General features: G+C 43.4%; 1 protein-coding gene across 2 annotated transcripts; it reads right to left on the bottom strand.

Annotated features, from left to right (window-relative positions):
• Nucleotides 1-12,770: 12,770 nt before the first annotated feature.
• LOC126267966 (39S ribosomal protein L41, mitochondrial) lies at nt 12,771-92,231 on the bottom strand. 2 transcript variants are annotated; one of them, XM_049973309.1, is made up of 3 exons: nt 91,998-92,211; nt 35,777-35,877; nt 12,771-13,143 (listed from the first exon to the last, which is right to left on the bottom strand). In XM_049973309.1, the coding sequence occupies exons 1-3, from the start codon at nt 92,158-92,160 to the stop codon at nt 12,898-12,900; spliced, it is 510 nt and encodes a 169-aa protein (XP_049829266.1). In that variant the 5' UTR covers nt 92,161-92,211; the 3' UTR covers nt 12,771-12,897. The 2 variants fall into 2 exon arrangements, with proteins under 2 accessions (XP_049829266.1, XP_049829267.1); XM_049973310.1 differs by having other exon boundaries at nt 12,777-13,143; nt 92,133-92,231.
• Between the last annotated feature and the right edge of the window lie 12,798 nt (nt 92,232-105,029).

Here is a 105,029-nt window from a genome sequence, read left to right as displayed (position 1 = left end):
AGTCCTGAATCCCTGAAACATTACACCAATAACCTGAAAACAGCTTTCCCATCCCGTAACTACCCTCCCGACCTGGTACAGAAGCAAATAGCTAGAGCCATTTCCTCATCCCCTCAAACCCAGAACCTCCCACAGAAGAACCCCAAAAGTTCCTCACTTGTGACAGGATACTTTCCGGGACTGGATCAGAGTCTGAATGTGGCTCTTCATCAGGGATACGACTTCCTCAAATGCTGCCCTGAAATGAGATCCATCCTTCATTAAATCCTCCCCACTCCACCAAGAGTGTCTTTCCGCCGTCCACCTAACATTCGTAACCGCTTGGTTCGTCCCAATGAAATCCCGAAATCACCTTCCCTACCCTCTGGCTCCTACCCTTGTAACCGCACCCGGTGTAAGACCTATCCCATGCACCCTCCCACCACCACCTACTCCAGTCCTGTAATCTGGAAGGTGTACACGATCAAAGGTAGGGCCACGTGTGAAAGCACCCACCACGTGATTTAGCAATGACATGCCTACACTGTGAAGCCCTCTGTGTGTGAATGACCAGCAATAAACTGTCCATTCACATGAATGAACACAGGCAGATAGTGTTTCTTGGTATTGAGGATCACCCTGTGGCTAAACATGTCTGGGTGCATGGCCAGCACATCTTGCCACAGTGTTAGACCGCCCGGGTTATCTGGATACTTCCCACTGACACCAACCTATCAGAAAAATACATTCTCTCTTCCCGTTACCCACGAGGCCTCAACCTCCGCTAATTTCAAGTTGCTGCCACTCGTACCTCACCAGTCATTCAACAACATCTTTGCCTCTGTACTTCTGCCTCGACTGACATCTCTGCTCAACCTCTTTGAATTTACATGTGTCTGCCTGTGTCTGTATATGTGCAGATGGTGTGTGTGTGTGTGTGTGTGTGTGTGTGTGTGTGTGTGTGTGTGTGTGTGTGTGTGTGTGTGTGTGTGTATAACTGTCCTTTTCCCCTGCAAGGTAAGTCTTTCCGCTCCCGGGATTGAATAACTCCTTACCCTCTCCCTTAAAACCCACATCCGTTCGTCTTTCCCTCTCCTTCCCTCTTTCCTGATGAAGCAACCTTGGGTTGCAAAAGCTTGAAATTTGTCTGTGTGTTTGTGTGTTTATTGTCTCTATCAACATACCAACGCTTTTGTTTGATAAGTTACAGCATCTTCGTTTTTAGATATATTTGTCCCATGTGGAATGTTTCCCTCTATTATATTCATATCATTAATTTGAACCCAACAATTACGTTTGTTATTGTCACTGTTGCATTTCGAAATCTTTTCTGTCATCTTACTCTCTCTTTTTGTTTGTGCAAGTTGTTTCAATTTGTATTCCCCTTCCCCTTTTTACCGTAATCTACCATACAATTTTATCCTACCTATATATACTCAATAATTCGTAACTTACTTCCAAACTATAACCAAAAATTTTTTTTCCATTTTCAACACTACCGCTGCTATAGAATCCACCATTCTCAGTTCGCCAACAGATCCTTTCACCTATTAAACAACCATTTTGGCTAGTTCTAAGAACTTTCGCTTTATTTCCATTTCCGTTTTCTCCACATCACCGATCATTTTTTAACCGCTTCCCACAGGTTTTAACGTCATTATTTCTTCGTCAGACAATTGTTAGCCTCATTTTCATAATCTGCCACCACAAAACCACTCCTTTTAATACATTTACACGCAGTTTTTTCAAAATTTTCCCAAATTTCTCCGCCCTTTAACGTGTTTTGGAGGCAACACAACCACCTAACCTTTGTGCACATCGTTGTTTACCAACCTAAGTTCACCACAGGATCAACATAGTTCAGCTTTAACCAACACTTTTCCGACTTTTTTTTCACACCATATCGCTAGTTGCTTTCTAGTTCACCTTTATCTCTCCCCATATATTTTTATTTTTATTTTCATTTCAGCCTCATGTTACACTTTCCACCTTCTAATACCTCGTCACCCTCACAACATCCCCACAACAACCCCATTAATTTTTATTTACATTCCCTCCGCACATATGCCTTTGCCCTAGCCACATTACGCTCCGATATTTTATTTACTCAACCTTGTCTGACATTTGGCATTACCCCCAAAGGCCTCACACTTAAAGTTCCCATCTCTGGCTGCAATCTTTCTTTCCATCAGTCCCTATACCAGTTCCAAATTGAACAAACCATAGCCCTCACCTGCCTAATCCTTCCCCTACACATCAACTCAGCCAATGAACACACCCGTCAACTACTATCCCTAATAAAAGTCCTCAATCATTCCTCTCCCACATCCACACCAGCTGTTCATAGCATCCTCCTACAGGCCAACCGCAAATTACAACAGCATGCCACCCTCCACCTCAAAAAAACTATCCAATCTCCTGGTTTCCCACCTCCGGAAAGGCCACTCACTCACCCTCCACAACCTTTCCAACAAACCTCAACCTCCTCTCATTGCACACAGACCCAGTCTCTCCCATCTACTCAATATCCCACTTCCAGCTCCACTCCCCCCAAAACCACAAAATTCCTCACCCCAATTCAGTAGTTAACCTTTCCTCCAAACCTCTCTCCCAATCCGAAACCTCTGTCCTATCCAAGGGCCTCACCTTCGGCCCTGCCCCCAGATTCAACCAAACAGCCCTCGTCAAAGATTTACTGTCCTACACTCTTACTCTCTGCTGGAAATATCACTTTGCCATGAAGAAAAATAGTCCTAATCCTACTCCTTATGATCCAACTCCCCAAGACACAATCCAAATTGAACCCTGCCAGGAACAGTTCCGTCCTCCATCACAGTGCGACCCACCTCCTCTTCCTCAAAATCACCCTCTCCAAACCTTCCAGGAATCTCTCACTTCCAGCCTTGCCTCTCAATCCTTCTTGAAAAACATCAATCCTCCTCCCAACTTCACCACAGCTGAAGCCCAGACTATCCGTGATCTGAAGGCTGACCAATCCATCGTCATTCATCCGGCTGACAAGGGTTCCACGACCGTGGTGCTTCATCGTTAGGAGTAAGTATATGGCTGAGGGACTGCGTCAGCTTTCAGAAAACACTACATACAAAGTTTGCCAAGGTAATCCCATTCCTGATGTCCAGGTGGAGCTTCAAGGAATCCTCAGAACCTTAGGCGCCCTACAAAACCTTTCACCTGACTCCATCAACCTCCTGACCCCACCGACACCCTGCACCTCTACCTTCTACCTCCTTCCTAAAATTCACAAACCCAATCATCCCGACCGCCCCATTGTAGCTGGTTACCAAGCCCCCACAGAATGTATCTCTGCCTACGTAGATCAACACCTTCAACCCATTTCATGCAGTCTCCCATCCTTCATCAAAGACACCAACCACTTTCTCAAATGCCTGGAATCCTTACCCAATCTGTTACCCCGGGAAACCATCCTTGTAACCATTGATGCCACTTTTTTTATACACAAATACCCGCACGACCAGGGCCTTGCTGCGATGGAGCAGTTCCTTTCACACCAATCACCTGCCACCCTACCTAAAACCTCTTTCCTCATTACCTTAGCCAGCTTCATCCTAACCCACAACCTCTTCACTTTTGAAGGCCAGACATACCGACAATTAAAGGGAACAACCATGGGCACCAGGATGGCCCCTCGTACGCCAACCTATTTATGGGTCACTTAGAGGAAGCCGCCTTGGTTACCCAAGCCTGCCAACCCAAAGTTTAGTACAGATTTATTGATGACATCTACATCATCTGGACTCACAGTGAAGAAGAACTCCTGAATATCCTCTCCAACCTCAACCCTTTTGGTTCCATCAGTTTCACCTGGTCTTACTCCAAATCCCAAGCCACTTTCCTCGACATTGACCTCCATCTGTCCAATGGCCAGGTTCACACATCCGTCCACATCAAACCTACTAACAAGCAACAAACAGTACCTCAATTTTGACAGCTGCCGCCCATTCTATATCGAACAGTCACTTCCCTAGAGCTTAGGTCTTCGTGGCAAAAGAATCTGGTCCAGTCCTGAATCCCTGAACCACTACACCAATAACCTGAAAACAGCTTTTGCATCCCGCAACTACCCTCCCAACCTGGTACAGAAGCAAATAACCAGAGCCACTTCCTCATCCCTCAAACCCAGAACCTCCCACAGAAGAACCACAAAAGTGCCGCACTTGTGACAGGATACTTTCTGGGACTGAATCAGACTCTGAATGTGGCTCTCCAGCAGGGATACGGCTTCCTTAAATCCTGCCCTGAAATGAGATCCATACTTCTTGAAATCTTCCCCACTCCACCAAGAGTGTCTTTCCGCCGTCCACCTAACCTTCATAACCTCTTAGTTCATTCCTATGAAATCCCCAAACCTCCTTCCCTACCCTCTGGCTCCTACCCTTGTAACTGCCTCCGGTGTAAGACCTGTCCCATGTACCCTCTCACCACCACCTACTCCAGTCCTGTAACCTGGAAGGTGTACACGAACAAAGGCAGAGCCACGTGTGAAAGCACCCACGTGATTTAGCAACTGACATGCCTACACTGTGAATCCTACTATATGGGAATGAATGGACGCAGGCAGACAAGTGTTTGTCGCTAATGAGGATCACCCTGTGGCTAAACATGCCTTGGTGCAAGGCCAGCACATCTTGGTGCAGTGTTACACCGTTCGGGTTATTTGGATACTTCCCACTGACACCAACCTATTCCAACTCTGGAGATGGGAACTTGCCCTTCAATATATTCTGTCTTCCCGTTGCCAACCAGGCCCCGACCTCTGCTAATTTCAAGTTGCCGCCACTAGTACCTCACCTGACGTTCAACAACATCTTTGCCTATGTACTTTCGCCTCGACTGACATTTCTGCCCAACCTCTTTGTATTTACACATGTCTAGTGTGTGTGTGTGTGTGTGTGTGTGTGTGTGTGTCCTTCGCACGCGAGTGTATAGTTCCGATCTCTGGAGTTCTGATTGGTTGGTGTCAGTGGGAATTATCCAGATAACCCGGACGGTGTAACACTGTGCCAAGATGTGCTGGACGTGCACCAAGACATGTTTAGCCACAGGGTGATCCTCATTACCAACAAACACTGTCTGTCTGTGTCCGTTCATGTGAATGGACAGTTTGTCGCTGGTCATTCCCACATAGAGGGCTTCACAGTGTAGGCATGTCAGTTGCTAAATCACGTGGGTGCTTTGATTGTGTACACCTTCCAGGTTACAGGACTGGAGTAGGTGGTGATGAGAGGATGCATGGGACAGGTCTTACACCGGGGGGCGGTTACAAAAGTAGGAGCCAGAGGATAGGGAAGGTGGTTTGGGGATTTCATTGGGATGAACCAAGAGGTTACGAAGGTTAGGAGGATGGCGGGAAGACACTCTTGATGGAATGGGGAGGATTTCTTGAAGGATGGATCTCATTTCTGGGCAGCTATTGAGGAAGTTGTATCCCTGCTGGAGAGCCACATTCAAAGTCTGATCCAGTCCCGGGAAGTATCCTGTCACAAGTGGGGCACTTCTGGGGTTCTTCTGTGGGAGGTTCTGGTTTTGAAGGGATGAGGGAGTGGCTCTAGCTATTTGCTTCTGTACCAGGTCGGGAGGGTAGTTGCGGGGTGCGAAAGATGTTTTCAGGTTATTGGTGTAATGGTTCAGGGAGTGTAGAAGTGTGTACCTGTCCTTTTTTCCCCCTAAGGTAAATCTTTTCACTCCCGGGATTGGAATGACTCCTTACCCTCTCCCTTAAAATCTACATCCTTTCGTCTTTCCCTCTTTCCTGATGAAGCAACCTTGAGTTGCGAAAGCTTGTAATTTGTGTGTGTATATTATATTTTTATTGTCTCTTTCCACACACACACACACACACACACACACACACACACACACACACACACAAGAAATAAAAGACATTAAAAGACTTGGTGTGGCGGTGCAATCGCGGCTGTGTAATGCTTGAATGGGAACAGGGTCACCCTCCCATCATGCACTGGTGCTGTTGCTCGCAGTGCGGTCCCAGCTCTTGTGTGAATCTTTTTATTGTGCCTACCGCGACTCAGCATCTCCACTATATGGTGAGTAGCAACTTTCCTTCTCTGGTATAATTACATTCCATCGTGGATTTTCCATTGTTTGACTTGTCATTGACCCTCATTTCTGGATCCATGTTGTTCATTACAGGGGATATTGTTTTTATTTATAAATTTCATAAGTTTGTCATACACAACTTTTTCTAATACTTCTGACATGCAGGAGGAAACTGTGATGTGTCTGTAGTTATTTACATTGTATCTCTCACCTTTTTTATACAAAAGAAATACTTTAGATGTTTCAATACGCTAGAGAAAGTGTCCGCCTGATGTGAGCAGTCGCATATGTGTCTAAGTATTTCAGTTAGGTTTGATGCATTCTTCTTTAAGGTTGTTGCAGGGACACCATCAATGCCTACAGAGTTGGAAATTTTTAGTTCTTTTATTGCTTTAGTTACTTCATATTGTGAGGCAAAACTGATGTACATTGACCCTCTACAAGCACTTATTTTATATTAATTGTCTTGGGTGCTCTTATGTAAGTTTGACTGTATCATATTATCAGAAACACCTTTGAAAAAAATTGCTAAATGTGTTGGAAACTTTTAAGTGGTTGTTTCTTTTTGCCCGTATTATATTTTTTCAGGATGGTCTGTGTTCATCAGATTCTTTTTTTATAATGCTCCACATGAACATCGCTGTGTTAGATGAGTTACAAATGTATTCATCATTATGCAATATTTTTGCTGCTTCGATTACTTTTATTAGTATTATGGAGTATTTTTATAGCATACATGTATTTCAAGTGAGAAATTTTTTGATTTATATATTTCATGAAGCAATGTTTTCTTCTGGGATGAAAACCTTAACCCCTTTTGATCCAGCTATTTGTTCTAGAATTCCCCCCTATGGTTACAGTTTTCAGTGGGAATGCAGTTTGAAAGAAATGGGTTAATGTATCAATTATGGCGCTGAATTTGTCATTTACATCATTCATTTTGTAAACCTGTGATCATTTTTCATTCAATGATAAGCTGTTTAAGTCTTCCCCCCCCCCCCCCCCCCCCCCTCCATCAGTCTACCGTCTACCGACTGGTTTGATGAGGCCCGCCACGAATTCCTTTCCTGTGCTAACCTCTTCATCTCAGAGTAGCACTTGCTACCTATGTCCTCAATTATTTGCTTGACGTATTCCAATCTCTGTCTTCCTCTACAGTTTTTGCCCTCTACAACTCCCTCTAGTACCATGGAAGTCATTCCCCCGTGTCTTAGCAGATGTCCTATCATCCTGTCCCTTCTTCTTATCAGTGTTTTCCACATATTCCTTTCCTCTCCGATTCTGTGTAGAACTCCTTATTCCTTACCTTATCAGTCCACTTAATTTTCAACATTCATCTATAGCACCACATCTCAAATGCTTCGATTCTCTTCTGTTCTGGTGTTCCCACAGTCCATGTTTCACTACCATACAATGCTTTACTCCAGACGTACATCTTCAGAAATTTCTTCCTCAAATTAAGGCAGGTATTTGATATTAGTAGACTTCTCTTGGCCAGAAATGCCTTTTTTGCCATAGCGAGTCTGCTTTTGATGTCCTCCTTGTTCTGTCCGTCATTGGTTATTTTACTGCCTAGGTAGCAGAATTCCTTAACTTCATAGACTTCGTGACCATCAATCCTGATGTTAAGTTTCTCGCTGTTCTCATTTCTACTACTTCTCATTACCTTCATCTTTCTCCGATTTACTCTCAAACCATACTGTGTACTCATTAGACTGTTCATTCCGTTCAGCAGATCATTTAATTCTTCTTCACTTTCACTCAGGATAGCAATGTCATCAGCGAATTGTATCATTGATATCTCTTCACCTTGTATTTTAATTCCACTCCTGAACCTTTCTTTTATTTCCATCAGTGCTTCCTCAATGTACAGATTGAAGAGTAGGGGCGAAAGGCTACAGCCTTGTCTTACACCCTTCTTAACACGAGCACTTCGTTCTTGGTCGTCCACTCTTATTATTCCCTCTTGGTTGTTGTACGTATTGTATATGACCCGTCTCTCCCTATAGCTTACCCCTACTTTTTTCAGAATCTCGAACAGCTTGCACCATTTTATATTGTCGAACGCTTTTTCCAGATCGACAAATCCTATGAATGTGTCTTGATTTTTCTTTAGCCTTGCTTCCATTATTAGCCGTAACGTCAGAATTGCCTCTCTCGTGCCTTTACTTTTCCTAAAGCCAAACTGATCGTCACCTAGCGAATTCTCAATTTTCTTTTCCATTCTTCTGTATATTATTCTTGTAAGCAGCTTCGATGCATGAGCTGTTAAGCTGATTGTGCCATAATTCTCGCACTTGTCAGCTCTTGCCGTCTTCGGAATTGTGTGGATGATGCTTTTCCGAAAGTCAGATGGTATGTCGCCAGATTCATATATTCTACACACCAATGTGAATAGTCGTTTTGTTGCCACTTCCCCTAATGATTTTACAAATTCTGATGGAATGTTACCTATCCCTTCTGCCTTATTTGACCGTAAGTCCTCCAAAGCTCTTTTAAATTCTGATTCTAATACTGGATCCCTTGTCTCTTCTAAATCGACTCGTTTCTTCTTCTATCACATCAGACAAATCTTCACCCTCATAGAGGCTTCCAATGTATTCTTTCCACCTATCTGCTCTCTCCTCTGCATTTAACAGTGGAATTCCCGCTGCACTCTTAATGTTACCACCGTTGCTTTTAATGTCACCAAAGGTTGTTTTGACTTTCCTGTATGCTGAGTCTGTCCTTCCGACAATCATATCTTTTTCGATGCCTTCACATTTTTCCTGCAGCCATTTTGTCTTAGCTTCCCTGCACTTCCTATTTATTTCATTCCTCAGCGACTTGTATTTCTGTATTCCTGATTTTCCCGGAACACGTTTGTACTTCCTCCTTTCATCAATAAACTGAAGTATTTCCTCTGTTACCCATGGTTTCTTCGCAGCTACCTTCTTTGTACCTCTGTTTTCCTTCCCAACTTCTGTGATGGCCCTTTTTAGACACATCCATTCCTCTTCAACTGTGTTGCCTACTGCACTATTCCTTATTTCTGTATGTATAGCATTAGAGAACTTCAAACGTATCTCGTTAGAACTTCCATATCCCACTTCTTAGTGTATTGATTCTTCCTGACTAATGTCTTGAACTTCAGCCTACTCTTCATCACTACTATATTGTGATCTGAGTCTATATCTGCTCCTGGGTATGCCTTACAATCCAGTATCTCATTTCGGAATCTCTGTCTGACCATGATGTAATCTAATTGAAATCTTCCGGTATCTCCCAGCCTTTTCCAAGTATACCACCTCCTCTTGTGCTTCTTGAACAGGGTATTTGCTATTACTAGCTGAAACTTGTTACAGAACTCAATTAATCTTTCTCCTCTTTCATTCCTTGTCCCAAGCCCATAATCTCCTGTAACCTTTTCTTCTACTCCTTCCCCTACAATTGCATTCCAGTCGCCCATGACTATTAGATTTTCGTCCCCCTTTACATACTGCATTACCCTTTCAATATCCTCATACAAATTCTCTATCTGTTTTATCTTCAGCTTGCGACGTCGGCATGTATACCTGAACTATTGTTGTCGGTGTTGGTCTGCTGTTGATTCTGATTAGAACAACCCAGTCACTGAACTGTTCACAGTAACACACCCTCTGCCCTACCTTCCTATTCATAACAAATCCTACACCTGTTATACAATTTTCTCTTGCTGTTGATATTACCCAATACTCATCTGACCAGAAATCCTTGTCTTCCTTCCACTTCACTTCACTGACCCCTACTATAACTAGATTCAGCCTTTGCATTTCCCTTTTCAGAATTTCTAGTTTCCCTACCACGTTCAAGCTTCTGACATTCCACGCCCCGACTCGTAGAACATTATCCTTTCGTTGATTATTCAATCTTTTTCTCATGGTAACCTTCCCTTTGGCAGTCCCCTCCCGGAGATCCGAATGGGGGGACTATTCCGGAATCTTTTGCCAATGGAGAGATCATCATGACACTTCAACTACAGGCCACATGTCCTGTGGATACAAGTTACGTGTCTTTAATGCAGTGGTTTCCATTGCCTTCTGCATCCTCATGTCATTGATCATTGCTGATTCTTCCGCTTTTAGGGGCAATTTCCCACCCCTAGGACAAGAGAGTGCCCTGAACCTCTATCCGCTCCTCCGCCCTCTTTGACAAGGCCGATGGCAGAATGAGGCTGACTTCTTATGCTGGAAGTCTTCGCCCGCCTATGCTGATTATTTATCAAAATTTAGGCAGTGGCGGGGATCGAACCCGGGACCTAAGACGTTTTGATTATGAATCAAAGACACTACCCCTAGACCACAGGTAGTAGTTTACATTATCCTAATTATACTTTCTACACGAGGTTCTTAAGGACATTATGTTAATAATACCACCTTTCATTTTTACATTTAGTATTTGTGCTAGATGGCCATTAAAAGCTGCAATGAAAATTTTTAGTGAAGTGTTATCTACACTTTTCTCAACTAGAAAGTCATCTAAAGTTGTCTCTCAAGTTTCTGTTACTCAGCTAGCAGCTTTTACTTCGGCCATTAAATTGTAGGATGTTGCAAGGTTCAGAAGGTCCTCTCAGTTTCTACTGTCCATGAGGAAATCAATATTGAAGTCGCCACAGATTATCAACTCACAATCAGTTTTATTTACGTTATTTTGCAATGACTCCATTTTGTTTAAAAAAAAAGTTCAAAATTTCCAATTTCGGTATGCTGTCTAACTACATACAACAGAATGATGCAACATGCTCAACAGTCGTGACATCCTTGTTTAAGTTCCACGTGGCCACAACAATTATCAGGGAGCTCTGTGACTGTGTGTGTGTGTGTGTGTGTGTGTGAGAGAGAGAGAGAGAGAGAGAGAGAGAGAGAGAGAGAGAGAGAGAGAGAGAGAAGGGGTCATTAGTTTTAGTTTTGAGAGACATTAAAGTATCTCAAGACTATGCATCACAAAAGAAAAGGAATTTTTGTCATGTGCTACTGCAGTGACATAGTTGACAAGCCAAAATAAATGCTGAGAGGCTCAGGTATTTCCCTCAGTGTCTCTTCTTACATAAAACGTAATTGTTCTAAATCACTGAACCTCACAGAACTGTACAAATTACTTGAAATTACTAGCCAGTCACGGCAAAATTTCATTACTACATATTTGCAATAATAGCAATAGCAACAATATTTACTTAAAATAACAGGAATAAGAGGATCTGAGTTAGGGATGAGTTATGTACCGATTCCGATTCCACAATTCCAAGAATTGTGGCGTTCTCTAGGCATCCTTAGAATCAGAATAAAACTATTCCAATGTCTCAGGCATCAGTTCTTTGTGTGTGTGTGTGTGTGTGTGTGTGTGTGTGTGTGTGTGTGTGTGTGTGTGTGTTTTTACATCAAGTTAGAATGTTAGTACAAAAGAATCAGGCTTCTCTCGTTTCCTATCATTCTTAGGAACAGAGCAAGTGTAAAAATTTATGAACTTTTAATACCCGGAGTACATTCTAGAAGCAAAAACTTTTTAATACTACTTTTTTATAAATGCCCAGATTTTGGGCATTTGAAACTACTTTGGGCAAATTCCCAACAACTGCCCACTTATAAATGTCATGCTCGACTCACATCATTAGCGAAGACTGAGGCCAGGAGGATCACACCCTCCAATTGTGCTGCCTTTTTCTGTTCTTTTCCCCACACCCATCTCCACCCCAATCTACACTCATTCTGCATTCATTCTTCCTTCTACTCAATCTCCCTCTCCCAATCCACTCTTCTATGTCACTGTGTACTGCACACATCTGACACTGCCTTTGACCAGAACACGCTCACTGCTTCTAGGCACTTACCCCATGTGCCTGCTAGTGCCCCCCCCCCCCCCCCCAGCTGTTATTGATCTTTCCCTAACCCTCCCTTACTCATACTCACCTCACCACCTTTCCCCCTCACCTACTCCACCAGATACAATCCCACATCTTAGCCAAGCTGCAGAGCTGTTACAAATGTAATGAGTTGGGACAATGTATGCAAGTGTCATGTGCTCTATAGCTCTGAAGGATGATCCGTTGAAAAGCTAGCTACATTCTCAGTATTGTTAATGCGGTTACCGGTGACTCGGCATCTGAACGTTCGGCGAGTTGTTACCTTTACTTCCTAAATTATGAAGTTAAGTACTGTCAGACAAACAGGTAAAAATCCAATCTGCAAGGGTAAACAGCCTCACTGACTTCATTTTCACAGTATGCTTAGTGTAACAAACAAGTTCTGTAAGATCAGAGATTAAGTGTTCGTTTGACATAAAAAGTAAGTATATGACAATGTAATAAATAAAAGAATAATAATTAATGTCATCTTCAACTTTTGTAGTCCTGTCTTCCTCAGTTACGTGTAATATCATGATATATTGATAATTTTTACTTATGGACCGCCTGACAGCACCAAAATAGTGTCTTATTCAGTTGCTGTCAGACGGTCCGTAAGTAAAAATTACCAATATACTGTGATAATTAATGTCTCTTAAGCTACTACAGAGCTGCAATCAGATGTGTCCACCGATGACAAAAAGTTTAGTTTACTCTTCATGAAAAACTTAAGCAGCTAAACAATATTGCCGCATCTTCAACAACTGTAAAACAAATCACAAATATTTCAACTGTGTGCAATCAATGGGGCTTGACAATGTATCATAAAATAAAATTTTCCTTTTTAGCAAATTATTAACTTTATTTTGGCGCCTGTGTACAATGTGTATTAACAGTGACATTCTTACTATACAAATACTGACTACCTAGTGTGTTACAAGTCACATAATGTAACAAGTCTCCTACTCTCGGGCACTTCTCGGCAGTTCACCACAAATATCATTTCCAACAGATCTTGCTTTATTCGTTGCTTCATCAGCAGTCAACGCCTCTTCAGGACTTGGCTCTAGAGGGTTTCCGGAGGAGTCCAATTTTCCATTTTTGAAGTCCTCTATTATTTTCCTGCGATACACTGCATCAAACAGGTCACGGGCTGTGAACTCCGACTGTATGACATCCGGAGCCGCATAAGACACGTAAGGTTTTAACTGTGAAAAACTGAATCGAGTTATCTTTCAACTTTCTTTGTAATTTTTTTTTTTTTTTAAATTATACTAGTTTTTGGAGTTTAGTAGCTACTGTAACATAGCTTTAAAAAGATGACTTTTTTGACACACATCAATAAATCGTCAGCTCCGACAGTTAATAATGTAAAACAGGTCTTACTTAGTTGAATGGTGAGAGCTATAAAAATTAAATAATATTTAAAAAAATTATGCTAAAACTCCATCACTAACATTTAGCATACTTTACGGACTATAAGATGCACTTTTTCTTTGAAAAATTGCCTCCAAAATTGAGGTGTGTGTCATGCTCGGAGTGAATGTAAAAATTTCCGCTGTGTGGTTTAAAATTCCCACCAGTCTTAAAAATGGCCATATGTTTGATGTTGCGGAAAACTCATCTCTATCCGGCAACATTGTATCCAACTGGCAGCAGCAGTGCACTGATGTGATGAACATGAGTTTGAGGATTCACAAGCTTGCTAACAATACCTCCCTCCCACCTCGCCATCACAAACCGTGAACACTGTCTAGCCGATGATGTGTCACTGCAGCAAATGGAGCTAGTGAACTTTAATTGAAAGTCAAGATTTTAAACATGGCTGCAACAGCAAATGTTGAAATTCTTCACGATAAGGGATGACAGCCAAATCAGTTGCAGGATAAAAATTTATTAAAATTCTTGACCAAGGTTTCGGTATATATAAATATACCTTCATCAGAAGCAAAAAATCCTGAACAGGAAGACACTTTCATTAGAAAAACCTTAGCATCGCAAGTGATAAACACAAAATCTTAAGTAACAGTGAAATTACTAGAGTAATACAGGCACAAAATCTTTTAGTTACTTACTAAAATTACATTATGCAATGGAGATTAATAAAACACCTACACTTAGAAGTCAGTTTAAGGTACACAAAAGTCAACACCCAATTCGCCCCATCGTTAATGGAATAAAGAGTCCACATCATAAATTAGCGAGATTCTTACACACTGAAATTAAAGAAGCCTTTGTTTTTGGAAATAATTATTCTGTTAAAAATAGTGCTGAGATAATAAACAAGCTAAAATCGATAAAGATCACTTCTTCCCCTCATTTGGTTTTTTTTAACGTCGTAAGTTTATACACTAACGTTCCAGTGGATATCACTCTTAATATATTAATATTATTATAATTTGACAACATAGAACTTTAAGTGAGTTGCTATTATCGGAACTTATGTCACTAAAGCAGGTTGTACTAGATTACAATTACTTGCAGTTTAATGGCAAAATGTATGAGCAACCATTCGGTTTAGCCATGGGTTGCTCGTTAGCTGATATCTTAGCTGACGCCTTTGTGAATGCGTTAGAAGAAAATTTCTTCAAAAATAATCCTGCATTGGGTAATATGATTCCTTTCTATGCTCGGTATGTTGACGATATACTCATAATATTTCAAGGGAGTGACCAAGATCTGCAACAACTGTTTCACGTTTTTAACAGTTTTCACGAGAAAATGAAATTCACAAAAGAGATCCAAAATAATGAGAGAGAAATCCATTTCCTTCACTTGAAAGTTAAGTTATCTGGTAACACTATTAGCTTGGACATTTTTCGTAAAGGAACTTTTTGTGATAATATTATCCCAGTAGATTCTTATCATCATCAAACTCACAAAATCGCCTTTTTTCATTCTGCAGTTCATCGTGCTGTAAGCACACCTTTAGAATAGAATTCTTTAGAAAAAGAAATATCTTTATTGAAATTAATAGCTACTAACAATGGATACGAACCTAAATTAATTGACCAAATTGTTAAGAAAAAAAAGCTGTAAAATGTTCAAATTTAGGAGATAACAGGGCGAAAAAGAATGAGTGTAGTAACTTTATTTCTATTCCATTTTTGGGGAACGTTTCATATAAGATAAGAAGACTTTTACAGAAACAATACGGTTACAGAGTTGCCTTTTCCGTAAATAATAGCCTGAAACAAAGAGTAATTCATACTATTGGAGCACGGGAAGAACTCGGCACTAAATCCGGTGTATACAAAATTACTTGTAACGACTGCCCAAACTATTACATTGGACAGACAGGTAGACTCATTAAAGTAAGGTATAAAGAGCACATGCTAGGTAAAAATGGGGAAAACGTACATAATTCCACGTTTGATGAACATTTATGGCTCTTACAGCATACGCCACGGACAACGTAGAGTTGCTTCATGAAGCGAATAAGGGTTACAAACTGGACTTGCTCGAAGAATTAGAGACTTTCAAGCATCTGACTCTAAATGATGGTTTTGTTCTTAATGAACAGGTGCAGCTTAGAAACAAAAATTTTTTAGACAGTTTCAAACCACTCCTTGCCTTAATGTAATATAGTCTGGCTGACTAGAAGTTAGTTTTCTTGCTTGTTGATGCCGGTGAAATGCACTTTTCCAGTCTTGTTGGGATATTACGTATTTTTAATGTTTGCTGTGTATGTGTGGTTAATTGACTGGTATGTTTTTATTCAGAATGACAGATTGATTCGTTTAATTGTAACATTTTGGTTCTTTTCCTAGTGTGTATTTCACCGCCTACGTTACGCAAGATTCTCGCACATTACACTAGTGGCCTCTCTCGTCAGATGTGTTCCATAGCTCAAGCTTCATCTGTTTGACACTAGGACACAGGTAAATTGGTTCCACATTTTCTATTTTACATAAAGGTTTTTAAATGGACTGATATGTTTTATTTATTAAGACAGAAAGTTTGAAGTAGCACAACTTTTAATAATTTTTGATGCGCTTATGTAGGTATGCATGGATTTTAATATGTGCGAGTGTCTGGCACATACCACAAGTGCCCTTTCTCGATGAAACCATCTGCCCTAGTGCTTTCACACTCTTGTCTCGATAGTTCATAGGCGAAGTACTGGTGCTAAACGGTTCTCATTGACCCTGTACACATAGTCATGTTGTACAAAAGGAGAAGATGTCTTAATTATTGACAACACCTTTGGCACAATTGTTTTATTAATCTCCATTGCATGATGTAATTTTAGTAAGTAACTAAAAGATTTTGTGCCTGTATTACTCTGGTAATTTCACTGTTACTTAAGATTTTGTGTTTCTCACTTCCAATGCTAAGGTCTTTCTAATGAAAGTGTCTTCCTGTTAAGGATTTTTTACTTCTGATGAAGGTATATTTATATATACCGAAACCATGGTCACGAATTTTAATAAATTTTTATCCTGCAACTGATTTGGCTGTCATCCTTTATCATGATTAATTGAAAGTGATTTGTGTTATCAGTAACAATATATTTGTTAGAGGCTAGATTTTGTAATGGAAAAAAATAAAAGCTATTCATACCCTGTGGGCTATTAATTTAAAGTAAGAGCACATGCAGAACAGGGAAACAGAGCATCTCTGTAGCATTTCAGGCCTCTACCAACAGGGGGAAAAATTGTAATTGGTGAGTTGGTAAAGATTTGAGAAAAATGAAGAAGACTATACGTGCATATAGAGGAGTGAATGCAAAATGATCAGAACAAGGAGATGACGTACTGATTGGTTGGTTTGTGGGATTAAAGGGACCATACTACTATGGTCATCGGTCCCTTGTTCCATAAAAACTAAAACCACCCGAAGAGAATAAAAAACGAACAACAGGAAAGACAGCAGACGAAACAGGACATGAAATACTCTGACAGAGACCGGACAAAACAAATTAAAAAACACAGTGTGACGGTGGTTGGCAGACCATAGAGAAAAAGAGGAAAAGCCAACCACCAAGAACACTTTAAATCTCAGTTTAAAATCAGAGGCTAAAAGCCAGAATCAACACTTAAAAAAAAAACACTCAGATTAAAGGATAAAAAACCCCTGCCTGAATAAAACACAAAACCAAGTCCACCATGGCAGAGTCATCTGATAAAAGAGCAGAGAGCGTGTCAGGCATTGCAAAAGTCTGCCTGAGCACGGTTAAAAGGGCGCACTCTGACAGAATATGGACCACCGTCAAGGACGACCCACAACGACAAAGAGGGGGATCCTCACGACACAGTAAATAACTGTGCGTGAGTAGGGTGTGGCCAATGCGGAGCCGACAAAGGACGACTGAGTCCCTGCAGTTGGCTCGCATGGATGACCGCCACACAGTCGTCATGTCCTTGACGGCACGGAGTTTGTTAGGGGTGGTCAGACCGCGCCATTCAGCATCCCAAAACGAGAGAACTTTGCGGCGTAAGACTGCTCGCAAATCAGCCGCCAGGAGGCCAATCTCCAGAGATGGTGCACTGGTGGCCTCTTTCGCCAGGTGGTCAACAGTTTCATTGCCGGGTATACCAACATGGCCTGGGGTCCAAACAAAGACCACAGACCTGCCGCTATGGGCGAGAGTATGCAGGGACTCCTGGATAGCCATCACCAGACACCAGACGAGAACGAGGGAAACACTGGTCGAGAGCTCGTAAACCGCTCAGGGAATCGCTACAGATAACGAAGGACTCACCTGAGCAGGAGCGGATATACTCTAGGGCACGAAAGATGGTGACCAGCTCAGCAGTGTAAACACTGCAGCCAGCTGGCAACGAACGTTGTTCAGAATCGTCCCCTAGAGTTAGTGCATAACCGACTAGACCAGCAACCATCTATCTGTCGGTGTAGACAACGCAAGAGCCCTGATATGTGGCCAGGATGGAATAAAAGCGGCGTCGGAAGGCCTCCGGAGGGACTGAGTCCTTCGGGCCATGTGCCAAGTCGAGCCGAAGGCAAGGGCGAGGGACACACCACGGGGGTGTACGCAGAGCAGCCCGGAAAGGAGGTGGAACAGGGAAACACCCAAGCCAGGAAAGAAGCTGTTTGACACGTACGGCGATCGGACAACCCAACAGGGGCCAACGTTTTGGCAGATGAACGACTGACTGCGGGAAGAGGACACGATAATTTGGATGCCCGGGCAAGCTTAAAACATGGGCAGCATAAGCAGCCAGTAATTGTTGGCTTCGGAACCGCAGTGGAGGGACACCTGCCTCCACAAGTATGCTGTCCACAGGGCTGGTTCGGAAGGCACCAGTGGCAAGGCGTATCCCGCTGTGGAGAATTGGGTCCAGCACCCGCAACGCAGATGGGGGTGCTGAGCCATAAGCCAGACTCCCATAGTCCAGACGGGACTGGATTAACGCCTGGTAAAGCCGTAGGAGAGTAGATCGGTCGGCGCCCCACCTGGTGTGGCTCAGGCATCACATAGCATTTAGATGCCACCAACATGCCTGTTTAAGCTGCCGAATATGAGGCAGCCGAGTCAACCGGGCATCAAAAACCATCCCCAAAAACCTATGTGACTCCACCACTTTAAGAAGCTCGCCGTCAAGATAAAGCCGCGGCTCTGGGTGAACAGTGCGTCGCTGGCAGAAATGCATAACGCAGGTCTTGGCTGCGGAAAACTGAAAACCATGCGCTACAGCCCAAGACTGCGCCTTGCGGATTGCGCCCTGTAGCTGACGTTCAGCAGCTACAATGCCATTAGAGCTGTAGTAAAGGCAGAAGTCGTCAGTATACAGCGAAGCGGAGACAGTATTTCCCACGGCTGCAGCGAGCCCGTTAATAGCTATTAAAAACAGACACACACTGAGAACAGAACCCTGTGGCACACCGTTCTCCTGGACTTGGGAGGAACTATATGAGGCCGCGACGTGCACGCAGAAGGTACGATATGACAGAAAATTGCGGATATAGATCGGCAGAGGGCCCCGAAGACCCCATCCATGAAGCGTAGGAAGGATGTGATGACGCCATGTCGATTCATATGCCTTCCACATGTCGAAAAAGACAGCGACCAGATGCTGACGGTGGGCAAAGGCAGTACGGATGGCCGACTCCAGGCTCACCAGATTGTCGGCGGCGGAGCGGCCTTTACGGAACCCACCCTGAGACGGAGCCAGATGGCCTCGAGACTCCAGTACCCAATTCAAGCGCCGGCTCACCATCCGTTCAAGCAACTTGCAAAGAACGTTGGTGAGGCTAATGGGACGGTAGCTGTCCACCTCCAAAGGGTTCTTCCCTGGTTTCAGAATGGGGACAACAAGACTTTCCCGCCATTGCGACGGAAACTCACCCTTGACCCAAATGCAGTTGTAAAGATTGAGGAGGCGTCGCTGGCAGTCCATTGAAAGGTGTTTCATCATCTGAGAGTGGATGCTATCTGGCCCAGGAGCGGTATCAGGACAAGCGGCGAGGGCACTTCGAAATTCCCACTCACTGAATGGAACATTGTACAATTCAGGATGGTGAGTGCGAAAAGAAAGACTCCAACGTTCTATCTGCTCCTTAATGGAGCAGAAGCCCAAGGGGTAGTTGGCAGAAGCGGAATTCATAGCAAAGTGCTCTGCCAAGCGGTTTGCAATGACGTCGGAGTCAGTACAAACTGCTCCTTTCAGTGAGAGCGCAGGGACACTAACAGGGGTCCGATAGCCATAGAGGCGGCGAATCTTGGCCCAGACCTGCGATGGAATGACATGGAGGCCAATGGTGGACACATACCGCTCCCAGTACTCCTGCTTGCGTTGGCGGATAATGCAGCGGGCTCGCGCACGCAGCCGTTTGAAGGCGATAAGGTGTTCGATTGAGGAATGTCGCTTGTAAAGCTGGAGCGTTAAAGTCGCCCAGTAACAGGAAAGGTGGAGGCAATTGAGCTATCAGAGCAGCCAGGGCATGCTGCGCGACATCACCATCCGGTGGAAGGTAAAGACTGCAGACAGTAACAGCCTGTGGCGTCCACACCCGAACAGCGACAGCCTCTAAAGGTGTGTGGAGAGGTACAGACTCGCTGTGAAGAGAGTTCAGGACATAGATGCAGACGCCACCAGACACCCTTTCATAAGCTGCCCGGTTCTTATAATAACCCCGATAGCCATGGAGGGCGGGGGTTCGCATTGCCGGAAACCAAGTTTCCTGCAGAGCAATGCAGAGGAAAGGGTGAAGGCTGATAAGTTGGCGGAGCTCAGCTAGATGGTGAAAGAAACCGCTGCAGTTCCACTGGAGGACGGTGTCGTCCATGGCTGAGAAAGGCTTGACGGGACTGGGAAGGGAGATTACGCCGCTGGGTCACCTGCTGCCTCCGATTTAGCACCTGTGATAGTGCTTTCCATGGGGTCTGATGGACCGGCGAGATCGAGGTCCTCAGCCGACGCCAGAATCTCCACCACATCCTCAGACGCAGAGCTGGAAGGTTGCGGTGGGATGGCTGCCACCGCGAGTTCCTTGGGCTGAGAGCTCTTCTTGGGTTTCTCACACCGTTCCTTGGGTCGCACCAGCTGGTAGGGCTTCACCGATTCAGTCTCCAGGACGGAGGAGGATCGTGAAGCCCTACGACCAGGTGATTGCGGGCACTTACGCCATTGTCGGTCGTCAGGCTTCTCGCTGGCGGAAACCTGGGAAGGGAGGGACCCAAGGGACCCCTTGCGAGCGTGAGAAGCCGAAGAAGTTGGACACTTCTCTGGCTTAGAAGTAGGGACGGACGTCCCCCATGGGTGGGATGGTGTTGCTCCTGAGGTAGGTGGCGCAGGAGCAACCCGGTGGGTAGAGCCCCCCACTGGCGAGGGGGCAGGAGGAGTTTTACTACTCGTCGATCCGGCCACAATTGGAGAAACAGACGGGGCTAGCACAGGTGTTGTAGCAGCAGCGTAGGAAGATGTCATTCTCACAGGATGGAGTCGGTCGTATTTCCTCTTGGCCTCAGTATAGGTTAGTCGGTCCAGGGTCTTGTATTCCATGATTTTACACTCTTTCTGGAAAATTCGGCAGTCTGGTGAACAAGGTGAATGGTGCTCCTCGCTGTTGACATAGATGGGAGGCGGGGCACATGGAGTATTGGGATGTGATGGGCGTCCGCAATCTCGACATGTGAGGCTGGAAGTGCAGCGAGAAGACATATGGCTGAACTTCCAGCACTTAAAGCACCGCATCGGGGGAGGGATATAGACCATCACCTTGACTTTTTCCGGTAATGTATCCCCTTCGAAGGCCAAGATGAAGGCACCGGTAGCAATCTGATTTTCCTTCGGGCTCCGATGAACGCGCCGGACGAAATGTACACCTTGGCGCTCTAAATTGGCGCGCAGCTCTTCATCAGACTGCAAAAGAAGATCCCTATGGTAAATAACTCCCTGGACCATATTTAAACTCTTATGGGGTGTGATCGTAACGGCAACATCCCCCAACTTGTCACAAGCGAGTAACCGTCGTGACTGGGCAGAGGATGCCGTTTGTATCAGGACTGACCCAGAGCGCATTTTTGACAAGCCCTCCACCTCCCCAAACTTGTCCTCTAAATGCTTGACGAAGAACTGAGGCTTTGTGGAGAGAAAAGACTCCCCATCAACCCTCGTACAAACTAAGAAGCGGGGCGAATAACTGCTACTGCCATCCTGAGACTTACGTTCCTCCCACGGTGTGGCCAGGGAGGGGAACGTTTTCGGATCGTACTTCTGAGCGTTAAACTGAGCCCGAGAACGCTTAGAGACTGCTGGCGGCTGGCCACCAGCGAGAGACGATGGTACCACGCTTCATTGCGGGTCATCCGCCCCGATGCCACCTACTCCGACCAAGGGCCCTCCCCACGGGTGCCACCCAGCCACGGCAAGAGCCACCTGGCAGGATGGCCGTTGCCGGGAGTCCCGATACCCCAGGAGGATAGGCATCTACTCCTTGGCATACGTGGCGAGTTAACGGCGCAGGCATCAGTAGAGCGATCCCTGTGTTGTCAGGGGGCTACAACCAACAGGGTACATGGCGGCCCCACCACAACGGACTGGCTACCGTGCTGGATGTTAGGTCACATGTGGTCCATGGTCGCCGTCGGTGCAGAATGAGGCACTGCACAGTGCAAGGTCTAATCTGCACGCAGAAACAGAGTCATGCCCAAGAGATGTAGAGCGGACAGGACTGCAGTTCAATGGTGTATAAGGTGGCGAAAGGTCTGATCGCAAGATGGACACAATGCACCAAGTAAGGCGCCCTTCCCCAATCGGCTCGCTCTTCGGAAAATTTTGAGAGATGGAGGTCAAACCCAACAGGTGACCATCATATAAGGCCGAAAAGTTTGAGACTCCTTTTAGTCGCCTCTTACGACAGACAGGAATACCGCGGGCCTATTCTAACCCCCGAACCCGCAGGGGGGATGACGTACTGAAATGGATTCAAGGACACCGTCAAAACAGCACTGGAATTAATACAAAAATGATTCAAATACATGCTCATAGGCTAGTGCTACAGTGGAACATCACAGATTTTATGGGTGGAGTTGGTTCGTGCTACAGTTTTACAAAGCATCATGGACTTACCAAGCGAACCAAAATATCTCACAAAATACCACAAGAGTATGAAGAGAAAATATTGTCTTCACATCGTCATATTATTTGACATTGAGGAGGGGTGGGGGCGAACAGTGTGGAACTAAGCCAAAGCAAAAATGGGTGAAACTCCGCTGACATCCAATGTGCCACATAACACAACTGTTGCTATGAAAGGTGCTAACTAGAACTACAAAAACAAGTGGTCATGAAAAAATGCACTACACTGTTGGCCTTTCATGTTGTGCCGATGGTACTAAACTTAATGCAATGATTTTTTTCAAATGCAAAACAATACTAAAACCATATGAAATACTGCCAGATGGTGGTGTTCACAAACATAACAAGAGTTGGGTGGACGAGGCTAGTATGAAATTACAGATTAACAGAGGGTGGGAGAGAAGGAATGGTGCTTTACTAAAGAAGAGTTCTCTCCTTGTTCTAGATAACTTAAGTAGTCACTTGAAAAATTCTGTGAAAGAGAAACTGAGACAGGAAAATACAAAGATTGCTGTTATTCTGGGAGAACTTACTTTACAACTGCAACCTCTTAATGTCTTGATAAATAAACCACTTGAAGTGTATATGAGAGAGGAATGGAACAAACGGATGATAAATGAAACCGAACATGAATTATTCCAAAAGGATCCTTAAAAAGATCTACAATCAAGTTTTAAGTGGACAAAACAGTAATTGTTTAGAGTGAGAGAAGACATTACTGTTAAATCCTTCAAAAAGAGCAGTATGACGGTAGTGAAGGTCTTCTTATATGAAAATGACAAGGATGGCAATGAAGAAGAAGAAGTTCAGATTATTTTCAGGGATTTTAAAAGTCAGTTCAGTTTTATGAACTGAGAATTTTTTTAGTCTGGCTTTGCAATCAAATAATAAAAATAGAAAAAAATGTTACTTTCTATAAAAGGAGTCCCTAATTTCTTATAGTCTGTAAAATATGGAATTTCAGAAACTGTCTTTAACATTATGCACATTAACACAGTTCCAGGTCTCAGTGGGGAAGGGGGAGGAGGGGGGGGGGGGGGGGGGGGAACCAGCCTTGACAGCAAATGAAAAGCAAGGGGCTAAAAATATATGATATTAGTACATAATGATGGGCACCTACTCTACCTAAAGAATGTCTTGATATTTAATGTAACAGTATAACAATATAGAACATGTAAAATGTGCACTTTCATTGCCGGAAATGTCACAATTAATAAAATGCTCCAGGCTATTATACTGTGATCAAGTAGATTTCACCTTAAAATGCAATGTTTTGTCCTCACTTGAACATGACATTTTTAATGGGTATCGAAGGTCCAATTCACAGCATGGCCTCACTACTGACTACAGCAAAATTCCACTTCCTCATGCTTCCGCGCAGTCACGTAATGTCATGTTTCGAACATGCAAGTGCTCCTGGGCGTTGTTCACAGCCATGATCATCCTCTGCAGCTATCACCCCATAGTGGAAGACGTACACATCTTCCTCAGCACAAGGATCCAGATGTCATTCAATTTCATGCCCTCTTTCCCACTGAAATTCCTGGGGCTCTGGAAACCGAACAGGAAACCAAATATTTGATTCCGGTACACGGATGATTGTTTTGTGGTGGCATGACAGGGAGGAACTGGATCATTTTCACAGACATCTGACTGGGATCAATCCAAAGATCAAGTTTACCATGGAGGAGGAGGCAGGCAGATGATTGAATTTTTGTGATGTGCTGACTTCAAAGAAAGAAGATGGTAGCTTGGGCCACACGGTTTGCCAAAAACCAACGCACACAGAACGTTACCTACACCGGGATTTGAACCACCACCACACAATAAAACTGAGGCATCATAAAAATATTGGTGGATAGAGCAAGGAAAATCTGCGAACCAGAGCCACATGATGCTGAATTAAAACATCTCAGCAATGTATTGCTCAAGAATGGTTGTTCTTTCACTGAGGTGAAAAGAGCATTAAGACCAGCACATAGAAATCATAGCAATGCTAAAGTTCCAGTGAAGAAAGTTACTGACCACACAGGAGAAATCTTGAGAAAGCGGAACATCACCATAATCTACAATCCCACCTGGAAGATACAAGAACACCTAAAATCAGCCAAGGATGCTTGCCAACCACTGGGAAAAGCAGGAATTTATAGGATTCCATGTAGCTGTGAGGTGGCATACATGGGGATTACAAAAAGAACAGTCAAAAAACAACTAGAACAGCACATGGGCAATTGCAGAAGGGGGAGACTGACAGATCAACTGTTGTGGAACATGTTCTGCAGCCAGGAGACAACCACATTCAAAATGCAATGTCACGTCACTGTGCAGAAGTGGAATTTTGCTGTAATCAGTAGTGAGTCAGGGTGTGAATTGGACATTCAAAGAAGCTACTATTTCCCTTGAAAATGCCCTCCAGAGACAAAATGTTGGATTTTAAGGTGCAATCCGTTCAAACGTGGAATAACAGCCTGGAACATATTAGTAACACAGAACATAAAATCAACAGAGACAGTACATATTGATACCCCAATAATATTTCATGTATACGGAATCTCTTAAATAAATAATACAAGCTTGTAACATGAAAATTCCTGGCAGATTAACTCTGTGCCGGACTGAGACTCTAACTCGGGACCTTTGTGTCTGCAACAGGCACTCTACCAACTGAGATATTCAAGGTAGGAGATGAGGTACTGACAGAAGTAAAGCTGCGAGGATGGCTTGTGAGTCACAACTCAGTTGGTAGAGCACATGTCCATGAAAGCAAAGGTCTTGTGTCTGAGTCTCGATCCAGCACACAGTTTTAATCTGCAAGAAAGTTTCATACCAGTGCACATGCTGCAGCTTAAAACAAGTTACACAGAATAAATTTTCTTATTATCACACACAGCATTTAATTACTTAATGTTCAGAACTGATTTAAGCACATTCACAAATAACTGTCACCATAGGGCAGAGAGAGAGAATAAGAAATCTGTTTTCTGTCTCTTATGTTCATCAGTTGCAACAGATTTAATTTTTTTATATTTTATCTATAATGTACATAAGTCATTGATACATTTATGAGACAGCTGACTCCCTATTCATAGTCTGTTTCTGATAGTACAGCAGAGGAAATAGGATCCCGACATTAATGAGTTACTTGCCACAGTTGCTCAAATAATTCCACTGCAAGGTTTGTAAGAACCAGCCTATGAAGAAAATGAGACAAGAACAGAAGAGATCTGCCATTGTATTTCAGCACTTTTACATTTACTATGAAACTAGGCTGCATCATTTCATTTGTTCAAGCCCTGAAATCTTATATTTTGTTTCCACATAGATGGGAGATCATAAATGATACACAATACAAATATTTTGATACATATAATTAATTTAAACATACAACATCTCTACATACATATCTCCAGAAGCAGTTTCTGAGTCGCCTGTTGGGCCAGCCTGTCAGCAAGTTCGTTGCGGGGCATTCAGATATGTACTGGGGTCCACACAAACACCACAGAATGGCTGGACTGTTCCAGGGCACAGACGGACTCCTGAATGGACGCTACCAGAGGGTGGCGAGGGTAGCACTGGTCGATAGCTTGTAGGCTGCTAAATGAGTCAGTACACAGGAGAGCATGAGCAGACATACTCAAGAGCATGAGATATAGCCGCCAGCTCTGCAGTTAAAGCACTGTAGCCAACTAGCAAGGAGTGCTGCTCAACATGTCCTCCATGAACATATGCAAAGCCTACGTGATCATCAGCCATTGAGCCATCGCTGTAAACCACTTCAGAGCCCCAGAACACGTCAAGAAGCGAGAGGAAGTAACAGCAGACAGCGGCAGGGTTAACAGAGTCCTTAGGGCCATGCAAAAGGTCCAGATGAAGCTGCAGCTGAGGCGTACGCTATGGAGGTGCACGTAAACGGACCGCAAGTAGAGGTGATAAAGGGAAGGACTCCAGATCGGAAAGAAGGGTCCGCAAACAAACAGCAATCATTAGCCCTGATCTGGGCTGCTGATGGGGGAGATGTGCAGTTAGGAAAAGGAGATGGTAATTCGGATGCTCAGGGGAACTATGAATGTGTGCTGTGTAACTGGTGAGCAGTTACGCACATCTGATCTGCAGTGGAGGGACACCAGCCTCCACCAGTATGCTAGTCACCAGACTCATTCTAAAAGCTTCTATCGCTAATCGAACCCCACAGTGGTGCACAGGGTCAAGTAAATGCAATGCTGAAGGCGCTGCCGAACCATAAACCACAAGCCAAGAGTCAACTTGCGATTGGACAAGCCCCTGGCAGAATCCACCCTGACATGGCGCCAGCAAGCAACATGACTCCAGGACCAACCATACCAACCATACCATACGTTCCAGCAGCTTACAAAGAACATTGGTGAGGCTGATTGGCCAATAGCTATCCACATCAAGTGGGTTTTTACGAGGTTTGAGCATCGGAATGGTGGTGCTCTCCTGCCACTGCAATGAAGAGACGCAATCGCACCAGATCCGGTTGAAGATGACGAGAAGATGTCGCTTGTAGTCAGATTACAGATGTTTAACCATCTGGCTGTGGATGCGATAGGGCCCAAGAGCTGCATCGGGGCAATGTGCAAGGACACTGAGGAGCTCCCACTCGGTAAATGGGGCGTTATAGGATTCACTGCAGCGTGCAGTGAAAGAGGATGTTTCCTTTCAGCCGCTGTTTGAGTGTGCAAAAGGCTGGGGGTAATTCTTTAACGCAGAGGCTCAGCAAAGTGCTCGGCAATCGCGCTTGCGCCGGAACATATCTCACCATTTATGCAAACACCGGGGACGGTTGTGGGGGCCTGGTACCCAAAAAGACATTTGATCTTTGCTCAGACTTGGGAAGGTGATGTGAGGAACCCAATGGTGGAGACATATCTCTCCCAACACTCCTCCTTCCACTGGTTGATAAGGTAGCGAACAATGGCACATTTAAAAGCTATGAGGTGCTCCAGGGAAAGGTGCCGGTTATGCCGCTGTTGAGCTCACCGACGCTCCTTAATTGCTTCAACGACTCCCAGTGGCCACCAAGGATCTGCCTTACGCGTTGCGCACTCTACAGAGCGAGGGATCGTGTTTTCTGCCACAGAAAGAATTGTGCTAGTCACCTGCTCAACCATCACATCGATGTTACCGTGTGGGGGAGATTCGGCAGTGACAGCAGAGGTGAAAGTTCCCCATTCCGCCTTGTTCAAAGCCCATCTAGGCAGGAGTCCATGTGCCTGATACTGGGGCCATGACAGGAAGATGGGGCAGTGGTCACTAGCACACAGGTCAGCATGTGCTATCCAGTGGATAGATGGAAGAAGTCCTGGACTGCAAATTGATAAATCAATGGCCGAGTAACTACCATATGCCACACTGAAATGTCTGGCGGCCCCAGTATTTAAGAGGCACAGGTCGAATTGCGTCAGTAAAGTTTTGACATCTCTGCCTCGGCCAGCAAGCATGGTACCACCCCACAAGGGGTTATGGGCAGTAAAATCTCCCATAAGTAGGAAAGGTTTAGGGAGTTGATCAATCAGTGCAGCTAATACATTCAGGGGTACTGCACCATCTGGAGGAGAATATACATTGCAGACAGTTATTTCAAGCATTGTCCTTATTCTGACAGCCACAGCTTCAAGAGGGATTTGAAGGGGCACACGTTCACTACAGACCGAGTTTAGGAGATAAACGCAAACTCCATATGAGACTTTATTATAGTCGCCACGGTTCCTGAAATGTCCCTTGTACCCGCAGAGTGCAGGGGTCTACATTGCTGTGAACTAGGTTTCCTGGAGGGCAATGCAGATAGCAGGTGTAAAGCTTAATAGTTGCTGTAGCTCAGCCAGGCAGTGGAAAAAACCGCCGCAATTCCACCGGAGGACGACATCGTGAGACTGGGAAGGCATGGATCAGTCAATGAGGCAGTTTAAGCCTCAGAGTCACCTGTTGCCACTGATTTATTGCCTGAGCAGTCTATATCTATTGTGTCTGAGGGTCTGGCGAGATCTAGGTTCTCAGCAGACAACAAAATCTGAACCCCATCCTCAGCCGCACAGCTTGTAGGTAGTGGTGGTGTGGGTGCCACCGCGATATCCTTGGTCTTAGGCGTTTTCTTTTTGGATTTCTCTCACTGCTCCTTTGGTGTCCCTGGCTGGGAAGACTTCACTGGCTCAGTCTCCGGGACTGAGGATGAGCATGAAGCCACACGACCTGCTGCTTTTGGGCTCTTCAGCCACTAGTGGGTGTTGTCTCTCCCACTAGAAGAAACCTGGGAAGGGCATGACCCAAGGAACACGTTCCAAGTGGGGACGGACGGACGGACGGCCCCGGTGGTTTGGAGGGGGGGGGGGGGGGGGGCGGTTGCTCCTGAAGTAGGTGGTGCAGGAGCAACTGGGAGGGAAATGCCCCCCACCATCAATGAGGCAGGTGTAGTCTTCCGGCTCTGAGGGGTGACCTGGGTTGGCGGAGCTGATGGTGGCAGAATTATTGTAGTGGCGGCGTAGGACAATTTCATATGCACAGGATGCAGGCGATCAAATTTTCTCTTAGCCTTGGTGTAGGTCAGTCTGTCCAGGGTATTGTACTCCCTGATTTTCCTTTCTTTCTGGAGAGTCCTGCAGTCAGGCGAGCAAGGCGAATGGTGCTCTCCACAGCTGACACAGATGGGAGGTGGGGCACACGGAGTATTGGGATGTGATGGGCATCCACAATCTCGGCATGTGACGCTGGAAGTGCAGCGGGAAGACGTGGCCGGACTTCCAGCACTTAAGGCACTGCATCGGGGGAGGGATGTAGGGCTTTACATCACACTGGTAGACCATCACCTTGACCTTCTCGGGTCATGTATCACCCTCAAAGGCCAAGATGAAGGCACCGGTGGCAACCTAATTATCCTTCGGACCCCGGTGGACACCGGACGAAACGTACAACTCGCCATTCTAAATTGGTGTGCAGCTCATAATCAGACTGCGAAAGAAGTTGTCTGTGAAATATGATACTCTGGACCATATTTCAGTGATGGTTACAGAAATGTCCCCCAGTTTGAGCTGTTTTGATCAAGACTGACCCAGATCTCATTTTGGACAAGCCCTCCACCTCCCCGAACTTGTCCTCTAAATGCTCAACAAAAAACTGAGGCTTCATCGTCATGAAACATTCCCCATCAGCTCTCAAACATACAAGGTACCGGGATGAATATGATCTGCTGCAATCCTTAGCCTGATGTTCCTCTTCCCATGGTGTGGGCAGGGAGGGGAATGATTTGGGGTTTTACTTCTGTGCGTTGAATTGAGCTCACTTAGAGACTGCTGTTGTTTCACCACCAGCAAGAGATGATGGACTACACTTCATTGCATGTCATCCACCCTGATGCCACCCACTCTGACCAGGGACCATCCCATGGGTGCCACCCAGCCGCAGCAAGGGCCACCTGGCAGAATGGCCATTGTTGGAAGTCCTGATGCCCCAGGGGGATGGGCATCTACCCCTTGGCATACATGGGGAGTTAACAGCACAAGCATCAACAGAGTGATCCCTGTGTGGTCAGGGGGCTACAACCAACAGAGTACACGGCAGCCCCACCACAACAGACTGGCTACCATGCTGGATATCAGGTGCAAAAAAGTCCATGGTCATCATCGATGCAGAAATCAGCACTGCATAGTACATGGTGGAAAACACACCCACGAAGGTGTCCTCGCCCAAGAGATGGAGAATGGGCACAACTGCAATGTGACAGCGAGAAAGTGTGCTAAAGATCTCAATGCACGATGAACACAATGCACCTTGAAAGGCGCCCTTCCCCAATTGGCTTGCTGTTAGGTAAAATTTCGAAGAATCGAGGTCAGACCCTACTGGGGACCATCACATACAGGCCGAAACGTGTGAAACTCCTTTTAGTCACCTCGCACGACAGGCAGGAATACATCAGGCCTATTCTAACCCCCGGACTCACAGGGGGAGGGGGGGGGGGGGGGGGGGGGGAGACACGGGGCAGTCCCGCGAGTGCAGACGGAGATCCCAGGAGAGGGTAGTGAGATGCATGCCAACTGACAATCCCACCCGTGGGCGGGTGTTAGGAGGCAGACATACCTCAATCGCAAAGAGCACAGGGTACAGTGGATGCTCAGGGAATTGGTGAATGGCGACTGCGTAAGAAACAAGGAGTTGGCTCTGTCAGATGTGCAGAGGGGGAATCCGTGCTTCTGTGAGGAGACTGTCAACAGGACTAGTGCAAAAGGCACCAATAATCAGACACACCCGACAATGACGGACAGGGTCAAACAGTTTCAAAGTGGAAGGAGCTGCTGAGCCATAAACCTGACTATCATAATCGAGTCTGGACAAGACCAGAGCACAGTAAAAATGGAGAAGAGTGCACTCCAAGATGTGTGGGCCAGGAGGCGGAGGGCATTAAGCTTCTGCAGGCGTGTGGTCTTTAGGTGGCGAATGTGGGGCAGAAGCAATGTCAGTTGTTATCTAAAAATAAGGCCCAAGAAATGGGACCATGCTACAACATCGAGCAGCTGGTTGCCTAAATAAAGTTCTGGATCAGGGTATACTGTGGGTCAACAATAAAAATACATGCCCCACATTTTGGAGGGGGAAAACTGGAAGCAGAGGGCTGTCGGATGGTGCCTTGGAGCTGGCACTCGGCAGACGCCACAGAGTGGGAGCTGCATCAGACACAAAAATCGAAAAATCGTCAACATACAATGCCGGGGTAACCAGAGGCCCAACAAAGGTCACAAGCCCATTTGTGGCAATGAGGAAGAGTGTGACACTTAGCAAAGAACCCTGTGGGATACCATTCTCCTGAATCTGAGGGGTGCTGAGTGAAGTGCCAACTCAAACCCGGAAGAGCTGGTTAGATAACAACTTGTGGATAGAAATCAGAAGGGGACTACAGAAGCCCCAGTCATGGTAGGTAACTAAAGTATGATGGTGTCAAGCCATGTCATAAACCTTATGTAGGTCAAAGAAAACTGCAACAGGGTGCCAGCAGTAAGTAAAAGCCTTTTGGATGGTCGATTACAATTGGAGTAAATGGTCGGTTGGAGATCGCCCTGCCAGGAAGCCACACTGATATGGTGACAAAAGGCCCCGTGATTCGAGTACCCAACATAATCTGAAGTTGACCATCCATTTGAGCAGTTTACAAAGCACATTTGTCAGACTAATGGGGCAGTAGCTGTCTAGAGACATTGGGTTTTTCCCGGCCTTAAGGACAGGGTAAATATACTGTCTTGCCATTGTGACGGAAAAGCACCCGTGAGCCAGATGAAATTGAAGACTCTGAGGAGCTGTTGCCTCTGGGGAACATCGAAGTGTTGAATCATCTGATTGTTAAATGGAGTTTGGCCTTGTGGCTGTCTCTCGTGAAGAGCTAAGATCCTGCGCCAATTCCCATTCAGTGAAAGGGAATAACATGGTGTGGGATGAAATGGATGGGGGGGGGTAGGGGGTAGAAGGGTAGGAAGCAGACAATGATGCCATCAAAAGAGTGTCGCAAGGTGTTCCACGACGACCAATGGACCAGTACACAGAGGTCCTTGGAGGTTCAGACCCTGGACAGTTGTCTGTTACTGGCGGCCCAGAACGCTACAGAGCTTTGACCAAACCTGCAATAAAGAGGCACACGTCCCCAGGGAGGAAACATAGCGCTCCCAGCATTAGTTTTTACTCCGCTTAAAAAGGGAACGAGCCTTAGCACGAAGACGCTTAAAAGTCAGAAGCTTGATCTGGGAGGGGTGTCACTTAAATCGTTGCAGCACCCGTCGGCAGTCCTGGACAGTGACTGCGCGTCCTTGGTCCACCACGGTACTGGCCCATGATAGGGGGGTCTTGTGGACAGGGGGACAGCAGTGCCAGCAGCATAAAGAAGAGTGGCAGTGATGCCTTGCATGACTATATCAATGGAATTCGAGAGGGAGGTGTCAAAGTGGACTGCAGATATGTATAAAGGCCAATTTGCCCTGCAGAATGCTCAACATGGGGCTTGTCTGCCTGTCATTGGAAAGTGGTCACTGTCACAAAGGTCATCATGGGATGACCAATGTAGGGAAGCCACGAGGACAGGGGATGAGATTGTGAGATCGATAGCACAGAAGGTGCAATGAGCGGCACTGTAGTGGGTAGGCGAACCATCGTTGAGGAGACACAAATTGAAGTACATGATAAGTTGGTCGGCTAGGATACCCCAACCTGTTGATGTGACACTCACCCACAGTGGATGGTGGGCATTGAAATCCCCAAGGAGGAGAAACGGAGGCAGGAGTTGCTGGATTAAGGGATATATTGCAACATAAGCAAGTCGCCTACTTGGAAGGAGGTAGACATTGCAAATGGTGATTGCCTGAGTCGTTTGCACTCTAACCGTTATCACTTCCAAGGTGGTACGTAGGGGGATCCAGTCACTAGGGAGATTGGAGTGAACCAAAGTGCAGACCCCACCAGATGTTATCCCAGGGCCAGCACAGTTCCGACAGAATGCCCAACAACCACATAAAGTTGGAGAGTGGTCACCACAGAAATGCGTTTCTTGGAAAAAGATATAGAACACAAAATAAGAGGAGAGAAGATGTTGCATTTCAGGTAGGTGACGATAGTATCCGTTGCAGCTCCACTGGATGATGTGTGGCATGAGTTCAAGGTAGGCATGAAGGAGTCGAGGAGGTCAGGTCACTTTGTCAGTAGTTGTCACCGACAATGATGGGATGACATCCATACATAAGATGTCAGACTCAGGTTGTGAAGGGGGAGTCGGATTTATGTTTCTTCTTCTTCTCTTTCTGATGTGGAGGATGGCAGGACACAGGGAGTACAGGTATCTCTAAGATCAGAAACCGAAAGAGAGCGGGCGACCTTGGGGGACGCACAGATGGTACACTTTGAGGCCGAGTGGTGGTGAGAATCTCGTGGCCTGAGAAACACCGCATAGAGGTTTCCTGGGAGGGAGTCCAATCACCAGCAGATGCCGAAGAAGGGGGGCAGTTGTTTGGCCAGGAAGGGGGAGTGAGGTCATGGGAACTGCAGGGAAGGTGGAGGGGGGGAGAGGAGCAGGGCTGGGGATAGGACGAGGGGGGGGGGGAGGGGGAGGAAAGGAAGTAACAGAGGCAAAAGTTGAAGATGGAGTGTCTCATACTTTTGACGAGCCCCAGCATAAGACAAGCTATCCAGGGACTTGTATTCTTGTATCTTCTTTTCTCTCTCGTAAGCCAGGCAATCCAGCGATCAACGGGAGAGGCGGTCAGCACAAGTGACACACACAGGCGGAGGAACAGTGACACACACAGGCGGCGGAACAGTGACACACACAGGCGGCGGAACAGTGACACACACAGGCGGCGGAACACAAGGTCTTCCATCATGGACGGGGTGGCCAAGGTCAGCAAGCAAAGAGTCCGCCATAGAGCAGGAAGACATACGCCCAAAATGCAAGCACTGCATAGGTGGAGGTTCAAAAGGTTCAAATGGCTCTGAGCACTATAGGACTTAACATCTGAGGTCATAAGTCCCCTAGAACTTAGAACTACTGAAACCTAACTAACCTAAGGATGAAACACACATCCATGCCCAAGGCAGGATTCGAACCTGTGACCGTGGCATCTGTAGCACATAACCTTGGCCTTCTCTGCGAGTATATCTCTCTCAAAAGCCAGAATGAAGGCACCAGTATTGGTGCGCTTGTCTCTGTGACCCTTCTGCACATGCTGAACAAAATGAACACCACGCCGCTCCAGATTAGCCCAGAGTTCCTCATCAGTTTGCAGGATGAGGTCCCTCTGAAAAATGACTCCCTGGACTACATTCAGAGATTGGTGAGAAGTGATACACTGGGGCACTGACAAGACAATCACAGGCATGAAGAGCTGCGGATTGGGTGGCAGAAGAAGCTTTGATCAACAGGGAGCCCGACCGCATCTTACTAATAGACTCCATTACCAAACTTGTCCTCGATATTTTCTGCGAAAAACAATGGCTTTGCGGTGGTGAATGTGTCGCCATCCATCCTAGAACAGATGAGATAACAGTAAAAGCAAGCCTGACTGTCCTCCCATGGTGTAGCCAGGGAAGAGAAGCCTGCCATGTCATACGAGGCAGCATTTAAGTATCCTTCACCATTTGACGAGACGTCTGTGTGAGAACGACCAGATTTTTGCAGCTGGATATTCTTCATGTGCCAAGCATCCGCCCTGATACCACCTACTCCGACCAGGGGCTCTCCCCATGGGCACCACCCAGTCACAGCAAGGGCCGCCTGGCACAGCAGCCGCTGCCGGGAGTTCCAATGCTCCAAGAAGGCAAGCAACCACACACTAGCATACATGGGGAGAGAACAGCCCAGGTATCAGTAGTGTGATCCCTGTGTTGTCAGGTGGCTCAGCCATATGAGTACATAACAACCCCACCACACGGACTGGCTACACATGCTGGTGACCTAGCAGGGTGGAAGGGGGCTACAAAGGGGAAGGGAGAGGAGAGAGGAACCCACACCGTAAATGCTAGGGAGGGAGTTCTTCGCCGTATGGCTCACACTAAAAACAGAAAATTTTGAAGTGGAGGTCGAACCTTAAGTGGGGACCGAAACGCCAAAAGGGTGAAAGAACAGAGAAAAGGAACAAAATTGCAACCAATACAGGAAACCAGGGGAATAGCCAGGTTGACATAAATCAGAACACCAAGAGAGGGGAAGGAGCAGGGATATGGAGGGAGGGGGCAGGGAGAAGGAAATAGAACTAGGGAAGGAAGAATGAGCTGCAATAGCTCGGCACCCCCTGTGCGCCACACACAAACGCACGAAAGAACCATGAGCCCCTGGGGGAATCTGAAGAATATACTACAATTACGAAGATCATGACACAAGCCAAAGAACACAGTCGTTATTCCTCATACCAAATGCCTCCAACTCCATATCACAACATATACACTAAACTTTTCATAAACTGCTTTCTTGGTTGTTTGAAAACTTATTCTTTTATTAATTTTTTAGATCACCCATCTAGCAACAGTCTTGTAGTACCATTTTAAAAATGTTAACTGGCCAGCTCTGCAACCTGTACACAGACAGTGCAGTTTTTGTACCTACTTAAGCATTGCAATGTTTTACATGGAACTCTTTTAGAGACTGATTTTTAGCTGCACAGATATATTTAACACAAAGAAAGACCGTGTGAGATCCAGGATTACAGTTTTCAGCAACTGACACAAACATTTTATGCGCATATAAAAAATGGATGATCATTGTAAAATTACACTATAATTACTTTGTTGCTCCCCCCATTTTGAACAACGTTACCTTGAAGTTGGTTAAATCTGGTACTATAAGTTCTGGAATCATTTCGGGCACCATAATAAATCTGTTGTCTTTCTTATATCCAATGGGGCGTACACCATAATCTGGAGGGGGAAAAAAAAAGAAAGATGGAATCATCACTTCGAAACAGCAAGTAAAATTAAGTAAAAGGTACACAAGAAAACAGTTTTCCACTCTGTTGGACAATGAGAACTTTATGAGATATTGTCAGGATAACCCAGAAAATTCTGGGGATCATCTTTTATTTGTATTTTAAAAGAGGACACAAAACCACTAGACTAAAAAGGTATGAAAGTCTTCATTCATCATTATAAACGGCAACCAACAAAAATTTTACATTAATGCAGACAATGTTTTGTTTACTATGAACTCTGTAAATCTCAACACACACACACACACACACACACACACACACACACACACACACCTAAAAACGTATGTTTTACAAAACAGTATTGTCCACTATCCCTGAATTAATAAAGACAATGAAAAAATTTAAATTTCAATTTCTTTCAGTCTATTACAAGCAATATTTTGAAGAGATTTAGTTGTGAGGTCAGGAAGTTGTTCCCGAGTTTGAGAGTATTCTGTGCTGAACCAGCTATAATTTAATTCATCCCAACCCTACCAATCAAACTCACTCAACCAAAAACCAATGTTGAACTCTGCCTGACTCAGTTCACTCCTCCTCCAACTGTGATACACCCCCACTGCCCCCAAATCACCCCGTAAACTATCCAGAATCTTGCCTTGCCATCATTCTCAAAATCCGCCAACATGCAAATTAACTCTACATCTGCTGAAAGAACTGCATTCCACCGCCTAAAAACTAATCCCAACCTTATAATCCTACCAGCTGACGAAGGTTCCACCTGTCAGATACATCCACCAACAAACCCTGCCACTCCATTCCAGAAATCCAGCAGGATCTCCTGAAATGCTTAGGCACATAGCAGAACCTCTCCCTGGAGCCTATCTCTCCAATCACCTCTACCCCCCCCCTCCCCCCACACTCCTACCTTCTACGGGGTTCCTAAAGTCCTTGCCGTGCCTCCATAGATAGAATCTCTGCTCTCATAGACCAACACCTTCAGTCTGTTACTCGCAACCTACTCTACTATATAAAAGATACCAACCATTGTCTCCACCCATACTCTACCACATGATGCACTACTTGTCACTATTGATGCCACTTCCCTTTACACTAATATCCCAAATGCCCATAGCATTACCACTATTGAACATTACATCTACATCTTCATGGGTACTCTGCAAATCACATTTAAGTGCCTGGCAGAGGGTTCATCGAACCACCTTCACAATTTTCTATTATTCCAATCTCATGTAGCATGTGGGAAGAATGAACACCTATATCTTTCCGTATGAGCTCTGATTTCCCTTATTTTATCTTGGTGATCATTCGTCCCTATGTAAGTCGGTGTCAACAAAATATTTTCGCATTCAGAGGAGAAAGTTGGTGATTGGGCTTTCGTGAGAATATTCCGTCGCAACAAAAAATGCCTTTCTTCTAATGATGTCCATCCCAAATCCTGTATCATTTCTGACACACTCTTTCCCATATGACGGGATAATACAAAACGTGCTGCCTTTCTTTAAACTTTTTCGATGTACTCAGTCAGTCCTATCTGGTAAGGATCCCACAGTGCACAACAGTATTCTAAAAGACACATTAAAGAAAGTGAAACATACAAAACAGGAGGAGGAAGCTACAAAAACTTTAAATGTTGGATGCAAGCACTGGTAAGGGTGTCATAAAGCCTCTCTTGAGGTGAGCTGGCCAACAACTAGTGTAGCTGGCACTGCATATTGGCACTAGCACAGAGTTGATGTCTGATCTGGCCCCGCAAGTTATATGAGGGGCAGATCGGGGGGATCGGGTGGATCTTGTTGGACACACATGTGCTACAATACTGGCGAATTAGAGGTAGCACATGAGAATGCTAAATGTGCACTATTATCATTGTGCTATCAGATTTCACTTAATGATTACCAGCCATGACCTGAAGTTATAGCCTTGACAAGAGTAACATTACTGTGCCTCTCCAAAAAATCAGTCCTCCCCAGGTTGCCACCATATTCACCAATGGTCTTCTGAGGTAATGTAAAACTGCAATTCATCACTAACATAACACACTGTCATTCATCAGCGGTCAATGCTTCCCAGACACAGCACCACTCCAAACACAGCAGTTTTTGTTGTAGTGGTAAAGAGTCCATAGAGTATAACATAAGCTACAACCATTTTTTCTTTTTTCGAAACATCAATGAAGCAATCAATGTAAATTTTTTTGCGCATCATTTATTGATTCTTGGGCAACGTCTTTCACTTTTTTTAAAAAATAAATTCAGTCATTAAGCCCCACCATTTGAGAAGTTTGAAGTTGATATGTCCAAAATGAGGTGTATCCATGACGGAAATCTAGCAGTCTGCAAATGTTATCTGAAATAAAAAATCAATCCACTTTCTTAACCTATAGAATTTGGCCCATGCACCAATAATACAGTTTTTTGAAATCTGAAAAAATAATGTAATGGCTGACATTTGAAATAAGAATTCTGTTCCGTCATGTGCTTTGGTCACTTTTTTTCAGTAATAAAAATTGCCCATTACTCCTTGTGGACATGACCCATGAGTAATTCAGCCAAACTGAAGAAACATATCTTTATTAGTGTGCATGAAGTCCATACCATAAGCTTGAAATATTCTGTATCTCAAGTGGACAGAATAAATTGTGGACACACTAATGCACACTTCTTTCTAAAATTCAGCTGCATTACTCCTCATGCAGGTCCACAAGAAGTAATGGAATAACTTTTTATTTTAATTTATTTATCAGTTAGTGCAAAAAGAGAGACCAAAAACACACGACAAAACTATATCTTTGTTTCAAAGTCAGCCACTGTATTATTTTTTCAGAATTCGAAAAACTGTTTAATTATTCTGTGTGCAATACCCTATAGATTAAGAAAATAGTTTGTTTTTCGATTTCAGGTAAGATCTGCAGACTGCAAGATTTCCATCATGGACACACCTCATTTTGGACAAAGAAATTTTAACTCACCAGACTGGGGGGAGGGGGGCTTAATGTTGAATGAGTGTCCACCTGCTTAGCTGGGTGGTAACGTGCTCGCCTCCCGTGCAAGTGGGCCAGGGTTCAATTCCAGGACGGGTTGGAGATGTTGTCCTATCATCATTTCATCCTCGTTACCAGTGCACAAGTTGCCCAATGTGGAGTCGACTGAAATAAGACTTGCACTCGGCGGCTGAACTTCCCCAGATGTGGCCTCACGGCCAATGATGCCATATGCTTATTTTCATTATTTTTTTTTCCCCCTAAAAACACATTGACCAAGAACCTATAAATACTACATAGCGGATGCAAGTGTGAAGGGGCTAAAATGTGCTTGATGCAATATAAGACAATTGTCCCTTGTGGTGGTCAGAACCTTGACAATGAGTATACCTGCCACCGTGATCCCATTTTTGGATTACTATTACATCAGAATATCCTATACTCTGGATATTGCACAATTCTATCAACCAACCAAATAGAGAACAATGAGGTCCATGTCAGATGCTGATAACACTGTCTTGTTTGAGTATGTGGCATATCCATGACATTCACAGAGATACTCAATGTCTGATGCTGTCCACACCTCTTAAACACCCCACCAGATCTGGTAAAAACAAACATAACCAACATTAATGCACTCTTATTGCCACTCTACTTGTTACAGAGAATTGCAACTTTAAATCATTTATATGCCCACTGATGGTGTTTATGGGTACAAAATTATACCAATATTGAACCGTGTCTTCTGGGTGTTTCAATATTTTGATCAGGCAGTGTATCATGCAAATATGGATCACATCCTTACCACCATCAGTGAGTGTGATCAGTTTTGATTTCGCTGCTGTATAATTGCTTGTACTATTCAGTGATGAAACTAATTTCACAGCATCTGTAAGTCATATCATAAGTTCAACCAGGGTAGGTTAGAAGGCCTCGGGAAAGTACAGGGTGGGCTGCAATGTCAAAGGGTGCATGGCAAATACAAGACGTGCTTGGATCAAGGAACAGTCAGAATTATAGTTGTAAATTGTTGTAGTTGTGCTGGAAAAGTCCCTGAGCTTCAAGTGCTAATAGAAAGCACAGAAGCTGATATCATTATAGGTACAGAAAGCTGGCTAGAGCCTGAAATAAGCTCTGCAGAAATTTTTACGAAGTCTCAGATGGTGTTCAGGAAAGATAGATTAGGCAGAATTGGTGGTGGAGTGTTTGTGTCTGTCAGTAGTGGTTTATCTTGTAGTGAAGCAGAAGTAGATACTCCGTGCGAATTGGTATGGGTGGAGGTTATACTTAACAGCCGAACTAAGTTAATAATTGGCTACTTCTACCGACCCCCAGACTCCGATGATATAGTTGCGGAACAGTTCAGAGAAAATTTGAGTCTTGTAATAAATAAATACCCCACTCATACGGTTATAGTTGGTAGGGACTTCAACCTTCCCTCGATATGTTGGCAAAAATACTTGTTCATAACCGGTGGTAGGCAGAAAACATCTTCCGAGATTGTCCTAAATCCTTTCTCCGAAAATTATTTCGAGCAGTTAGTCCACGAACCCACGCAAATTGTAAATGGTTGTGAAAACATACTTGAGTGTGCTCCCTGCCGCCGTTGGATAAGCAGCTGCAGCAGCAAGTCGCATTACCCTAGCTTACTTGTTTGTTAGATAGTTTAATTAATTTCTTTGCGTGTTTTTGGGTATTTGCGTTGTTTAATTCATATATTTCGGGCATATTATAGTATTTGAGGGTTGTAGCATCGCGCCTTAGTACCTGAACAGTGTAAATTCGCATAGTCGTCTGTCTTCTGTTTTTGTTTTGAACAGCCAGTGTCGGTTGGTTACAGCCATTGTGCTCCCTGCCGCCGTTGGATAAGCAGCTGCAGCAGCAAGTCGTATAACCCTAGCTTACTTATTTGTTAGATAGTTTAATTAATTTCTTTGCATGTTTTTGGGTACTTGCATTGTTTAATTCATATATTTCGGGCGTATTATAGTATTTGACAGTTGTAGCATCGCGCTTTAGTGTTTACTTCGTAGATTCTTATTTAAATTGCATGTGAGTTTCGTATAGGACGTGCAATTTCGAGTTTTAGTTACTGTAATCGTAAATTCAGCAGATTGTAGCGCAGTCGTTAGGCATTTGTACAGGTTAGTTGGTACATTCTTTGCGTGTTTCGCTTGCGTTATCTAGGCATGGACTCGTGTTTCAGTAACTGTTGTTCAACATCGATAAGAATGGACAGGGACTGCGATTGCTGTGTTCGGATGAGGGCTGACTTGGCATCCCTTCGCTCACAGCTGCAATCGGCGCTGACTTCGGTCGCGCAGCTTGAGGCTGTTGCCAATGGGCACCACTGTGGGGAGCCGGACTTGGGTATCACGGGGATGTCAACCTCGTCCCGTCTGTCCCCAGATCGGTCTGCCGCTGTGGTTGCCCCGGTTGCTGCCCGCAGTGGGGCTGAGCCCTCGCCTGTGGTTGATTGGGAGGTCGTTCCAAGGCGTGGCAGGCAGCGAAAGGCGTCCCTGGAGGCTGATCAGAAAGCCTCCCCGGTGCGTCTCACAAACCGGTTTCAGGCACTGTCTCTGGCTGAGCCAGATGCAGTTGCCTGCCCTGTTTCAGAGGATCATTCTCAGCCTCCAAGGTCCGGGCAATCGCAGAGGGTGGGCTTACTGGTAGTTGGGAGCTCCAATGTTAGGCGCGTAATGGGGCCCCTTAGGGATATGGCGGCTAAGGAGGGGAAGAAATCCAGTGTGCACTCTGTGTGCATTCCGGTAGGAGTCATTCCTGATGTGGAAAGGGTCCTTCCGGATGCCATGAAGAGCACAGGGTGCAGCCAGCTGCAGGTGGTGGCACATGTCAGCACTAATGACGTGTGTCGCTTTGGATCTGAGGAAATTCTCTCTGGATTCCAGCGGCTATCGGATTTGGTGAAGGCTGCCGGTCTTGCTTACGAGATGAAGGCAGAGCTCACCATCTGTAGCATCGTTGACAGAACCGACTGCGGACCTTTGGTGCAGAGCCGGGTGGAGGGTCTGAATCAGAGTCTCAGACGGTTTTGCGACCGTATTGGCTGCAGATTCCTTGACTTGCGCCATAGGGTGGTGGGGTTTCGGGTTCCGCTGAATAGGTCAGGAGTTCACCACACTCAGCTGGCGGCTACACGGGTAGCGGAGGCTGTGTGGCGTGGACTGGGCGGTTTATTAGGTTAGAAGGCTTCGGGAAAGTGCGGGCTGGGCTGCAATGTCAAAGGGTGCTTGGCAATTACAGGACGTGCTTGGATCAAGGAACAGTCGGAATTATAGTTGTAAATTGTTGTAGTTGCGCTGGAAAAGTCCCTGAGCATCAAGCGCTAATAGAAAGCACAGAAGCTGATATCGTTATAGGTACAGAAAGCTGGCTAAAGCCTGAAATAAGTTCTGCAGAAATTTTTACGAAGTCTCAGACGGTGTTCAGGAAAGATAGATTAGGCAGAATTGGTGGTGGAGTGTTTGTGTCTGTCAGTAGTGGTTTATCTTGTAGTGAAGTCAAAGTAGATACTCCGTGCGAATTGGTGTGGGTGGAGGTTATACTTAACAGCCGAATTAGGTTAATAATTGGCTCCTTCTACCGACCCCCAGACTCCGATGATACAGTTGCAGAACAGTTCAGAGAAAGTTTGAGTCTCGTAACAAATAAATACCCCACTCATACTGTTATAGTTGGTGGGGACTTCAACCTACCCTCGGTATGTTGGCAAAAATACTTGTTCAAAACCGGTGGTAGGCAGAAAACGTCTTCCGAGATTGTCCTAAATGCTTTCTCCGAAAATTATTTCGAGCAGTTAGTACACGAACCCACGCGAATTGTAAATGGTTGCGAAAACATACTTGACCTCTTAGCCACAAACAATCCAGAGCTGATAGAGAGCATTATGACTGATGCAGGGATTAGTGATCACAAGGTCATTGTAGCTAGGCTCAATACCATTTCTTCCAAATCCATCAGAAACAAACGCAAAATAATTTTATTTAAAAAAGCGGATGAAGTGCCACTAGAAGCCTTCCTAAAAGACAATTTCCATTCCTTCCGAACTGACTATGCGAATGTAGATGAGATGTGGCTCAAATTCAAAGATATAGTAGCAACAGCAATTGAGATATTCATACCTCATAAATTGGTAAGAGATGGAACGGATTGCCCGTGGTACACAAAACAGATCCGAACACTGTTGCAGAGCCAGCGGAAAAAGCATGCGAAGTTCAGAAGAATGCAAAATCCCGAAGATTGTCTAAAATTTACAGACGCATGAAATTTGGCACGGACTTCAATGCGAGATGCCTTTAATAGGTTCCACAATGAAACATTGTCTCGAAATTTGGTAGAAAATCCAAAGAAATTCTGGTCGTATGTAAAGTACACAAGCGGCAAGACGCAGTCAATACCTTCGCTGTGCAGTGCCGATGGTACTGTTAGCGACGACTGTGCCACTAAAGCAGAGTTATTGAACGCAGTTTTGCGAAATTCCTCACCAGGGAAGAAAAATGGAATATTCCAGAATTTGAAACACGAACATCTGCTAGCATGAGTTTCTTAGAAGTAAGTACCTTAGGGGTTGCGAAGCAACTCAAATCGTTTGATACAGGCAAGTCTTCAAGTCCAGATTGTATACCGATTAGGTTCCTTTCAGATTACGCTGATACAATAGCTCCCTGTTAAGCACTCATATACAACCGCTTGCTCACCGATAGATCTGTACCTACAGATTGGAAAATTGCGCAGGTCGCACCAGTGTTTAAGAAGGGTAGTAGGAGTAATCCATCTAACTACAGACCTATATCATTGACGTCGGTATGCAGTACGATTCTGGAGCATATACTGTATTCAAACATTATGAATCACCTCGAAGGGAACAATCTATTGATACGTAATCAGCATGGCTTCAGAAAACATCGCTCTTGTGCAACGCAGCTAGCTCTTTATTCGCACGAAGTAATGGCCGCTATCGACAGGGGATCTCAAGTTGATTCCGTATTTCTAGATTTCCGGAAAGCTTTTGACACTGTTCCTCACAAGCGGCTTCTAATCAAGCTGCGGGCCTATGGGGTATCATCTCAGTTGTGCGACTGGATTTGCGATTTCCTGTCAGGAAGGTCACAGTTCGTAGTAATAGACGGCAAATCATCGAGTAAAGCTGAAGTGATATCAGGTGTTCCCCAGGGAAGCATCCTGGGACCTCTGCTGTTCCTGATCTATACAAATGACCTGGGTGACAATCTGAGCAGTTCTCTTAGGTTGTTCACAGATGATGCTGTCATTTACCGTCTAGTAAGGTCACCCGAAGACCAGTATCAGTTGCAAAGCGATTTAGAAAAGATTGCTGTACGGTGTGGTAGGTGGCAGTTGACGCTAAATAACGAAAAGGTTGAGGTGATCCACATGAGTTCCAAAAGAAATCCGTTGGAACTCGATTACTCGATAAATAGTACAATTCTCAAGGCTGTCAATTCAACTAAGTACCTGGGTGTTAAAATTACGAACAACTTCAGTTGGAAAGACCACATAGATAATATTGTAGGGAAGGCGAGCCAAAGGTTGCGTTTCATTGGCAGGACACTTAGAAGATGCAACAAGTCCACTAAAGAGACAGCTTACACTACACTCGTTCGTCCTCTGTTAGAATATTGCTGCGCGGTGTGGGATCCTTACCAGGTGGGATTGACGGAGGACATCGAAAGGGTGCAAAAAAGGGCAGCTCGTTTTGTATTATCACGTAATAGGGGAGAGAATGTGGCAGATATGATACGCGAATTGGGATGGAAGTCATTACAGCAAAGACGTTTTTTGTCGTGGCAAGATGTTTTTACGAAATTTCAGTCACCAACTTTCTCTTCCGAATGCAAAAATATTTTGTTGAGCCCAACCTACATAGGTAGGAATGATCATCAAAATAAAATAAAATAAAATAAAATAAAATAAAATAAGATAAATCAGAGCTCAAACAGAATGTGGCAGATATGATACGCGAATTGGGATGGAAGTCATTACAGCAAAGACGTTTTTTGTCGTGGCAAGATGTTTTTACGAAATTTCAGTCACCAACTTTCTCTTCCGAATGCAAAAATATTTTGTTGAGCCCAACCTACATAGGTAGGAATGATCATCAAAATAAAATAAGATAAATCAGAGCTCAAACAGAAAGGTTTAGGTGTTCGTTTTTCCCGCGCGCTGTTAGGGAGTGGAATAGTAAAGAGATAGTATGATTGTGGTACGATGAACCCTCTACCAAGCACTTAAATGTGAACTGCAGAGTAGTCATGTAGATGTAGATGTACTGTTGAGGATACATACTGTCAACATCATACCTCTGTAAATATGTGGTATGCTGTAATAAATACTTGATTCACCAGGCACGTTGTCATACATAAGCAATGTGAGACTTCCTGCAAAATGAGAGTTGGGGTCTCCCAGCACTTGGAGATACCAGTGGCAGATCATGTGAACCTGTGTTTTGTGTGTGTGTGTGTGTGTAGAAGGACTTTGTCAGAGAGAGCTTAATCTACTTTTAAATGTGTGTGTGCGCCATTCAGCACACCCCCTCTACGATGAATAACAATGTATCGTAATTCATACTGTCATTATTCCTTATTGGGTTAACAGACTTAACTAAGCACAGGATTTTAATGATCACATCTGGCCTTTGCTTAGTTATATTAGTAGCCAGAATCGATATTATTACATTTAAAAAATCTAAATGTGATGTAACACTGACGCAACGCTAAGATTGATGGGTTGGTTGGTTTGGGGTAGATAGGGACCAAACTACAGAGTCATCAGTCCCTTTCTCCTGATGCACGCAAGGCTCAAGGTAAAAACACCCAAACCATATTTGAGAAAGTAAAATGAGGAAAACGAATGGGGAACCACACCTAAAAAGAAAACAAATAGAATGAACAAAGAAATAGGGAAAACATACACCACAAGGAAAAGCACAGGAAGGTATTAAAATCATAGAGCACATGGGTTGGGCTGACTGATCATATGAATAAAAGAGGATGAGCTGGCCACTCTGCAATCCACTAAAATGTCTACCCCAAAAAGACAAGGCAAGATGAACACATGTAGGGAAAAGACTAACACCAAGACAAACAAATGCAAAGAAAGGGTGATGGAGAATTAAAATTGGGGGGGGGGGGGGGGGTAGGCCTCTGAGAGAAGGCCAAATGCCCACCCTTAGATGGTACGATTAAAAAACCGTCACTAATTAAACGTTAAACTAGATCTGCTGTTGATGCACTGTCTCCCAACACCAAAGGTAGGGTGCTGGGAAGGTTAAAAGTTCACCGCAGAGTGGCTACAATTGGGCAGTCCAGCAAGGATGCCAGCCACATATGGCCAATGCGGAGGCAGCAGAGAACCACTGAGTCCCTGCGGAAGGCCTGCCTGGGTTCTTCCACACATTCATATTCTCCTTAATGACATGCAGTTTGTTGTGCGTACTGTTATGCCATTCCTTCCCCCAAAGCTGAAAAACCCTTGCAGCATAAATAATGAACGAAGGTCAGTTCAGGAATGCTGATCTCCATAAGTGGTTTCTGTGAACCCTGTTTTGACCAGCCTGTCAGCAAGGTCCAGACATACACCACTGAATGGCTGGATCGTACCAGGGCATAGATGGACTCCTGGATGGCAGCTACCAAAGAATGGTGAGGGTAGAATTGGACAATAGCATGTAGGCTGCTCAAGGAGTCAGTACAGAGAAGACACAACTTGCCAGGGGATGAGCGGATGTGCTCGAGAGCACGGCATATGACCACCAGCTCTTCAGATGCTCAGGAGAACTATGAATGTGTGCAACGTAGCTGGCAAGCAGTTGTGCACATCTAACCTTCAATAGGGGGACTCCGGCCTCCACAAGGATGCTTGTCACCGGTCTCATCCTAAAACCTCCTGTCAATAGTCTAACACCACAGTGGTGTACCAGGTCGAGTAAACACAATGCTGAGGGCACTACCGAACCATAAACTAGACTGTCATAGACAAGACGGGACTGAGCAAGGGCTCTGTAGAGGTGCAGCAGCCTAGAGCGATCTGCACCCCACTGGTGTTGCTCAGGCAGGGGGAGAGGGGGGGGGGGGGGGAGGGTATTGAGGTGCTGCCTGCACTTCTCCTTAAGCTGACAAAGGTGAGGAAGCCAAGTCAAACCAGTCAAAAACCAGTGCTAAGAATCAATATGTCTCCACTACAGTGAGTGGATCGGCATTAAGGTAAAGTTCTGGTTCCAGATGAATGGTACAACACCGATAGAAGTGTAGGACTGAAAACGGGTAGTCGTGTCTACTGCCCATGACTGCGCCTTGTGGATGGCTCCCTGTAGGCACAGCCCAGCAACATCAACACTGGAGGAGCAGTACGAAATGCAGAAGTCATCTGCGTACAGAGAAGGTGAGACAGACAGTCCTACAGCTGCTGATAGACCGTTAATACCACTAAAAATAGAGATACGCTCAATACAGAGCCCTGTAGGACCCCATCTCTTGGATATTGGGGGGGGGGGGGGAGGGATATTTGGATATGTGGGGGGGGGGGGGGGGGGGGGGGGGACTATGGGAAGCACCAACTTCGACAGGGAAAGTACGGAGCAACAGGAAATTTTGGATAAAAATCTGGAGCAGGCCCCGGAGACCCCACTCATATAACGTGGCAAGGATAAGATGTCACCAGGTCATGTCACAAGTTTTTCGTAAATAAAAAAAGACAGCAACCAGGTGTTGGCTTCTGGAAAAGGCTGTTCAGATGGCAGATTTGAGGAACACAAGATTAGCAGTGGTAGACCAACCCTGGTGGAAACCGCCCTGGCACGGAGCCAGTAGGCCACGTGACTCCAGGACCTGAAACAACCGCCGACTCATCATACATTCTAGCAGCTTACAAAGAACGTTAGTGAAGCTGATGGGCTACTTGAAGATGAGGAGATATCACTCGTAGTCAAATGAGAGATGTTTAATCAACTGACTGTGGATCCGATCTGGCCCAGGAGCTGTGTCAGGGCAATGTGCAAGGCCAATGAGGAGCTCCCACTCTGTAAATGGGTTGTTGTAGGGTTCCTGTGGTGTGTAGTTAAGGAGAGGACTTCGCCGGGGCACTTAGGAACAAGGACAGTGTTTTCTGCCACAAAAACAATTGTTCTGGTGACTCACTCAACATCGATGTTACCGTGTGGGGGGGATTCAACGGTGACAGCAGAGGTGAAAGCTTCCCAGTCTGCCTTGTTTAAAGCCCATCTGGTTAGGCGTCTGTGGGTATGACACCAGGGGAGTGACAGGAAGTTGGGGAAGTAGTCACTGTCACACAAGCCATTGTGGGCTCTCCAGTGGACAGACAGGAGAAGTCCTGGGCTGTAAAATGATAAATCAATGGCCAAGTAAGTACCATGAGCCACACTGAAATGTGTGGGGCCCCAGCATTTAAGAGGCAGAGGTCGAGTTGAGACAGTAAATTTTCAAAATCTCTACCTAGGTTAGTAAGCATGGTGCCACCCCACAAAGGGTTATGGAGGTTAAACTCTCCCTAAAGTAGGAAAGGTTTAGGGAGTAGTTGAATCCGTTCAGCCAAACCAATCAAGGGCACTGCACTGTCTGGAGGAAGATATACGTTACAGTTGGTTATTTCCTGTGTCGTCCTTATCCTGACAGCCACGGTTTCAAGAAGAGTTTGAAGTGGCACAGGTTCACTGCATACCGAGTTCACGACATACACTACTGGAAATTGAAATAAGAACACCGTGAATTCATTGCCCCAGGAAGGGGCAACTTTATTGACACATTCCTGGGGTCAGATACATCACATGATCACACTGACAGAACCACAGGCACATAGACACAGGCAACAGAGCATGCACAATGTCGGCACTAGTACAGTGTATAACAGTGTATATCCACCTTTCGCAGCAATGCAGACTGCTATTCTCCCATGGAGACGATCGTAGAGATGCTGGATGTAGTCCTGTGGAACGGCTTGCCATGCCATTTCCACCTGGCGCCTCAGTTGGACCAGCGTTCGTGCTGGACGTGCAGACCGCGTGAGACGACGCTTCATCCAGTCCCAAACATGCTCAATGGGGGACAGATCCGGAGATCTTGCTCGCCAGGGTAGTTGACTTACACCTTCTAGAGCACGTTGGGTGGCATGGGATACATGCGGACGTGCATTGTCCTGTTGGAACAGCAAGTTCCCTTGCCAGTCTAGGAATGGTAGAACGATGGGTTCGATGACGGTTTGGATGTACCGTGCACTATTCAGTGTCCCCTCGACGATCACCAGAGGTGTACGGCCAGTGTAGGAGATCGATCCCCACACCATGATGCCGGGTGTTGGCCCTGTGTGCCTCGGTCGTATGCAGTCCTGATTGTGGTGCTCACCTGCACGGCGCCAATCACTCATATGACCATCAATGGCACCAAGGCAAAAGCGACTCTCATCGCTGAAGACGACACGTCTCCATTCGTCCCTCCATTCACGCCTGTCGCGACACCACTGGAGGCGGGCTGCACAATGTTGGGGCGTGAGCGGAAGACGGCCTAACGGTGTGCGGGACCGTAGCCCAGCTTCATGGAGACGGTTGCGAATGGTCCTCTCCGATACCCCAGGAGCAACAGTGTCCGTAATTTGCTGGGAAGTGGCGGTGCGGTCCCCTACGGCACTGCGTAGGATCCTTCGGTCTTGGCGTGCATCCGTGCGTCGTTGCGGTCCGGTCCCAGGTCGACGGGCACGTGCACCTTCCGCCGACCACTGGCGACAACATCGATGTACTGTGGAGACCTCACGCCCCACGTGTTGAGCAATTTGGCGGTACGTCCACCCGGCCTCCCGCATGCCCACTATACGACCTCGCTCAAAGTCCGTCAACTGCACATACGGTTCACGTCCACGCTGTCGCGGCATGCTACCAGTGTTAAAGACTGCGATGGAGCTCTGTATGCCACGGCAAACTGGCTGACACTGACGGCAGCGGTGCACAAATGCTGCGCAGCTAGCGCCATTCGACGGCCAACACCGCGGTTCCTGGTGTGTCCGCTGTGCCGTGCGTGTGATCACTGCTTGTACAGCCCTCTCGCAGTGTCCGGAGCAAGTATGGTGGGTCTGACACACCCGTGTCAATGTGTTCTTTTTTCCATTTCCAGGAGTGTAGAAGCAAACTCCACTTGACACTATTGTATTGCCTATGGTTCTTGTAATATCCCCTATAGCCATGGAGGGCAGGGGTCCGCATTTCCGGGAACCAGGTTTCCTGTAGGGCAATGCAGAAAGCACATGTAAAGCTCAACAGTTGCCATAGCTCATCCAGGTGGTGGAAAAAACCTCAGCAATTCCACTTAAGGATGACATTATCATGAGGCTGGGGGGGTATAAAGCACACAAGGAGGCAGATTACGCTCAGGGTCACCTGCTGCCACAGATTTGAGTATGTATATCCATTCCTATTGCGGATGACACACCATTGAGATCCAGGTTCTCAGGGGGAGCTGGTAGGGGTTGGGGCCACTGGAGGGTCCTGTTTATGTTTAGCCACTTGGTAAGTCAACTGGTCCACCATTTTCTGCTCCTTTTGGAGTACTGTGCATTCTAGTGAGCAGGGAAAATGGTACTCTCCACAGTTGACCCAAGTGGGACGAGGCGCAAATGGAGTATCTGTATGCAGTGGACGTCCACAATCTCGGCATGTGGCACTGGAAGTGCGGCAGGAAGACATGTGCCCAAAGTTCCAGCACATAAGCACTGCATAGAGGGAGTGATGTATAGTTTAATGTCACAGTGGTAAACCATCACCTTGACCTTTTCAGGCAATTAATCATCCTAAAAGGCCAAGATTAAGGCACCAGTAGCAACAGTGTTGTCTTTGGGTCCCCTGTAAACGTGTAGGATGAAATGAACACCCTGCCGTTCTAAATTAGTGCGGAACTCGTCGTCAGACTGCAAGAGGAGGTCGCGATGGAAAATAAGCCCCTGGGACATGTTGAGGCTTTTATGGGGAGTGATAAAACAGGAATATCACCAAGCTGGACACAGGCGAGTAACACCCGGGATTGGGCTGGGGATGCTGTCTGAAGCTAGATGGATCGGTTGTATTAAAAGAGGTGGAAAGGGACCAGACTATGAGGTTATCAGTCCCTTGTTCCAAATAAAACAATGCCGCAAGTGTGAGAATAAAACAAACGACACTGACAACTCAAAACGGAATGAAATAAAAATCAAGAATGATGAAGGGCAACAAACATAGAAATGGACAAAAGCAGACAAGAAACTCACAGAAATGCAAGAAACGGGATGAAGAGATTAAAACAGCAAACAGATGACCATGGCTGGCTGAGCATGAGAATAAAAAAAGGAGAAACCAGCCACTCTGCAACACATTAAAACCTCCACCCTAGAAGCACTATGGTGGAGGCACAGAGGACAAAGGACATGCGCTAAAACTTAGATCAAATGATAAAACCCACGCTCACAAATAAAATTTAAAACTAAATCAGCCAATGAGGCATAGTCAGATAAAATTAGTGGCAATGAGTCTGACTGCCCAGCGACGAAATCTTGGGTTACCAAAGTGGGACAGTGCACCAGAATACGGGCCACTGTCAACCGGGCGCAACACTGACACTCAGGCGGGTCTTCACGGTGCAGCAAGTAACCGTGGGTCACATGAGCGTGGCCAGTGTGGAGCTGGCAGAGGACAACCGATTCCCTGCAAGAGGCCCACACAGAAGACTTCCACACATTCACAGTCTCATTAATGACACACAGTTTCTTGTGTGTACTGTTATGCCATTCCGTCTCCCAAAGCCGAAAAACCCTACGGCTTAAGTCAGAATGCAGATCAGGTTCAGAGATGCCCATCTCCAGAAGTGGTTTCCACGTAGCCTGTTTGGCCACCGTGTCGGAAAGTTCATTGCCTCGGATGCCGTCATGTCCTGGGGTCCACACAAACACCACTGAACAACGGGACCAGTCCAGGGCATAGATGGACTCCTGGATGGACACTACCAAAGGATGGAGAGGGTAGCACTGGTTGGGCAGGAGTAACTGAGTCCTTAGGGTTATGCGAAAAGTCCAGACGAATCTGCAGCCTAGGTGTATACCACGGAGGTGTGTACGGATGGACCTGGATGGGAGGTGGTAAAGTGAAGGACTCCAGTTCAGACAGAAGGGATCGCACAGTAATCGCAATCGTTAGCCCTGATTTGGGCTGCCAATGCAGGAGATGAACTGCCGCAGGTGGAAAAGGAGACTGTAATTTGGATGCTCAGGAGAATTACGTATGTGTGCAATGCGAGTGGCAAGCAGTTGTGCACGTCGGATCTGCAATGGAGGGACTCCAGCCTCCACAAGGACACTGGTCACTGCACTCATTCTAAAAGCACCCACTGCTGGGCGAACACAACAGTGGTGCACTGGGTCTAGTACACGCATTGCTCAGGGTGCCGCCAACCATAAGCCACACTCCCACAGTCAAGGTGGGATTCAGCAAGGGCTTTGTAGAGCTGCAGCAGAGTAGTGCAATCTGCACTCCAGTTGGCGGTGTTCAGGCAGTGGAGGGCATTGAGGTGCTGACAGCATTTCCGCTTAAGCTAATGAAGGTGAGGTACCAAGTCAATTGGATGTCGAAAATCAGTCCTAAGAATCAATATGTCTCCACTACAGTGAATGGATCATCATGAAGATCAAGTTCTGGTTCCAGATGAACGGTCTGAATCAAGACTGCATCATTTCTCATCTTGGACAGCACTGTCACTTCCCCAAACTTATGCTCAAGATGGCCAACAAAAACCTGAGGTTTCAGAGATAGAAAGGAGCCTCCATCCATTCCACTGCAGACCTTCTGTAGCCCGACATTCCTCCCAAGGTATAGTGAGGGAGGGAAACGATTTAGGGTCTACATGTCAACACTGTATTCGATCTTGTCCTTCTTAGAGACTGCTGCTGCCGGTCAGTCACCAACAAGAGATAACTTCGTCTGCTTCATTGTGGGTCATCCGCCCTGATGCCACACACTCCGTACAGGGGCTCTCCCCATGGGCACCACACAGCCACAGCAAAGGCCACCTGGCATGATGGCCGTTGCCGGGAGTCCAGGTGCCCCATGAAGACTGGCATCTACTCCTTGGCATATGTGGGGAGTTAACAGCTCAAGCATCAGCAGTGCAACCCCTGTGTTATCAGGGGACTACCACCAAATGGGTACAAGATGGCCCCACCACAACAGACTGGCTACCATGTTGGATATTGGGTGCAGAGAAATCCAATATCTTCATTGGGGGGGGGGGGGGGGGGTCGAAAGAGAACAGGAGACAAAGGAAGACGACATTCCCTGGGAAGTGTCCTTGCCCAAATAATTGAATTGCAGATGGAGATGCAAAGTCATGACAAGAAGAGGTTGAGGAGTTTGACTCTAAGGGCACTATGGATAACTCGTGCACCACGTAAGGTGTCCTTCCCCATATGGCTCACACATTTGTAGAATTTGGAAAGTGGCAGGTCAAACAATAAAATGGGACCTGAACTTACAGGGCCAAAAAGAGTGCGACACCTTTTAGTTGCCTCTTACGACATTGCAGGAATACTTCGGGCCTATTCTAACCCCCTGGACCCACAGGGGGATGTTCGCTAAGGATGGAAACTAATCTCACAGGTGAAAGAAATAAATGATGGGGGCTTATCAGCTATAGACACTGTTAGGTGTGTAGATTGCACTTACATCCTCAGAAAGAATATACCTGCTGGAAAAGAAGTTACTTCTGAGGAAAAAAAAGAAGGCCTAAGGACAATATGTTGCAGCAGAATGATTGGTGGATCACCATAGTATAAAAATCTTAGTGAAAGGCTTCTGCAGACTGGGCATATTTCATTCTACTCTGTGGGCATATTTCATTCTACTCTGTGGGCATATTACTGCACAACTGTACTCTTTGAGGACAAAGTGTAAATGACTGTAGAAAACTCAAAAGTAGTTATGTGTGGTATCACAAATTGAAATAAAAACTAAAATTTCCTTTTGATTTTTATTGTGAATAAAATACCGGGTTTCCTTATTAACCTATTTTCACAAAAAAGTGGATGTAAATTATGATGTTTTGTTGCTACAAATCTTGTATTTTACAACATGGAATCTGCACCACAACGTTTTGAATGACCAAATAGAGGCAAGAAACCAAAAAGACTTACAAAATTACATCCAACTTCCAAAATGCTGTACAGATAGATGGAACATGTATACTGCCATTTTAGCCCAGGTAACAAAAAGAATTAAAAGAAAACGCTTCATCTACAAACTTTCAGTATACATTGCCACTATTTCTAAAAATCAAATGTGAAGTTACCATCATGATCTGATACGGGCTATAAAAAGCAATTTTTCCAACAATATACATCATAGTTGTGTAAGTATGCCATTACTGCACCATCTTGCTCCAAGGTACAACCAATGGAATCACTAGCTGATGTGACATCAAATGTAAAACCCTGCCCCTCACCTTGTCTTCACTCAAGCTCATGATCATTATGCTCCTTAAAAGTGATGCGGACTCCTACACAGAAAAGCATAAAAAGAGAATCTTTCCTCAAGTAAGCAAAATGTAAAGGCCTCGTATATAATGCAAAAACTTTGTAAACAACAAACTCATGAATATTGTGTTATATTATAGCACCAAAATATGTGAAATTTGTACGAGAAATGCTTGCCAGTGAGGGGCTGGGGCCAGAGCTAATTTTATAGCAAAATGAAGCATTCATCAAAAATTGTGACAGTGTAACACAGAGTTATTACGAGGGTCGGTCAAAAAGTAATGCCTCCCATTTTTTTTCTACTTAAAAAAATTAAGTTAAGTGAAAAATTTGAATTTGGCGCCATTCCTCAAACCTTCTTCTGCAATCCACTGCAGTAGTAACTTTCTGTGTCAACAGGTGGCAGCACAGCAGAAGTTTGTAAGATGGGCGACATCGATGTTCGTTTGAGACAGCGTTGTGTGATTGAATTCTTGAATGCAGAAGGTGAAACGCCCATACGCATTCATGAAAGACTGAAGAAGGTGTATGGTGTTGTGACAGTGGATGTCAGCACTGTTAGACGATGGGTTCGTCGTTGTAAGGAAGCTGAAGGGCAAACACCGTTGACTGACGAAAAGCGGAGCGGCAGGCCGGTGAGTGCAGTGACTCCACACAACATTCAGCAAGTTGATGACATCATTCGTGGTGACCGTCGGGTGACTGCAGATGAAGTGTGTCGCATTATTTCTCTTAGTAAAGGCAGTGTGATCACGATTATTAAACAATTGGGGTACTCAAAAGTTTGTGCACGGTGGGTTCCAAGAATGTTAACCGATCAGAATAAAGAGGCAAGGAAAACAATAGCCTCCCAACACTTGTAGCGCTTCCGTTTGGAGGGAGATGAGTTTCTGAAAAAAATTGTGACCGGGGACGAAACATGGGTGCATTTTTTTGAACCCGAATCAAAGAGGCAGTCAATGGAGTGGCGTCACACAAGCTCGCCGAGGAAGAAAAAATTCAAAACTGTGCGATCGGCAGGGAAAGTTATGGCAACAGTTTTCTGGGATACAGAGGGTGTGACTCTGGTTGATTTTTTGGAGCAGGGATGCACAATAAATTCTGTTCAATACGTCACAACCCTCAAAAAACTTAAAGCACGTCTTCAGCGAGTTCGCCCAACAAAATCAATGGCAGATGTTCTTCTTTTGCATGACAATGCAAGACCACACACCAGTCGACACACCTCTGACGAGATTGTCAAAATTGGATGGGAAGTTTTGCCTCATCCCCCATACAGCCCTGACCTGGCACCATCAGACTTCCATCTGTTCGGGCCACTAAAAGAAGCTCATCGTGGGATTCATTTTGAAGATGAGGAGGCCGTCAAAACATCCGTGCGTCAATGGCTTAGGAAGCAGAGCTGTGATTTTTACCGTGCTCGGATACATGCCCTTGTTCAAAGATGGACCAAAACTGTAGAGATGGGCGGAGATTACATTGAAAAATGACAAAATGATCCTCAATGTTGTGGTTTCCAACCTATGTAATTGCATTTAAATTTCCTGACAATTAAACGTAGAAAAAAAAATAGGAGGCATTACTTTTTGACTGACCCTCGTACAAGTAAGGCAGGCAGCCATCTAGTACGGTGGCTGCAGGATGGCTACTGCCCCCCCCCCCCTCCCCCCCCCCCCTCCGTTTTGCTCACAGCACAGCTGACGCTGCCTGCCATGAGAACTGCATAGCATAACAATCAGTCAATATAGATTCATACCCTCCAAGAATCTAAATAATCCAAATTAGTTATTATTCAATTTTGTTCACATTTGGTACACACACTTTTGTTATTAGTGGAATGATGCTGTCAAAATTTCAGACTTTTATTTATTATAGTTTTGGAGATAAAGAGAATTACCTAAAACTCCTATAACCTACACTTGTTTTTCAAACCAAGTTGGGAACAATAACAGATTGACTTTCATTATCACTTGAAGCCATTCCAAAGTGATCAATGCATAAAAATCAATTACTTGGAATTTTCTTTTTAAATTTTAATTACTGTGCTTTACATAATACAGAAATTGGTCAAAATTATTATTTGATTTATTTTGCCGTGTGAGCGCACAAGAATGATTGAGAGAGTGTATGTGGGACATACATTACAATTTAATATTTCATTTTATGTAAAACCTTGTACAAACAAATCATGAGAAAGTTATGTTGCAACCATGATTCAGGTGACATGTTGGTGTGTGCTTGCTTTTGTGTAAAAGTAGCCAGAATGGCAGAGGCAGAATAAGTTTATTTATCAATTTGAAGAATATTTCACACTTCGCTTATTTTGATTAAACAAAAGACAAGAATTTGAAGTTTTGCTGACATTAATTATTATTAAATTAGATCTGGAAGGTCTCGTTTAACCAACAGCCCATCAGAATTAAGCTGTTCCCATGTGAAAAGAGGAGTGGGAATATAGAAGAGTACCTCAATAAGAGTCGCTTGCTAGCTGGTTTATGGTTAACACGATGTCAGATCGCTCCTTAGAAATACTCTGTAAGATGAGGAAATAGTGAGCTAATTTCGGTTCGAACATATCGTGACTGAAGCGACTGGACGTACCAACATTTTAATGAAAGTGTGGTGGTCCTAAATTAAATAGTTTGAGATTTGAGCAGGTGAACTTTCTAGTCATAGTAACAACACCATGTAGCGTGTTTCGCGCTCTGTTCGGAATACTTTGGTGAGGGTTTCTTACGAAGAAGACCACTGAAATGACCAAATGTTTAACTCACGAATAGTAATGGGTCTGTGACTGGTAGAACTTGAAAATTTGTCGGGTCGGACTTGCTAAAATTCTGGCTGCTTTTCAAGTGAAAATTTGTTGTGTAGACAGTGATCTTCCAAGGATAATGTTTCACCGTATTAAATACAGACTTGTTAGCCATTTCATGTGTTTCAATATGAATAAAAAGTAGCGTTAATCTAATGTTAAACATTTTTCTGCAAGTAGACCAGATATCCCCAAACACCAGATTTTTTGATCATTAACTTTCAGGAACTGACATTCAACTAGAGTTATGCGGCCGCTGTGTGGTAGGTATTAGGTGGTGGTTTCATCAACGCTGCCTTACACTGCCTAGCACATATCTGCTACCACAGAGTGAAGGGACATCGACAAGAATCCTATCGAGATAGGTGAACTGAACAATAGCGTTAACAAAAACGCTTCAAAAATTTCCCCAATCACTTGATAGATGCTCACTTCTTGTTCATCACAAATACTTGATTTGGTCCGCATGCGGCCTCCGGGCTGTTGATTAAACAGACTGATGTTTGTGATCACATACCACTTACCGAGCTACGAACTGTGAAAGAGATATTGGCAGGGTAGTTTTAGCTCTTTAGTGCAAGCACAACAGAACTGCCACAATATTTCTGGTATGAAGTCCTTCAGATAAGTGCAAAAACTATTTATATTCCAACATACCACAGGAAGGACTAAGCATGTAATTAACCTCTTTTTTTACCTTTTTCAATGAAGCGCGGAACCTACAATGCAAAGTGGAGCAAATGATGAATTCAGTTGAATTCAACTTTCATAAGAGAGTTATCACCTGGAGAAGTCACACACCATTTTACCCAAAGGTCTGGCACTTTATTTCCTCTTGTGCTTTCCCTGCAGGCATAACTCTGGTCGATGCCGTGATAAAACAGTGGGCACACACTGCTTTCATCTACCTGATGAGGATCTGGTTCATTCCCAACTACGTACAAATGATAACAGGATGTTACGATTTTTTTAAAATATACAACCATCAAACGCCAGAAGATCCTTTGGACTAAGCTTAACAGTCAGTCATTTGACAACAAATTAAAGCTAATGGAGCACAGTAAGATTGTGAATTGTGTTATCCTTTATTGAACAGAATGACCTTCAGTAGAGAATTGTTTTTCTTTACATTAACATAATGATGAGGTGTGGTGAGGAAATTGAGGAGACTCTATTGTGGCATTATCCATCTCTGTAACACTGCTGTGCGTTGATGTAAGAACTCTCGGAGTGAAGATGGTAGGGGACTACTCCATGTTACAGTTGCACAACGTATTATTACATGTCGTGGTTGACAGAAGAGAAAGAAAAGTGTGACTGGAATGAGAAACTTGACACAGCAGTCTTTATTCACAAATATAATTCAACCATACTGCCACAAAATGTCCACATTTACATCCAATTCATTCTTGAAAATCACTATGTCGTGTGTTCCTGATGCTATCCTAATAACACTCATTTTTCTGTTCTAAGTAGGGAGGATGTACTTTTATGTACAAGTGGTAAAATAATTATGACTTATTAGGTTTTTTACCCCAGTCACATATGTTGCTGTGGAAAGACTTTAACAGTAGTGAATGTAACCTGTGACATTCAATTGCCAAAATGTATTACACAGTGTAGTGCAACAATCATCAGATACAAAATTACTGCGGTTTGATAGCCACCACAGCAAGAACAACTCAGTTTAGTGTTGTTGCGCCGCTCTACTTTATTATTTATTGAACTCTAAGAGAGATGTGTATCAACCAGTCTTCTGTCAGTAACCATACGATTACTGCTGTACAACACTGTTAACATACAACTAACGCAAACTCAGAACAGCAGTCCTGAATCCAAATTTCAAGATAACCTGTAAAGCAGAGTTTACTGTTGTCAATGACACGTACCACGAGTCAGTGGAATGAACTTGTTTCCAAATAACACTCGCAGCATCTTCTGTCAACATTGGCACTGTTGTGCAGATATTTTCAAGGTAATAAGAGATACAAAGATAATGAGGGTAAGAAACAAAATGAAATGCAATTACTCTGTGATGAGCTGTCAGACACCACAAACTCTCAATTAGCTTTAGATCCAGGAAGTGTGGTAGCCAGGGGAGAACGGTAAACTCATTTTGGTGCTCTCCGAACCACACCTGTACACTGCGACTTGTGTGACACATTGAACTATCCTGCTGGTAGATGGCATCATGCCAAGGAAAACAAAGTGCATATAGTGGTGGACATGGTCCCAAGGATAGATGCATACTTGTATTGCTCCATTGTGCCTTCCAGAATGATATCACCCACGAAATGCCATGAATACATCCCACAGACCATAATGTTTCCTTCACCAGTCTGGACCCTTCTGATGATTGTTGCAGCTTTCAGACGTTCCACCCTGAGAAGGCATAAAATGTGAATTGTCTGAAAAAGCCAACTGTTGCCACTCAGTGGCAGTCCAGTAGCAGTGTTGGCATGCAAATCCCAGCCTTCATCACTGATAAACAGCAGTCAGCGTGGCTGCCTGAACCAGGCACCTGCTGGCCCATGGTGCGCCACAGTTACCTTGGCACTGGTTTTGGATAGTGCCATTTTGACATACACGGCAGCACGTGAACAGTTTACAGAATTAGCTGCTTTGGAAATGCTTCTAACCTTGACCTGGAAACCAGTGATTATGTGCTTTTGGATGTCATGTAAATCGCTCCATTTCCCCATTATGGCAAGGATTGCATTGCTTTCCACATCCCCCAGAAACACTTTACATACCCTCGAATGCTAGTGCTGCTGTATGTGGATGGTTATCACATGTTGATGCCACATTAATGTAACTGGACTGTGTTGAAAATATCCCTGAACATACGAAATTTTGTTTTTCAGGTTTTCCATATACATATCATAGTCTGATTCTTGTTTTTTTTTCTGTAGCATCAGTTTGATTATCTAATTCTGCACTGCTTTGAGAATGGTGAAGATCGATATTGAACAACATTATTGACTACCGTCATCTATTGCCGCTGAACTTAAGTGAAACAGGTGACATGTTCGTGTTTACACTGCTTTGCATTCGTTTATGTTCAGGCATAGCCACCTGTCCCTGTTCTTCAAAACAGTCACCTTTGTCACTGTAACTTCCAAGAGAGGCTATCTGTAAATGACTACATCATGAGAGAGCAGTTTAGAGAACCACAGATATTATCAAGTTTGTTATTTTTATGGTGTACTGTATTCAGTGAAGAAATTTTGTAGTTTTAAGTCACATATAAAAATATTAAAAGATGTTAGTACTATACATTTTTCTACGTTTTTAGAAAGATCAGTAAATGAAATTTTCATATGTATTAATAAATGGTTCCTAGTCAATTCCTTGTCACTTACTCTAGAAAAGACACACTGTAAGCAGTTCAGAATTTCAAAGGTTGTCCCTCAGTATATGTCAAACTATGACAAATAGATAGAAGAAATGGAGAATGTTAAATTCTTGGAGTTATGGATTGATGATAAATTCATCTGGAGGAACATATCACAGAACTGCTTAAGCACCTGAACAAATCTTTATTTGCAATAGAGATGTCACATATAGGTGATATAAAAAGAAGAAAATGCTAACATACTTCACTCTGAGTCCAAAAGTATGTGATATGAATAATTTGTGGTGTCTCTGTTTACAGAACTGGGAATACTGAATAATGTTTCCAGTTGTCTGTATTCTTTAATGGAATTTTTCGTGAATAATGTATCTTGCTTTTCAAATCAAATACTCAATTCATGGTCTCAATGTGAGAAATAAAAATATTCTTCAAATACATTTAAAGATATTTACTGTTTCTCAGAAAGGTGTCCATTATTCAGGAACACACATTTTCAATAACATGCTAACAACCAACAACAGTTTAGTTGTTTAAGGGAAGCCAAAAGGTCCCCGCGCGCACCCACCTGCGCGCTCGTGTGTGCGTGTGTTTTATTTTTTCCATGACATATTCTACATACTGCATTGTTAGGTGATCCCAGGAGGAATGAATGAATGGATAAATAAATACAGTATGTGAAGAAATAAATAAATTCTGTAGGATTTCCTCACTGTGGACCTACAGAAAAAATGTACATCATCTCTTACCTCCGTACATTTGGAAAAAAGGTCAGTAGCTCTTTGATGTATACTGCACTAGAACTAAAAATTAAATGGTCTTTGCCACATTGCTACAACGGACAAAAAGTCAAGCATGGTTGACAGCCCACGCATTGTTTGTTAAAACGGCCGATAACTCACGACAGTAAATCCAAGCGGTAAAGTAAACGGTTAAAAAATGTCCATTCCATAAGGAAATGGTCGATATGAACAAATTGGTGGAGGAGCACCACTTAACAAATGGCGATGGCTAAAAAGGCAATGCCCCCTACACAAACTAGTTAAAATGACCACCTCGTGGTGGGAGTGTCGAGAGGTGGTTGTCCAAGCTACTGTGAGAGGCTTAATATCCTTGTGCTTGTTCCCATGAAGGAAGGAGCAGTGGCAATGCCAAATGACACCACCTCCCAACAGGCAGCAACACAGAGGTCATTGGAGAGAGTATAAGAACTAGTGGGCTGAGGTACAAAGATGGCAGCCTTGGCAGGACCATCAGCAGCCTCATTTCCTGTCAGACCAACATGACCAGGAACCAACGTAAACATAACAGTGGCTCCATTAAGAGTGAGCAAGTGACAGCTCGCCTGGACCCATTGTACTAAGGGATGGGCGGTGTAAAGCACACAGATGCTTTGAAGGGCGCTGTCTGAGTCTGAGCAGATGACAGAAATGAAAAGCCTGTGTCGCCGGATGTACTTCATGGCCAGATACAGGGCAAGGAGCTCTGCTGTAAATACTGAGCAGTGTGCTGGAAGCCAATACCAAAAAAAGTCAGCGCCAATGACGAAGGCACACCTTACACCACAGTCAGTCTGAGAGCCATTAGTGTATATAAAAGTACTATTGCGAAGCTCCATGTGAAGGTCGTGAAACTGAAGGGCAAGCGGAACATGGGCCACTGCACAAAGTCAAGGTGGTGAAGGGTTCACACCCACCAGAAAAGTTGAAGGCTGCAAGAAGTTAAGCCATCTGAGCAAGAGCTAAAAGTGAACTGCAGGAGGTAACAGAAGATTCATCGAAGGAGGCGGCATAGTATGGGTGGCCACACATGGCGGACAAACGGCATGCATACCTGCTGAGGAGAATATCACATCAGTACGACAGTGGTAGTTCGGCAGCTTACAGACTCTCAAGGGAGTTAGTGTAAAAGGTGCCAGTTGCTGCATGGATGCCTTGAAGGTGAATAGTATTGAGACGGTGTAAGAGGGGTGGACTTGTAGATATATATACAAAACACCCTTAGTCTACTTTCGAATGGACAAGGGACCGGTACAAATGGAGGAGGGTGGTTTGATCTTTTACTCAGGAAATGCCATTGAGGACACGTAGGATATTGAGGGACTGCGTACAGCGGGCTACCAGGTAAAACAAATGGAAGGACCAAAATAGTTTCCCATCGAACACGAGCCCCACGAATTTCGTAGTTTCAATGAACAGAAGAGCAACAGGCCCAAGATGTAAAGATGGTGGGATAAACCTATTGCGCTCCCAGAAATTCATACAAACAGTTTTACCAGTGGGAAAACAAAAGCCATTGTCAATGCTCAATGAGTGAAGATGATCGAGACATTGCTTCAGGTGATTGCTCAATGAGACAGGTCCATGGGCAACTGCAATAGACGGCAAAATAGTCATCAAAAAGGGAGCCGGAGATGCCTGGGAGACAGGCCATTATAGGGTTTAAGGTGATAGTAAATAGGATGACGCTCTCAGGATGGAACCCTCAGGCACATTGTTTTCCTGGATAAAGGTGTCTGACAAGGCAGAACCCACATGTACAATAAAAACTCAGTCTTTCAAAAATTCCTCAAGGAAACAGGGCAAGCGACCACAGAAGGCTCACATGTAGAGAGTACGGAGGATACCAGTCCTCCAGCAGGTGTCACAGGGTTTCTCCAAATCAAAAACTGAGGCCACAGCCTGGGATTTCCGCAGAAAGCCTTTCATGACATGGATGAACAAAGTGGTCAACTGCAGAATGCCACACTCTAAATCCACACTGTGCAGTGGTTAGTAAATTGCGACAGTTGAGCCACCGTACCAGCCAGGCATGAATCATAGGTTCCATCACCTTGCAAACACAGCTGGTGAGAGAGACGGAGTAGTAGCTACAAGGAATGTGTTTGTCCTTACTGGGCTTAGGTATGGGTATGACAGAGGCTTCACACCAGTGTACAGAAATGTGCCTCAGCCGAGACGTGGTTGTACATATTAAGCAGAAAGTGCTTGCCTGCAAGAGAATGGTGCTGCAACATCTTAATGTGAACAGCATCTGGCCCTGGGACAGAGAATTGGGATGAAGTGAGAGCGTGATCTAGCTCCCTAATACTAAAGGTGGCATTGTGACACTCACTATCGTGAGAAGAGGGATACCACCTGAGTCACCTCTGCTCGTTTCAGATGGAGGAAGGCAGGGTGACAGTCACCTCTGCTCGTTTCAGATGGAGGAAGGCAGGGTGACAGTCAAAGGAGCTCGAAATTTCCGCACAACAGCGGCCCAAGATGGTGAAGATAGCAATAGGGTCCACAATGACATCGGCTGCTACAGTCAGGATGGAAATTGGTGAATGGAGCTTGGTCCCAGAGAGCCGTCGGAGGTCGGCCCACACGACAGTGGAGGGAGTTGAACTGTTAGAAGAACTAGTAAATGAAATCCAGCTACCATTTTTGGTATGCTGAAGAATGCAGTGACACTGTGCATGGACTGTTTATAAAGACTGGAGTTTGTCATCATAGGACAACGGTTCAAAACTTAGAGAGCACATCTCCGCATGTGAATCTTATCACAGCACACCCCAAGTCCACCAAGGGACAGATACATGGAGTGGTAAAGAGGAAGTGTGACGAATGAAATGTTCTGCAGCAGTAAGGATAATGTTTATAAGATATTCTACCTTGCCATCACAACTGGGGAAACATTGTTCGTCAAAGGTCACCAGTCGGCCTTAGTAAGCTGCCATTTGGGTGTGCAAGAGGTTGGGTAGGAATCAGCAAACAAATAGCACACGGGAAACAGTTGCTCGAGCAGGTGTCACAAAGAACGGAGCACTGGAGAGGATGGGCAAGCTGGGCAGTGCAGAAGGATAGGTCCAAATTGGAATAGGTGTGTGAGGAGTCAGAAAGGAGTGTGGGTGCTCCTGTGTTAAGGCAGGAAAGGTTAAGTCGATTAACGAGGTCAGCGAAGAGGGCACCTTTCTGATAGGTTTTGGCACAACCCCAAAGGGGATGGTGCACATCAAACTCACCGAGCAGTGGGGATGGGTGAAGTAGCAGCCCAATAAGCTGGAAGACGTCTGCCCTGTTGACATCAAGTGACAGAGGGATATAAATGGTACCAAGGGAAAGGGTAAGGTGAGGAAGGAAAAGGTGAACTGCAACAGCTTGAAGATGGGGGTAGTCAGGGAGATGGGTCGACTATGAACGTCATCCAATATGAGCACCATGACTCCCCCACGAGATGGAATGCTTACCTCGGGAGGAATGTCAAAACGGAATGGAAAGAAATGTGAAAGCTCAAAGCAGTCATGAGGATGCAATTTTGTTTCCTGAAGGCAGAGTACAAGTGGATGCTGTGATTCTAAAAGCAGGCCTAAGTCCTCTTTGTCGGATTGAAGGGCCACAAACGTTCGATTGGAGAAGAATCACAATGAGGAAAAAATGAATGCTCCACGAGGTCCACAGTAGGGTTGGCTTTCTTGTGCTGTCCGCCTGTGGACTCCAACGCAGCAAAACAGGCAGCAGTGCGCACCAGTGGCACGGAGGCCAGATGGGCAAGGATATCGTGTGGCAACACCGTCAAAGAGGATCTTCAAGTCAGCAAAGGAGAAGACAGTTTTCCTTTGTTGGGCTTCTTTGAGCCTTTCTTGCTTGTAGAAGAAGATTCAGGTGTCTGTTGGCTGGAGGGATGTAGGAAGTCTTCATGGAAGTATTCCTTCTGTCCTTTCTGGCCTGCTGGTTGTGCAGCTGTGGCACAGCTGGATGAGGGGCTGGTGACACTACCTTGACTCTGGGTGATTTCATAACCTCAGAGCTGAATTTGAGGTTGCATGTCTTTGAGGCCACGTCCTCCATGGAGTGAGGTGTAGCAAGAACAGTACTATAAGTGCCAGACGGTAGAACACAGGGTTTGAGACTAGCCAATAACTTGCGAGCGACCGGGTAACAAAGTTTTTCCTTTACCCAGATTTCCTGGGCAGCCCACTCATCGAGATACACGGGACAATCTCAAGAGACGGCGGCACTGTCGCCATTGCGGTCGATTCAGCACGGAGGTGGTGGACAATCGCCCTAGTGCGTATTGGCCAGGTGTCAACAAGACATTCGAGTGTTGTTGAAACGACGACACTGGTAGCAGCACAGAATGTACAGTTGGACTCTGATAACTTCATAGCCTGCTTTGATCTTGGATGGAAGCACCATACTATCAAAGGTGAGAAAAAATGTGTGTGGGCACTAAGAAGGCATCTATGTTTTTCATCACTCAATGGACAGCAATGACACCTCGATCGGAGAGGTACGTTTGGATTTCAGCCTCGGTCAGACCATCGAGCAGCCTAGTGTAAATAACACCACAGGAAGAATTACGAGTTCTATAGGCCTCGACATGAACCAGAATATCCGTGGAGAGGCAAAGCAACAAGCAGTTGTTGTGTTTGAGAATCAGAAGTAGTCTCCAAAAGCAAAGTGCCATTCCACAAATGAGAGCAGGATTTCACTGGGCCAGTAACTGCATCAACGCTTTTCTGAATAATAAACGGATTTACTGTTGAGAAGGACTGACAGTCTTCAGTATGTGAAACCATGAGGAACCACGGTGCAGTTGGAAGGATTTTTGAATTGATAGCCTCATTCCTTTTATGTTTTGTAGATGCCGATTGTGAAGATAATTGCCTCATTACGAGAAAACCCCCACGATTTCCTGCGTCTCCAATGGCGTGCTCCTTCCAACTGCAGCCCTTTCACAAGTGGGCAGACCTGCCTTACGTGATTGTTCACACCTCAGGTGCCACCAATCGTCAATTTGGGAAGGTAAGCAGCTCGGGCAGTCACCTCTCCCTGGTCCTCACCTGTATCAGTGGGTATAGGAACAGGAGGGAGGATAGGAGAAGGTGGACAAAGAAAGGAAAAAGGAACGAAAAACACCGGTAATATTGTTCTTTTATCAGCTATGGACAGTGAGGACCATTCCCGTAAACATCTTAGACACACTTCCCCAAAGGAGGGGAAAAGGAATACCAAGAGGATAGACATGCAGCACGGAAGGGGAAAGATGCTGCAAAAGCTGACACCTCATGTTAGCCAAGCATGAGCCCACCAAAGAGTGGAGAGCACCCTGGGGGCACTTTGTGTCACGGTAAGCCTATCCTAACTGGATTTCACAAGCGAACCCAACACAATTCGATAGTTGTTTCACCTCAATGTCTGAGCAACAATTCACATCAAGAATGAAGTTCTTCTCTCATTAATAAATACATTTAGCAGTGTCCTGATAACTTGCTTTATTTTTATTTTTAATTTTTTTTAAAATCAGAAACACCTTTCTCAATATTACTTCGAATACAGGAAATCGCTAGGTATGGCCACCTGTGTAACAGAGGTAAAAGTGAACCTGTATTCTCCGGGCAGCTCAGCTGAGAGCACTGTCGCTCCAATCATCAACAAAAGAGGGATGCCACGGTCTATGTACACTAATTAGTCTGTTAACACATTTACATGAGTTACTTCAAACTTCCATTGCCCAAACATTTTCACTTTATGGTAAAAACAGTTGTCCGCATGAAGACTTGTCCACTGAATCAGTACATAACAAAATGATGCCATCTGAATCTTCAGCTACTATTGTGTGACACAAAACATTCAAGATCTGCAACATAAAGGTCACCTGCACTCAACAAAACCAACTAATGACCACTCCTAAAACTACAACTTGCAGGTAACCCAAAGAGACTGCAACAGAAACTATGCACTGTTTCTTTGGAGGCAACTGGGAGGGCTGTGTCAACCAACACAGTATACACCCCCCCCCCCCCCCAAATAAATAAATAAATAAATAAATAAAATCATCAATTTGGTCTTTCGGCATCCACTAAGAACACAACAAACCATCCCAACACCGTGGTGCATGTAGGTGGGCAAGGGGACACACAATGGAACACAAATGGCATTAAGTTCTCTTCATCGACAAGTGCAGGATTTGTCTGATGTCTTGAGCTCGGTCCGACAGGTCCAGCAGAGAGATGGGTCAGACATTTATGGCTGGGATCTCATACTGATGCCTCTCACCACTAATGAGGGTACCTTAATGGCTGTAGTATCGAGGAAAGGATTGCCAAATGACCATTTGGTCCTTCCGGCAACATTTGGGTGATTGGTTCATCTTGTACGGCAATAGCACATGTGCACAGGGTGCACACCTCAAACTTGTTCCTCCACGAGGCAACAGGAATTGAACTGCAGCGTCTGCTGACACAAACCTGACTAAGTGTGCTTGGGGCCAGAAGAAATGGGCAGTGCGTTATCATGGGAACCCTCTTCAAAACGTGGATGGCCCTGGGAGTCTGAGTGTCATTCATTTAACGGTGGGCAGGGATATTCAGATGCACAAGATGCAGCTACGTGGCAGTGAATTTTATTCAGCACTAGTTCGGTTTTCATAAATGTGCAAATTATGCGCCCTTCCAAATCAACTGCTTTCTTTTAGATTATTGTTTAGTTTTACTGACAACTGCTTCTTTTTTAGTTTTGCAGAATCAATTATTTCATTCCCTGGTAGTCCAAATATACAGGGTGTATCAAAAAGAATCGTGATTTTAAAAAACCTTAACAATTATGTTACTTGATTTTATGAACAATGTACTCGAGTTTTACACAGTTCCCGCTAGGCAGCAGCAGCAGTGTGCGCCCACTTCAGTTCTAGTAAAAATTGTGTCAGGGCAACAGAAAGCATTTTGTGTTCTACGTTTTGCGCAGTGCAGGCCAGGAATAAATGTTCAGCATGACTTTCATACAAGGTATGATATGGATCCTCTTACAGCACAGAGCGCTAGACGATGGCACGAACAACTCTGAGAAACAGTTTGATAGTGTAAAGACAAATCGCTGGACTGTCCCCGAGTATCTGGCACAGACATCAAATGCATCCGCCATAGTTTTACAATCCATTCTGCCATGCAGCTCAACACTTCATCATGTCACCGATGCCCGTTTGGCATGTTTTCATTGACATTTACACATGAAACCATACAAAATTCAGATACTGCAAGTTCTTTGTGAAGGTGACAAACAGCAACGTGTGGAGTTCTGTAATTTCAGTCTTTGCGAAATGGAGGATGACAGTTTTCTTCCACGTTTAGTGTTTAATGACGAGGCAACATTCCATTTAAATGGAAAGGTGAAGCGTCAATGTGAGAACATGGGGTATGGAACAAGCATATGAAGTCGTACTCTCCAAAATTTAATGTGTTTTGTGCAGTTTCACAGTAAAAGGTGCAAGGTCCATTTTCCTCTGCTGAGAACACTGTTGCAGGAAGCACGTATCTTGATATGCTTGAGAATTTTCTTTTCCCACCATTGGAGACTGATTCTAATGACTTCATTTACCAACAGGATGGGGCACTGCCACACTGGAACCTGGAAGTGCGGGAATTTTTAAATCAAAGGGTTACTGAATGATGGATCAGTCACACTGGACCAAATGATTCAGCCTCACATTACTGGCCTCCAAGGTCATTGGACCTAACTGCATGTGATTATTTCTTGTGAAGGTTTATAAGAGACTGTTTATGTGGCTCCATTACCAACAACAATGAATGAACTGAGACATTGCATAACAGTAGCTATGGAAGCTGTAACTCAAGATATGTTTGCTGCAGCATGGGAACAATTTGAGTACCCCATTGACATATGCTGTGCATCTCAAGGGTGGCATATTGAGTTTCCCATTCATCAAAAAACAAAATTCACTGTATATGTTTATTAGTTTCAGAAATAGAGACATGACAAATTGAATGATCCTTTTTGATACACTCTGTATCACTAAATATTAATGTGGTGTGAACTTTCTTTTAGGGTGGTTTACACACAAATTTCTCTGATTGGCAGCAAAACTGAGATGGAAGCTAAGCAAAAAGATTGGACTCTAATATGGTGATGTTAATAAAGCTAGTAAACACACAGCAAAAATTGGTTTCAGTACCACATGGATAGTGAATGAAATTGGCCACATCAAACAAATTTTAGAAGCCTTGTTATACAAACATGGAAGATACATCACTGATCGACATAACTACTGTAACATCTGGTGGGGAAGCTGTGTGCCACAATGCATATTCATGAAAGGAGCCTTCAGGGATGTGGAATGTGTCAAGTTATACAGGGTGTTTATAAATTACCTTTACAACTTTAGACTTCAACAACTTTAAAACTATACTAGACAATAATTGCCTTTCGCGGGCAAATGCTCTATCAACTGAGCTAACCAAACACGACTCACACCCCGTCCTCACAGCTTTACTTCTGCCAGTATCTCGTCTCCTACCTTGCAAACTTTACAGAGACTCTCCTGAGAACCTTCGAGTCTCAGTCCGGCACACAGTTTTAAACAGCCAGGAAGTTTCACATCAGCACACACTCCGCTGCAGGGTGAAATCTCATTCTGAATAACAACTGGATTTAAACATGTGACAAGATAACTCTCAGCTTTTATTCCCCCTCACCACCGTCCTCCCAGGTGCCACAGATTTGAAGAAATGTCGCAGCTGCCTCAGGAGAACATTCAATGTGTAAGTCTGGATCATAGAGACTGCATCTGATTCCCAAGTGCAATGAAACTTTCTGACACAATATGGAAGGCAAGTCCATGGAAAACTGCAATAGATGGCAAAAAATCAATAAAAAGGGAGCCGTAGATGCCCAGCAGGAGACAGGCCATTATAGGGTTAATGGCAATAGCAAAGATGACAACACACAGAACAGAACCCTGAGGCACATTGTTTTCCTAGATAAAGGTGGCTCACACACATGTACTTGGAAGACCCGGTCTTTTAAAAATTCCTCAAGGATATGGGACATGTGGCCACGGAAGCCCCACATGTAGAGAGTACAGAGGCCACTAGTCCTCCAGCAGGTGTCGCAGGCTTTCTCCAAATTGAAAAAACAGCCACAAATTACCACAGAAAACCATTTGTGACATGGGTGGACAAAGTGATGAGATGTTCAATTGCAGAATGCCACACTCTAAATCCACACTGTGCAGTGGTTAGTAAATTGTGAGACTCAAGGCACCTTACTAGCCGGGCATGAATCATACATTCCACCACTTTGCAAACAAAGCTGGTGAGAGGAATGGGGTGATAACTAGAAGGAAGGAGTTTGTCCTTACTGTGCTTAGGTATGGCTATGACAGTGGCTTCATCTGGGAAATGTGCCCTCCGCCCAGGTGCAGTTGTACGTATGAAGGAGGACGTGCTCGCCCGCAAGAGAAAGGCGCTGCAACATCTGAATGTGGACACCGTCTGGCTCTGGGGCGGAGGACAGGAATGAAGTGAGAGCATGATCTAGCTTTCTCATAATAAAGGCGGCATTGTAGCACTCACTATTCTGAGAAGTGAAGGGTATCTCCCAAGATTCTTCTGCTCGTCTCCGATGAAGGAAGGCATGGTAATAGTGGGAGGATCTCTCGAAGTCTCCACAAAATTGTGGCCCTAGGGGCTGGCGATAGCAACAGGCCAGGGAGGAGTAAAGCCTCCAGTTGGTCTTAGAAAGCTGCCGTTTCAGTGTGCAGGAAGGTGGGGTAGGAGTTAGCAAACAGATACCACACCAGAAATGGTCACTAGAGTATGTCAGAGACAGTGGACCACTCGAGACGATGGGCAAGCTAGGTAGTGCAGGAGGAGAGGTCCAAACAGGTGTGCGTGGAGTCAAAGGAAGATGAGTGTTCCCACGTTAAGGCAGATGCGGTGATTGAGAAGGTCAGTCAAGACGGTACCTTTCCGACAGGTTCTGGGCAAGCCCCAAAGGGGACGGTGCACATTGAAGTCACTGAGTAGCAGAAAGGGGTGAGGGAGTTGCCCAACAAGCTGGAAGAAGTCTGCCTTAGTGACACCGAATGATAGAAGGATGTAAACGGTACAAAGGGAAAAGTCAAGTGAGGAAGGAAAATGTGGACTACAACACCTTGAAGGCGGGTAGTCGGGGAGATATGTCAATTATGAACATCTTCCTGGATGAGCAACATGACTCCCCCATGATGGGATGCCATCCTCAGGAGGGGGAGGGGTCAAAGAGGACAGTGAAGAAATGCGAGAGCTCAAAGTGGTTGCGAATACGCAATTTTATTCCCTGGAGGCAGAGTACAAGAGGACACTGTAATTCTAAGCACAGCTGTAAGTCCTCTTTGTTGGATCAAAGGCCATGAACTTTCCATTGGAGGAGAGCCACAATGAGGAAAAAGGGGTGTAACCTTGGCGGCTGCCAAGTGCTAGCCTTCGGAGACTCACTGCTACAGGATGCAGAGGCTGGAGGATCCTGCTCAATGAAATCTACAGAGGCGTCAGCATTCTCCCTCTGTCAACCTGCGGAGTCTAGCACAGAAACACGGCCGATTGTGTGCACCGGCGACATGGAGGTTGGCCAAGTGAGGGTACCACATGGCAACACCATGTTCCAAGTCAGCAAAGGAGAAGACTGTTTGCCTTTGACTTCTTGGAGCCTTTACAGTTTGCAGAGGAAGACTCAGACGTTTGTTGGCCGGAAGGACATAACAAGTTTTCGGTGGAGTGTTCCTTCAGTCCTTTCCGGTCCGCCGGTTGTTTAGCAGGTGATTTCGCCTCATGACGTGAAAGTTTGGTCACTTGTGGTACAGCTGCAGGAGGGGATGTGGATCCTACCATCACTACACAATTTCAAAACTGCTGAAATTGAGGTTGCATGTCTGCGCAGCCATGTCCTTCATGGAGAGAGATGTAGCAAGAACAGTACGGTAGGTGCCAGATGATACAAAGCAGGGTTTCCAAGCAGTCAAAAACTTGCTAGTGACCGGGTAAGGTACTTTTTCCTTCACCCGGATCTCCTGGACAGTCCACTCATCAAGAAACACAGAACAATTTCAGGAGGAGGAGGAGGAGGAGGAGGAGGAGGGGCGGCAACATCACCTTTGCAATTGATACAGTGGGGAGGAGGGGGCAGGCAATTGCTCTCGTGAGCCCTAGGTTATACATTTGGCCAGGCATTGACAGGACAGTCGAGTGTGGTCGTAATGGTTAAGGTGGTAGCAGCACATCAGTTGTGGAATGTACAGTCGGGCTGTGGCAACTTCCTAGTTTGCTTCAGCCACCGACAGAAGCACCAATCTATCAAAAGTGAGACAAAGGGAGTGTATGGGCACTATGCATCTACCTTTTTTTTTTTCACCTGATGGATTGCAATGACACCTTGATCAGAGAGGTACATTTGGATTTCTGTCTTGGTCAGACCGTCAAGCAGCCTAGTGTAAATAACACCACAAGATGAATTCAACATTTGATGAGCCTCAACACGAACAGGATAGCTGTGGAGGAAGGAAGCTGTAAGCAGTTGATGTGCTTGAGTATCAGACATAGACTCCATAACCAAAGTGCCATTTCTTAAATGACAGAAAGGTTTCACAGGGCCAGCAATTGCATCAACACCTTTCTGAATATAAAAAGATTTACTGTATCAGAGGACTGATCATCTTCAATTCGGAACACCACAAGGAACTGTGGTGCAGCTGAGGACAGCCTTTGAATTGTTAGCCTCATTCTCTTTACATTTGGTAGACATTGACTGGGAAGATGATGACTGGCTCATTCCGAAAAAAAACAGGAACCTCAAACATAGAAGTGGAAGTAGGATAGGAGGAGGGCAATGAACACAGAAAATACAGTGGAGAGACTGTTCTGATGGTGGCTACTGAATATGCAGAACATATTTCCGAAACATCCCAGACATGTTCCTCAAGGGAGGGGAGAATTGCACGAGGATATACAAGCAGCACAGAGGGGACATTATGCTGCAAAGGCTTGGGCCCTGCTGCAGCCAAGCATGAACCTGCAAAGAGCAGCGAGCCCCGTGGGGGTAGATAAGGTTTGATGTCGGCAAACCCAAAGTATTAGAGTAATCAGGCTTGAGCTCTTCTGAGACAAGACAGATGCTCTTGAAAGATGTTTTTGATGACAACGGTTCCAATTCTGGGATTCATATGCAAAGGATGTTCTTCCAGAGACACACAACTGAATTTTGATGAAGTTCAGTAAAACAGTGAAGAAATATTAGAATATATTTCTAGTTCACAATCAGATTCAGAATTTCTAATATGCCTGTAATTACTGCATATCAGATGAAGTCTCTAAACAGTGTCAATATAATACTCAAACATTTTTTCTACCATTTGGGCATAGAGTTCCTGGAAATTTGCGTTTCCTCTACAAATATTTTTAGTTTTTCTCTGAGGAATTTCTTGATAGCTTTTAGAATCAAGTAAATATACATCACAGAGTGGAACATCTCTAAACATCAAATCAGTTGAGCTGCAAGCTTTGTTACTGCTAATGAGTTTTCACAGCCTTCCTAGTGTTCATCGTTACTGGCTGCCTGATCACAATCTTGACACTTCTAGCCTGATCGCAATCTTCACACTTCTAGAACTGCTGATGTGATGACTCTGGAAAGGTTTATGAAAATTCTAAAACACATCCATACAAATGACAACATTAACATGGAAAAAGAAATTAAACAAATGACAAATTATATAGTCAGATCTCTGCCAGTGCATTTCAACAGAGTTTTCACAGAATGCTCAATCCCAGTAAATACTTATTAACTGACGAAAGTATTGTGGCTTTCAAGGGACGAAATTCTTTGAAGCAATACATAGCCTACAAAGTGTGGTTCCAAGTATTTGTAATATGGTGTGTAGTTACAGGTTATATGTTGCACTTTCAAATTTATGAAGGAAAAACTAGGGATTATAGTGTTCCAATAGGACAAACTTTTTCTTTCACCTCTTATGCCTTTTCACAATGGAGGATACTATTTTTTAATCATTTTTCTATCTAGTTTACCACTTCTCTAAACTACTAGAGAAAGGGCTTTACAGATGTGACACTATGCCCCCTCAGGACCAGTATGGTTCTGCAAAATGCACAATAACCACAGAGTGTTGGGAATGGTCATGAACAAAGTTCATTTCTTGTAGAGCAACACAAACTGCTGAAGAGAAGGAAATAAGCTGGTGTAGTTCTGGAAGATCACTGTAAATGTTATTGGATACTGATAAGGTTATATCAATTACAGTCCCATTGACTGATCACATTAAGGCTCTCCAGGTTAGACTTCGGGCCCAGGAGAACCAATCACACCCCAGGATCACTTCCTGCCAGCAATGGGGATAGAGCGACAGCCATGAGCATTGATTCAGATTCCAATTGTGTGGGAGGATTTGGCAAAACTGGGTTCAACACAGTAGCCTTGTCTCAGTTGTTCTCCTCCTACTCCTCCTCAGCCTTTGGTAGCCAAGATTGTTGCGAGGGCCTATCTGTGACGCACATGGGGATGGGTGAAGCACAGACAGCCCTCAGACCCAAAGACCACTGTTCCTTCAATGAGTGGCATCCCAAGAGGGAGGCCTGTCAATGGTAGATGCTCGGAAAGGAAGCTGCTTCTCCGAGTGGATATGTGAAGTGTTTCCCAAAGACGGTGCTGCAGGAACCACAAGATAGAAGGGTGGTGCGAGTATTAATTTGGGAAAAGTTTAGATAGTGGGGATGACGGCTGTGCCTTTTGCATAATCGATTATATCAACAGGATGCAGGTGTCCACATTTTTTTTTTCATACCTCAGTATACAGCAGGCAGTCAATAAATTTATAGTCTCATATTTACTCTTCTTTCTCGAAGACTCGGCAAGCCAGTTAACGTGGAAGATGGTATTCTGTGCAACTGACATACAAAGGTGGTTGTTTACAGGGGCTACCTTCATGGAGTGGTCCTTCAGTTGTCACAGTTTAGATCCAATATGCATTGGGGTGAAATACGACCAAAGCGTAAGCATCGGAAGCACCATATGGGTGGTGGGATGTAAGATTTCATGTCACACCTGTAAACTGTGACGAAATTTTCTGTTGAGATCATTCCCTTCAAAGGCTAAAATACAGGTACCTGCATCTGTTTGATTATCCTTGGAACCTTGCTGCATATGTCGGACAAAATGTATGCTTCAGATTACATCATAGCTACTAGTCTGTTTCAAGCATCAGATCTCTGTGGAAGATGATTCTTTGGACCATATTTAAAGTTTTGTATGGAGGCAATGATCACTGATATGCCACCTACAGGATCACACGCCTACCGAGCTGCAGGGGTGGGTTTAATCAATAGTCATCCATTGGGTGCCTTTCCCCAAAGACTCAGCTTCTCCAAATTTACCTTTAGTATGTTCAGTAAAAATTATGACTCTGTTGCAGTAACATTATACCCGTCAGTTTGAGTACATACTAAGTATTGGATAAAATCTCATTTCCAGACATCTGGCTTGTCCCTCTCTCCATGGGTTAGCCAGGTTACAGAAGGCACTACGATTATAAGTATCTGTACAATCAAAAATATTTTTGGCACGAACCATCCTATTATGAAACCTATTCCTTGCACTGAAACAGACATCCTTTGCCCATAGTTCATTTTGTCTCTCTGTTGAAACTTGACTCAAGAAAAGCAACAGACAGCCTCAAATTAAATTTAATGTTGCCTCATTTAGTTCAAACTTGACCAATAAATCTGACCCTTCATGCTGGTCTCAAAGAAGAACTAGATGCCTAGAGCAGAAAAATGTTTTAACATCTTAAACAACAGGTGGGGAGGGGGGGAGGGGGGGGGGGAGAACACTGCTGGTTTTCATCAGCAAACCATGAAGCAGGATGTGTCGTGTGGTTATTTTACAGCAACACGGAACACACAAATTAAAGTAGAGTCATATCCCATATATAGATTCAATGAACTGTTCACACAGCTTTAATCGATATCTACACGCATTTTCCATAAGCATAGCATAGGAGCTCCACATGGAGCATAGCAAAGAACACCATGTACCACTTGTGAGGTCACAATTCCATTTGTTCTGTTATTGATCGAGATCACGAGTGCGAGTGTATACCTGTCCCTTTTTCCCCCTAAGGTAAGTCTTTCCGCTCCCGGAATTGGAATGACTCCTTACCCTCTCCCTTAAAACCCACATCCTTTCATCTTCCCCTCTCCTTCCCTCTTTCCTGATGAATCCACTGTGGGTTGTGAAAGCTTGAATTTTGTGTGTGTGTGTGTGTGTGTGTGTGTGTGTGTGTGTGTTTGTGTTTATTTGTGTGTGTATCAACATACTAATGCTTTCGTTTGGTAAGTTACATCATCTCTGAAGAGCAGCATGGTCAGTGAGCTAATAAGCCGCTTTACTAAAAACTAATAGTGAAATGAGCAAATGGATGCATACTACATGAGGTGCATAATTTCAAATCTTTTTATGTCTAAAAAACCAAATTTTACAGAAGCAAAAAAATGATTACACCTAACCTGACACTCTTTTCACAAATTTTAAAACGTCAAGTTGTTATGTGAGTTATACTTCTAGAAACATGAAAAAGCAAAATCAATTTGCACGTGTTTTCTTAAAATTTAAGGAAAATGTGTTGGACTTAATATGCTTTGATCCAGTTTTGTGATTAAGGAGGAAATAATAGCTGTTGGTGATAACGGAAGAGAAAGCTGAAAGAGGGAAAAGAAAACCAATTGTGTCCACCAATGTAAATCAGAGACAAGGTATGTAAAAATAGTTTTGAAATAAATACTGGGACTGTAAATCTCACAACAAACATTAATCCCACCCTGACAAAATTTTAATGAACTCTGAAATCTGTGATTTAATACAGTACTAAGTTAACATTCAAGTTTATGATATTCTTCCCCCCCCCCCCCCCCCCCCTTACTGTGATAAAGATCTTGACATGTCCATGTTCACACCACCATGCCAACACATTCCCTACTAAATGCCAAAAATAAAGTGAAAAGTGTGTCAGGTTAGGTGTAATCAGTTTTTCGCTTCTCCTGTAAAATTTAGTTTTTCAGACATAAAAAGATTTGAAATGATGCACCTCATGTAGTATGTATACTCATATAGTATGCGTCCACTAAAGAGAACAGGATCAAAGTGTTTCATTGCTGATTCATGTTCCTTCACCAATGAGACGCCACCTAAGAGCTAATAACAGGAAACAGACAGCAATGATCGTTAGTATCACATTTCAGTAAATAAAGATTTGGAATCAGCACGTGATTTTTTTTTTTAGCTGTTTGGGTTTGGACAAAGTTGTGTAAATACTGTTGGTAAATCAGTTATGGGCGATGAAGGATGTAAAGAACACTGAGGGGATGATCACAAGAAAGAGAAGTTTGCAGCAAAGAGTCTAAGGGGTAGGGAGAACCATTATTCTAGGAAAAAGAGCCAATGATTGTATCTTTCTTCAGAAGTGAGCATCAGTAGGTTGCTCAAATGTATAATGCAAGAGTATCAAAGGAATTAAAAGTAAAAAGATAGTTCTTTCAGAAAATATTCAACTCAAAATTTAACTTAGGTTTTGGAACACCTTTCTCAGATACTTGTAGCTACTGGCTTAAAATGTCTCAGACTGGCTACAGCACCCCAGAATGAAACATCACATAATCTCACAGATTAAGGGGAAAAACTTATCTGTGTCTTGTGATGGAGAAACCCCCGTAATTCAACCCTATGCTTTGCTATATAACAGACAGAGCTGCTTCCATGGCAAATACAGGTCCTTCCAAAGCTATCAATCAATGAGGCATTTTACTCATGTCAAATAAACTACCACACTCTCTGTGTATCAGATATGGATAACAAAAATCCGCACTTCCATTTCAGAGGTTCTGTTGAGGTTGCTTCAGATCTCTGTGATTATCTTAAAGAGTTTGAGTTCCCTATTGAGAATGATAACTGGAGACTTTCTGCAGATGACAGTGAAAGTCAAAATAAGAATTTCAATGTGGTAAATGCTTTGACTTTCTTTCTACTTAAAAAGATCCTCAGCAGCTCAAGAACATAACACTGTTTTTTTCCAGTAATAGGTCATTCATTTCTTCCTGCTGACTTTTGAAAAAAAATCTGAGATACTGACACCCAAAGATTACCATGATCTTTACAAAACTTTAGATTCAGTTCATGATTTAGCATGGAGGTTGCAGTATGAAGGACTGCAAAGCATTCAGTGAACATTTTAAAAAGATGTTCGGTATCAGTGACGTGAAACTAATTGTATTACAAAAGTCAATCAAAGATGGAAATGTCACGGTCAAAATAAAAATAAAGCCAACTTAGCTGAAACAATCCCTCCAACATATTCAGCCCCATTGTATAAACATGGAAAACAATGTGCTTTGTTGCTTAATCACCAGCAATTTCACCATACAGTAGAGTGAGCGAAGCTTTGCAAATGTTTTGGGGATGTTTGGAAGAGTATAGGAGATTTAGATTTCTATGCTGACATCATTGTTGCAGTTCCTACTGCAATTGGCAGTGAGGTAGAAGCTTGTATGTCACTTTATGGTTGCTTGGAAGGAGGAGGACAGTACCAAATTTGAAGAGACACCAACAGGATGGTCCTTCTGAATACTCTACAAATCAACATTTTTATCAGAAAGACATTGTGAACTGTGAAATGGTTTCCAGCATCAGTTGGCAGCAAAAAGGATGCTGTGAGCATGCTATACATCTGAATTTTTTGTGAAAACATTAATTTTGTATTAATGTTATTCTATAATAATTTTGGAGTAATTATTTTCGTGATTAACCACTTTTTATTTGCATATGAAAATGTATCAAACTGAATTTTGTCCACAGGTGTACATAATACAATCTGAAATGATGCTCCTCACAGGTAGAATGTGGTTATTTTGGTAAACAATCTTTCTTCTTCTATAGCCTACACTAATTAAATATTTTTGGTGGCCTGTCATTCTCAACAGGGTACTCAAACTTATCCAGATAATCACAGAAACCTGAAACAATATCACCTGAACTGCTGCCAACTTGATTTTTCTGTCCAGACACAGTTTTATTATCCATGTCTGTCACACACAGAGAGTGATAGATTATTTGACATTAATAATATGCCTCAATGATTGATAGTTTTGGTAGGACCAGTACCTGCTACATATCAAGGCATAGGGTTGTTGAATTCCTGCGTAAGTTGATGAAAAGTTCTTGCCCTTAATCTGTTAGTCAGAATTTGTGATTTTCCATTCTGGCTGCTGTAGCCATTGATGAGACATTTTAAGGCAGAAGCTACAAGTAATCTGAGGAAGGTGTTTTAAAACTTAAGTTAAACTTCAAGATGAATATTTTCTAAAAAAACAAAAAAACGCTTTTTTTTAGTTTTAATTCAGTCGTTATACTTGCATTATACCCTTTGAACAACCTGCTGAAGGAAGGTACAATTATTGGCTAATGTATGATGGTGGAAGATTATGTGAGCTTTGCACATCACTTTTTATAAATGCATGAGTTTTTACCAACTTTTACCTGTCTACACTGTTTTTTTCTACCAAGAGCGCAATAATCTGTTTTCTCAGTGCTTTTCAAATGTTATTATGAAACAACAGTGGGTCTTTTCCATTAGCTTACTCAGTACACACGTCTCCAGAGTGCAACTTACTATCAGTTTAAATTTTGCCCGTTTCCTTCACTTCTGACATATTGGAACTAAATGACATCCATTCATTGCCTAAGTCAGATAGTAACAACTGCTTAAGTGCTCTTTTCAGCACAGTAGCTCTGTTAGCCTTCCTTGTAATCATCATGGCCTTGATAACTTTATGAATGCTAATTCCCGTCTCTATAATGAAACTGTCAATAAGGTCAGGTCCATTAGTAGTGCACAGTTTAAAATATTTCCATTTTATCACATTGTAACACCCATCTAATGATGGCAGATGTACTTACATAAGTACTCTGCAATTCTCATACACCATTTGTGGTGAATGTGCCTAGGAATGTTAGTATCATTTTCTCCCCATTCAACTTTGTGTGTGTGTGTGTGTGTGTGTGTGTGTGTGTGTGTGTGTGTGTGTGTGTGTCTGCGTGTGTGCAAGGAAGAACCATGCCATTAAACTTCCTTTGCAACAAACACTCATAGCCTTAAGAGTATGGCTTCCAAGCCACACAACATTTTTCTGTAGTGTTTCTCACTTGACATTATTGATGATTTTTGTATGGACAAAATTGCAAGCCATACACTTAAAAGTCCATGAGTGTATGTTACACAGGAAGTTTAACAGCATGGTACTTCTTTGCACACACTCTTGTGTAATGACTGTGACAAAAAACCTGGATAAATTTGGGCTTATATGGAGGTCTACTGACAATCACTATTCATGTTTGCCATCTGCCAAGTTGAATAGGGATATGTGCAGATGGAAAAAATGCATGGCATTCTTTACAATTATTATCTCTCTCTTCTGCTAATGCATTTTAGTGTAAGTCTCACTGTGATAAATAATTCCCTGAATTAATTCAAATGGCACACAGTCTATACAATGTTCTAGAACATCCAGTGCCTGAGGTGCCTTTGCGAGGTATGTAAGAAAGAATGAACAGCAAATATCAGTGAACGAGTGAACTGAATGCAAGGCAATGCGTGTTTACTATCCCGTACATATTATGAATGTGAAAGTTTGTGTGCGAGTGTTTGTTACTCCTTTATGCCGAAACGGCTAGGCAGATATTGAAGAAATTTGAAATGGAGGTAACTTACAACCTCAATGAAAACACAGGTTACTTTATATGAATTTCATAGAAAATATTTCATAAATATGCACAACTACTGTGCCCTCTCGATTTTTACCCCCCTTACTATTGATCTGTAAGAATTATTATGTAATCTATGTAAATGGAAGTCTCTCATTACAACAGTAAATCATATCTGTGCAGCATGTACAGTTCATGATTACTGCAGCCTACTCACTGAAAATCGTTTCAATAAAGACATGTTGCTGCTCAATAGTAAATCACCTCATGTGACAGTCTTTGCCATTCCACTTTCGCAACAACTTTGTTAGAAAGAAGGCTGCTGCCACATCTTTGGACTGGCGTTTATCCTCACCATGGCAACCACTAGTTTGCCTATCGACTGTACAACTTCAGTGGAAAGAAGCCTGCTGCCACATCTTTGGAACGGCATCCAACTTCACCACGGCAACCAGTGGTTCCGCACGGTTCACTAACAGGCATTGAGAGGGAAAGCCATGTACTGCCAAAACGAAGTTCATTATCCTACATGTTTAAATATTTTTAACGCTTCTTAATTGACAATAGCTGTTGAACAAGCTAAGTTTAGTGTGTGTTTTTTTCCCTTTCTTGACAATGTTATTTTAACTAAGACATTTTATATTGTTATTTGACCTATAACCCACTGGTTAGTAATGACACCAGTCCGTCAGAAGTAGGCGGAGCCTCCATTATATATAGTAAGATGTGAACTGGTTTCACCAGTAGTGATTTTACCACCAGAAGGAAGTTCTTACTCACTGGTAATTCATCATTTTATAGCTTTATAACTTTATGTATTTTCTTTAATGTATGTAGCCCTCTAATTAAAGCTTTGTATACGACTTGAAGATGGAAGATGGCCACAGCAGTGGCCGAAACTGGTCACTGCAATAAATAAATTGCGATCACGACTGTTTTTGATAGTAAATATTTGTAACACATTGATCACTGTTCACTCCCAAAATGTATTTAAAAGTAGTTAGTTAATTTCTTAACCATGCTGTGCAAGTTGAGTGAATATTAGTCAAGCTGTTTCAAAGCTTTCGCGTGCTTCTCAGTACAGTACTCTCTGATGGCACCTTCCATTAAAAGAAAACAGGTTGACTTGTCCATAGAGCAAAAGTTTGGCCTTAAGGAGACTGGATAAGTGAGAAAATTATGGTGTAGTGACTAAGGACTAGGGAGTCGGTAAAAGTATGACTGGAGACTGGAAGAAGATGACAAAAATCGAGTATTGGTGTGTTAAGCAAATTTGCACAAAAACGCTGAAAGAAGGAAAAGTAAGAAGAAAATTGAGTTTAATGAGGTAAATGAAGCCCACTAAATCTGGTTTTGTCAGACAAGAGAGAAGGGCATGCGATTTAGTGGATCAATCTTGGAAGACAAGGCCTGAAAATTGTATGAAGAATTAAAACAGACTACTACCCAAAATTAGTGACATGGACTGGCCAACTTGATCACTGGAAAAAATACAATGAAGCCCAACGGCTTAGTATTTGTGGGGAAAAAAAGTAGCTGGTGACACAGAGTGTGACTCAGTTTAAGGAAAGTTTCAGAAATTCATCAAGGTTAAAGGTCTGACTGGAGAGGAACTGTACAACTTTTATGAAACAGGGTTACATTATTAACTGTTACAAACTACAAATCTTGCTTACAGGGAACAGTCAACCCTTAATTTTAAGAGGAGCAAGGAGAGGGACTCAATTCTAGCATGCAGTAATGCAAGAGGAGACCAACTCAAAACTTGACCTCATTGGAAAATAAAAACATCCACATGCATTTAAAGTACACTGAAATGGATAAACTTTCAGTGTGGTACCGAAACCAGTTGGATCAGTTAAGAAAGCTGTAGAGTTGTATTGGATTGTTTTTGAGAGAGAAGACCAGACAGTGAGGTAATCAATCTGGTCGGATAAGGAAAGGACGGGGAAGAAAGTTAGCCGTGACCTTTCAAATGAACCATCTCGGCATTTGCCTGGAGCGATTTAGGGAAATCACGGAAAACCTAAATCAGGATGGGCGGATCCGGGATTGAACCATCGTCCTCCCGAATGTGAGTCCAGTGCTAGCCATTGCGCCACCTTGCTCAGTGAAACCAGTCAAATGTCTGGATGAGCAATGCAATTTTCAAAGAATGGTTTCATGCAGTGTTTGCCTCATGGGCATCAGCTGAGCAGGTTTCAAGATCTAAAAACTGCCGAGGAATTCTTCTCTGATTTTGGACAATGCATCTTTTTATGGCAGCCCAAAGGCCAAGTTTTGGTTAGTCTCAACAGAAGATATAAGCACAAGCTGTTGTCCTACTTTCTTTCTGCTAATGAGAATGGTCAAGGTATTATCCAGGCATTAAGGAAAATAGAACTATTGAATGTGACAGGCTCCAGGAATGAGTCACAGTCACTATTGTTTGTTCATTCCTGGAGAAAATGCCTTGATCACAAGGGAATGAGTTTATTGAGCATCATGATGAAGCAGCTGATGAAAGAGAAGACGAAGAGTGGTTCCAAAATGATACTGAGCAAGACATTATGTCTGATGCAGAAATTACTGCTGCTGTCACCAATAATGAAGAAATTCATGAAAATGATGTTGAGGACTCCACCACACAAGTCCTTAAATATCTCATAGCGAAGGACTAAAGGCTGTCAGAACTGCCCTTCAGTAAGACTTTCTATTTCTTCATCATCTTTGTGATGAAGTATCAAAAAGCACATTGTGGTGTGAAAAACACCAGGACATAATGCATTTTTTTAAAAAAAGTTACTTTTTTCAAAGTAGGCTAGTTAATTTTTATTAGAAAAAGGTTTACGCCTTCATAAGGTAATTTTCTGAAAATTTTCATTAGTAAAGGTTATATATGTCTTTGTAAATCAATTTTCCTTGATTTAAGGATAAACTGAAATACTCTTAAGTTACTTTTATACACAGTTCATATATTAGGTATTTTCTTACGTTTTATTCGGCCAGTTTGAGTATAGCACTCTTTGTAACTGTTTCATCTTCCAGCACAAATAAAAGTATTTTATGATGAAAAAATCATGTATTTGTTCTTTTTTTTTTAGCACCTTTCTCATTAACTTGGCATTTTCACATACTCTGCCACCCTTCGGTCTACAACAGTCTGAATTTTCCGGACTCTACTACAGGGCATTTAAGTGGAACAGAATTACCTACTTTCATTTCAGCATAATTTAGGTTCAGGAGGCAAAAACTTAGTTTTTGTTTGTAAAAAGAAGAACAACATTACGTCTAATGATATTAATATCTTTGTAAAATGAAGAAAAGACAACCATTCACCAATAGCTTCCTGACGTGCGGTACACTGAAACATGCAAAAGAACAGTATTTACGCTAGCTATCGAGCTCTTGCTCTTTCTCTACTAGAAGTAAACACATTCACGCACACAGACAAACACACATGCACATGGACATGGCAAGACTGACTTTACCACTTACACTTGTTCTTTCTTTCATAACCTCAAACCTACTCCAAATCTGCTTCATCTGGTCCTTCTAACTTCAACAAGCCACCTTCCTAGATGTCTGTCGCCACCACTCAGATGGCTCCATAAATATGTCCTTTCATGTCGAGTGCACCAACCACTAACAGTATCTCCACTTTGGCAGTTGTCACATGTTTCATGTCAAAAAGTCCTACTTACAGTCTTGCCACTTGTGGGCACCACACTGACAGTTGAAAGCAGCAGTTGCTAAAATATACTGACAACCCTACTCCAGTCTTTATTCACAGACAGTATTCTACACGGCCCATCTGTAAAGAGATCTCCAGTGCCATCTACGCTTCAGACATCATTAAACCTGTTAACCAACCGCAGCACTCCACTGATCATGAATTATCACCCTTGTTAGAAATCCAACCACATCCTTCACCAGGGGTTTTGATTACCTCTTGTTGTGCCCCGAAATCAGGCAAATTCAATACAAAATCCTACACACATTACACAAAGTTCTGTTCTTTCGCTTACTCAACCTACAAATATTCTATTCAAACCCTGATGCCAACATTTCATTCCCTTGTGGTCGAACGAGGTGCAAGATCTGTCACATACACCCATCCATAACATCTTACCGCAGCACAGTCAAAAGAGGTTTCCCACCCAATAAAAGGCAGTGCCATGTGTCAAAGCAGTCACATATCAGATATGCTGCAACTACTGTTCAGTATTCTATGTGGGCATGACAAGTAACCAACTGTCTATCCGCATGAATGGCCATCACCGAACCACAGCCATCCAGTTGCACAACACAACACAACCTTGACAATCCATCTGCCGAGCATTCTGCACACCAGAACATAATGACTTCAACAGCTGCTTCACTAAATGAGCCATTTGGATACTACCTTCATGCACAAATTTCTTTGAACTATGTAGGTGGTAATTGTCCCTACAGCATATCCTGCAGGCTCTTAAGCTCCCTGGCATAAACTTCCACTAACTTGTTTCCCACTGCCTCACCTAACCTCTCTCTCTCTCTCTCCCTCTCTCTCTCTCTCTCTCTGTCCCTCCCCACCCTCATCCCTGTCTCCCTATTCATCTCCACCTTCCTCTCCTTACCTCTCTCCACTCCCTCAATCTCTTATATAATTTACCCTTTGAATTCCTTTCATCATTTTGTGCACCAGCCGAGTTATCTATTGAAAACCTGCGTCACACTATCTCACTAACTTCTCCTCACTTTGTGCATCCTTCACAATCACCTCCCCACCTCCATCTTTCCAGGCAACTGCTAATGATAATCAACAGTTAATCTTATAGTGACAACAGCTGTGTGCATTTGGGTGTCTGCTTGCGTGTGTGAATGTGTTTACATCTACTAGGGAAGGTGTGCTGCAGGGGAGTGTCATAGGACCGTTGCTATTCACAATCTACATAAATGACCTGGTGGATGACATCGGAAGTTCACTGAGGCTTTTTGCAGATGATGCTGTGGTGTATCGAGAGGTTGCAACAATGGAAAATTGTACTGAAATGCAGGAGGATCTGCAGCGAATTGACGCATGGTGCACGGAATGGCAATTGAATCTCAATGTAGACAAGTGTAATGTGATGCGAATACATAGAAAGATAGGTCCCTTATCATTTAGCTACAAAATAGCAGGTCAGCAACCGGAAGCAGTTAATTCCATAAATTATCTGGGAGTACGCATAAGGAGTGATTTAAAATGGAATGATCATATAAAGTTGATCGTCGGTAAAGCAGATGCCAGACTGAGATTCATTGGAAGAATCCTAAGGAAACGCAATCCGACAACAAAGGAAGTAGGTTACAGTACGCTTGTTCGCCCACTGCTTGAATACTGCTCAGCAGTGTGGGATCCGCACCAGATATGGTTGATAGAAGAGATAGAGAAGATCCAACGGGGAGCAGCGCGCTTCGTTACAGAATCATTTAGTAATCGCGAAAGTGTTACGGAGATGATAGATAAACTCCAGTGGAAGACTCTGCAGGAGAGACGCTTAGTAGCTCGGTACGGGCTTTTGTTAAAGCTCCGAGAACATACCTTCACCGAAGAGTCAAGCAGTATATTGCTCCCTCCTACGTATATCTCGCAAAGAGACCATGAAGATAAAAGCAGAGAGATTAGAGCCCACACAGAAGCATACCGACAATCCTTCTTTCCACGTACAATACGAGACTGGAATAGAAGGGAGAACCGATAGAGGTACTCAGGGTACCCTCCGCCACACACCGTCAGGTGGCTTGCGGAGTATGGATGTAGATGTAGAACAAGAGCTTGAAAGCTAGTATAAATACAGTTTCCTGTTGCACATTTCTATGCACCAGACATGTTAGCTATAGGTGAGTGGTTGCCTTTCATTTATTAGGGACTAGGCCCCATCTCCCTCACCCAGTACTGCTTGATGCTGCTACCCCCACTACAGGAGCATATCAAGCTCCATTTTCTGAAGAGGTTGCATAAGTAACTTCTGATGGGCTAGGATCTGTTTCATCGTGCTTCCTATGATAAACAGTTTGAACACAGCACGGCAACAAAAAGCACCATATTGTGTACATTTAACTACATACTTCACAAGCCACTGTAAAGTGACATCCCTAGTATTACTCACAAATACAGTGGGGGGAAAATGAATGACTTCAAGCCCCTGTATGAGCCCTAACCTCTCATAATTTCTCTTTGTTGTCCTTGCACAAGATGAACACTGGAGGTTGTCAAATTGTTCTGCCGCCAGTCTCAAACGCAGCTTCTCCAAACATCTTGACATAGCTGTCTGCAAAATAAAAAAAAAAAAATTAGTTTTCCCTCAAGGATTCCCATCAAAACTCATGGATCATTTCCGTAAACTCGTACTGACTGACCCATCTGGTAACACAGCCATGAATTACTCTGACATCTTCCTTTAGTCTAACCTAATTGGTGTACCAGGTACTAGTGCAGTATTCCTTTATCAATGTGGTACACATTATCAGAATTCTTTCAACACATCATAATTAACTGTTCTCCATAAAGTTCAATTCCACATTATTTCACAATGTTATGTTTAGATATTTACTCAATGTGACTGAAATTGCACATCGTTAGTACTGTATTTCAGTACACAGGGCTTTTCCTTCTGCCCATCTGCATTAACTTAAACTGATCCACATTTGAAGCAAGCTGTCATTTGTTGTACTACATAGATATTTTTTCCAAGTTATTCTGAACCCCCCTACAGTCATTCAGTGGCAATACAACACAACAGTGTCAGCAGTCAAGTCTCTGACTGCTGCCCACACAGTCATACATGGAGGAAAGGGCAGCTCCATCAAATTTCTTGGGACAGAACTCCTGAAGTGGTGAACATTTGTTATTTTACAATGTACTTAAGCTGTATCATTCAAAATGTTTGTAAACCATTCAAATATTGAAGAACCTATTCCACATGCCCAGGTGTTTTTTAAACTGTCTAAGATACAGTATCAAACACTTTTGTGAAATCTAGCAATATAGCCTCTACCTGTTGGCCCACTTACATGATTTGTACGATATATGTGAAAAATTAAAGATGCATTTATTAAGTGGTGGTGGTGGTTAGTGTTTAACGTCCCGTCAACAACGAGGTCATTAGAGACGGAGCGCAAGCTCGGGTTAGGGAAGGATTGGGAAGGAAATCGGCCGTGCCCTTTCAAAGGAACCATCCCGGCATTTGCCTGAAACGATTTAGGGAAATCACAGAAAACCTAAATCAGGGTGGCTGGAGACGCATTTATTAAGTGTGATGCTGTCTAAAGCTATGCTAATTTATGTACGGAAGCTTTTATTTCTCCAAGAAACTCATCCTATTTGAATTGGAAAAAATGCAAAAGGATCCTGCAGCAGACCTATGTTACAGTGGGTTATAATTTTCTCCAGCCGTTCTTTTTCCCTGCTTATACACCAGGAGTAATACATACTTTTTCCCAAGCATGAGGAAGAGGTCGCTGGGTGCTCCCTCTCTAGTATCAAACTGGAATTCTTCCAGGGCGTGTGTTTTATTGATTTTCCAACTGGTTCGGCTGCTTCTGAAGATCTGGAAAGTGTATTTCTGTGATGTTTGTCAGAGAATTTGTGTGGTGGCTGAACAATATACAGCTTCAAATTTTTTAAATGCAAGACTTTAAATTTTGCAAAAACAGACATAATGTCTTAGGGGATAACAGCAATCAGTGATTTTATGTTACTTAAAAACCGTCTTGATTGCAATTTTTTTTTTATTCATATGACCGGTTTCGGTTCATTCAGAACCATCTTCAGATCTGATATTTCAGTTACAAGAGTAACCCGTCCAAATCCAGCAATTTTCACATGCTACGTCACATAAAAAATGTGTAACCCGTCCAAATCCAGCAATTTTCACATGCTACGTCACATAAAAAATGTGACGTAGCATGTGAAAATTGCTGGATTTGGACGGGTTACTCTTGTAACTGAAATATCAGATCTGAAGATGGTTCTGAATGAACCGAAACCGGTCATATTAATAAAAAAAAATTGCAATCAAGACGGTTTTTAAGTAACACAAGACTTTAAAACTTGGCATTCCTTTAGCTGTTTTTCTTTCCACACTACAGTGGTTGACACGTGGCTGAAGAGTAGCTTTCAATCTACTCAGTAATTTTACATGGGTCCAAAATAGTCTACAACTTGGAAAAATCTTTCACTAACATAGCACAGTGGAAAATGTCGTTAAAGTTGAGAACCTAGGTGTCTCAGCTCAACTCTCTTCGATTTTAACGAAATTTTTACAGAACACCCTTAAGGGACTTGCATGAACTACTTCCAAGTTTCAGCTCCACCAGTAACCTGATGTGCATTGTAGAGCTGGTTCCAGTGAGCTATTTTCTTTGGAAGTCGAAACCTGCAACAAATCCTCAAGTTTTGATGCAAGTTGTTTCTGACCCAACTGATCAAGGGTGCTCCAACTTGCCACTCTCACAACTTTGTTCCTTGTAATATGCCTACAGAAATAACATAACAAAAGGTCATTTTTCTACAAAATATGCTTGAAGCCTTATAGATTCATTGCTGTACAGGACAGTACTAAACAATGAGTTCAGTACCATGTTCCAAAACATGTTATTGGCCTACATGGATTTGAAAGTTCTCACACTCCTATCGGCAGTAAATCTGTGGTACAGAGCAGCAAGATAATCAATTAAATCCACATAACTTTAAAAATGTTACCTAATCCGTATGCTGTTTAACTGTGCACACACTATGAAGGCCTAGAAAACAGTAATTAATTTTCTCTACAATTAAAACACACATTTAATTGATGAAGCGATTTATGCCTAGATGGAGATGCCTGGATATTCTTTCACTCTGAAGTACCATTATCTCACACTTATGAGTAAATCATGTAGCAAAAATCTACAAAAACATGTAAAAAAATCTTGCAGGCTTAGCTATACATGATACTAACATATAATTTAATATGCTTCAAAGGAATGTGCCTTCATAGTCAGAAATATCTACAAACAACAATCAATACATGGAATACATTCAGAAAAAAAAACAAGCATCAGAATTATGACAGTGTATAAAAGGGTAAAAAGATAAAAACACACTTGCACCAATAAAAATTTTGTGATCACTTGCCTGGTAGTAAGATCACCTTAAAATTTGGCCAATCAACATTTATACATCACCAAAGGTAAATCATTCCAGACAATAACAACACATGCTGTGTTGACATCTACACATTTTTCCTGGCAAAAGAGTAGCCATACAGACAAATTTATGCACAGAATCATACCATATATTCTCTCTCTCTCTCTCTCTCTCTGCATGCACTGCACAGATTTTCCTTTGCTGAAGTACACATTTGACAGGCCACATTTCAAGAGGACAACTTTGTTACCAAGGAATTACGCATGAAATTTTTTAACTTTCATGTGTTTTAACTTTTTTACTTTTTATACACTAACATAACTGCAATGACTATGCTGATGAATGTTAATAATGAACTCCATCCAATGAAGGCACTTGTAAGTTGATATTTATAATGACGAAGGCATGTTCCTTTGAAATGTATTTAATTTGGCCTAGTGTTTTAGCATCATGTGGCTGAGCCTATATCTTGAGCAAAGCCACAATTTTGCGTCAAACTGTGGATAAATACAAAAATCTGTGAAAAAGACTGCTTTGAAAACGAAACCTATAACTGTGCATCCTGCACAAAACATCTTTCCACAACTGAACATCCCACAGGCGTTAATATGATCTCAATCAGATGAAGTTTAGAGCCCAGTATTCCTGACTAAATACAACTTCTGAGCTGTTGTAAAATAACCTCTGAAATTTCACAGAGCTAGTTCAAAAGAGAGAAAAGTTATACAAAGCAAATGGTGATCAGGTTAAAGATGCAATTAAGAAAATTACAATAGTTTGTCCAGGAAAGCACAAGTAAACCATAGCTTGGTTGCTCAGATGACAACTAATTGATAAAAAACGCAAGCTTTACAGTAATAAATAATAAAAAATAATCGCATTCTGACCTTAAATCCTCAGAGATGGGTCTTAAAAAAAGGATGGAAGAGAGTTGATTGGTAAGAGGGTACATTGGCACTTTTACAACGCGGACAGGAAAGATATTTGTAGAAAACACACCGCAAAAGATTATGTAGTGTGTTGAAGATGATGAATTTTAGCACATTTTTACACACACACACACACACACTTCCATTAACAATACAATATTTAGTAAAAGTTACGTTGTGGACCCTCCTCCCTGTCCCTTTGCACTTTTCATTTATGTCACAACAGTCAAGATTTAAGAAACGAGTCCAATACGGCACTCTAGCCTGGTCCTTCCATAACACGTGCATCTACGTGAAAATAATGCTAACATACCTTCATTTCACAGAGGAGACATCAATCTGTGATTTGAATGACAAAATTAGGGTACGATTTCACTCTTTCAAGCTACAGCAGTTTCCGAATTAAATGATCCTAAAGAACGCACAGTAACACAGCACCATTCCACACAGACTTCTCGGGAAGCGCGAAGATTGACAGTGTATATTTTATTGAATAAGATGCTTTCCGCTTTAACAGAACGTAAAAATCGGTACTACAAAATTGTATAGCCACGTCTATATTTTTACGAAAATGTATTTTTTGTAACTGCCTACAATAGCCTACTTGCTACTCACCAAGCTTTTCCAAAATTTAAAAAAATTAACAAAAACTATCGTTCAAGAGTCATTTGAATATTGTCAATCACATTTCATCGACGAAACTTGCCGTAACAAATTGGCAAACAAATTATGGAAGCAGCTGACTATATTTAAAGTTCCTCGATAAACTTACGGTAAATGGGAATGTCAGGATCTGGTTTTTCTGTTTGGGCTTTCTTGAATAATCTTGTGCCTCTTTTATTGTGCAACAAAAACTTTCTGAAGTTTCTTTTACCATAACGCGTAGAAGACAAACTCAAAAACCTACATTGCATGCCAACACAAATCGACGCCATTTTCAAATTGACATAGCCAAACAGTAAACACCATCAAGTGAAATGGTTTGCATCCGTTACACCACTGCCAACCTTCCCCGCGCTGGTGTCCTACAAATGGCAACACAGTGAAGACTATCAATACTGTAAATCTATTCAGGAAAATACGAACTGTGATCATTTTGACTTCAAAAGTTGTAAAATGTGCACATCTGGATAATATGTTTTGCCCAGAGTTCAAAGATCTTTGATCTGTTTTCTGAGGGGAGTTTTCCAAGATAAATATTGGAAGATGGTCTGAGAATGAAAAGACGCATAATAAATTGTATAGCTCAACTTGTGTGTGTTACTTATTACTTGTTGTTGTGGTCTTCAGTCCAGAGACTGGTTTGATACAACTCTCCACGCTACTCTATCCTGTGCAAGTTTCATCACCCATTACGTACCACTACCTACATCCTTTTGAATCTGCTTAGCGTATATATCTCTTGGCCTCCCCCTACAATTTTTAACCTCCACACTGCCCTCCAATACGAAATTGAATATCTCTTGATGCCTCAGAATGTGTCCTACCAACCGATACCATCTTCTTGTCAAGTTGTGCCACAAATTTCTCGTCTTCCCAGTTCTATTCAGCACCTCCTCATTAGTTATATGGTCTACCCATCTAATCTTCAGCATTCTTCTGTCGCACCACATTTCGAAAATTTCTGTTCTCTTCTTGTCTAAACTATTTATCGTCCATGTTTCACTTACATACATGGCAACACTCCATACAAATAATTTCAGAAGGGACTTAATGACACTTAAACCTCTACTCGATGTTAACATACTTCTCTTCTTCAGAATCGTTTTCCTTGTCATTGCCAGTCTACATTTTATATCGTCTCTACCTCGACCATCATCAATTATTTTGCTCCCCAAATTGCAAAACTCATCGACTACTTTAAGTGTCTCATTTCCTAATCTAATTCCCTCAGCATCACCTTACTTAATTCGACTATACTCCATTATCCTCATTTTGTTTTTGTTGATGTTCATCTTATATCCTCTTTCCAAGACACTGTCCATTCCGTTCAACTACTCTTCCATGTCCTTTGCTGTCTATGACAGAATTACAATGTCATCGGCAAACCTCAAAGTTTTTATTTCTTCTCTACAGATTTTAATTCCTACACCGAATTTTTCTTTTGCTTCCTTTACTGCTTGCTCACTATACAGATTGAATAACATCAGAGAGAGGCTACAACCCCATCTCACTCCCTTCACAACCACTGCTTCCTTTTCATACCCCTTAACTCTTACAACTGCCATCTGGTTTCTGTACAAATTGTAAATAGCCTTTCGCTCCCTGCATCTGACTCCTGCCACCTTCAGAATTTGAGAGAGAGTATTCCAGTCAACATTGTCAAAAGCTTTCTCTAAGTCTACAAATGCTAGAAATGTAGGTTTGCCTTTCCTTAATCTATCTCCTAATGTAAGTCGTTGGGTTAGTATGGCCTCACATGTTCCAACATTTCTACAGAATCTAAACTGATCTTCCCCGAGGTCATGTTCTACCAGTTTTTTCATTCATCTGTGAAGAATTCGCGTTAGTATTTTGCAGCTGTGACTTATTAATCTGATTGTTCGGTAAATTCTGTTAACACCTGCTTTCTTTGGGATTGGAATTATTATATTCTTCTTGAAGTCTGACGGTATTTCGCCTGTCTCATATATCTTGCTCACCAGATGGTAGAGTTTTGTCAGGACTGGCTCTCCCAAGGCTGTCAGTAGTTCTAATGGAATGTTGTCTACTCCCTGGGCATTGTTTCAACTCAGGTTTTCCAGTGCTCTCTCAAACTCTTCACGCAGTATCATATCTCCCATTTCGTCTTCATCTACGTCCTCTTCCACTTCCATAATATTGTCCTCAAGTACATCGCCCTTGTTTAGACCCTCTATATACTCCTTCCACCGTTCCCTTCTTTGCTTAGAACTGGATTTCCATCTGAGCTCTTGATATTCATGCAAGTGATCTCTTTTCGCCAAAGGTCTCTCTAACTTGTCTTGTAGGCAGTATATATGTTACCCCTAGAAATATATGCCTCTACATCCTTACATGTGTCCTCTGGCCATCCCTGCTTATCCGTTTTGCACTTCCTGTTGATATAATTTTTGGAGACTTTTTGCCTCTTCATTTACTGCACTTTTACATTCATCAATAAAATTCAATATTTCTTCTGTTACCCAAGGATTTCTACTAGCCCTCGTCTTTTTACCTAATTGATCATCTGCTGCCCTCACTATTTCATCTCTAAAAGCTACCCATTCTTTTTCCACTGTATTTCTTTTCCCCATTCTTGTCAATTGTTCCCTAATGCTCCCTCTGAAACTCTCTACAACCTCTGGTTTAGTCAGTTTATCCACACCCCATCTCCTTAAATTGCCACCTTTTTGCAGTTTCTGCAGCGTTAATCTACAGTTCATAACCAATAGATTGTTGTCAGGGGCCGCATCTGCTCCTGAAAATATCTTACAATTTCAAACCTGGTTCCTAAATCTCTCTCTGTCTGAAACCTTCCAGTGTCTCTAGGCCTCTTCCATGTATACAATCTTCTTTCATGATTCTTGAACCCAGTGTTAGACATGATTAAGTTATGCTCTGTGCTAAAATTGTACCATGTGGCTCCCTCTTTCATTCCTTACCCCAATTCGATATTTACCTATTAGTTTTCCTTCTCTTCCTTTTCGTACTATCGATTTCCAGTCACCCATGACTACTAAATTTTCGTCTCCCGTCACTATCTGAATAATTTCTTTTATCTCATCATACATTTCATCAATCTCTTCATCGTCTGCAGAGCTAGCTGGCATATAAACTTGTACTACTATGGTGGGCGTGGGCTTTGTGTCTATCTTTGCTGCAATAATGCGTTCACTACAGTGGTGCCGACTTAGGGGTGTACTTTGTGCCCCTCCCCCCCCCCCTCCCCAACCACACACTTTTTGGACATAGTCAACTTTTCCCACAGCATATTTCATACATGATGCCTACTTTTCACATGTCACACTCATTCGTCTCTTTGTTGTGAATATGTCTTTAAAATCAAACAAGCGGTCAGTGATAGGTTTACAGTGCAATACATTTTAAGCCATTTTTGTTGGAGGAAACGTTTCTTTCGTAAATCGGAGCACACTGTATATGTATCATAGATAATTTTCAATAAGACGATTTTATGAATAATTTATAATTCCAAATTGTTCTCACATTCCTTCGCTTATAGAAGATGTATTTGCCGCCCCCATAATCTGCCGCCCTGACAATAATCCCCACTATTGTTACACGGCTACTTCTTGTTAGGCGCAGAGTACTGTTAAGCAGCCCACAGCGAATGTTGCCAGCGAACGTAAATATTCCAGAGCTGGGCATCATCAGTGGTCAGTTAGTCTTACTGTGACTCGGTTCAGTTGTTAATCTTTCGTCCCTTAGTGTCCAGTTTAAAATGGACAAGTTTATAATTAGGAAGAAATGTGAAACGTGGCAAGTATTAGCGATGGTGAAGCTAGACTCAGTGTTAGTGGTGCTTTGTGTGGCAACAGAGAGGTAGATAGTGATGGAACGGTGCCGATGACAAAAAACACTATTCATGGAAGAAAACAACGCTGTTATCAGCCCCCTTGGGAACAGCAATTTGCATGGATCGATTACAATAAGGTAAAAGATGTTATTTTTTGCAAAACTTGCAGACAAATGTTTGAAGAAAATCGTTTTCAGTTTTCTCACAAAATGGAAAAAAACTTTCATGGAAACTGGTTTTTCGAACTGGAAGAAAGGGGTTGAAAAGTTGAAAGCGTATGGAGCATCAGGTTGCCACAGAAAAGCTGTACTGAAATTCAAATCTTTAAAATCGAATGTCAATGTATTTAGCCAGATTTCCAAAGAAAAACTGATACAAATTAAAGAAAACCTAGCTTGTTTACTAAAAATCATATCTTCCCTCCATTATTTAGCAGTGCAGGGGCTTGCAATACGTGAGCATACTGATGAAACAAGTGACTTTGACAATGTATTACGCCTTTGATGTGAAAATAACCAGCTACTTTTAATAAGTCTACAGCGCGAAACTTACTAATGGACATCCCATGATGTGCAAAACGAAATTTTGGCCATTTTAAGTCATACACTTCTTAGAAAAGTATTGGAGGATATCAAGAGTGCAGAGTATTTTGCAATAATAGCAGACAAAACAACAGGCATAACCACCAAAGAGCAATTTAGTATCTGTATATGATTTGTTGATACTTCGCTAGACATAGAAGAATACTTTTTAGGGCTATACTCAATACAAAGTACCACAGCTAAGGCTCTGTTTGATATTATTATCGACATTTTAAGACAATTTGGTTTGCCTACTTCTAATTGTAGGGGCGAATGCTTTGACGGTTCAGTTAACATGGCCAGATTATATAATGGTGTCCAGGCAAAGTTTATGGAAATGGTGAAGAGAGCTATGTTTGTGCACTGCCTTGCACACTGTTTAAATCTAACACTACAATACACTGTGAAAGCAGTTCCAGAATGTAGAAATGCATTGAATGTTATTAAGGACTTAATACATTTTGTGAGAGATTCACCTAAAACATTAGATCTTTTTGCTCACTTGAAGGCAGATGCATCTACAAATTTGAGACCACTCTGTCCTACAAGGTAAGATACTTGGCAATGTCTTCAGTTTTGTGCAACCATACAGAACTTCAAGATTTTTATCTAAATGTTTCAAAAAATGACAATTAAGACACTGGGGCCAAAGCAAACGGCTTTTTGATTAATATGGAGACACATGATTTGTTTTTCATGTTATCACTTTTGGTAAAACTGTTTGGTCACATTGATACCGTAAACATAGCACTACAGAGGAAATCCCTACACTTCGAGGAGACCAATAAGATGAATCCCACTCTTGTAACTTCTATTAAATTTATGAGAAAACCATTTTGAATCATTCTGGGGTCAAGTAACTTAAAAATGTCAAAATATGGATGTTGATTCCCCAAAATTACCCTGTAGAAGAAAAGTCCCTAAGAAATACGATGACTCCATCAATTCATCAGTAGAAACATTCACTGAAGTATGTTACAAATATATGGTTCAAAACTCAATCATTCATGTTTGTAAATGAAATTGAACACTTTCTTCTTGGTGATAACAAATATTCATTGGATATTTTATCTTTCTATGAATCAGATATAGACAAAGAACGCTTGCTTCTTCACTGAAGCATGTTTCATGAGATTATCCAAAGTAGTGATTCTGCGAATATTAGTTCACTGGATGACATAGTGAAATACCTAAAACAGGAAAACCAACTGTTTGACCTATTGCCTGACTAGTGAAATTCATACATGTAATACTGACGATTCTGGTAACGTCCTGCACCGTTGAGCGATCGTTTTCTTGGCTGCAGAGGGTGAAAACATATCTTCGTTCTATAATGAGGCAGGATCGTCTTAATGCCATCGCCCTTCTCAACGCCCATAGAGATGGATCGTTGAAGCTCGACCTTGATGCCATATGTGACGAGTTCATATGCTCCTCTGGTTCACTAAGCTGTTTGTAGAGCTTACCTAAGCTCCTATTTTTTATTCATTATGAAATCTACTCCCACATTACTCCTATTTGATTTTGTAATTATAACCCTGTATTCTCCTGACCAGAAGTCTTGTTCCTCCTGCCACCGAAGTCCACTAATTCCCACTATATCTAGCATTAACCTATCCATTTCCCCTCTTTAAATTTTGTAACCTACCTGCCCAATTGAGGGATATGACATTCCACTCTCCAAACCATAGAACGCTAGTTTTCTTTCTCCTGATAACAACGCCTTCCCAAGTAGTCCCTGCCCAGAGATCCAAATGTGGGACTGTTTTACCTCTGGAATATTTTACCCAAGAGGGCGCCATCATCATTTAACCATACAGTAAAGCTGCATGCCCTCGAGAAAAATTACAACTGTAGTTTCCCCTTGCTTCCAGCTGTTCACAGTACCAGCACAGCAAGGCTGTTTTGGTTAATGTTACGAGGCTAGATCAGTCAATCATCCAGACTGTTGTTCCTGCAACTATTGAACAGATACCCCTCAATTGTGGTTGCACCTACAGTACGGCTATTTGTATCTCTGAGGCTCACAAGTCTCCCCACCAACGGCAAGGTCCATAGTTCATGAGGGAAGGTTACTTACAATAAATGGGTATTTTTACTTATTAAGTAACGTTTTTCAGATGCTGGTCAAACATGCTGAGCCAGGATGTACAAACAGTTGTCACGAGAGTTAGCTACTCCACGGTATTCCTGTTCTCAACAGATAAGGACTCGCAAGGAGAAATTCGGATTTGTAGTAATGAATACTTCCCAAGTTTGCACATATTTGAGCAGAAGTACAGTACCCAAGCACTTGCTGAAAACTACGCAAAGGTGCAATTCCGAATTTTCTCGAATCTACCACATTATTTAAGTAAGCCAATTAATATTGAGCCTGTAGCATCTTTATTTATTTAGATAATAGTGAAAGAATACTGAAGTGAGAACGAGATCTTTGAAAAAGAAAGGAAGATTGCCCTGTAGAAAATGTGATTAAAAGCTCTACCAGCATATGTGAATGTACAGGGTGTTTCAAAAATGACCGGTATATTTAGAACGGCAATAAAAACTAAACGAGCAGCGATAGAAATACACCGTTTGTTGCAATATGCTTGGGACAACAGTACATTTTCAGATGGACAAACTTTCGAAATTACAGTAGTTACAATTTTCAACAACAGATGGCGCTGCAAGTGATGTGAAAGATATAGAAGACAACGCAGTCTGTGGGTGCGCCATTCTGTACGTCGTCTTTCTGCTGTAAGCGTGTGCTGTTGACAACGTGCAAGTGTGCTGTGGACAACATGGTTTATTCCTTAGAACAGAGGATTTTTCTGGTGTTGGAATTCCACCACCTAGAACACAGTGTTGTTGCAACAAGACGAAGTTTTCAACGGAGGTTTAATGTAACCAAAGGACCGAAAAGCGATACAATAAAGGATCTGTTTGAAAAATTTCAATGGACTGGGAACGTGACGGATGAACGTGCTGGAAAGGTAGGGCGACCGCGTACGGCAACCAGCAGAGGGCAACACGCAGCTAGTGCAACAGGTGATCCAACAGCGGCCTCGGGTTTCCGTTCGCCGTGTTGCAGCTGCGGTCCAAATGACGCCAACGTCCACGTATCGTCTCATGCGCCAGAGTTTACACCTCTATCCATACAAAATTCAAACGCGACAACCCCTCAGCGCCGCTACCATTGCTGCACGAGAGACATTCGCTAACGATATAATGCACAGGATTGATGACGGCGATATGCATGTGGGCAGCATTTGATTTACTGACGAAGCTTATTTTTACCTGGACGGCTTCGTCAATAAACAGAACTGGCGCATATGGGGAACCGAAAAGTCCCATGTTGTAGTCCCATCGTCCCTGCATCCTCAAAAAGTACTGGTCTGGGCCGCCATTTCTTCCAATGGAATCATTGGTCCATTTATCAGATCCGAAACGATTACTGCATCACGCTATCTGGACATTCTTCGTGAATTTGTGGCGGTACAAACTGCCTTAGACGACACTGCGAACACCTCGTGGTTTATGCAAGATGGTGCCCGGCCACATCGCACGGCCGACGTCTTTAATTTCCTGAATGAATATTTCGATGATCGTGTGATTGCTTTGGGCTATCCGAAACATACAAGAGGCGGCGTGGATTGGCCTCCCTATTCGCCAGACATGAACCCCTGTGACTTCTTTCTGTGGGGACACTTGAAGGACCAGGTGTACCGCCAGAACCCAGAAACAATTGAACAGCTGAAGCAGTACACCTCATCTGCATGTGAAGCCATTCCGTCAGACACGTTGTCAAAGGTTTCGGGTAATTTCATTCAGAGACTACGCCATATTATTGCTACTCATGATGGATATATGGAAAATATCGTACTATAGAGTTTCCGTGACCGCAGCGCCATCTGTTGTTGACAATTGTAACTACTGTAATTTCGAAAGTTTGTCCATCTGAAAATGTACTGTTGTCCCAAGCATATTGCAACAAACGGTGTATTTCTATCGCTGCTCGTTTAGTTTGTATTGCCGTTTCAAATATACCGGTCATTTTTGAAACACCCTATATATATATATATATATATATATATATATATATATATATATATATATATATAATATTGTAGGAAGTGACAAGTTGTTCCATACTGTATTAATGTTTCTACAGGTTATCAGTGGAAGAATCTTCAAAACTTCACACAAGTGTCAAGATTGACTGCCTTAACACAGTCCAACTGAAAATTAGTAAGATAAACATAGATTGAAGTAATCTCATACCTTGTTGTCTTGTATCTGACTTTCATTTATTAAGTGAGGGGACATGTGTGTGGCTGGAAGTCAATCTGAGGGCACACAACAGTGTGTGAACTATAGTAATGAATCAAGGTATCTAGTAGCCTTTGTTCCAGTAGGTCATGAGTATGGCACACCAAGTTCTATCAGAAAACCTCTTGTTTATGCGAAACTGAGAAGCACACAGGCCTACTCCAGTGTAAAGAACCAAGAGAGTTTAAGAAAGTATTACCATGTTTAAGAACTATTCTCATGAGAAAATAACCATACCCTCTGATTTTTTAAAGAGTTTTACGTTTATTCTGCACAAAGTTGGGCCAGAAAGATAAAAAATACAGTTCATTCCAATGTACATAGGTCACGATGCAGCATTATGGGCAATGGTGACCGCTGAAGCATGTGATGTGCTCCAGCAGTTTGAAAGAGCATTTTTGTCAAAATTTTGGAGTTCTTATAACCAGAAAAGTCTTAGGAAGGAAGTATACAATCCTCAACTATATAACCCAAAAAAGGGTATAGTATGAGAGATTTTATAGAAAAGTGTTTTAATGAAACGAGATACTGGTGTGAGCCAGTATCTATGAGAGATGTACCACATGTTTTGAAAACAAGACTGCCCAGGTCGGTATGGGAACAGTTAACGACCATACCTGAGGCATACCTGGAACAATTTCTAACTACTCTGGATTAAATTGATATGATCCGTGAGGATAGTAAAAGAGATAGTGGCAATGGCGGTAGCTCTACCAAAAAATCACAATAAAAGTAATGCAATTGGTCATTGCAACAGTAATCGCAAAATAAACGGTTTTCGCAACCATGACAACAATAATAGTTGTATTATAATAGTTCTATAATAATAATAGTTGTATATTAATAATACAGCTTAGGCAGCAAAGATGACAACAGAAGATGTAGCAACAGTTATAATAGTTACAGTTCAGCAAATGCACCAAAGTGATGCAATAAACAGCCTGTGTCAGGGGTACCAACAACCCAAAGCTGAGAAGTTTAACTCCTACTGGTGGCAAAACAGGAACTCCGAATACTCAATGGAGGGCGATTGCAAGCTGAAACAAGGATGATCAGAGGCACAAATCTCGGCAAAACAGTCTAATAATAAATAAAGAGTATATTCAATAGAAATGCGTGATGAGAACCCACTGTGCCCATGAAGCTCGGTAAAATAGATTTGACCACGCTGCGCCTTCCAGCACTGAGCGAAGGCATTTTTGCCAAAGTTCTCATGTTATGGTACCAAGACAGACATGATATCTATGATGCGTTGTGTCACGAGTCAGAAAAGTGTAAAAGCACAGCAAAACAGGCAGTACAGGCTGCTATTCATGACAGGATAGGACAGTATCTGGTAACTGTTATTGTTGAGACCATCGTACTTTAATTTTTTCAAAGAATTATGTAAGGAACTCTCATTATCCATACCTACACTTTCTGTAAAACGATGCAAAGTCATGGGCGCCATTAGCGTCAAGGCACGAATTGTAAAGTACCAGGCTCAAGTGGAGTTGCCAATAGGAAATGTTGTATTTCACTGCACATTACTTATAATTAAAAAATTATTGGTCACTTGCATGTTGGGATGGGACTTCTTCCAGGAGAAGCAAGCAAGAATTGACTTCTCTATGGGTAAGTGCACTCTTGACAATTCAGACCATCAGGCTGAATCCATACATCTGAATATGAACATATCTCTAGAGATGCGACATATTACTTGGAGAGTGACAGGAATATGCCATACTATCTGTTGCGGCCACATGTAGTAAGCTGCAATATAGTAAGTGTTGCTTCACGCAGTGGAGAATGGCAAAACAGAGGCACGCCGGCGACCGAGGCGTTGCAAAGTAAGCGCGGCACAGGTAGCGTTACTGACAGCAGCAGTCTACCAACAAGCTGACGACACAGACCGAGCGCCGAGCGAAGGCTGGAGAGTGCTGAGTAAGGGGAGGTGAGGCCAGCACGCTAAGTTACGCAGCAATATACTGTGGGAGTAATAACAAAAAGCTACGACCGAGGGTAAAAAACGTCCTCCTGCTGGATATAAATAGTGGAGTGTAGGCAGCAACGGACAGAAGCCATTAGGAAGTAGTTCGGATCTGAGGACGGACGTGGTCTGTGTCCGAATGTTCAGTCTTCGTAGGTGACGATTGCGGAAGCCTGTTCCAGCTCGCAGGAGTCATCTGTTCGCCGTCAGACGTCAACTTCAGCGCTGGAGGTTGGCCCGAGTGCGGTCGGCATCATGGATAACTACAGCGAGAACTTCCAGTAGGGCGTTGCGCGCATTGTCGGAGAATCTACACAGCAGCAGCCAGGTGGAGGGATCTGCAGGGCTGGGCAGCGACGACGAGGGAGAAATCGTAAAGAAAGTGCAATAAATAATAGTAAAACTCCACGCCGTCTCAGTCTTTGGCGCAGCCACTGTGTCTGCTGCTAACAAGTACTGCAGAAGGCATAACAAGTGGTGTCAGGCGCCCCCACGCCACGACATTGACTAGCACCGTGCAGAGCAACCGAGAAACACCGAATAGGGTGAGTCCAGCAACTGCCTTCTGAGTGTCAGTTGAAAGGCCTAGCAGCCCTGTAGACTTATCGCAGTTTCGTGGGAATGATGTTCACGTTAACTTAGTACCATCTAAATGTGTGGTGTGTGGCTTAACAGGTCACGCCGCTCCTTGCGATAAATTTGTACCAAGCACTTGTGATGTGTGTGGCTTCTATGGTCATGTAATGGGGTAATATGGTAAGTCTAGATGGCTTGCCATTAGACGTGGTAGGAATTGACCTGCTTCTGGGTAACACAGTTATATTGTTGTGAGGTGAGGTATACCATGCCAGACACACGTGCAACCGGGACAAGCGGCGCCGTAGTCGCACTGACAGAGAAAGTTAAGAAGCTGACTGAAGAAAATAAGTTGCAGAAGCAGCACATGCGGAGGATGGAGCAATAATTGTGGCAAAATACTCAATCAGGCTCGGGAAGCGATAGTGTAGAATGCCGGTGTGGCAGATTGTCCAGGGGCTAATTTGATACCTTCCTTCTCGGGTAAAACATCAGGGGATGTGAATGTTTTCACTGGTGACGTATGTAGTACGGCTAGACTGAGTGGCTGGTCGGGTGAAATGTGTTTGCAAACGGCGAGTTGACGGTTAGTAGGTGACGCAAAGGCTTATGTGGCATACCATGAAGGGTTAAAGGATGCTACTACGTTCACAGAGTTAGCTGAGGGATTATTGCAAAGGTTTAGGAAGCAAAATAGTGCCAGATATTTTTTAGGGAAAAATTGAGGAGGATGATGAAAAAAACGGGTGAAACGGTAGAAGAATTTTCAAACAGAATTAGGAGAACGAATGCACACATATATGAGTTAACGCAAGATGCGAGTGCAAATGAAGTTCTATTGAAAGAAGCAGAGACTACAGCTTTAGACGCATTTTTGCGAGAGGTCTCGCCGGATTTTTCATGCCGGGTACGGATGGAAAATCCCAGTGACTTAGCAGCAGCATTGCGCGTACCTACGCATTTGCAGGAAGTGGATAGCGCCACTAGAAGTCGCAATGACAATAAAAATTTTTCGTCTTCCAAAGAGTGTTACCGTTGTGGGGAGCAAGGCCATTGTAAGGGACAGTGTCGGGAACCGCAGTGTTTCAATAGTCAGAAAATAGGGCGTAAGGCACGGCAGTGTAAAGCCAAGAAAGGGTTAATGATACAGCAGGTAAAAAACTGTTAAACGAAAAAGGGAGTGTTCCTGCCATCAGGAGGCATTCCCAGTAAAAAGAGGTACTCAGAGAGTGCATGAAGAGGCGGATTGTAGTTTGATGGTTTGGATGAAAGATAAGTGGCGACGAGTTTTAGTGGATACTGGAGCGCCTGTATCTGTTGTCAGCGTGAACCTCGTGGGCAAGAAAGGATTGGAAGCTCCGAGATACAGATTGTGCGTAGTAGTGATAAAAAATTAGATGCACTAGGGACAGCACAGCTCAAGCTTAAGATAGGGAACGTGTGGTTCTCAGTCAAATGGAGGTGTTGTCAACTGTGGGACAGGGATTTTCGGCGATACTTGGGTTGGACTTTCTGATTAAATATCACGCCAAAATTGACCTTTCGTAACATACGCTGGACTCGATGAGAACTTGTTCTCAATGGGTACAACCGTTGCAAATGTTTCAGAGTCGCAAGGTGCACCGATAGCTAAGGTGATACCAACTAATCTGCCTACAAGTGCATTAAAGGTGATTTCGTGTGACAAAGTACGAACAGGTACAGGGAAGTTGATCTGGGTACCGGTGGATGTCGATGTGCCACAGCGGGGGTTATTCTTGGTAGAGCCACTACCGAGTAATGAGGTTTTAGACGAAAAGCATTGCTTTATTCGTAGGAGTGTATCACGGGTAACGGACATCAACAGGCAGTTTATGGTTCCGGTGAGTTTAGATAACTTCCGGCGTGATGATG

Source organism: Schistocerca gregaria, chromosome 4 (genome assembly GCF_023897955.1).
Source record: "Schistocerca gregaria isolate iqSchGreg1 chromosome 4, iqSchGreg1.2, whole genome shotgun sequence".
NCBI lineage: Eukaryota > Metazoa > Arthropoda > Insecta > Orthoptera > Acrididae > Schistocerca > Schistocerca gregaria.
This window is presented reverse-complemented; position numbering and strand designations above follow the sequence as displayed.

What these genes read in the sequence shown, in the direction of transcription:
- LOC126267966 (XM_049973309.1), bottom strand. Translation starts at nt 92,160, where the DNA reads ATGGCGTCGATTTGTGTTGGCATGCAATGTAGGTTTTTGAGTTTGTCT. An exon ending in TCCTGACATTCCCATTTACC is followed by an intron (nt 35,878 to 91,997) that starts GTAAGTTTATCG and finishes TTCCCCCTCCAG; the next exon opens with ATTATGGTGTACGCCCCATT. An exon ending in CAGATTTAACCAACTTCAAG is followed by an intron (nt 13,144 to 35,776) that starts GTAACGTTGTTC and finishes AGTTTTTCACAG; the next exon opens with TTAAAACCTTACGTGTCTTA.